General features: G+C 42.5%; 4 protein-coding genes across 6 annotated transcripts in view; 1 reads left to right on the top strand and 3 right to left on the bottom strand.

Annotated features, from left to right (window-relative positions):
* Positions 1 to 5,625: 5,625 nt before the first annotated feature.
* Positions 5,626 to 14,062, bottom strand: LOC121180996 (syntaxin-10). Its single transcript, XM_041036730.1, has 9 exons — positions 13,999 to 14,062; positions 13,434 to 13,509; positions 12,599 to 12,692; positions 11,711 to 11,805; positions 10,759 to 10,821; positions 9,490 to 9,591; positions 8,437 to 8,543; positions 6,656 to 6,750; positions 5,626 to 6,086 (listed from the first exon to the last, which is right to left on the bottom strand). Exons 1-9 carry the CDS (start codon positions 14,031 to 14,033, stop codon positions 6,010 to 6,012), a joined length of 744 nt encoding a protein of 247 aa, XP_040892664.1. The 5' UTR covers positions 14,034 to 14,062; the 3' UTR covers positions 5,626 to 6,009.
* A 7,954-nt stretch (positions 14,063 to 22,016) lies between these two features.
* Positions 22,017 to 23,608, top strand: ier2b (immediate early response 2b). The gene has a single exon (XM_041037205.1). It carries the CDS (start codon positions 22,193 to 22,195, stop codon positions 22,748 to 22,750), a length of 558 nt encoding a protein of 185 aa, XP_040893139.1. The 5' UTR covers positions 22,017 to 22,192; the 3' UTR covers positions 22,751 to 23,608.
* Positions 23,609 to 40,224: 16,616 nt separating this feature from the next.
* Positions 40,225 to 116,767, bottom strand: cacna1ab (calcium channel, voltage-dependent, P/Q type, alpha 1A subunit, b). Of its 3 annotated transcripts, none has more exons than XM_041035514.1 (47): positions 116,668 to 116,767; positions 115,945 to 116,084; positions 102,087 to 102,178; positions 101,622 to 101,774; positions 101,060 to 101,247; positions 99,259 to 99,362; positions 98,969 to 99,084; positions 98,798 to 98,842; positions 98,322 to 98,414; positions 97,793 to 97,990; positions 96,564 to 96,676; positions 95,950 to 96,062; positions 95,302 to 95,433; positions 95,127 to 95,199; positions 93,893 to 94,013; positions 93,643 to 93,710; positions 93,207 to 93,313; positions 92,127 to 92,280; positions 89,777 to 90,384; positions 88,660 to 88,967; positions 87,927 to 88,059; positions 87,635 to 87,764; positions 87,117 to 87,176; positions 86,725 to 86,831; positions 77,502 to 77,601; positions 76,735 to 76,895; positions 75,995 to 76,132; positions 75,625 to 75,826; positions 75,342 to 75,506; positions 74,672 to 74,782; positions 74,210 to 74,293; positions 69,732 to 69,848; positions 69,566 to 69,631; positions 69,137 to 69,234; positions 68,895 to 69,045; positions 68,464 to 68,591; positions 67,654 to 67,750; positions 59,724 to 59,829; positions 59,162 to 59,269; positions 57,156 to 57,259; positions 53,434 to 53,555; positions 52,743 to 52,878; positions 50,847 to 50,960; positions 48,161 to 48,178; positions 43,507 to 43,705; positions 42,273 to 42,511; positions 40,225 to 41,006 (listed from the first exon to the last, which is right to left on the bottom strand). In XM_041035514.1, the coding sequence occupies exons 1-47, from the start codon at positions 116,758 to 116,760 to the stop codon at positions 40,278 to 40,280; spliced, it is 6,942 nt and encodes a 2,313-aa protein (XP_040891448.1). In that variant the 5' UTR covers positions 116,761 to 116,767; the 3' UTR covers positions 40,225 to 40,277. The 3 variants fall into 3 exon arrangements, with proteins under 3 accessions (XP_040891448.1, XP_040891449.1, XP_040891450.1); XM_041035515.1 differs by lacking the exon at positions 67,654 to 67,750 and adding an exon at positions 64,542 to 64,638; XM_041035516.1 differs by lacking the exon at positions 48,161 to 48,178.
* Positions 116,768 to 143,687: 26,920 nt separating this feature from the next.
* LOC121181356 (voltage-dependent P/Q-type calcium channel subunit alpha-1A-like) overlaps positions 143,688 to 144,179 on the bottom strand; it is a 568-nt gene continuing 76 nt past the window's right edge. Inside the window, exons 1-2 of the mRNA XM_041037281.1 lie at positions 143,920 to 144,179; positions 143,688 to 143,693 (exon numbers count right to left, since the gene is read on the bottom strand). The exon at positions 143,920 to 144,179 is cut by the window's right edge and continues 76 nt beyond it. Of these exons, the coding sequence (XP_040893215.1) occupies positions 143,688 to 143,693; positions 143,920 to 144,179 (266 nt within the window). The remainder of the gene's footprint in view (positions 143,694 to 143,919) is intronic.

Raw genomic sequence — 144,179 nt, 5'->3', positions numbered from 1 at the left:
CATAGTATAGTAAGGCGTCAAAATCGGACAAAAAAAGTCAACATTTTTTTTTACCTCAAAATTTCATAAAAAACGTCATAGTATAGTAAGGCGTCAAAATCGGACAAAAAAAGTCAAAAAAATTTTTGACCTCCAAAAGTCATAAAAAACGTCATAGTATAGTAAGGCGTCAAAATCGGACAAAAAAAGTCAAAAAAATTTTTTGACCTCCCAAAGTCATAAAAAACGTCATAGTATAGTAAGGCGTCAAAATCGGACAAAAAAAGTCAACGTTTTTTTTTACCTCAAAGTTTCATAAAAAACGTAAAGGTATAGTAAGGCGTCAAAATCGGACAAAAAAAGTCAAAATTTTTTTTGATCTCCAAAAGTCATAAAAAACGTCATAGTATAGTAAGGCGTCAAAATCGGACAAAAAAAGTCAAAAAAAATTTTGACCTCAAAATTCCATAAAAAACGTCATAGTATAGTAAGGCGTCAAAATCGGACAAAAAAAGTCAAAAAAAATTTTGACCTCCAAAAGTCATAAAAAACGTCATAGTATAGTAAGGCGTTAAAATCGGACAAAAAAAGTCAAAAAATTTTTTGACCTCCAAAAGTCATAAAAAACGTCATTGTATAGTAAGGCGTCGAAATCGGACAAAAAAAGTCAAAAAATTTTTTGACCTCCAAATTTCATAAAAAACGTCATAGTATAGTAAGGCGTCAAAATCGGACAAAAAAAGTCAAAAAAAATTTTGACCTCCAAAAGTCATAAAAAACGTCATAGTATAGTAAGGCGTCAAAATCGGACAAAAAAAGTCAACGTTTTTTTTTACCTCAAAGTTTCATAAAAAATGTCATAGTATAGTAAGGCGTCAAAATCGGACAAAAAAAGTCAAAAAAAATTTTGACCTCCAAAAGTCATAAAAAACGTCATAGTATAGTAAGGCGTCAAAATCGGACAAAAAAAGTCAACGTTTTTTTTGACCTCCAAAAGTCATAAAAAACGTCATAGTATAGTAAGGCGTCAAAATCGGACAAAAAAAGTCAAAAAAAAATTTGACCTCAAAATTCCATAAAAAACGTCATAGTATAGTAAGGCGTCAAAATCGGACAAAAAAAGTCAAAAAAAATTTTGACCTCCAAAAGTCATAAAAAACGTCATAGTATAGTAAGGCGTCAAAATCGGACAAAAAAAGTCAACGTTTTTTTTGACCTCAAAGTTTCATAAAAAATGTCATAGTATAGTAAGGCGTCAAAATCGGACAAAAAAAGTCAAAAAAAATTTTGACCTCCAAAAGTCATAAAAAACGTCATAGTATAGTAAGGCGTCAAAATCGGACAAAAAAAGTCAACGTTTTTTTTGACCTCCAAAAGTCATAAAAAACGTCATAGTATAGTAAGGCGTCAAAATCGGACAAAAAAAGTCAAAAAAAAATTTGACCTCAAAATTCCATAAAAAACGTCATAGTATAGTAAGGCGTCAAAATCGGACAAAAAAAGTCAAAAAAAATTTTGACCTCCAAAAGTCATAAAAAACGTCATAGTATAGTAAGGCGTCAAAATCGGACAAAAAAAGTCAAAAAAAATTTTGACCTCAAAATTCCATAAAAAACTTCATAGTATAGTAAGGCGTCAAAATCGGACAAGAAAAGTCAACGTTTTTTTTACCTCAAAATTTCATAAAAAACGTCATAGTATAGTAAGGCGTCAAAATCGGACAAAAAAAGTCAAAAAAAATTTTGACCTCCAAAAGTCATAAAAAACGTCATAGTATAGTAAGGCGTCAAAATCGGACAAAAAAAGTCAAAAAAAATTTTGACCTCCAAAAGTCATAAAAAACGTCATAGTATAGTAAGGCGTCAAAATCGGACAAAAAAAGTCAACGTTTTTTTTTACCTCAAAGTTTCATAAAAAACGTCATAGTATAGTAAGGCGTCAAAATCGGACAAAAAAAGTCAAAATTTTTTTTGACCTCCAAAAGTCATAAAAAACGTCATAGTATAGTAAGGCGTCAAAATCGGACAAAAAAAGTCAAAAAAAATTTTGACCTCCGAAAGTCATAAAAAACGTCATAGTATAGTAAGGCGTCAAAATCGGACAAAAAAAGTCAACGTTTTTTTTTACCTCAAAATTTCATAAAAAACGTCATAGTATAGTAAGGCGTCAAAATCGGACAAAAAAAGTCAAAAATTTTTTTGACCTCCAAAAGTCATAAAAAAACGTCATAGTATAGTAAGGCGTCAAAATCGGACAAAAAAAGTCAAAAATTTTTTTGACCTCCAAAAGTCATAAAAAAGGCATAGTATAGTAAGGCGTCAAAATCTGACAAAAATTTTTGACCTCCAAATTTCATAAAAAACGTCATAGTATAGTAAGGCGTCAAAATCGGACAAAAAAAGTCAAAAAAAATTTTGACCTCAAAATTTCATAAAAAACGTCATAGTATAGTAAGGCTTCAAAATCGGACAAAAAAAGTCAAAATTTTTTTTGACCTCCAAAAGTCATAAAAAACGTCATAGTATAGTAAGGCGTCAAAATCGGACAAAAAAAGTCAAAATTTTTTTTGACCTCCAAATTTCATAAAAAACGTCATAGTATAGTAAGGCGTCAAAATCGGACAAAAAAAGTCAAAAAAAATTTTGACCTCCAAAAGTCATAAAAAACGTCATAGTATAGTAAGGCGTCAAAATCGGACAAAAAAAGTCAAAAATTGTTTTGACCTCCAAAAGTCATAAAAAACGTCATAGTATAGTAAGGCGTCAAAATCGGACAAAAAAAGTCAAAAAAAATTTTGACCTCCAAAAGTCATAAAAAACGTCATAGTATAGTAAGGCGTCAAAACAGGCCAAAAAAGTTACACTTTAGTATGGCCTCAAAATGTCATTTAATTTAATCAACTGCTACATCCATGTCTTATCTAACGCTGTCAGCTACTTTTGAGCTACTTCGCTCACGCAAAGCTGACAGCTTCGCTTGAGCTATGTGGGTCACGCTGTCGCGAATCTGTCAGCTACGTTTGAGCTACGTAGATAACGCGAAGCTTTCGCGTCGCGCGCATTCTTCCGACCGCAATCCGTGTAAAATGTTGAAAAGACCTAGAGCGTGCCTCCATGTTAGCAGCATCGATGCTAACATTGCACAATGCAAAATATGTATAGGCATGAAGGACACTGTGCCAATGCTTTCTGACTTACATCCACAGACCGTACATTTTCAACTGCTGGGGATGCTATTAGCCTGGAGCGAGCTCGTCTGACACCTGAAAACGGAGACATGCTGATTTTTCTAAAGAAGAATTGCTGAGTGATATAATGGTATGCTGCAGTAAGCCTAATACACTGACTTGAAACTGTTTGCACTGGTTCATTGTGTTGGTTACATCTGTTCCATTGTACGTTTTTCCCGTTTTACTTGCATGTATAAATGAAAAAGTAAAAATAAAACCACAGTTTTCCAACGATACGTGTCATGTAGATTTTCTAGAATAGATTTTTTTTTAAATTGGTATTGAAAAAAGTACTGTTCAGGAATCAAGCGATTTTTGAACGATACCCAGCCGTAGCGTTAAATGAGTAACATAGCAACAGTTTGCAGAATCTGAGTTTCTTGCAAAAAAGTACATTTGTGGAGGAATTACCACGGCCCACTCAACTCCTCACAGGATCTGCTCTGTTTTTAGCTGCTGAACCAGGACTAGAGATTCTGTAAAATCTGGATTAGTTTTAGCTTTTTTTAATTTAGATGTTAGATGACACAGTGACATCCATAATCTTTATGATATTGGAAAATCTATTTTGTGATCGAATGTAGTTTTCTCACAATGCCTAGAGGCAGTAAAAGTTGCAGCTCCATTGTGGATAAAGCAATCCAGATACAGAAACAAACAAAAAAAAGACCATGAGCTCACTGTAATGATTTCTCAGTATCACGCTGTAAAATCAAATGCAGTGAAGCCACATAGACAAGCAATCAACAGGCTTAACTTCAACCAGCAACAAGAAGCGAGACGCCTTTACCTTCAGCAGAGGTCTCACTGTGACTCATGACTTGAGCAGAAACCACACGGCTGCTTCATTTATGCTCGCAGCCATTTTCCATGCATTGAGTTAATTTTCCACACTGGAGCATTTAAGGAATGAGGGCCTGAATATGTAAAGCTCATTAAAAGCACACATGAACTACTGAAAGGAATCAAATTAAAAGACCCACCTGCATCAAGCAAAGGGCATCTGACCTCTGACCTCTTTGGTTTAAATAAAGAGTCTCCAATCTAAACGTAAAATCCACAAGTTTTTATTTTTTTCTGTAATTTGGGAGATGAAAGCAAAAACATGAACCAAGATAAAAATAAGATTGAGTCTGCATAAAGCCTTTGTACAGGAGTAATGTTCATTTACACAAAAATTCAAATTAAAGCATCATAGTTTATATTTATACAGCTCCGCAGCACACCCTAATGTGGGTAGTGTTACCTTACATGACACAAAGAAATACCATGGCCCACAGCCTCCAGCAGAGGGAGCTGCAGGCCTAAACCTGGGCGGCGTGTGGAGACATCCTGCCCAGCAACTGTTCCTCCTCTCATTAGCTAAAGCTTTTCAATGAGCCGGGCAAAACCATTTGCTCTGAGCCAAGGTTGTCGCTCATCACCCAGTAAGAGTAACAAAGCCTCAGCCAATCATGTGCTTAACCAGCCGCAGGGGTGCAAAAGTGCTTGGCTGCAGACCTGACTTCACCTCAAAGAGACGGATCACAATCAGGGCAGGAAATGAGCAGCTTCTGCCCGCCGCCCAGAGAGGACTCTGCACAATTCTGATGGAGCGCCGGCAAACCTGGCGTGTAGTGTCAGGGACGGGCGGCCTTGTGCCGTGCCTGCTGCGAGTCTGCATGTTTTTGTTTTGACCATAAACACACCACAGCAGCTGGTTTCAGAGGTGACTAATTCTTCCCCTCTGCATGAAAACCAGCTGCTGTGGTGTGGGACTGGAAGGAAAACCTGCAGACCTTCAGCCAACTACTGCTGCCCACTTCCTGATTTAACTGGTTATTAGTACTTGTGATAGTGATAATTTCTTAAACCGATTCACACATAGGCACATAAACATACTGCACATTTCACAACGGTATAAAAATATATTTAAGGCAACACTGAAAAATCTCCTCCCTCACATGCTGTGTCTTCAGTCAGCTAAAAACACAAATAACCCAATTTTCCTGATTTAACTGTTAATAAAACCACTTTTATCAGCGTTCAAAAAATCTACTTTTTGGCTGGTAAACCTGTCAAGAATCAGGTTTCACCAGCCAGCTGAGATTAAAATGCCATTAGCATCGTCCGTCTTCTAAAAAAAAAAAAAAAAAATCTCTTTCCTTTCTATGTGAGTAAAGTACTTTTAAAACTCAAACATTTTAAAACTACTTGCTTACAAAGTGGATCAGTTTTGTGGTTCATCGTGGAGTGGTGAAGAAAACAATACTCTTCTGTAGTTTGAGGTTTGTGTTTCCTAATGTTACTACGCAACCTCACCTGTGACATTCACTGATTTATTAACTAAACAAGCTCAAACTGCCTCAGCAGCTGTTGGACGTAAATTTCAAACCCTGATTTACATGAAAATATTCTGAATACATCTTGATTTTTAAAACTTTTTTAGCAGATTTGTGTTTTTGACCTGCTGCATCAGCTTCCTGTCTTGACCTTCCCGCTTAGTACCATTACTTTCAGCAATAACTTAAGTGTACCAATCTGAAATACATGTTACCACCAGGGTCTCCCCGCGGCTAAGCTCTGCTGCTGACAGTCACCAGCAGGTTTTTCTTTTTTTTTTTTGCCCCACCAGAATCATTAAAAGCAGAGAGTGGAGTTTTACGTTTCTCCTCTCCAGTTTCTCCTCGGTGTGAAGAAAAGAAGGGACGGGAGGGGACGGAGGAGAGACACGTCCCTCTTCCTGTTTCTGTCCGTCCATACAGCCGTTCCTGACAGGGAGGAGTCGGTGAGTGTAGTCGAGAGGTCGGAGGTCACTGACATCAGAGGGTAAAGAAGAGGATGAGGACCACGATCATGATGGTGACCAGCACACCAATCGCACACCACTGCCTCCGACCTGAGGGACACAACAGGGGAGATGTTAAGAAACACAACACGAAGAATGCAACAGATTTATTGCATTATTGTTTGAACACGGAGATTCTTCATCGTGTATACACTCAACAGCTTCAGGAAACAGATCAGTAAGAGGACTTTGCATTTAGAAGATTTACACTGATTTTACATTATCAGTTAAATTTCTATTATTTCTATTCAGCCAACTGTGCAACAATCAATTTTTTGTTTGAAGGACCAACCTGCTGTAACACCAGAACAAGACCAAAGATGTTTGAAAAATGCTGAACCAAATGAAAAGTCTCCTGCACTCAGTGTTTAATGAACAGATTCTACTAATAAAGCTGTGGTTTTGATATGTCTAAGTCCGTGTAACTGTCAGTGTAAAAACACACACTGTAGTACTAAACAGAAAAACAAGTGACTGTAGAAATTATTGGTTGTTGCACAATTACAATGTGCAATTATTCAGTAATTAAAATCCACCTTCCTACAGCATTTCTCTGTTTCTTTTCTGTGTTTTAAAGAGCCAGTTTGTGTGTGTGTGTGTGTGTGTGTGTATACACTTACTGCTGGTCATGTGAGACACCTTCTCCAGCTTCTTCAGGACGGAGTCCATGCGGGACGATGTCTGGTCCATCTCGTCTCCAAAATCTCCCAACATACTGAACAACACGGAAAACACGTTATGATTTCACAGAGTGCAACAACAAAAGCTTTGCTGTAACTGCACATTATTATTATTATTCACACTCAATTTTCTACTTTTTGTTTTCAAACTCTGTGTACTTTAAACCGTATTTGGCCTTTACAGACATGAGCAGCTCTACGGGACATTATGAGAGGAGAAATAAAATGTGGTGTGAGCGTTTGATGATGCAAAGAAGCAAAACTAGCACCGTTGGAGGTCGAAGGGTTCGTCATTAAAGTGTTGGTTGAAACACACAAATGTGGGGCAACTAAAAATGTAAAATGTCCTGAGGATGGTGGTTGAGAGGAAAGGGTCGACATCGAAGTGGTCGTGGAAATCAAATCGTTTTAAAGATGGTGGGACCTGCAGGTAGGAAGGCAGGAAGGTGAGATCATTTTTAAAAAATCATTTTACTGTGACTTACGCTGAGTCACTGTTTACTGATGATGGCTAAAAGGTGATGGAGTGTGTGCACGCTGTTAGTGTTTCCCCTGCTCAGCCCTGTGTGTCTTCATGAGTGTGTTTTAGTCACTGTTCACAGGCGACAACAAGCAAACATAATTCCTGTCCTACTTCCTGAGGACGAGTACGTGATCTCAGCCTCGTGTTGACTAAACAAGTCCGGATCCCGGACAGCCACACGAAGCCTTTATAGCTTCCCAAATAAATTAACAGCTAGAAAAACTGCGTGAAAGGAGGGCTGTTCACTTCTATACCCACTGATGTCCTTCGGAGAAAGGATCAGAATATTTAATTAAAAGAGCATAATAGATAAAATAGTGGAAATTAGGTCGGTAGCACCTGTGAAGCAGCTTCACTGTCCAGGCTAAGCCATTAAAATTCTTATTACCCAGCAGTAAAGGGATTCTAACACTCTGACCACCCGCTCCACTTTACATCACTTATTATGATCTCCTATGTTTCCCAGAATGCCATCCGATAACTCCCTGAGAATGGCTAAGAAGTTGCTGCTTTCAGCTGACGGTGACATGTGGACATACTCAGTTATTTTCTTGGTCAATAATGTCTATAGAGGGAAGTCACATTTTCACGATCATAATTTCCTGTAGTGCAGAGTCACATCTTCAGATTGCTTGTTTTTGTTCAACCAGCAGACCAAACCCAGAGATGTTCAGTTTACCATCATGTCAAAACGAAGAAAAGCAGCAAATCCTCGCGACGGAGAGCCTGGACACCAACGAAAAACTGGCTTTTTCTTTTCCAGAAAAATGACTTTGATGTTTAGTAATGCTTGCCCACTGATTTTTTATAGATCGGGAAATTTATTTATCAGCTAATCGGCTGACTGACACTGAACCTGACCTTTACTACTGATGTTTCACTGGAAATGAAAGGGAAGGAAGGAGGAGTGTTTTCACATTCTGAGATTCAGTATTAAGTGTCTGTGTATTCCTGACCTGAGAATTAAAGACCGTGTACATTTTGAAATCATCCTCAGCCTATCTTCAGTCTGTGCTTTCATATCTGACATGACTCTGGCTGAACCTTATGACTAAAATCAGTATCATTTACGGTCAATCGAGGAAATTAGGGAAAAAAAAGTACAGAGGGAACTTTAATGCAACATCTAAATGTGGGTAGAATCATACATGTGTGTCTGAGTGTGTGTGTAGCTGTGTGTGTGTGTGTGAGTTCTCACACAGCTTGTTCGTCAAGCTCGTCTCCAATGCGTCCTGACATGTCTTTAAGGACTCGGATGCTGCCCGACACCAACTCCAGCTGCTCATCCTGCTCCTGCATGATAAGCTACACACACACACACACACACACAGAAATCAGTCTTTAACCTCTGCAGTATCTTTTAGTATCATTTCCTAAACAGATTTACACACTTGCATTAAAAGAAAAGTTTAAAGCTCTTATTTCTAACGCCCTCCATCACCTCTTTTGAACATGGTTTTAATTGAGTCTAGTTATTTTAGTGATTATACATTAGCATTGTAACACTGTAAAAATGTGCCACGAAGACAAACAAAAAAATAATAAACTGAGCCACAAAATGCTAAAAAAAAAAAAAACAGTAACGTAAAAACCTATATCTCCAGCGAGCTGATGAAACGTCACCAGATCAGAGGTAATTTCTTCTGTGTGAGCAAGCAGTTTATCTTTGATTCACTTTCTGCTGAAAAACCACAACCTGACACAGGATGTGTGATGAAATACTCTCATCATTCAGCACCGCTGTCAACCAACACCACAGGAAACAGAAACCAAGAGCTCATACTCTGCCACTGAAAATAAACCTTACACCTGTGTTTAATCCTCTTTCACTTCATCGTAGCGTGATACTTAGAAAAGCAGACACAGGCCTCGTCTGCCTCGGCTTTATGAAAGAACTGCGACGGGAATCCTGCACTGTGCTCATTCTCTATTCTTGCGGCGTGATCCTTTGATTAAATCACCCCCCTCTTCTGTTAACATGACCCAATGAAAACAGTCTCATTCACAACACACATGCGAATGTGTGAAAATACACATTACTTTGCTGGAGGAGGTAAAGACATTTTTCTAATATAATCCTGGTCATTTATTTGCTTCTTTCATCTTTTTTCTTTTATTTGTTTCTCCTTTCTCTCCCCTACTTTTTCCTCCCAACACTCCTTTTCTTCCTCTACTTATTTTTTTTTTATTACAGCTTCTGTCCACTTCCTCTTTCTTTTATTCCATCCATTTGTTCCCCGTCCCTCTCCACCTGCTGCTGCTCCTGCTGCTCCTGGATGTATCTGGAGTTTGCAGACACCAGATGAGCCTCCAGTCCTGTTGACCTGTCCTGGCCTGGTGAAGCCAGCAGAGCCTGGACAAATAAACACAAACACACAAAGCAGGAAAAGAGTGAGTGTTGTATTTTAGTAGTTGCAAAAGCAGGACTATGATTGGAACAACGTTTTGACAGTTTGCTGCAACTGCTACTGACTTTCCAACACTTTCCAACCCACAAGATGCTGCAGTGATTTGTTTTGGCAAATGAACGCCAGGTCTGAACAGGGCCTTCAGATCGTCAGAGCGACCCGGCCAACACATTAGCTGGAGTGTGAACGATAAGTTCGAATGAGCTGTGGAGGAATGAGTCAAGTTGCCAAAAAAAACTGAGTTGACTTAAAACAAGCGACAAAGTCCCTGAAAACACGGATGACAGAACACACTTCAGCTGATCAAAGTCTACTCATTGCAATTATTCTGTGCAGCTAAAACTAAATCTGAGCATGTGATTCTTTCATGTGACCGTTAGCAAACTAACATGCCAGAAGTATAACAAAAGTACAGTTGTTGATTACAGTATAGCCATGCATGAAAACGCAAAGCTATGCTAAAACGGCCGCTGCACAGCGGCATCCTCGGGCCAAAATTTCCATTTTGACCCCACTAGTCACGAGGATCCTGTTTTTCATTCATGCAATGATTTTGTTTTCTGGTATGTAATAAAAATTGCGGCCCCACGGGAGCTGACTCGAGCTGTCGCTGTTTATTCTAAATCTGAACCACGGTTTGATTGTGAAGTTAAACATTCAACCTGTTAGCAACATGCCTTGCAACTCAATGTTGCCTTATAAGTGAACTTGGTTATTATTGTTTGCTAACGAAAAATGGAGAGAAAGAGCGAGCCATGCTAATGGGAAAACAGTAACACAAAACCATGTGATAAATAATGTGTGGAAAGATTTTGGATTTGATACCACTGATGGAAAAATAATAAATAACAGTCAGGCCGACCGATGTAGCTTTAGGCTTTGTGGCTTGTGTTCGAATGAAAAAGAACAAACTGTGTGTTAGTTCTAACTTATAATGTTATGAAACACTTTCAAAGTCCTTAAGAAAAAGTGAAAAGCGGTGGTTTGAGACGCCCGAGTGACGGTGCACAGCATTTCAGAGAGTGACGTAATTCAGACCATGTAACTCACTTTATCCGGTGAAGTGTATGTATGGTGTCAGTGTGTTTTTGTGTGTTTAAATGTCAACCAACCTGTCTGTTCTTCTTCTCTGCCTGAGCCACAGCAGAAGGGCTGGACAGCTGATCCTTCATCTCCTGTACACACACACACAAGCACACACACACAATTTACACCTCTCACTCCACTGAGTGTCACAATCGTAGCAAGAATCACTTTAAAAGCCCCGCTCGGTGCAGGCAGCTTCATTAATGAGATTTTCTGCCGCTGTGCCAGAATCGCCGGCCGGCAAATCAAAATGTCAGAAAGTCTTTTGTTCCTTCTCTGTAAAGCTCTTTTGTTTGGCTCAGATGACTCAATTCTTTTCAGGTCTATTTTAAGGACGGTACCTTTGCCTGCAAGACTCGTGTTAGAAAGTGACTCATATTTTCCAGAGTGCCTACAGCATGGACTGTGGTTCAGTTCAGCCAAGTCAGGAGCTCGACAGCTGCGGTGCAGGTGAACGCGCTGACAGGTGTTGATAGATAATCAATTCTTTCTCCTTGCTACCAAAACGTGAAAAACAACTGTGTGCTTCTGTGCAGAGGGCTGCTGCTCTGACTGATGTTTGACTTGGCCTGTACAATGTGAGATCTTTATTAGAAACACTTCTGCTACAACAGAGGCCACAATGTTTGTGTAGCTGTCGCTCTTCCAGAACGGTCACCTGTAACCACTGGTAACACCTTTCAAAGGGAAACACACACGCTGTGTGCAGAAGTGAGGCTTGTATAAATATTAAATAATTAGACACCATTAATTACTTTTGTTTGAAGTGTTCTTAAACAGTATAAAGACACAATGACCACTTCTTTTGCAAATGACAGCTACTGTTCTCTTCCTACATGGAAGAAATGCAGACATTAAACTTCCGTAATATGCATCTTAAGATAGTAAATTTTCCTTTTAAAAACAGCATAGAGAAAAAATGAAAGGGCAAAACCAACATGCAAGGAAAAAAATAAAGTCTGTGTTGATGAAATCTACCTGGACAGATTTCCTGGTTCGTTCCACAAAGTCTCTCCTCTCCTGAAGTTCATTGTCCCCCAGTCTGAACTTCCCTGGGTTCGACTCCACAATACCTGAGTCAGTCAAGGACCCAACGGACTCAACAACAACGACAACAACATGCCAGTTAAAAAGAGAGAAAGTTTGTCAGCAAACAGTGTTTGACTGTGAAAATACACGACTATCTCCATCATGCAATATGAATACCTCTCTTTATCTGTCATTTAAAGTCACAGGGGTGTCCCTGTGTTTTAATGTTGTCCTCCTTCCATAATTAAACACACATTCACTTAAAAAGAGACGTCTTTTTTTGACAGCTTACAGTACCATCACTGCCACGTAACTAAAATATGTAAAAAAAAAAAAAAAAGAAAAGAATTTATTGACTGACTGGTTTATGTTAATGACAACTGCTAACAATGTGTAAAAGATAAATAAACTCAATTTAATCCTTTATTACTAATTAATACAGTTAGTGGCTCAAATATAGTATCTTCTAATATAAAATATGATACCAACAGTCATGAGTCAAAGCCCAGAAGTTCAAATATTAAATGGAAGACGGTTATGTTCCTTCCTCCGCCTGAGGATTCTGCACTATTTTTATTTTATGATATTTTCCTCGCTGCTGAAAGAATCCTTTCAGATTTCTGATCTTTGCTTAATTATCATGTAAGTAAAACGGTTCTAGCCTTTATAAGATTAATACATCTTCTGAATAAGACATAAAATAACAGGAGGAGGGTGAGAGAGCCACACAAAGCCTCTGTTTGTTTTAAAAATACTGACGGTCATGTGACGAGACGGATTGTGGGGGTGAGGGGTGGGTTTTTTTTTTTTTTTTTTTCTTTTCTGTTTAAAGGATACTGATGGTTTCACTGAGGTCCTCCAGGTCCCAGTCTATGGCCCTCAAACAGTTCCTCAGTTCATTGGCACTCCAGTCCAGCTCATCCCGACTGACCTGAGATGGCAGAAACAAAATCACTAAATACAAGAACAGACAGTATAAACATGCTACACAGTCTACAGGTGAGTGGTGCATCCTTTCAAGCCAATACAGGTGTGCATTTATTATTCATTATTGTATATCCATAGTACATAGTTCCATGAATGGAAAATCTGCATTCATTATAAGGCAAAGCACTGAAACGTAATTTGAACCAAAAAGAAACAGACAGCGTTAAAAGACCACCTGTGTCCTTCATTTAATGAATGTAAATAACTGCTAATTAATTCTAAATATTATCCTGTTTCCACCATTTCAGGTAACTTAGACTACCGCTGCTTCATAGATAATGACTCCATAGCACTACTGATCTGATTCTGACAAATGTAGCTGCTTTATTTGTTTTTGGTATTTAATACAAGTCATAATGTACTTTTGTTGTTGCCAGTAAGACTTTGCTCATATTACATATAAAAAAAAAAAAAAAAAAAAAAAAAAAAAAATATATATATATATATATATATATATATATATATATATATATATATATATATATATATATAGGACACATTTTAAACTAAACTACTGCTGCAAATTTTGAGTCACACTTTTTTCCCCACTCAGCAGTTTATTAAAAAAGAGACAGAAGACATACACCGCGCTGTGTATGAAGATAACTGGTAAGTAAAAGCATCCAATGGTTTCAGGACAGTGATTTGTGCAGTGATATGTCTGAAGTGTTACAGCTCTGCTCACCTGTGTCCCATCCTGCAGCAGCTCCTCCCACCTATCAAACAGGCCCCGAGCACGAGAGAGGGCCTTCTGCACCTCCCTGGACAGACAGACACACACACACGAAAAGCATTAACAGCACGGAAACTACTGGCTACTTGACTTCACCCTTCACACACCTGGCTGGTGTTTGTCGAGCTGAACTTAGCAGCTACGCCCCTCGTTTGACCAAAACAAACACCAGTAGCTACATGTCACATCCTTCTCCGACTTCGCAGCAGCTTGCAAACTGTCTCACAGGAGATTCCCAGTGTTTTCGACCAAAGCCGGATGAGACAAAAAGCAAATCTCAGTGATCGCTCAGACTCTTGTTGGTCTAAACAAACATCAACACGCTGGCTACCTCTGCGAAGCTGGTGCTAGCACAGACGCTAGCTAGCTACAGCTAGCCGCTGAGCTAACTTCACTAATGCAACTTTATCTTTAAAGAAAACACAAACTCGCTGTCAAGCTAATCTTTAAACGTGTACTTGCTTGTATTATCTCGAGGCAACGCTGAGTTTTAGGTCTTAATTTGTTCATTTCTTACCCCTTCACAACGAAAAACGGGTCTTCTATCGACATGCTTCCGCTTCTCTATCAGCGCATGCGCACTCTGCAAACGGCCCTGTGACGCTTTGCGGTGTTTTGGTGGAAAGTAACCGAGTACATTTACTCAAGTTCTGTGCATAAGAACAGATTTTAGTTACTTTTACCAAAGTGGAGTGTTTCCATTTAATGCTGCTTTATACTCCACTACAGTTCAGAGTGAAAAGTACAGTGTTTGCACTGTACTTTTTACTCCGCTGCATTTACTTGAAAACTTATCCTACTTAGATGGATAAAGTGGAGGTTTTTAACATACCACCCCCAAAGAAAGAAAAGAAAAAAGAAAAAACTTGGCTAGAAGTTTGGAGAAATGGTGTGCTGGAACAGAAGAGGAGCCACTGGTACACATCTGTGTAAGATTAGTTTCCCTGGTAACATGTATGCAATCACTGCCCGAGTTTGCAGTAAAGTACAGTACAGTAGAGTTTACACAGACAGAATGCAATGGCCTGCATTTAACTCTTTGCTTACATGTCCAAATTTTAACAAAGGAAAAAACACAGTCTCTGACTGTTTATGGTTCTACATTAGGCTTGTAGGAGCAGGAGGATCCTCTTATCATGTTCTGCTCAAATATTATAGATGTCTTCCTCAGGAACAGCTTCCTAAAGTATATCTTCTTTAAGGCCCCGCACACCCACACAAGTGTTTTCAATTACTCTGGCTGTTTAGATCTAGGTCTCTGCTTAGGTTGAATTTGGGTGGAGCTGTGCTGGGAATTACATGATGTCAAGCAGCACAAAAAAAGAAACACCTGTGTGGGTAGACCATGGCTTTGTAGAGGCTTTAAAAACAAATGTTTTGAATGTAAATATTTAACATTGTCCTTCCAAACAGTACTGTCATGAACTGTTTTAATTGTGGCTGTGGATGTTTGTATATTATAGTGGAGGATCTAATCTTATGGCAGGCCCTGTCACTAATCTGTGCCTAGTGATACAATATGAAGTCAATTTAAAACCAGACTCCACTTAATACCAGACTTTCTCCAGGTTACCTATGTCTATGTAAACCTTTGACAATGTGTTTTCCAACAGAATGACAGTACAGGATGCATTCTGTTCTTTCACATTTGTCCATCAAATGAAATGGAAATCTGTCAGAGGTTGATGAATCCTCTCATTAAAAATTAATTAGTAGAGGATGTACATGAATGAGCAGAGCAGGTCAGTGTAGATTGGTACTTAAAAAAAACATGCACACACAGCAAATCCTCCAGCACGGCCTGCATGTTCTCTCTTTACATCCCTCCGTCCTGTCCCACCCATTTGTCTCTATTCCTGTGGGTTTTTCTTTCAATCCCACCCTGTCCTGTCCATCTCCTTCCTTCCTGTCTTCATCCTGTTTCCTCCCCTTTACTCCTCCTTCACTCCGCTTCCTCCCGTCCTTGCCTGTGAAAAATCACAGCCAGAGTTATAAACGTCACTGTTGGCACGAGCTCTGAAAGAGTCAAAGATTCAATTTTTTAAAAACCCAGTTTTCTGTTTTCACTAATAATCTAATAATCTGCTGTTTTTTCCCACAGTCTCTGTGACTTCTTGGCTTCTTTGGTCTGAGGTTTTGTTTGGACTTTAGAGTATCTGTCACGATTGAGACCTCCAGGTCCCTCTGAAAGCCCCATGTCTCCTTTAGGTCAGCTGCTTTGTGAAATTACAATTAAAAAGCTCTGTGTTAAAATATAATTCTAAGACCTTTATTATTTCAGCGTACTCACATTATACGTGTTCCTAAATAAAGTTTAGAGGTCTGCCTTTCCCATAAACCTCTCTTCAAACCTTTGTCTTTACTGAACAGTATGAACATGTTGGGAGTGATTCTTCCTCCTTTTTCTGTCAACAAAACAATCACAATATTAGCCTGCTTTACTCTGTTTCCCACTTCCTGTTTTGAGCCAGAAAGGAGTCCAGCAGGGTTTGTTTACATGCCCATTAGCCTTCCAGATCTGAGTCTTATCCAGGTTTTGATCTAATTTGGGATATGACGTTTACATGGGACATAGAAAATCTAGTTATTCATTTCCTTGTAGACATGATCACAACAGTATCCAGACTTTTGGAGGTCTGCATTCAGGTGTGTCTGTCTCAACACTGAGTTACCAAAACAGTTGAGGATGAACCCGGTTTAGCTTCTGGCCGTCTGTCACTGTGCTCCTCCGTCCGATCACAGCTGATGGAAAACCAGAGGGCTCCACTGTACAGACTCACAGTTCCCTTTCATTACTGATCATCGGTACATTATTAAACCACAGATTTTGATCTAATGACTAACTCTGATGTAACATACATCGCACGGGAGTTAATCTGGCTTTGGAATTAATGACACATGGTGGAGAACGATCAGAAATATGGATAAGAGGTTTACATACTACAGAATCTTAGTTTCTCTGAACTAGAATAAAGGCTCATCAGGTCTCTGACCAGGATATGATGTTTAGACATGCCTCAAATAACAACAATACTCCAACAAAAAAAGACCATAAATGGGAAACTGCACATGACAGTCAGCATGCTGTACCGTGTACAGCGAGACATCACCAGTCCTCTCAGCATGAATCTTGTTTGTTAGCAACAAATACACTGATGTCTCAAAAAGAAAGTGGTGACTACACACTGCGATGAACTGACTGAACCGATGAACCTGAAAATAAAGAGTTTAATTACACCATAGCCACAGAAAACACTCAGCTCTGACCACTTGGAAAGTATGCATTATCTTTTGGTAACCGGATAAAATAACTGATGCACAGTTATTTTATCTATGACACAGATGTTTGTGTGCAGTTCTTAAGAAATGCATCAGTATTAAAACTGAAATATGGAGGCCAAATTGAGGCTAACCACCCAGAACACCCCATTACACTAATGGAACATACAACTTGCTGGGTATTATCCCTTGCATGAGGTGTGACATGATAAATGACCCCAAATCACACATTTGCCTTGTAGCACATTACAGTCTGTCAGCAGCTTCAATCCTTAGACCTTCCGTTCAGATAAGAAAAAACTCCATCAAAAAACCCCTCACTGGTGGTGACTGGTGATTTTTGAAAACCCAAAAATAATTTGTGACAATTTTCCACTCGCTGCATCACTTGATCTATCTCTGCAGCTCTTCTACGGTCCAGCCCAGCTGAATGCTGATCTGCCTCAGTGGAAAGTTTTAGTCATTTAAAAAAATACAGTGATGTGGCGGAGAAATCTCCTCTGCTGGATCAAAACAAAGTCTGAAATGAACCGAGTCGTTCCAGCATAACTAAAGAAACTGGCCAAGACCCAAGGAGCAGGAGGAAACAGTCAGAGAAGTGCTGAGTCTAAAAATAGCCACTCTGACCCATTCCCTCATGGTGCCTTCAAGTGCTCCATGTAAGGATGGCCTACTTTCATGTTTGGAAGTCACGAATGCAACTTGCTGCTCCTAAGTGCATTGAGTCGAGAATAATGAATAAAGAACTGGTCTGTGAGCAGTTACTACTGGGTTTGCTGCTGTTTTCTATTAGAGCTCAAGTTACGTGGCTTTGTTTTGTGGTGGGAAGAAGAGGAAATTCACATCACGACCTTAAATGAATGCAAACGATGCTAGGATGCAATTAAAAACCACAACAAACATCAGGCTGTGCGTCATAAATGTGCAACATCATCAAACAGGCCCAGCCGCTTTAACCACCAATCTGCATTCAACGTACTGCTTCTGAAGCCTTTTAAACACTGTGAAGAACATGCACGAAAAATTAAAACCTGTTAAAGTGGAGAAATTCATAATTTAGAGTTACTGGTAGCCAGTCAGATCTTTGTGTGTGTGTAAAGGTACTTGACCTTTGACCTCAGCGTTAAAACATAGTATTGGATAAACACCTCCGTGACAGAGTCATAAACCTGAACATTACGTGCATCATGGGCACATAGGCAGAACAGTCTTATTGGATTGCATTACGCTCTACAGGTGTGCCTAATAAAGAGGCCACTGAGTGGATAATGACATTATGAAGATAATATGGAAAAATGTGTTAGTAAACATCGGCTTATTTATATACTGAGCAGAAACAGAGCAACAGCGCCGTTATGTTTCTGTCCATGGAGTCATTCACTCTGGTTTTAGGTCTGCTCCAGTCTGGTTTTAGGTCTGGTCCTGAGGGAACCATTTAGATCTTTAGCTGCTAAATGCTCCACTGTGTCCTTTAGCTAACAGCTAACTTTTTCTGCCTGTCATTTGGTGCTGGGCAGGTAATGAACAGTACAGTTTGTTTTTAGCTGAGGTTTTTCACCAGGCAGAACTGGTCTGTGGAGCAGAAGAACTGCAGAGTCGAGGGGTGATTCTCTGTGGGTCTGTCGCCGCAAGCAGCCCCTTTCATGTTACACACAGTGATCTGACCCACTGCTAATATAAAGATATTAATGAGAGCAGCTTTAAACTGCACAACAATAATTTGACACTGACAACAAATGATCAGACCTGATGTACTGTGACTGATTCAAGCAAGCTCTTGAATCAGTCACAGTACATGACTGTTATTTGATTTTCTGCCTTTCAGTAATGAATAGAAACCAACAACTACCTGCTACAATGAGAGGAATATATCAACAAATCTAAAAATGCTCATTAACGATGAAATGATCAGTGACAAATGAAGGATAGATAGCTCACATTTAAGGAGCACACAAACTGTTATGATTCTTTAAAGTCTAGTTTATTTGTTTAAGACGCCAACCAACAATACAAAATGATCATCTTTACCACTACATGATGTTAATTGTGACAACGGTTTCCAAGCATATTTTGGCAACTAGGTCATTTCCTAGACCTTCCAACCACTGTTTATGCTAGAGAGAAATACTGTACAGTGAAAAGTCTGCCCCACCCTCTGCTCTGCACACACACACACACACTGACTTACACATACTCCACCACCCATTTGGCCTCAAGCAGAGACAGTGTAAGCATAATCACACATAACACTGTCACCATAGCGACCAGTCGGGCACAGACCTGACGTGAAGTCTTGTTTGGTTGTTTTCCCCGCTAAAGAACTGCTCGGCTTATGCAACTAGTCATCACATGTGCATGTGAAGCGCTAACTGTGATTTAGTCTGTGTGATTTAGTCCAAATTAAACTTGTAACACGTGCCAGTGCCGATAGATCAGTTTTAAAGTTCACAGTTTCTCCTTTAATACCAAATATAATGAGAGACTGCAGACGATGGATGTGGACGTGACGGCTGACGGCTGAGCACAGATTCTCTTTCATATTGTGTCAGGTAGCATGTACTGTGAGATCTGAACATTTGCTCTTCTGACATTTACAGGTTTTGATTCCTTCTTTCGTTTGATATATTTCATGCACGACATGAAATCTAAAGTCTAAGACTACCTTCCTGAAATCTGAGTTTTAAAGTCGTCATATATGAAGCTCTTTTAGTGGCACTAAGAAAGTATTTATGTAAAATTAGCTTTTGACAGGATTTCAACAGCCTGTCACTGTCAAGTGAATTGTAACATCTTGGCATAATTACAGCAGAACTAATGCACAGTCAGGACGTTTGCTATGCATTTTAGCGTTTGTGTTTCTGATGCCATGTTCACGTCATGTGGGAAGGAAAAGTAGTGATGGGAAAGGTTTCTATGGTTACAGCTTGCATGTTTTCACAGCAGCTGACAGCTCAGGGCGGTGATTGCCAGTGTTACTGATAACAAGTGTAATTTGCACTGTGAATGCATACTTGCTCAGCGCTGAGTTACAGTTGTATGACAAGTGGAGTTTGTCGTGTGGGTGCAAAAAGTGATCTGACCAGAATTAATTGTTATTATTTTAGTTGACTTAAATTATGGGATTTGGCTGATTTATGGACCTTGTGTTTGTTATTTTCACACACTTCTGCATCTTCTTTTCCACCACAAATTCAAAATTCCTGTTTCTAATTCCCAGCTGGAAATTGTGCCACAAGTCAAAAGCAAGTTTCCACCAACACTCGCTCACTTTACTTAGTGCCACTTTATTTTATTTTTTAAGATAAGATTGGCCTTTATTGATCCGTCTGAGATAAATCTAGCATTTCTGCAGCACAAGAAACAGACCAGAAAGCCGGTGTTAACAGGATGCCAGTAATAAAAAAAGAAAAAAGAAAGAAAGAAAGGAAGCTCATGGATTTTTTTTTTTTAAAGGATATGTTATTTTATTCTATTTTTAGGGTGCATGTTTAACATCTGGTCAGGGACAACAGTTTTTTCCTCCTGAATGAACACTGAGCATCAGTGAGCCAGAGCAAGAGCTGTGATAAATAAATTAAAACAAACAAAAAAATAAATAAATAAATAAATAAATCAAAAGCCAAGACCACTGTGCAAAAATGAAAGAGTGTGAAATAGGTCTCAGTACTATCATGCTCCTGTTTTAAATGTGGTCATGACTAATTCTGTTTCAAATATTTCACATTACAAAGACACAGGTAACAGGCCCGCGTCTAACTGCAGAAGCCGCCACTTTCTCCGGCTGTCAGTCTAAAATATTAAATTTCCAACGGCGTTTAAAGGCATCATCGCGGTACTTGGGACTGACAGCCGCCTGCCGCTTGACCTCAGCCGTGCCGCTGCCTGGTAACCTTATTTACACCGGTGACAACTCCATATATGGAGGAGAGATGACGCCATCGCCGCTGTGCCCGGGTATACAGAGAGGGGAGGGGGGAGGGCGGATGGCGCGGGGGAAGGGGGTGGGGTGCCGCGGTTGCGCGTTCGCGTCATGGCTTTTCCACTGTGCGCGTCCCCACGGGGCTTTACTACCGGATGGGCCATATATGGAAGTTGAGCGTGCGGGTGAGTGACGTGGTGTGCGTGTGTGTGTTTCACTGTGTGTGTGTGTGTGTGTGTGTGTGTGTGTGTGTGTGTGTGCATATGTCTGTGTGTGTTTATGAGAGAGAGAAACTCCCCACAAACTGGAGACACGTTTCCTTCTCCCACGTAAATTCTTCGAACTGCTGCCTGGGTTTTCACCAGAATGTAAACACCGACTGACATAACCTCTCTCTGCTCGCGGAACCCGTTTCTTTCTTTTTTTTTTTTTTTTAAGGTTTCCATATATTTACTATATATCAGTCGCTTCAATAGCTTCCGTTAAAACGCGTCCTCACACACTGCGCTTCCTCTTAATGCAGTGAAAGGAGATTTTCAGACAGAAATCTGACTTTATCCTGTGGGATATGTCATTAAATCAAATCTATTATTATTATTATTATTATTATTATTATTATTATTAAGAAACATAATATAATTTGGAATTTATTACACAAACCTTCCTTTGTCCTTGATTAATTGTAAAAGAGCTACTTGTAATAGTAAAGTGAATTTATAATCTGGTGGTGATTGTTTTAGTAGTTTTGTTATTAAACTGTCAGTACATGTGTATTTTATTTATTTTTTATTATTATTTATTTTTTTGCTTTGGAATAAAATGTGCCGTAGACAGGGCTCTGTCCGCTTGGTTTCCTCTTCTAATTTTGATTTAAGCGTCATTTCACGGTATTAATACATAAAGATGTTTACTGTAATGGGTGTGCGAGATGAGGCGTTTGATAAAAATATTTAACCCCTACAAGAAAACAAAACCTCTTCCGTCATGTTTATGAGGAAGCTAATAAAAGAGGGGGGGTTAACACGAGGAAGAGGAAATGATAAAATATAGAATATAACCTTTAAAAGTGTCATCTATTGAATCAGGCCTTTTCCTAAATGAGCTACAGAGGCGAAAAAATGACTTGCGGCAGAAGCAGAAATCTAAATAATAAAAGAGATCAACTGTGAGAAAAAACGGTAGACGGAGCAGATGGTGTATGTGTGGCGTGTGTGTGTGTGTCTCTGTGTGTGTGTGTGTTCGCTGCAGCTAGCAGGTGTGGGCGGCGCCTGCTTGTCACTTACTGAGGAATGAAGTCCACGTTACGTCAAACAGGAAATAAAACGCCACCCTGCTACTCACACGCTCTCATTTCTCTGAGTACAACAACTGGTACAACAACGGCTGAAGTCTGAGCTGAGACAGATCACAAACTAGAAACTAAAGTCTAAGTCAGGACAGACAAAGCTCGTCTGCTTGTTAAGCCTTTGCTGAAAGTGCCAAAGCAACTGTGCGTAATTACGCATAGAAAACAATGAGTGCCACACCAGCAATGGAAGTGAACGCCGAAGCCAGACGGATCCTGGCCGTGTCGATAAGTAAGCTGTACGCCTCCAGGACCCAGAGAGGCGGACTGAGACTCCACCGGAGCCTTCTGCTCTCCCTGGTCATGAGGTCTGCCCGGGACATCTATCACTCCTCCCGGGAGAGCGAGGAGCCAAGCGGGCCACAGCCAACACCGGAGGAGCCGATGGACACCAGCTGCGGCTCGGGGGAAAAAGTCGGACCGCCCGAGCCTCAGCCTGAGCCCCAGCCCGCTATGAGCCCAGACGAGCCGCCCACAGAGGAGCCGGGCAGCGCGGAGGACGGGTGTGATGGTGAAATCACAGAGGACAAAGAGAACTTGAGTCCGGCGAGGCAGTCCAGGAAACGCCGGGGCAAGGCGGCGGCGGCGCCTGACTTCCTTCCCAGCAAGAGGGCGAGGCTGGAGCCCGGGGAGGAGAGGTATGCGGCCCCGCTGGGCAGCTGTCGCGCCGGGGCCGGGGAGTCCCTGACCGCTTTGTCTCTAAATCGGGTTATACCTGCCTTCTGAACATATGGTGGGAGAAAATAGCCTCCACTGAGACTTTGGAGCGGAGTGATTCTCAACTCCTCGTTAACCTATAAGGGCGCTTTGATCCCACACCAAGGAGCTGACCTACATCGGCGGTCCCGGGACAGAAGGATTACCGGAGCTATGGTACTACCTCTCCGGTCGATCTGAGTGTGCCTGTCGGGCTGGTGAAGCCCCTACAGAGATCAACAAGCCGAGAAGGGGAAGAAACAGAGAACCGGGCCGAAGGGAGCCACGGGCCGGAAAGTTTGAGGAAAAAACTGAAGGGGAACTGGTTGCGTTACTTTTAGTTTCCCTGTGATTCAACTTCAGTTAAAATGAGTCCAAACAAGTGACTACTGCTGACTCAAAGTGTGTGTATGTGTGAATCAGCAGAGAGCGGTGTGAGTCAGCCAGAGAAGAAGTGAAGTGGTAAACGGTTGACCACAGAGCAACACACATGCACAACGAGGACTTCAGGGAATTTCCTGCCTCTATACGGGATATCAGACTCTAACACTGAAAGAGGAAGGACAGTTGAGGCAGACATACATTTACACACACTCACACACACACACACACACACACACATATTCAGCTGCTGCTGTGGACTTTGATAAATCAATACTACTGCTTTGGACTGTCCTACATAGTGTGTTCACATGGTGCTTCGGAAAAAAAAAAAAAACAGGCTGTCCACATGATGTTGGAAGAACATTAATATAAACCTTCTGTGTTTTTAAGTCACTGAAATGTGAGTCACTGTGAAAGAATATTACCTCAGATTCCAAGCTGCTTTTTTTATTTGTATGATTGAATTATTGATGTAAATGTTTGTAATAAAATGCTGAAAGCGTACTCAGTTGTCCTGGAGTCTTTGTTCTGAAGATATTTGAGGTTAAGGTGATGTTTGTTGCTGAGTAAGACACACACACACACACACACACACACACACACACACACACACACACACACACACACACACACACACACACACACACTCATATCTCCAAATTAAATGGCTATTGGTCTATATTAGGCCACGGTTCACAGGGTCAATCCTTTATAAGAGGGAGGAGGGCTGGTACAACCCAGCGCCAGCCTGGCCTGCTGCCGCTAATCTTGTGCTTACCATAAGTCATACACACATTCAAACAAACAAACACACCCACACACACACACACATAGCTTCCAGGGTCGTACCATTTCCTGTGTATTACGACAGAATTCTGAATCATTTCCTTCCTTCCCAACATGACCTGACACCGTTTCAGAGGGGGATAATAAAAGAGTTACGCAACGTCACAGCAGCTGGGCCCAAACACAGCAGCTGAATAATGCAGAGAGCAGCAGGTTGTGTTTAAACAGCCTGAGGACTCCTTCTTCGTCATCATCATCATCTTCATGATTCTGCTTCCTGTCGCATGACTGGAAGCTCTAACTACACCCTGAAACTCCGGGATGGTGGGGATGTTGATCTGGTTGTTCTAGCTGCTCAGGTTTTTGTCACCGTCCTCGTGTTTATGGTTACGATCCCTGTCAGCATTACATCACCGTCACCATCCTCCTCCTCACTTTTTCCCACATATGAAGCTGAATCTAAGTCAAGAAGAAGAAGCATGAGAAAAAAAGAAGAAAAAGTCAATGATGGTGACAGGATGATAAAGAACTCAGGAATGGTGAGGATTTTTTTTTACCCTTAAAAGGTCTAATGAAATTCTCTGGCTTCTTTCAAGGGTAATTCTGGTTTATTTTTGTAGATTTGATCATTGTTTCTGTCAGTTATTAAAATGATGTATTTGCCAAAAACTGCAAAGATTTCAGAGACGCTGATACCACAAAGTCTGACAAGGCAAGAACTGAGTGGTCAGACAGTTAGTCAGGCTGTTGACAAACCACCAGTTTGTTTACAAGATAAAGAAAAAAAAACAAGCAGTGAGAAATCAGTGGGCTGTCAGACAGGGCCAGTTTGATTTGGTATAATCTTCACCTTCTTTTTCTTGCCTTTTTAAACCATTTGCACCATTTCTGTCATCATCATCATCATCATCATCATCATCCTTTCTATGCTCCCTCTTCTTACCCTTTAAAAGAAGCAATAGCTACTTCTGACCCCTCATGACAAAAGCTGTGAGATGTTCATAGGAAGAGCGATTTTTCTTTTCATTTCAAAATAAAGAAAAAGCCAGAAAAACAAATAAACAATAATTTTTTCTTCTCCTCACAATTAAAAGTATCTTGTGACGCTTCAGATTTTTCTGAGGGGGTTTTGACCCACAGGTTGGGAAGCACTTGCGTAAGCTGCTTCAGGTTTTCCTTTTCTTTCTTTTTTTTTGCATGTTCACTAATGTTGTTTTCATACACCGGAGGCTCAGCAGCTGCATCATCACACTGTCAGTGTTAATGCCCACACAGCATGTGAATGTAAACATAAACCCCCCGATCAGGGTTTTATCATATACTGACCCTGATCTGCATCATCTTCCAGATCTGGGTCACACAGTATGTGGGGTTTACATTTTCAGTTATTAATTCATGCATGAATCCTTCTTTAAAGATCAATAATTATTCATCCAAAGAGGATTTTAGGCTGTAATAGTGTTTATCATTTATAAAACATACAAAAAAAAAAGATAAACACTAATAAAAGGCATTATAATTGGTTCAAGAGCTGAGACTACGCCACTTATACATGTAAATTAGTGCAATAAAATGTAATATTAGATCAAGAATGTCTCAGTGAGCTATAGTAACTTTATGTGGTTCAATGAGCAGAAGAAGCAAAAAAGAGAAAAAATGGAGGGAAATGAGAACAGAGAAAATGAGAGAGAACAGGGTCACAGGCTGGCACAGGAAACTGAGGTGTGGTTTGTGCTCCTCGACATTGTCACAATAGCTCCATTTTTAGTTTGGTTTTGTGTCATATTAATCAGCCACATCTTTCATTAATGAGCAAAGGCGGGAAAGTGACTTTTGAACGGCAGAATCCTCTCTCTGACTGAGTCATCACAGACTCACTGACAGCAAGCATCATCTTTTTCATTTCTAAGTCACTCTGAGGCATTGAAATCAAAGTATTGTCCTGATGAAACGACACCCCGTTTTGTTTTCAGGGACTGCTGTCAGTCTCTGATGTGTCACATTAACGCTCCGCGTGATTTGGATCGATGACATCCGCGACTGAACGGCTCCGAAGAGATTCAAAGCTGCTCTTCGGCGGCTGTTTGCCTGAACAGCGAGTTCTCCACAGACGGGTACAACAGCAGCGGAACATGATGTTCCACACAGCCACTTAAATAAGAATACAACATGTCCTTGCACAGTACATGTGCTCAAATCAGTACTGCATATGTATTTTTAAAAGAGAAGTATGGTAGCACAAATCTCCATTCTCTACATACTAAACAGATTTTAAGCTCACGGACGTGATGTTATTGGTATTATTGTTTTTTGTGTGTTAGTTTGCAGGCTTGTGTGCTGTTACTGTTGCGTGTGCTAAAAAGGGCCTTAATGGAGCCAGACGTGCAGCTCCTCCTTTCAGAGAAACTGAAAGTGCGATTGTCTAGTTCCTTTTATTTCTGGGTGTTTTGCTGCTTTAACATGAAAAGCAGTTTGTGTGAAACAGCCATGCCAGCAGCTGTGTGAGGCTCTGCTTAGATCACGCTAACATGCTCAAAGTGACAGTCCTAATATGCTGACGCTGAGGAGGTGTAGTGGTTACTATGTTCAGCAACATGGGCAACTGGCACTGAACACACTGTGCAGCGGAGGCTGATGGGACTGTCATTAGTTTTGCAGGTTGTGTTATAAACTAAAATATTGCACAATAAATTTTGCCACTGGATGCAAAATCCTATGATCACCAAAATAATTACAGAGAAAAATATAGCAGGATATATGTGCACCAAACGTTATGACGACTCCTTCAAAAGCTATTGACACGTTTCACTCAAAACTTCAAATGTCAGCTTCATGGTGGTGCTCGAGCAAAAAGGCAGAGGATCATTGGGATTCATCCTCTGGGGGCCATGAATGTCAGTATAAAATGTTTGCAATAATCCATAAAGCAGTTGTTGAGATATTTCCGTGTGGACTGTCTGACCTCCAGCCCCCAAAGGCTGATGGTTCCTGCTTCTCAGATGTTAGGATTTGCTGCTTTTCTCTGTTTTATATCATTTAATGATATAAAGTTGTTCATTTGGGCACTAGAAAACTGTGATGGGCATTCCTCTCAGTGCATTAACCTGAAGCTGCAGCTGGTCCAGGTGACACCGGCTTTACCTGCTTACTGATGAGCCTGGTGTCATTCTACTGTCTATTTTTCTTATTGTCAGACAGAATGTGTTCATCTGTCTTTTGATAATTTCTGACATTCCCGCCACATCTGTGGCACTCAGCCCAAAGCCCATTGGTCCCTATCGAAGATATAAATCTAAAACATCCATAAATATAAAGTTTAAATCAAAAAAAGAAGGCTCATGCATTTTCTGTGACAGCTGGGCGCTGCAGGTTTCAGCGAACGTTACTCAAACAGGAGGAAATAGTGCATTTGTTGGAGACTATTTTCAGCTCCAGATTAATCCACATTTGCTTCTCTAGTGAGTGTTTTTGGCAGCAGGGTGGTGTGTGTGTGTGTGTGTTCGTGTAAACGAAGGAACATATCCCACCCTGTGCAACAGTGCGGCTCATTGTTCTGGAACAATAATGAAGCTCTATGGCACGGAGGATTAAGATATATCAGGCTTTGGACACACAAACAATACTTGATTATAAGATTAATTCAGTCTTGTTTGTGTGTTTTCATGGATTTTGACAATAAGAAGAATATAGAATATCACCAGAATTATTGCTTCACTCTATAACAAATGCAGTGGAGTAAAAAGCACAGTATTTCTAATATTTCCCACTACACAATGGATTAGGAAAAATGCACAGTTACTGCAGCAGCTAAGCAAACGGTAGAGATGTTTTCAGTGATGATTCCCTGGCCAGTCCTGCACTGTGACAGCCATATGTGGCAGCCTGATTAAGATGCGGAGTGCAGAGGCCAGACAGTCGCAGTGACGTGGAGCTCTAACAGCTCAGAGCTAAAAAAAGAACTGCACAGGAAATGTCTTCACAGAGGATGCATGCATACATCGACCGGCGCGCTCCCGCCTGTGATGGAGGCAGATAAACTGTGTGACCAATCATGGTGATGGAGTTGTGAGTGCAGATGTGCGGGGGGGGCAAAGCGGGGTCTTTGATCATGAACGTCATGGTGTGATGACTGTGTTATGACGACTGTGATGTGGTTTGATTAAACATTTATTTGAGAATTTATCTTGTAAATAATCGCTGCATCACGCTGGTTGTGTTATGAAACAGAATTAAATTACACATTTGTGTGTGTCACATTAATATGAATAAATATATTGAGTGTAGGTATAAACAAAGTCAATGTACATGCTCATGGTAAGAGGTTGGGGTTTGGGGCTGAAGCTTATATTTCACTTTTTGAAAGAGAAAGACCTTCCCCAGCTGTGTCAATATTTTGTTGAATCCTAGTGTAATCTATTTGCAATAGCCACTAATGCACACATTAAAAGTGGAATTAGAAATATGTGGCCGATCATAAATATATAAATCATAATAAATTCATATAAGAAATAATATTTTGGGCTTAACTGAAGAGAAAAATTAACAGGTCGATAAAAAAATGCAACGTGAAGCATGTGAAAAATGGCGGCTGATAAAAACATTGGATCTGCGCAGAGCCCTGTGAGGAGGCTGATGTTTTTCAAATTTATATACATACATCATACAAACAAACATAAAAGCATATTTTCTACATTGTTTTCCACCGTTTGAGATGTGACTGGTGATTTTTTAATGATGTCATGACATTGCGCCCTTTCCTTCTGCAGTGGTTTAATGGCGTCTAACTGCAGAATCAGCTCCACCAGCTGTTTGCTGCACAGAACCAACACTTAATATTTGCATAATACTCGTATTCGGAGACGCGGCTCCATTTGCATTTTCTTTTGATGATTTTCTCGGTTAAAATTTGTGCTGCATTTGGATAGGAACCTGGCTTGCAATCAGAAAACTTAAGTCTTGAAACACTGACATGACTGTTGTGACAGTGTTATGACCCGTGGGGCAGCCATAATTTGTGATGATCTGATCTATTTAAAATAAAAATGAATCCCTCTACCAAAGGCTGAAATATTAATATGGAGTGACTAAAAATGAAAGGACCCGCCCCCAACTCCGCCAAAAAAAAAAAAAAAAAAAATCAGACTTCCTCCTCAGTAAAAAGGAAAAATACCTAACCCTCCACCGTTTCTGCAGAGCTGGTCTAAAAATGGCAGAGTGTTTTATATTCAGTGCAACATTTCATTTCATTATATCAGTGTGTCGCTTTAAATGCAAAAAGATCAGAATCAATATCAGCCTCCAACAGCCCATACTGATCAAAGTGAAGTGTGTGTGTGTCTGTGTCAGCATGTGTGTGTGTCTGTGTCAGCGTGTGTGTGTCTGTGTCAGCATGTGTGTGTGTCTGTGAAGAGGAAGTCATGCTCTGTTGAAATTTGGTCAGAATGTGGCTCGTGTTTTTCTGGAAATGAATGAGGAAGTAGTTCTGTGTTATTGTTCTGTGTGTGTGTGATCATTTGATGATCACATGTTAAGCTGCTGTGACCACATGACTTCATGCCTCTCACAGCGCTGACTGTGTGACTGACTGAGACTTTTCATCACAGCAGAGGACTGACTAACTGTGAATGTGAATGAGTAAGAATGCCTGCATGCGTCTCTGTATGATAGAGTGTGTGTATGTGTACGTGTGAGTGTGAATATATGTGTATGTGCCTGGCAGCGGCAGCAGAGCTGGCAGAGACAGGAAGTGATGCGCAGATGCTGGCGGGCGACAGAATCTGTAGGAGGAGTCTATTTTAAGACTCAGCTGCAGGAGGACAGAGCTCCCTAACACATCTGGTCTCGTATGATTGTGTGTGTGTGTGTGTGTGTGTGTGTGTGTGTGTGTGTGTGTGTGTGTGTGTGTGTGTGTGTGTGTGTGTGTGTGTAATGACCAGAGGTAATGCATTATGCATTTAAAGTCAACAATCATATGTTTAAAAAAAAAATCAAATTAGAACATAAACCTTTTTTCTGTTTTTAGCCTCTTTAAGTCTCAATGGACTTAAAGAGGCTGTGTGTGTGTGTGTGTTGGGGGGGGTGTGGAGACAGACAGAAAGAGAGGAGGAGAAGGAAGCACAGATGTGAGGAGAAGGAGGGCTGCAGGAAGAACAGCAGGACAAAAAAGAGGAAAAAGGGAAGGAGGGAGGGATGTCAATAAAACGTGACTACACAGGGAGGGGGATGTGTAGGACACAGCAAAAGGTTGTGTGAGTGTGAGTGTGTAGGTGTGAGTGTGTCTTCCACAGCTCACAGCAGTGACGTAGTGCCAGACGTAGACAGAGAGGAGGAGGAGGAGGAAGAGGAAGGCAGTCTGAGGACGCTTAGTGCGGGGGCGTTTGATTTCAGCGTGTCTTTGGGGGCATCTCACCTGCAATGAGTCGGCCGCCTCTCAGGGTTTTTAACTCTGCAGCTCGGTTTCATTCACGGCTTCTTTCCTTCATTCAGGCAGATGTTCTGTACGGGTCTGCAGGACGGACTGAGGAAGATACAAGTTTAGTACAGGTTTCATTTTGATACTGAACACAAACGAGTCCTGGAGGATCTGATAAGATTAGTCAAGCAGCCTTCAGGTGGTCAGAACGGGTGAAATTTCTTTGAATTAAATCCTTCAGTTTGAGCCCTTTTCTATTTTTCGGGCATGGCAGCGATTCACTGCTGTATAATTTCATATAAACAGACACTTAGAATTTATTAAGAGATATTCACACTCATTTTAGGCAACAATTCACTGGAGACTAAAACAGATCTCCCTGTAATTTGATATCAATATGTTTAGTATCCTTTTTTCTTTAGTCCCATTACTGTAACACCATCCTGTAACGTGATTGGGTCGTCTTAGACATGTGACGTGACCAGACAGGGGGGCACCCACTGACCCCGCCACCCACCGTTTGTGCTTTGTGTGTGTACTCTGTCACTTTTACGTTCCTATCACTTACAGTGCAGACAGAGACCCGGAGAGCAGTGCTCCTGTGCTGAATAAACATTACGTGGCCACATGCTTTCTGTGTGTCACTTAGCTTGTTTGAGGAAGTGCGATTTAACTCAAATGTGGTTGTCTGAAGCTGCTGTGCTTGATTAAAACAATTCTGCGTCTACCTGTGAATTTTTTTACACCTTAAAGGAAAAGTTTGACATTTTGGGAATTGGTCTTTTTGGGGATAAACAGTTTGGCTCTGTCCAAAGGCAACAAAAACTCCTCAACAATACCACTCAAGCTCACTGATGAACATTAGATTAATCCGATTATTTGTAATCTGACTACTCGGGTGTGTTGCTGTGTGTTACAATCAACAGAGCAGACAGAAGGATGGGTAGAATGCATTCTCTCTGGTTTATTCAGGTTCTTTAGGAAGAGTTCTGTTTGAAATTACAAAATGCACTGGTAGAAACAGCAGAGATAGATAGAGAAAGAAACAGAGGGGGAGAAAGAGATGGTCAGAGGAAGAGAGATAGAGAGAGGGAGAAAGAAAGAAGGGATTTCATAGCCGGAATAAACGGGAATAACATCACCAGATTCGGGTTCAGGCAGCTCTTTAGTCTCAAAGGGATTGTTTTTCATCAAGGAAAAGTTTTGTATTCCTTCTCCCCCTTTTTAAAATCATTTTTTCCTTTTTTTTTTTATAATGTTAGTTAAAGTGTTATCTATCCTTGTTCCCCCACGGTTTTCCCCCCGTGAAATAACTGGCAAATATAACAAACAAACATTCTTTGATTTCATCACCAAAGTCATTTCCATTTTTTGTCAGGATGATTTTTTTTTTTCATTTTTGCTTTGTTTTGTTTTGTTTTTTTTTGGTCAGGTTTTTTTTTTACATTTTTTGTTTTTAAAAATAGAAGAAAAAAGAAACACATTGCTCTTAAAAACATCTATCTATATATATTTTTACATATATATATACTTTTTTCTTTATATTTATTTTTTTAATTCCTGAAGTTGACTTGTTACCCCACATAGTGGCATGCACATTGCACATGCAAATCTGTAATTAAATACTTCTCTTTTATCTTAAATTGCCATGTATGTTTATTTTTTTTCTCTTTTTTTCCCCCAACTTGCTGAGTGAATCCTGTATGGTTTTCTACTGTGGCACTGGTTCGGTTTCTACTGGGTCGAGATGGTTTGCACGGTGATGAGATTGATGGTTGGTAGTTGCTTCGGAGAGTTTCCCCAATGCATCTCTGCAACAACAACACTTTTACTCCTCTGGTATCTGGATCCTTTAAAGTGATGTTTAACCCTTTGTAGCGAGTTTTTACCACTGAAGGGCAGCGAGGTCAGCATTAGTTTTTTTTTAGCATGTTTGGAGTAGTTTACTCTGAAGCACTTACTCCTTTAACTTGGCTGCTTTGACCCAGACCAGTTCTCCCAGTTTTGCTTAAGCATCATAAAGCTGTAACAGGGCAGCAGATAAGGAATATAAAGGTTGTGATCTGATATTTCTATGTGTAAAGTGACTTACAGTAAAATGTAGGGTAAGATATAAATACCTGGGAAGAAGAAACAGAAATGACCCTAATCTTTGGCTAAAGTTTCCAAAATTGAATCAAAGTTCAAATAAATAAAAATTTCTAAAGACAAAACAGTAAATTCTATGTTTTGATGGTCAGGGAATTATCAATTCTGAGCTACAACGGGTTAAACAAAATAGGTCCAGCTTAATTCTTAATCTTCCTTTGAGATGTTTTTGGAGAGGGAAGCTGAGGCTCTGAGAGGCGAGAGCTGAACCCCGAGGAGAAATCTTCTGGAAGCAACTTGTCTCCACTGGGCTGATAGTGATGGAAACGAACGGAGAACAGAGAGAGGGAGAGGGAAATGACGAGAGGGATAGATGGAAACAAAGAGAGGGGCCTTGAGGGTTGCTATGGCGACAGCAGGAGACAATTCACCCATGTCTCTGAGAAATCTGTTTACTGTAAACCAGCACCAGAGAAGCATGGAGCCCGACAAGTATCAGGGGTGTAAGTTTTGATAACTTGTGCACATAAATTAACAGTTTACCCCTTTGCTAATTGTTAGCATGGCAAGAAGCTGCGTTTACAGGTGCACACAAATCACTGAACTCACGTTATCACTTTCAGTGCACTAGTCCCGTCTCTCCCAAGCATTTGTGATGCTACACTGGAGGCTGTTACACTATTTTTTTAATTTTCTGCCCAACACCAAACAGCAAACATAGCAACTAGCAAATAGCCAGCAAACATCTAGCAGCTTAAGAACCTGATATTTTTGGAAGGAGTTGGTGTAGACCAAATCAGAGCTAAAATGAGAGTGAATGCTCAATTTTAATTTATCCAGTGAACACAAACACAACTCCAAATGAATGCTAATGCTGCTCTGTGTCTACTGGATGAGTCAGTAAACAATGTTCAACCAAAACTTTAGCCGTAACCATTTCTTAAGATTAAAATACAGCAGGGTTTTGGATTTGGATTTGTCCGCTTATTTTGGAGTTCTTCTGCCCCCTACTGGCCAAAATCAACCTGTGCAGCTTTAAACATAACGCATTGTTTCCCTTTTGTTAATTTGTCCACACCAATTATTTATGTTAGAGGACAAGTTAAATGATTCCAGGTTGCTAATTAGAAATCCAGTCCTAACACCTGCTGGGCTCCACAGATACAAAGACACACAAAGACCGATCCTCACAGCACACACACTGCAGACAGACACTCACAGACAAAACACACCCACAGACGCAAGCACATGAACTCGTTCAACCTACAAAGCACACACAGCACACACTGTACACCTTTCATAACGAGGAATAACAGTGAAAGCTCAATCGCACCACCTTGTGTTTGTCAGTGGTATTACGTGTGCAATGTGGTGAAGGAACCAGACTGAGGAGAGAAAGATGAACTGAATGAGAAGATGCCGAGAGGAAAGAAGAATGAAACACAGCGAGATGGCACAGAATTCACTAACATCGGATGATCAAGTTCAGTTTTTCAGAAACTTTATGGATTATATACACAAGAATTACAGAGCCAAAACATACAACAGATGGCATGGGAGAGGGGGGAGAGAACGGGTGAGACAAATGATATGATCCTCTACTGGCCCCCTCCACCCTCCTACACCATCCGCACCCATCCGGGCTGGAATCAATCAAAAGTGAGGAGGGTGAGGGAGGGAGGGGGATGAAGATGGCGATGAGGACATTAAAATTTTAAGTGTGTGTTGTGATTATCTCAGATGGAGAAATCACTGTGTCCTGTACAGTGTAAGGCACTGAGGGTCACCTACTGTAGCTGATGGTGTCAGGACACATACACACACACGGATAATAAACTGACAAGCAGGAAGCCTACTCACTCACACGTCTTCCTCTTACACAGACATACGCACTCAATTTTATTAATTGATGAACAAGCAGAAAATAAAGTGAAATTGATTAATTGATTGAAGTCAATTAGGAACAAAAAGCTAAACGTTCTCCGGCTGTAGTTTCTCAGATGTGAGGATTTTCGACTTTTCTCTGTTTTACATAACTGTTAATGAAAAATTTGGATTTGTTTGGAGACAAGCGACTTGAAGATGTGAGCCTGAGCTCTCGGAAATTGTGATATTTATGATGATTCTTTTTATTTATAAAGGATAGTGCCCATTAAACAACATTAAGGTGCAAGTGCACTGTGGTTTCATGCTAACACAGATGCACGTTTCTATGCAGTTTAAAAAAAAAAAATGCTTTATAATTTAATTTATAACATAGTAACTGGAATCCTACCTCTATACTGTACTTTGCACGGCCTCTATTTTATATACTTTCTTTTCATTCTATTTTACTAGAAATACTGTAGATACTATGTATATTGGTCATTTTGGACTCAAAATAGTTCCCTCAGGAAAAATTCAGCTCTCATTCGTACTCTTTCTTCTTCCTTTCATGTAACTTATCCTGTTGGTATTTGGATAACATCTGTGTATCTGTGCTTAAAACTATTTTCTGACAGTTTATAAGGTGCAGAATTTACCAATTAATCATAAAAGTAAATTACCAGATTAAATAATAATAAAAATAATCTGTGGCAGCTCAAAACATACTCCCACACATAACTCAAAAAAATACCTGCACACACTCTTACACACTCTCACGAACACCAACACAACATACACACAGTAAATGTCTCCCTGTCGCAGTAGCCCCACCCCCCTCACAGCGGGACCAAGCGTGGGCATGATGACGGTGATAAAATGGCCTCTGAGAATGAGGATGAGCCCGAAAAGTGGTCCAGTGCCATTGTGAAATTGTGTTAACATCACTACAACCCCAACCCCCCCACCCTAAACAGGACCCCTACATCATTAAAGTCTCTCTCTGGTCACCTTTTGACCCACCTGCCCCTCCCTCCCCGCTTCGCTCTTGACCCCCCTACACACACACGCATGCACACATCTAGTGCTGTACAAAGGGGAGACCACGGCGTGGCTTCAGCTACATAAGCACAACTTTTGGCAGCACTACTGTACATTAAAACCCACTGTGTAGTTTTTTTTTTTTTTTTTTTTAAAGAGAGCCCTTATTCGTGTTTTTGTTGACACGTTGCCTCACGACTGACCCACTGACACAATTTCACATCCGACTGAGTCCATGGGTTCGTGTGTTCGTTAGTTTTTCCTTCGTCCCAGAACGAGGAATCAATGAAAAAGTGATTAGTCAGAGATTGAGACCGATGGGTGACAGAAGCTGGAGGTGAAGACACAGAAAGCGAATGTGGAGAGAAGCGATGACTGAGCAAAAACTTTGTAAACCCCCACCCCCCCCAGCCCCGCCCCCCAACCCCTTTCAAAAAAAAATCCGCTAAACAAACAACAAAAGCAAACAGGTCAGATGTTCACTTTGTTTTTCCAAAGAATGGGATTTGTTCTCGGAAAAGTACACACACACAACATGCTTTCACACAGGGGCAGTGTTGTGTGTCGGCCATTTTGGATCCGCTGTTACAATTCTGGACAAGCGAGTGGCGTCGTGGAGCCAAAATGGAGGTGGGCTCTTCCTGTCAACACACTTGGTGTTGAGTGTTGGTGCGTCGGCAGGCTAATGAGAAGGTGAGGGGTCAGAGTGTGTAATGTGGGTTAGTGAAAGAAGGAAAGGGAGGAGGGGCCAACATTACAACATCTGACGCCACGCCAGGTAAAACCATACAATAACTCAATCTCAGGCCTGCTTGTTTCGTAGCTGACTCTTCCCTACATTGCCTTACTAACTAGCTACCTAACTCTAGAGGGACCTGAGAAGTAAGCAAACCGCTTTGCACCTCTGTAAACCTCTCACTACACCGCCTGAAACTGGATCCAGGACCCAGCCAAGAGGGCTAGCTTGCTAGCAGCAAATGATAACAATGACCATTTGAGTCTTTCAAAGTCAAAACCACATGACTCTCTGTGGATCTTTTTTTGTTTTTTGGCAACCTTTGCAAAAATCAGTGTATAGTTAAATTGAGTTTTTAAGCAATTAAGCCCATACTGGATGTGATTCTGATTAACCCACGTCAAGTTTAGCCGCTTGGCTATTTCCTCACCATGGCCCAGTCTCAAAACTACCGCTCTCCCTGTTTCTATGCTAGCATGGGAGCCGGTGGGACTCGACTTTTAAGGCGTAGTGTGGTTGATCTCATCAACTACAGAGGGTAAGGAGGTGACGGACGGGAGTGGCTTTGGGCAAGGAGACTGGGGGGTGACGAATGTGACTCTGATACAGAAGGCACTGTGGCTCTGTAGGGGGTTTTGGGGAAGCTTCCCTGCCTGCCGTAACCTCTCATGGAGGGAGGTAAAAGCAGAGGGGTTTCAGGTTTGCGCCCCTTGACTCCCGCCAAACAAATAGACAATCAACAAAAACAGATCCCCCTGTCCCCATTATCCATATGCTTTGCTCAACTACTAGGCCTGGAGGCAACACATTTCAGGAGAGGAGAGAAAGATGGGGAAGGAGTCAGCTGGAGGGAAGGGGGAGAAAAGACAGTGACAGAGGGACATGAAAGGAAGCGACTTTCTTTGTGGGTGTGATGTCAAGTGACATGTGCAAAAGTGGTGTTGATCTTCACATTTTCTCAGATCCGCGCGTTCCAGTTTCATTAATCCGTTTTACAGTACCACAGCGTTGCAGTTTCTCCTCCGAAATAATACGATGAGGATGCTTATGAGGTCTGCATAGAGTCAAAACGTGAACTGGGGTTTGTCTGGCTTCTGCGACTGCGAAGAAAGCAGTGCAAGGTTTCAAGAGTAGCTAGATCATCGACCGTGTCATGAGCATGAACGGTATGCAAAATAAATAAATATCTGAAACTCTAATTATACTCTGCTTGTTATCTATAACTACATCTACGGTATTATATCTAGATTTATCTGTAGATTATCATCTATATTTATCTATATTTTATCATCATGTCCTAGAGTTATTGAATAGTCAATAATTGTTGTCCCTCATAACAATAAGGATGAAATTATTAGTCCTAAGTGTTTCTGTCCCGTAATGCCTCAGTGTCATTCTCTGGCAAGCTGAAAGAACAGATTTTAAAGTAAATGGACAGAAAAAGAAAAAGATAAATGAGGAAAGAGAGGTTGGTGGATACTGAAGTGGGTTTTGGCAGAGGAGGTTTTCAGCTTTTGCTACAACCTCACGATTGGATTGGTGATTTGGTGACTGTTCTCTGGTTATCCAGACCTGAGAGAAGGGGTTGGAGGGGGGGGGGGGGGGGGGGGGGGGGGGGTCAGCATTGGCACAGACAGGCAGACAAAAGGACGGGCCGACAAACGGACAGATACGGCATCTCCCGGGCTACATTCCACACCTCCTGACCAGGACTAGACTTTGTCTCTATCTTACATAGACGTAAGAATAAGGTATTAGAGGAGGTTACACTCCAGGTCTAGAAACCAGGATGTGGCCCGGAGACTGTCCTGTAGAGAGGGAAGGCAGGGTGAATAATGTGTGTGGATAACTGCCCCCTGGTGGCAAACAAGAAAACAACACCAACTAATACTCACACCAACACTGTACCACCAATACTGTGCTGTCACTGCTGGCAACCGATCGTATTACAAACTACAGAGCCAAACAGAGGGAAAAGATTGAGATTTGTAGGTTTTTTTTGGCTGCAAATGGAAGAATTCAACCTTGGAGGAACTTTAGCCTCAGTAAAACAGGCTTATCTGAAACCTCTGCAGTGTAGATTGCAGAGGTTTGCAAAACTCTTCTACATTCTCAATAAACTGAAATACCCCTAGCTCTGAACATGAATTCTTGATCTTTGGGTTTGCTTGAAAGAAAGAGTACTGACCCCATGAATCGCTGCAAGTCAGGTAATGAGACTCTCCTGACCTCCACCTCCACCATTCTGAAGAGAGAGTGTATCTTAAGAGTTGCGTTACAACACGCAATGCTGCAAAGTGAATGTTTCCCAAGCCGTCATTGCCCCGAAACGTTGCAGGAAGGCATCAGGAACCCGGTAAACGTCATTAAACGGGGGAATAAAAACGTAACTGATGTAAACAAGATGGACATAGCATAGCCTACTTGAACTCCAAAAAACATGACATCTACAGCAACAGTTCTATCAATCATCAGTATTATCATCATCATCATCATCATTGTCATCGTCATTTTGCATTGACATTGATATCATTATTCATAAGACTATCATCATTAACAATAATAAATCAAGTGTGGTAGAAGTCCGCTGCTCTCTGCTCTTTCTCCCTCTTGTTTCTCAAGAACAACTTGAAACATTAATGTGATCCTGCAGTGTTTCCTGTCTTTTAACAGGTTGTAGAAACATAGCTTTTGAATTGTATCGGCAGAAAACTGAGACAACAAATTAGCCGACTGTCAAAGCCTTTTGTTTCGGGCAAAAAAACGGAACCGAAAATTACGTCTGAGATGTCAGAGAGAGAGAGAGAGAGTCTGAAAGAAGAGAACTTCTTTTGTAAACCTAAATGCAAAGTTTCCTATAAAGCCCCCAGGTCCCACCCACACCAGTTAGATTTCCTCTCTAGTATGTATTTAATCAATCATGCAGGTTTCCATCAAATTTTGGACTCCGAAAAAGATCAAAGGAGGCTGAGCGAATGCAACAGAAGAACCAAGCTCCAATGTCCGAAGAAGAACAAGAAGGAGAAGTAATCGATAGAAGAAATACTGAAGAAATTAGTCTTTTTCCCCATCCCTCCGTTCCTCTCCTCCGCCCCATTCAACTGTGTGATGTCATTTCCTATCAGGTCATCCTTTGCCGTGCGCTGAGATGAGTAACCGAGGAGGAAGGGGCTTTACAAAGCGTCCGACTCTCCTCTCTAGTTATCTGAGCCCCCCCGCCCCCTCCCGTAGCGCACTCGAACAGGAAGTGAGCCCACACCGTGCCCCTCCCCCCTCCACTACCACCACCTCCAGACAGGAAAAGATGTCACACCAGTTCCGTCAGCATTAAGTGAGTCTTTAACAGTAAACAGAGATGATAAAACTCATCAAATATCAGCCAGCGCTGTGATTGGCTGGTTTTTGCAGTATAGGCGGAGCTTCCTGGTTCTGTCCCTTGGAAAGGAAAAAGGTTAAAGATAAAGTGGTTGTTCTCCCTTTTTTTCTTTTCATTGTTTGTCATGTAAAGTTTCATTTTGTTCTTCATTGTTCAAGTTTGATTTTCTGGAGGCATAGCTTGGCATGTAAGGGTTGGGGGGTCCTGGCTTTTTGAGTATTTATTTTTCTTTAAACATGTCTGTCGAGGAGCAGAGTCAAAGCAGTGGACAGCAGTGTTCCAACTCATTTTCAGGCTTTTACATTAGCAAACTGGCTGGCGACAGATAGCGCACGTCTGGTGAAACAAACTAATCACAGGTCAGTCTGGGAGAAGTGCATCTAGGCCTCGTAAACTGCAATGATCAATGGCTGTTTTTACAGCGACATGCTCCTCCCGTGTTTTCTTTTCCCACATATCTCGCTTCCTCCCGCAGCCTGGCCTTGCTGGTCAAGCAGAGAATTCTGGGAAGTGTAGTTCTGAGACTGAAAGAGGCAGAGGTAAACTGTGCCCAGGTCTTGCCCTAGTTATCTTGGCAGTCTCTTTTTCATTTTATCCATGTGCTGCTCTGTCACTGATTTGAGTCTTACACAAAATGTGTAAAAGGCTATTGCAGCACTATTACCGCCGTCCCCTCTGCCCCCTCCTCCCATTTAGAGTCCGAGGGGTGAAGGTAGAGGGCTTTGAGGGCATCCAACAAGCACCCCCCCCCTCCCCAACATTTCCACGATCAGTGCTTTTTTAAAAGTCTACATATCCGAGGCCAAAGCACCGGAGGCTGCGGTTCTTCTTCTTCTCCTCTCCTGCCCTTATCCCTCACTCCCTGTGGTCGCTAGCACCAGTCATCTTCATCCGTCTCACTATAAGGTTCATGCAGGCCCTTGCGGGGCCCTCTGGCATGAGGGGGGCGGTGGTGTGGGTGGGGGGGTGCCCCAGGTGGTCCTCGTCGATGTGGGGAAGGTGAGGATGAGCGGTAGCCATTGGGCACCCTACGTGGATGTGGGTGAGGGGGCGGAGGGGGCCCATGGCGGGCAGTCCTTGGGGAGCGTGGATGTGGGTGAGGATTACCCCCATGTGGGTGTGGGTTGCCATGGGAGAGGCTTTGCTCATAGGCAGGGGGCTCATGGTGCCGCTCATACTCGTAATCATGCTCATAGAAAGGCCCGTCGCCCTCCAGGCTGTCCCCAAGTGGAGGTCCGCTCCAGCGGCCTCTGTGAGGGGACCTAGGTGAGCCATGGAGGGGTGAACGTGGGGATTGGTGCCTAGGGGAGCGCGGTGAACCGTGCCGGGATGAGGATCCCCCGTGGTGGGGAGAGGCATGGCGTGACGGGGGTCGGTGGTGGTAGCCTCTGTCGTGATCTGGTGGGGAGAAGTGTCGGGGGGAGGGTGAGCGCAGGCGGCCCGGCCCTGGGGGGCCATAGCTGGGCTTGCGAACAGCGGGGGAGTAGGTGACATGTGGACGGGGAACAGCAGGGGTCTGAGGCAGCTGCCGACGACCTCTCCGTGGAGTGCTGGTCCCCGAGGTGGAGGGGACCGGGCTGCCGCTCACCGAACTACTGCCCTACAGCAAAATGTAAACAAGGAAAATCAAAACGCACCACAACAACAACAGCAGAGACCAGAATAGAGTGGTGATGAATAGATAGACAGATAGATAGATAGATAGATAGATAGATAGACAGATAGACAGATAGATAGATAGATCGAAAATATACCATAGAAAATCATTTGAAAACGTAGTGATGGGGCAAAAAATTGACACCAAGAAGCCACACGTCACATTGAAGAAAAATGGACAGAGAGAGAAACAGTGACAAAGAAAAAAGCATAACACAAAAAAGAGAGATTGATATCCATAAGTAAGTGTATGTGAAATAACTTTGTGTGAACTGTTACTGGATATAAGAACAGTTGTTGCAGTGGGTGCAAAAGGAAGAGGATAAGGACCACTTCAGAAATGATGGACCAGTCATCCAAGAAGGGTTGAATTGAGGGCAGCTGGAACTGGTTGTAGATCTTGAAGAGGTTTAACCTCATCCAAGAGGCTTCTTCAGTTGTGACTGAATGGTGGGGAAACCCAGGTGTTTTGCCTCTGTGGAGTCGTTATGAAGGCCATTGATGTCATTTGGTTCGTTAGTGCTCCTGGCTGTGCCAGTGCCAGTCATAAGAGTTGTTGGAGTCACAGTGTGAATGGTTGTTAAATCAACTGGAAAGGGATGAAAGCACAGAATTGTGGGTGTGGGACAAGTGGTGGTGTAGACCTCCTCCTCTGTTGAGGGATGGTTTCTCTGCTTTAACGATGCCAGCCTCCATCTCTCCTCTTTCAAACCACCTGTCCTCACTATTGAAAGTATGTATGTATTTGTCCTTAAAGGTGAAACGTCTTAGAGTATCTACAACCAAGTCCAGTTGTCCTCAGTTCAGCTCTTCTTGGATAACCATGACCTGGATGACTGAGAATTTTCAAAGACAAAGAACCAGTCTTTTTATTTAAAAAAATAACTCATTCATTCATTTTTGAAAATACCCACAAATGCCTGCCCTACAGTGACTGCCAGACAGACTGTAATATAACAATGTATGATGTAAAGTACCATCCTCAGCAGGTATCCACAATAATAATTATACTGATAACAGTACAGAACATCTGCAAGGCTACTAGGGCTTTTATCCAACCTGTAGTGATTAAAATGCTCGATATAAATGTATTCCACGAACGTGGTAATTAACACGAAAGAACAGGAAAATCAGATTTGGGACAGTACTGGGAAACTGTCCCTGATATTTTATGTCCCCCGGCATTCATCTTGGTGTCTGTGGAGCCCACCTGTCTGTGACCTCGCCCATCAGGCCCCTCGCTGGGCGACCGGGACCAGTGGCGGTCGTGGGGATGCCTGTGAGGGTAGTCGTGACGGTCGGGGCCGTAGCGCTCCTTGTCCATGGAGCTGTGATGATGGTGGTGGTGATGATGGTGACGACGGTCCTTGGTCCGGCCGCGGTCCCGCTCACGCTCCTTGGGTGGCAGGTCACCTGACTGTGTGGTGGTGCTGAGGTCTGTGCCCAGCCCTAGCAAGGAGATGTCTCAGTTTACATTTGTAAATACAAAACAGCTCCTTATTTTGTCTAGACACGACCTGCCCGAGGTGAGGAAGACGAAGAAAATGAAGATTACAACATCTACAAGTTATTGTGGTAGATAAAGAAATTAAAATGAAAACAAGCCAAAACAAGGAATTTACATTAAACAGAATAAAATGCTTTTACATCCAAGCACAACTCCACTACACCTGTGGAGTTAAATGCAGAGCAAGGAAAAGTAATTTAAAACACCATCATTACTTCTGAGTCTGGGAAGCAGGGGAGAGGATTCTCCATCAGATTAAGAGCTCTCCAATTATAAAGGGGATTTAGAGTTTAACTGTACCAGCCTTGTTGGATTAGTTTTACAGCTGAAGCATGCAATTTGCACTCGCAAATGAGTGATGAAGAGAGCTATCTGCGTGCACAATGTTCTTTTCAAGGACGCTTTTGTACCAAGACTTGGCTTGCATAAAAAATTTAGTGAATATGATGACAAGTCCGCTCTCTTACCTCAACAAATGTACAGATAGCTCTTAATTGCCTGAACAACTGCTGCCGAGTTGCCCTTGACCAAGCTCCAATGCAGCACCACATACGGCAGCTGCGTTGGTGCATGTTACACCTGCATTAAAGACACTACAACTGCGCTTCATCATCACTACATGTTTAAACTCCTGTGCGATGAATTTCCCAACAGACATTCTGCTATTTACCATCATTTCTTTAAGGACATGCTTTGCTCATCAGTCTATGCTTTGTCCAGTCTTTGATGTGGGAAAGAATTTAACAGGAACTTACTACTTAACAGGTGCTGAGTGTGCTCTGGCAAGCAGAAAAAATTAATAAGGCTACGTGTAGAATCCGAATTATCTTTGGCTTTTATGACCCCAGTGGTCAAATCAAAGAACGTTTTTAGGAGACACATGAAAATGTCACATACATTAAAGGTAGCATATAGATGAGCACTATGAGTGGCTCACCCGTGTCTGCATCAGTATATCTGGTTAGGGAGCGCTGTGAGGCACGGTGACTCCTGTCCCTGTGCCTGCGTCCTCCGTGCCTCCCCTCCTCGGACACCACCCTCTCCAGGGAGTAGTCGTCCAGCCTCACGCCCCGGCCTGTGCGCCCGTGGACCAGGCTGGAGGTGGAGCGACGCATCGGACTGGTGTCAGTGATGGTCTGTGAGGACGAAGGAGAGTGCAGAGGGACAGACAGATAGGGAGAGTATAAGGTAGGAGAGGAAGTGACAAGATGAGAAGAAAATGAGAAAAGAGATAAAAAGTAGTGGGGGAGAGAGAAAGAAAGAGAGGAAAAAAGAAGTGAGATTCAAAGCATCCTGACCGGTGGAGTCCATCCTCATCTGCGAGAAGGACGACACTCACTTTGCTGACTTTTTTTGAGTGTATGACTCTTCTACAGAGCTGCATATGCCTGTTGAATAACAATATCTGACTTGGGTCAAACAGCAGTACCAAGTAAGTCTTGGTTTAGGTGGGTGGTGGTTAACTACTCTAGGACAATTCAGGTTTTCACAGGTTGTGTGTTATTAGGAAAATACAAAGTCTTTGTGTTGTTTTGTCCTGTGTGGTGACCTGCACCCATCTGATCTGAGACAAAGCACTAAGATGGTTTCTGAGTACTGTTTCACTCATCTTAAGTCGTGTATCGGCTTACAGTATTTGCATTCATGTAGCTTGACCCATAGCACTTGAAAGCCCTAACTCCTGAGCCTTTGACAAGCACATGCTTCTCCACGAAAACATGGAGGACTGAAACGGACAAAGAGATAAACAGGGAACCAACAGGGAGAGAAGAGAGGGGCAGAGAGACAGAGAGCAAGCATGAAGGAGGGCTATAGAAACCATGCCTCACATGCACAGGGCAGAGGAACTGACTGGACTTTTCCAAACTGCAGCCGTGTTTCGTTTAGGTCATACTCAGGTTGGAAAGTTGGACTGTGTTTTGATCCCAAAGTCGGAACATCATCAGACCAGAAAACAGCATCAGGTGTTTGAGTTTGATTGGAAAAGTGATGACGGGACAAATGGTGCTGGCATTATTGTATTTTACAAACTCTTCCTCATAATTGAAAATAATAATAATTATAAATATATTTTAAAATAAAAAAAACTAAATAAGAACCCTAGGTAAATTCCAGCAAAAATGCCAGATTTAGAGAATAATAATAATATATTAATACTGACAGCTCGGTAAAGACTGCGTGAAAGACCAGTGGTCATTTACATCTCATATAGGTACATAGGTTTCCCAACACTGAGCATGACATAAACCAAATATGGCAGCCATGTGGATAAGGTAAACTGACATTTCCTGACCTCAGAGCCTGGTCAAAATGCTCTGCAAGAACCCAACAGGAAAATCCTACAGAAGTGATCATTCTATTTCAAAATCCTTTAGAAGTGGTCACAGAACAAGATTTTAACACGAGGGCTTGCATGTTAAGATCTCATAAATTCAGGATCATGACCTGAGCTGATGGAGAGCTCTTTAATCATGACAACCTTAGTCAGTGCAGATGGGCTGAATTTTGAATTAGCTGATTTGTCTCGGTGACACTAGCACAGAGAGATATTCACTCTTGGCTTTTAAAATTGTAAAACTGACTGGGAAATTATAGAATCATCATTCAGACATTGTGGGTAAAAACAGTTACAGTAACTTCCAGTCCTGTATGTTCTGTATAAATCTGTTTGTCCCTACTTACTATTGTATGTGTATCTAATAAATGAAAGTAGAGTATTTGCTCTTGTATTATTCATTTTCAGCCATCATGTTAAATGTGATGACACTTCAGGTAACGGTCATTGGGCTGTGACTGATAAAATAACTGGAGTCTGCACCAGCATTCAGGAACCAGTCTTGTGTGATTTTCCTGCTGGGTTTGTATCAGACTCCTCTGACCGGGCTCAGGACCCTGCTGACACGCTGAACCCCCAGAAAGCTTCACATCACCCCGATGACCAAGCACATGTCAGTCTGCAAGCAGCGGGTCGCACAAAGACTCAGACAAACACGAGAGGAGTCACCAGCCCGAGAGGAGCTGCGCTACACACAGACAGCAGTCTGTACGGTCTCTGAGCAGCCTAACACAAGCCATGCATGCCCCGTGGGTAGCCGGCAGCACAGTGATACACGTCGACACACACTTAATAGGCTTACAGGCTTACACACATACTCGCACACACACACACACTTGAAAAGGATACGTTCCTGTTCACATTTTCTGTGTCTATTTTGGAATGACACACGTATGTCTCTTTTCAACATAACAAGCCTCCATGTTCCATGTGTTCCATGTGTGCATGCAACATTTCACAGGGTTTAGAGAAAACAATCTACTTTGACTGTGATCTTAGAAAAAGAATGATTTTAAGTATTAACTATTCTGTTCTGCATCGTCTGGGCACTACAGAGAGCCACACAAGCATGTTTTAGGTTCAGTCATCAAAACCCAGTGTTGTTAAGATGTATTCAGTCTGCTGTGTCTCCGACGTAGCATTTTAGTCTATTTTTTAAATAAACTTCTTTTATGTAGCGTCTTTTATTACAAGAAATTCATCTCAAATGTGTAATGAGAACCGAAAACAAGTTAAAAGCAAGAATTTAACAATTTAAAATGTTAAAAGAACGTGTTTATATTACTATTGTTAATGCTACTACTTCTGCTGATATTAATGCTGATGCCATTAATTTACTACTTTTTGTTTAGACGTGTACATACAGTATATATCAGGTTTATTTGGGGATAAAACTGGTCTTTTATCAAACAGGTATAAAAGACAGATAAAAAGACAGCCCTAAAAATTCCACAGTAAAATTATGATCCTGGTGAATCTATATTTACATTACGTCCTTTTTAGTAACAAACCTATGCATTGAAAAGCTGCAAACAATTATGCCATCCGACTAAAGACAGACAGACGTGACAGAGCTCTAATCCACTTCTGTCCAACTTCCACTCCACCTTTCAGGCTACAGGATAACAGTTTGGCTAAAGCAACACTTTCCCATGTTGGTACACCACCTCCGCCCCTCCATCACATCCACAGCGAGACTCAGCTCTGCCACCTCATGCACGACAAATGACATGCCGGCACGCCGCCAGTCCGCTGCACAGGCCAACAGTCGCACATCAGGCCAGTCCATGCGTTTGTCATACACTGTTGACCAGGTCTGCAGAGATGCAACAGACTTAAACACACATGTAACACACACACACACATACACGCACACGCTGCATACAAGCAGAACTCCAGGGAAACTCGTCACAGAGAACAAACGATGGAGAGCACAGGGACCTCAACACGAGCAGACACGGGAACGAGAGAGGAGGAAAGGGATAAAAAGAAAGAGAAGGAGAGAGAGAGACTGGGACAGCTCAAAGAAAAGCTGACAGCTGATAGAAAAAGGTAGAAGCGATCAAAGTAGATCTGGATAGTGGCAATTAGGCTGCAGATGATTTAAAAAGCTTGGAGAACCAGGTGGGCGGGGTTCACTGCATCAGTGTCATTATCTTCTGTGTGCACTGGAAATGAGGTAGGATGGAAAATAATGAGAGAATATAACTAGATGTTTTTACACAACCTGAACTCATAGGGACTGTGCACCAAGTGTGTGTGTGTGCGCATCATACATACTGACACCTGACTGGTCAACTGTCACTTGGTCCTCCCCCAAAATGTCTGACTGAGGATTTTAAGCTGTCCTTCACAGTGTCTGAGATACTGAATGGTGTTTGAAAATTTAGACAACCTGTCAGAAAGTCAATTTAGCGACCCCCACAGCCCAACTTACACCATCTTAACTGTCCCACTGCAGTTGAGACCCACCCATACGGTGCCTCAGGTGGGGCAAAAAAACTCCCCCAGCAAACTACAATTTGGTGCAGATCCATTTTGAAAAATGGCCGACAGAGAGAGACTGAAGAGTCAAGAGGGAAGGGAGGCAGAGATACAGAGGGAGATAGAGAGGGAGAGAGGTACATACACTGAGGTTATTTCCGCGGGGCCTGTGTCTCCTCCGCTGCAGAGCAGGCAAACACAGAGATGATACGTAGAGCAGAGCAGTGTAGCACACACACACACATACAACACACACATACAACACACACACGCACGCACGCACAGAGCGCAGGCCCGACGTAGCATAGCCGCCAGAACCGACAGAGAATAGAGACAGAGGGACGGAGAAAGAGACAGAAATGAATAAATGGATTAAAACAATGAGAAACGATGAAAGGAGGAGCAGAGGGAGAAACAATGAGATTATTTTGAGGAGATAAATATGGTTTGAGAGGGAAGAGGGGGGAGAAAAAGAGAAGGAGAGGGATGAGAGAGATGTAAGACGTGTACAAAGGAAAGTAAAGGAGAAAAAGAAGGCAGGATGAAAAGATAATAAAAAGGTAAAAAGGAGGAAGAATGTATAAAAACGTGCGATTAAGGAGGGACAGATAGAGAAGAAAGAGAGAGAGAGACAGAGAAAACCCAGTTAATTTTAAGGAGACCAGTGCACACACACATAAGAGCAAGGTGGGTGTGCCAGTGAGCGAGAGAGGACAGAGGACAATGTAAGATGCATGTGCATCCACACACACACACTCATACACACACTTACCGAAACAGCATGAACTCTCTGTAAGGCAGAGCAATGTTAGAAGACAATAAGTAACAGTGTACAGACACACACATATATTGTATACTAAACACACACGCACACGCTCACACACACAAACGGGACATCTTCCATATTTTCCCATGGCGGTCCGCCTTTCCTTATGTTGAGTTACGTCCTAATTACATCAACACATAATTACTTCAAGCTAGCATCTAATTATATTATCACCAGGACTTGTACTGTTTTCTTCAGGACTAATAGCAGACAAATAATTGTGTTCAAAATTACAGGCGGCAAAACCTGGTCAGGAAGCGTTTGTTTTAATGATGGTGGAGCGCCAAAAGGGTGGAGCTTGCCCATTTCTTTTGTGTACTCCAGCATTTTAGATTCAAAAGGAAACAGTAACTACAGTTTGAGGGTAAAGTACCAATTATCATCTTTAATTTGAGTCCATATAAACCTAACTAATGTTATAATATCTAATAAGTGGCTGTCTAATCATCTAATCACTGACTGTCCTCAGTAACTAAAATAAAGCAGCACAAGCTACAGAGTTTACACAAAATATTTTCTCCTGAATATTCTTACTCTGTTAAGAATGTAAAATATTAAGAATTAAAAGAAATGAAAGTAACAGCTTCTCTTCCCTTTTCACACATTTCAACTTCTGTCCACAACCACAGTCCTCTTACATCTTCTCCTACCATGTACCACTGGTGCTCATACAGAAACACTTCACTGAGTAACCAACATACCAAAGTGAGAGCAACATGACGTGATGCGGTGACATGTCGGAGTATGGCCATGCTCGTGTGCATGAACGCGTGAGCGTGCAACTGCAGCCAGAGGCTTCATAGTAAAGCCCATGATTCCTGGACTGAAGATGTTTTGAAGTTTATGACGACATTTAACTTTAAGTTCAGAGAGTGTGCAAGATTATTAATGGCAAATATACAGAGTGAGCACAAAACAAATTTGAGCAGTAATCAAGCCACACAACACGATTTGAAAGCGAAGAGGGAAAGATGTGAACAATAAGTGTAGAAACCAGCAATAAAAAAACGTCCATCATCTTTTTCAATTGTTCAAAAGAGCTTCACTGTAAAGAAAACACGACCCCAACGGGCCGGCCCAGTTAGAACTGGAAAAAAAAAGTTGTTAGGAATCAGGAATCTTATCCTCAAGTACTGAGAATCTGCCAAGGCTGGGAAAATCTGTGGAAGCACACAATGTGCACACAGTCAGGATTCTGCATCTGAAACTTGTTTTTGCTTGAGTCTGTTTCTGCATGATCCAAAAGCTTGATGCTCAGATTAAAGCTTCAATCTGTTTTGTGCTAACTCAATAGTTTGGTAGTTAATAAACATCTACTAAAAAAGTTTGGGCAGGGATTCAATCCTAAAATCATCTGCAGTGACTTCTACCATCTCTCACACACACACGCACGCACACACACACACGCACACACACGCACACGCACACGCACACGCACGCACACACACACACACACACACACACACACACACACACACACACGCACACACATGATAAACGTGACCCGGTTGAGATAAGACAAATCGTCCTGTGCTTTCAGCATCCAATGAACTGACAACCTACAGTTTAAGTACGTTTAAATTTTATGCAACAGTGGCTAAATTTGGCCACCGTGTCCTTGTATTTGTTTGTATTTAAATGCTGCAGATATACTAATGAACTGCGCTTGATGAGTCTCTTGTATTGTCTCATTTTCACCGCTGACGAGTGACGCTAGCTCTGGCCACAGTTTACACAGGACAGACACACCAAGGATTTAATGGACATGGAGAAGGGAACAGGACAAGGTTGGAAGGGACAAAATATTCTATAGGACATGTAGGTCTTCTAGATATATATTTGTATACATATCTAGGACACTTATCCAGCCTGCCGACCCCTGGGATACATGCTGCTCTAAAGTTAGCATGAAGCACCACTGTACTGCTCAAAGGCAAGATTTCTTAGAGCTGAGCAGAGGTGGGTCGGCTGCTGGAGGAGCAGAGGGTGGGAGTGAGGGTTGGAGGGAGAGGGAGGGAAGACAAACAGGGAAACTAGACAGAGGGAAGTGATTTTTACAGAAGTCTCCCTGCTTTTTTTTTTTTGCATCTTATGTTGCATCCTAAACCAAGTTCCCCAGTCAGAGAAACAGAGGTACATTAAAAAAGAAAATAAAAAACAAAAATCACATAAAATTACCTGAAACAATTAGAAAGTAAGCTTTTACTTTGTTGATAAATGCTAAATAACTTTAAAATGCAATTTATTTTTTATAAAATCAATAAATGCATAAATCTATAAAATCTAATAATATAACCAATCAGTAATATTAATGGTACCTTGTACGGTCACAGATTGTCTAGGAAAAAAAATATAAGATATAAAAAAAAGAATGAAAGACAGAGCAATCAAACTCGGGAAAAGTGCCAGAGCAAATCAATAAAGGTCTTTTTGACCTTTTCTGTATAAACAGAGCATGTTGGGTTTTTGAAAAACAAGGTTTTGATTTGCTCCTGACTCTGTTAGGATGCAAGGAGAGACTTTTTCAATTCACTTCTACTGTCCTAACAGCTAACAAGTACAACAATGGACAATGATAAGGATGGTAATGGGTGATGGTGGGTGATGATGATGGTGGGATGAAGGTGCTCACTTGGTTGTCTGCCGAGAGGCGGGGCATGGAGAGGGTCCGCCCATGCCCATCCATTGGGTGATAGGGCTCAGTGTCGGAGTACCCGTCCCGCCCCATCTCCCTCATCTCTACAGTCTGTAAAACACAACGAGAGGGGGCGTGACCACTGTCTGTTGAGGGAGGGGACCCAGACAGGGGGAGGGCTCAAGGACTAATCTGGGGAGGGGCCAACCCGAGGTGGGAAGGGGCATGAAATGAATTCAGTGAGGTATGTTACTTGTCATTTTTACCTATCTTTTCAAATTTTAGGAATAAAAGACTACAATTATTTCCTTATGTTTGAAGACGAAGAGGGTATTGATTAGATTAGATCAGTTAAGACTGGATCAATTTATAAGATATAAGACTTCATAGCCATAGAGATTATGGCTTATGTAAAACATTGCTCTGAATTTGAATTTCTATATAAGTGCTCATTCAGGATTGTGGCACAAAACCAAACCCTGTCAATGGAAAAAAAAAATACTTTGGAAACATCAGGATCTTTCCTCAAATCAAACTGCCAACCAAACAATTCACAAGTAAATTAGGAAATTATCTCAGATTTCTCTACCGTACACGGCACAATTCCAAATCCATATACATCCCTGTACATTAGTCATGGGCCTGAAGAGGGAGATGGGGCGCTGGGGATTAGGGACATCCCAACAGACAAGCGAAAGTAAGGGGTAGTGAGGAGGAAAAAGTGTACAGCATAAAACACATCTACCGACTCCAAGCCACGGATTCAAGAAGAGGCTGAAGAGTAAACAGCAAAAAATTAAGGAAAAGGAAGATGGTAAGACGAAGAGAATACAGGAGATGTGGACTCGGAGCAGAAGGATGAAGAAAGAAAAATAAAGAGACAGACAGGGAGGTTTGACTAAAGTAAAGAGCTCAAAGGACAGAGACACTGCAGTCTTGTCTGCTGGAGTAATAGCAACAGCAGCTGCAACATCCAGCACTTCAGATAAGACTAATTTATTGGAGGTTGCCAAGAACTTGGTGTCAGGGATGACGGAGTGGATTTAGGACTAACAGCTCTCACAACAAGGACACTCAAACGTGGCATTACAGTGGAGTTCTTCTATCACTTCATATCAGAGTGAGGACGCTGGATTCAGGTCTGGAAATTTCCCCTTTTTATGAGGAAAGACTCCAATTAGCAAACACATTGGGCCCCGTGGATCCTGACGGATCATCTTTTATCCCTGCGGCGCCCATCCAAACACTTTTGAGCTGAGATGTGAATCAGAAAAAATCGTTTGAAAAATAATACTTACCTGAAGAAGCAAAGAGAATTGGGGGATTTAACCTTCCAATCAGTCAGTCGAGTTCCAACACTGGCTTTAACGTGTCTTTATTTTTTTGTAGAAAGGTTGTGCTTTTGCATTTAAACTCTGACTCCTCATGCTTACCCAGGTTTATTAATACTGAGAGCATTAAGATTTACAGGTTTAGATTATTTGAACTTTTATCTCAGAATGGGCTTTGGAGTGGGCGTTAGCTTTAAGAATTAATTTCATTTTCAAAAAATGAAAAAATGGAAACTGCAGTTTTCCCACTTTTATTATTTCCCACTACATGAGTGAAATTATGTCAGGTTTTGTGAATATGTAATATATGTGATGATTTAGAGAGGTTTTCAGTACACGCGCTGCAATAGAAAGAATCCTGATTGTTTCCGACCAGTAACATTTCTTGCTAACGAAATCTTTGCTGAACCCAAGATCTTACTGTTCGTATCCAGCTACTGTTATAACTCCAGTGAGTAACCAGTGTGGTTTGTGGCAAACTGTCTCAGCAAGCACAGGGACTAGTTGGGCTTTAGTTGGTGTGTTACCATGGTGACGGCGTGCATGTTCATATTCACCGTACCTGGGGGTTGTGCCGGTTGTCGTGGAGATCGTCGGGGTAGGGTCTGTCGGGGCGCCAGTTACCCGTCGTTTGGAACATTTCCTGGGCTTTGGCCGTCACCCACGACTGGCTCTCAGTCATGCCACCCTCAGGAGGTCTGGCACCCACACACACACACACACACACGCACGCACGCACGCACACACAGACACACACACACACAAGTCAGGGAATTACAAATCAGAACCGTCTCCAACAAAAAACCATTCTGTCAAATATTCTCTGGAGAAGTTGTTAAATCTCTTTGCACACGATTGTTGAATAAGTGACAATTTATTTTTTGACTTGAGTAACAGACTAATTGTCAGAGAAGCATCAACCATTACAACTGTGCTAATTCAGCTCAATTTGACCCTGATAAAGGGCATTTTTTTTTGCCCATGTAACTGATTCCCACACAAAACTAAGGAAGCCTTTGGAAATGGATGACAGAGAAACACATTCTGACACAGAACAAGAGAAAAGACAAAGAACATCACTGAAAAACAAAGGATCCCAAAGCCAAAAAGCAAAGGAAGCTTCTGGCTTTGGGAAGGAAGGAAGGACTGTAGATGAATTTCATATTCAAGATCCCTTTTTGTTGAATAGCTTCATGTTCATTTGAGTGCCAAATATTCACACATAAAACTGACCAACTCCCCAGTCTACTCACATGCTGTTGATGTTGTCCGGCTGGGTGCTGGGGAGGCCATTCACGCCCTGCCCCCCCTGGCCATCCGTGCCCCCTCCCTCGGAGGGCGGCTCCATGGGCTGAAACATTAATGGCGTTCGGTTCTGTGTGAGATACACGACATGGCCTGCAGGCTGGCATCAGGCACACTCAGGGGGGCAGACACAGGACACAAACACAGGATGCACTTGCAGCATGCACCCACACGGGGGCGCCATTGGCAAGCACATGGCTGTGGGTATCCAAGGTAAAGTTCTCTGACAGACTACTGATCTGGGATCTGCTGACCACCTTGAGCTAGTGTTTAAAGGGGGCACTGCTTTTTTTTCTTCGCATCACTCTGGATTAAAGTTCGAGGAGGGAAAGCTGATCTCAGATCTGTGTCAGAGGAGAACTTGTACCTTAGGCATTTAAGGTAAAATTGCTCTTAAATCACAGGTCTTGGACCAGATTATCATACTTGTGAAACACATCATTAAAAAGACATTTTACTCAAAAGTCAGTTTGACAATCTGTGTGATGCTTCATCTGCCAAGAATATTTTGAGTAATATGCCATTTTGAGGGGAGCAGACACCTGATCCTGAACCAGCTGTATTAAAAAGCAACTTCTGCTTCCATCAGACAGGTCAGAGCAGCATTGCCCCCAGGGGATCCTGGGTAATGGAGTCTTCACAGGAGTGGCTTAAAGGCACCGGTTCATGACTGCTACAGCTTGTGTCATGTCCCTCCACAGCCTGGAAGCTAAAGGCTGAATGCTAAATGAGTGCAGATGGATCGAGGCCTGCATCCCCAGACACATGAGGCTGATCCGCTTGACAGGAAGCTTGTCTGGCTACACAGTACATAAAAAATGTACAGTTACTTATAGTTTCACCAGTCATAACAGATCGTTAGAAAGGGAGGTTATTTGACCAGTGAAGGGGGTAATAGAGGCTTTGCAGCTGCTTCTTAAATCTGCAGTAACAAATGTGTTGTCATGGAGTGGCGGATACCTGGACTGGACTATTGTGATGTGGGTGTAGATCCTCTAAGTAAGCCAAAGGTTGTGAGCTAGTGGCCTGATGTGGCAGATTTATTTCTCAACGTATTGGAACATACATACTGTACATCAGATGTGTTCACGACAGCCATTAGCTGGCCAACTTTGGTTGGCTAACTAAAAAGCCAAAGCAGTTCAGTGATTGTTGACTGTTCAACTGAAAGCCTTCTATCTCCTCCCCTGAACGTGTGACACAAGTGATCAGACAGAGAGACACAGCTGTAAAAATGCAGCCTTTTTAGAGCCTTCGACTTTGACTAATCCTGTTCAGTCGTTCGTCTCCTGTGCCGAGGAGGGGAACGGCTCAAGCTCGTTCTCTGGACGGTGTGGTTTGGCACTAGCTAGGCACCAGTGATGCATCCTGAGAAAATTCATGGTTCAAACATTTAGATGGATTATGGTGAAAACATGAACACTGGGCACCTTACACCGACACCAGCTTTAACGGAGTTTCAGTTTCAGCAGTGGCCTATGTATCAGTGCATGGTCTCGGGACTGACTGATTACATACAGAGCCACTGGTCACAGGAACCTCCGCTCAACATCCCATCAACCACCACAGCACAGACACACAGATTCATGAACACATGAACTGGAGAAAATGGCTTGTTTAAAGAAACTTGGTGACAATCGACCTGGATTGACCAAATAGGGAGAGCTTGATAAGTCAAGGTCTCATCTCTTCCTGGAAGGATAAAGGGAGAGCATCAGAGGTACGGAGACGACATGGAAGACAGGAACGAGGGACAACAGACAAGAGACTCCAAAACAGAGCCAGGAAACTGGAGACCACAAAGAAAGAGGAAACAACAAAATATCTGAGACACAACAACTCAGCAAACACTGACAGTTGAGACAGGACTCGGCACGTGGAATACAAAAGGAGGAGGAGAGAGATGAGCACAACAAATGAGGAGTTAAAGAAAAAAATCCACCCCCTGGCTCTCTACACTGCTGTGCGATCAGGGTGGTAGTCTTAGTCTTGGTCACGTTTGCAGCTTTTTTCCTACCTTTCCTTTAAATCAGTTTGAGCAGATTCTAACAGGTTTCAGCAGCGTATTTAACTGAAGGATCTCTGTAATTTAGACTTTCTGTCAGGGGACCACAGTCCTTTCCAACCAAAATGTTGCTTTCTCCATTTTTTGCCATGAAAAAGGAAAAAGACACTGCTATATCCAATTCAAGTATTGTGCAAAAGAGGCACATCACCGCCATGTTTGCTGCCAGTCACCGCCATAATGATGTTACGGTAATGACAAATAAAACTAAACTCTGACATTTTGTATGTTTTGTTAACATATACAGGGGTATGAGTTTCCATTATTGTTTCATCCCAACTTTAAATCAAAAGTTGGCAAGTGGGCACATAAATACAACAAACAAGCTATCTCCTTTAAACACTGGGGAGTGTATGGGCCCAACCACACCCTTTACTCAGAACATGACAAGTGTTACTGCTGTATTTTATTCTGATCTTTGTTTCTTGAATGATGGATTTTTCCTATTTTCCTATCCTACTATTATTGCTGAGGTCCAGAAAGTCCTAAGAAAAAAGAAGGATAAATGATCAAACAGCAAAATAGTAAAGGCCTTTGTAACAGTGTAATGAGGCTTGCGAGTGGATTCTTTCTTTAAAGTGGAACAGCATTACAAACACAAAGACCCCAGTGTGGGGGGACAACCAGATGGTGGGTCAAACTGACAGACACACAGACTGGTTAAAGTCCTTGTGTGCTGCTGATGTTGAGAGAGCCTGTGTGGACCTGTCCATTCAGTCCAATGGGATGGCTGCATTCAGGAACATACCAACACGTACTGTAACTGCAGGGCTGTACTGTTCGAAAGAAAAAAAACGAACATGCTCTCTGTTCACCAATGCACTCCTTTCTTCTGCAAAATGGACGTCTCGTCTCAGGAAATATGTCTCGTCAATATGGACGAGGTTGGCCCCATTCCATTAGTAAATTTGGAAATTTTTTTTGTGAACAGGAGACATTACATGAGTGGAGAGATGTTTCCCACACGTCCACAGTGTGGACTGAAAATACACAGCGGGAGCGAGTGCATCTCAAGGGCATTCATCAACAGGAGGGGAAGAGCACTGACACTGAACAAAATGTAAGGCCATGTGGTATCATCATCATCATCATCATCAATATGCAAAACATTCTCAACAACAAAAGACAGTTGTAAATTCGTAAACCTCCATAACACCTAGTTCTCCTCACCACGTTTAAACAGCCCATGGTGAAAAGAAAAGAAAAACAAGACTTGAAGGGAAAGGGAAAGGATGCTAACTAGCTACAGAAAGTAAAACAGAAAGATATCTAAGCTCTGTTTGCAAGCATGGTAAAAGGGATGAGACAGATGTTCAGGTAGCATGCTAATAAAGGGTACAACAGCAGCTGAGAGGGAGGTAAGGTTCGGGAAAACGTGATGGGATCACCGGAGGGTGGTTTGGAAGTGTTGCTGGGAGTTTATACGGGATTTAAATCTATAAGACATGGTTCTTATACTTTTAAATCCGTATTTGGAGGGTGGAAGGCAAAATTCAGTCTAAGGGATGGTGGAAGGAGTATTAAAAACAGAGGGCCAGGAGGAGGTGGAAAAAGGAAAAAGGGTCTTTTTGCGCTCATGGAATTTCTCTGGGATGAAGAGTCTACCTGTTCCTCTCGCAGGGCCTGCAGCTTTTTCATCTTGCTCTGCCGGTAGTATTCCATGATCATCATGGCGGCGTAGATTTTGCCCACCGTCAAGTCTGTGGCTGCTGAGAAAATGACAAGTTACCCTGCAAGATTAGACCCGAGTGAGATGGGACCCTGAGCCGTGGGGGGAATGGGAGTGGGGGACGAGACACACACACACACAGATTGAAACACAAACCACTGACACAGAGAAATTCACAATAACATGCAGAACACACCAGCAGCAGGGACAATTCTGTTTCATGTCAATCCACGGAGGGGCACACCTGAACTTCAAAATCAAGAGTTTAAACTGAATGTTCAGTTCTTGATTTAATAGCTTCAGGTGTTTCCATCTTCAGTTGACAGAGGAATATTTGGTCAGTGGTAACCAATAATCGTGAAAGGAAAATAACTTTGTTGGAGGAGTGAAAGAGCAAAACAAGAGTTCTATTGTCACTAAAGCTCCCTCCTTGCAGAGATATATATAGCGGGACAAAGTAAGTCCTATAGGTGGGCAGGTATCTCACACTGAATGACCCTATCCTATTTGACTTTTAAATGTTTTACTGCTCTAAAAATTTAAGAAGCAAACTTGGCAAACGTTTTTTCAGACCGCTTTAATGAGATGATATGTATAATTAGGAAAGATAAAAGAAAGAGTCTGTTGGTTTGCTGAGTGCTGTAAGACTGCATTTCTGATTTACCTCCAAAAAAATACGGAAAAACAAACTAACATGATCTTTCATCGCTTTGAAGAAAAATTGATAACCACTGTCCAAACACTCCCTGTGAAGCTTCGACTGAAACTGAGCTGAGCTCGCTCGCTGGTGTACAACAGACAAATACAATATTACAACACTGTACAGTTATTAACACAACAAAGCCAATAGTCTTTTCACAGGCAGATGCTGTACCTATATCGTATCAGTTAACATTCGCTCATTACTAATCTTCTAACCGTATTAAAAAAACACACGAGTATATTTTATCTTTAATCTTAACGTTAAGGCTGAGGACCAGGTAGCCACCTCACGAGAAAGACATGGACACCTCAGTCAAATGATCCCTGGAAAACAGGAGCTCAATTTTTTTCTAAAAACTCTGGACAAGTATCCCCAGAGTTTAGATGGAAAACATAAAACATTTAAAATCAGAAAAATATTGAGCTTTGTTTTGGTTGTCAAATACCTTCACTGTGACGATAACATTTCTTACTGAATGAGAGGTGCTCTTTTCAAAGTGGCATGGCTACAAGTCCTCCAGCATTAAAACTGATGCTAGCGTGTGATAAGATATGACCACACATATCTTATACTCTTATTATATTACTGGACAATAAGACATGACGATGCATATCTTATATCTTATTAAATGCCATGCATCTAGCCAAACAGCTAGAAGTTACTGCTACACATGCATAGTTATACTAGTTTGTCATCCTGTTAGCACTAAAATCACTTCACATCTTATTATAAACAGATTGACCTGAAATTCATCACAATCATTTCATCTCTCATATTAACTCATCAGCCTAAATCTATTTATTTTACTAATTTCTTTGCTTCTGAATTCTTCCTGTAGTGAAAAGACTTCTATAGAGGATCTTCTATAGGAGGCACCCCCTGATACCAGGACTGACTGAATGGGTGGAAAGCTCAGAGGTGTGTGTGTGTGTGTGCTGCTGTCTCCGCTCTGATATGATCTGATATGATGTGTCTGTCTATACGTGTGTGCTGGGCCTGCAGTACATGTATGTTATGGTGCATTTGTGTTGCAGGATATTTATCTGTAAACACAAACGATGCAGGAGCTAACTGAGTATGTATGTATGTATGCCTGTGTACAGTATGAGAGTTTGTGTTGTAACAGCCTGATCAGGAGATGCGAAGCAGTGAATGACACTGACTGGCAGAAGCTGTCCTCTTGGTGAATTGGTGATCGGACACACATACACCACTATGCCTTGTTTTCCTAAAACTTACCCTTGTGCGGCGTGACCAGCAGGTCCAGCGTCTTCTGCGATAAGTTCGGCCAAATTGCCATCATCTCCTTTCTCAGCTCCGCATCCATCTGGTGCTTGTCTGCACCACCTGGGCAGCCCCCGCCCAAGACCGAGATCCGCCCCACCCCCCCCATACATACACACACACACACGAATCAAACATTTGTACACACAGACAGCACACGCATACAGCCGTACATAAGCAAACACCCCACACATATAAGCACAAGGCAAAGAAGGTCCACACCAAAAGGGAGGCACAATTGCACAAAATCCAAAAAGAAATATATTTAGCCATTCACACGCATGCACACACACCCAAAACAAAAAAAAAGCAATTTGTTAGTGTCAGAATTGGCAGAGTTTTGTCACATTTGCAACAGTAATCTAAAGCTTTGTTGTAGAAGAGAAACAGACAGACACTGAGAGGTGATAAGTCATAACCATGAAGGAATTACCCAGGAATACCCAGGACTGTCAGACAGGAGAGTAACTGAGATGAACAGACAGAGTAAAAGGGTGATAGTGGTTCAGTGCCGTACCCTTAGCAATCTTTATATCCAGTGCTGTCCTGATCAGAGCCATGAGGGTGGAGTTAAAATGCACCGTGTTGTCATCTGCAACCGGCAGATCCATGCGCAGCAGCCTCTGTGGAGAGCCAGTCAGGATGAGAGGATGAGAAAGGGATGTGTCCTTGCTAAAGGGTGATGTGCCTGAACCTCCGGGAGGGGGAGGGGGTGGGGGGTTGAGGGGGGGGCGGGTTGAGAGAGCTCCATAGACAACAGCCAATTAGACTTGGACTGGATTCGTCCAGGTTTTATTTAACGTTCCCTGAGACAGATTAGTGTTAAGGCATGGGTGACTACGTGTCACGATAAATCTCTCAGATTCAGATCTGATCGATGTAGCACAATAAGTCAAGTCAGTGAATTTCAGATCGAGGCAGCGGAGTTTTAAATGTTCTCTGATAAATGTGCGTTAGATGAAGTGACCGTTGAGCATTTGTGTGTTAAGTCTGCTGCACACGTTTTTGACCGTTTTATTAGCGAATGCAATTTGCAAGTGCAAGAGCACTTTGCTTGAGGAAAGAAAGGTGAGTTCCTGCGTCTCCTGTTTTTTTTCCCAGTGATACTCTACATGACAGCACAGCTATCCAATGAGGGCCATCTGCTGCTAAGCAACTGTGAGAGCCGAGAACCACAAGGAAGAACAATCAGAGCCAAAATGGCCTCCGACCCAACCTGTGCCCATGTTCCCTAAATGTGTGAATGCATTGGCGCATTTACACATCTCTGTTGTTACACACATATAGATATAGATATATATAACATTACACATACACCAACCCCCCCACCCCACCAACCCCAACATCACTCCCCACCCACTTGCACACAATTATTTGCACAGACTGCAATTAAGGGCGCTTAATTGGAGTCCTTTGGATACAAAATAGGTCGACTGGAGAACAATAACAGTATCACTGGTGTAATTCTGCTATTTTTCAGGAGACTGCTGTTGTTTAATTTAACCGAGGCATCTGCTATAGAGCTCCCCCTACCTGTTAGGAGGTTCCCTGTCTTTACATGTCTATACCAGGTAAAACCAATGGAGAAACCTGCAGATAGAACGAAACAAGCTTGGGCCACTTGGGGCCGCTTGCCGTTCCTATCCTGACCAGTTGGCATCCATCGGATTTACCTACGAACATGAGCGTTGGGCACTCACGATGGCAAGCACGGTAGTACGATGGCGGTGGGGTTGTGTACGTGCTCGTGTGTTCCTGAGTGTGTGCGAGTGTCGGGCATGCCCAAAGCCAAGTGTGTGGCAGGCAGAGGGCATCGGCCAACATCCACAGCGCTCGGCAGGCAGCAGGCAGGCTCGATGTCGCCCGTAGCCATGCAACAGAGAGTGCAGGGATTTCATGCAACACCACACAGCACACCCCGCTAGAAAAATCCCACAAACCCAGACACAGAGCATGCAACATGCCTTTACTTCACACCCATTATCTAAGCCCCAACTCTTCCCACCTACCCAGCCCACTACCCCCCCCCCCCACCCCCCCATTTCCCTCAAAACCCACTTTCACAATACAAGCAGCCGTGCATCCGCGCAAAGAGAGTATCCTCAGTCTAACTGATTGATCCTACTGATTGACAGATTCATTTCTTATCTTTTTTTTTTTTTTTTTTGCTCAATACATTTTCACATTCATGATTCCCTCAATCAAAGTCAAATTGGACAGCGATGGTAATATTTCATGTCAAGTCAAGATCTCTCTCAATGCCAAACGGGTGCAGTGTCTTAAGGGGGACTCAGAGTTAGAGAGGATTAGAGTTGTGGCATTCCCTGAAAGAAGAAAAAAATCATAGAGAAGATCAAAAAGAGATGATTGATGTTCTTTCTGTTTTTTGTTTCTGTTTCGGACCAACCAGGCGGTATAATAGTAGTAGTAGTAGTAGTAGTAGTAGTAGTAGTAGTAATAGTAGTAGTAGTGGTACTGTAGGGTTGAGGAGGGGGGTCTATCAAAGGGGACACATGGTAGGGACAGTAGTTAGTTGACTTAAACTAGGTGAATCTAAACTTGGTCATGAGATGTAGTTACAGATAAAAAGGGAATGAGGAGGGAGAGGAGGATTGTGAAAACACTGAAAGAGTAAAAGAGGAATAAAGAGAACTCGTTTCAACTGGAAGTAACAGAGAAATTAAGTGTATGTGTGTAGATAGAAAAGAAAGAGAAGAGAGAGGCCGAAAATACAGAACAAGACAAGAGATAAGGACGAGGACTAAAAACAACACTGACATAAGTTTACTAAGAAGAGGTCAAGATTAAAAACCAAGGTGCCTAGCGAGACACTCTTATCAAAACTGCTTTTTCCACTAACGGTGAGGCCTAGTGTCCACTAAACGGAAGATCAGGAACTTGGCCTAAATATTAAGAGTGTCAAAAAGGTTAAAGGTGTCTAACCTTCCCCTCTCTGTTCTGACACAAAACATGAGGACTTTCTGATCTCATAAAAGGTCCTTTAATGGACTTTCTCAGCAAAACTGTATCAATGAACACTGGAAGGCTTTGATGGCTGAAGTATGTGATGGGGGCCACTGCCAAGACAAGCTGGCATTCTGGAGAGAAAGAAAGAGAAGGAACAGATAGGAGAGGGCAGGTAGAGACAGAGCAGGCTGGGATGGACAGAGGGGTGTTATGAAGAGATGAGGGAGTGAAGATGAGGTGACCGCTGACAGACAGGTGGGCGTAGAGACGGAAGGACAGAAGAATGACAGAGACAGAGAAAGTTGACAGGTAGGAAAAAAAGAGAGAACAAAAATGAGTAAAGGATGAAGGAGGAAACGTAGGAAAAGACAGGAGAAAGAGGAGGAGAAAGGAGGAAAGAAGAAAGAGTCAAAAGTGAGAAAAACAAGATAGAGAGACAGGAGAGAATAGGGACTGACACCCAGACTCAATGAAAGATTAACTCAGTGGAGAGTTTGTAGCATATCTGACCAAAGTCATCCTGTTCACTCACCAGCAGGCTTGAATATAAGAGCTGCTCAAAGGAATATTTTCATTTTGTACCAATGGCATAGGATTTGTGTAAAGAACAACCAATACAGCCAATTATCAATATATTATTTTACACATTATATGTATGTTTATTTTACTCAGTGGGAGGCACTGGATTCAGTATAATTCTGTATCAATAATAAAACAGAGCTCAGAACTTTTATCATAAATATTCAAACTCTATTCAGCTCTACGCCTGAAAACTTAAGATAAAGTTCTCATGATAAAAGCAAATATGTTAGTTTAGGCAGATGATTTTTATGGCTGACGCACACACTTCACACTCTTAATTGGTGATAACAGGATATTTGCCTCTGTGGTGCGACTTTTCAGAGTCTCCTAGCACCACAGACACAATCAGCAAAATTACAGGAACTCTTTGCTCTTTCCGGAATAACCAAAGGCACAGAATTGTCTTTTCGGTATAATTTTGGTGACTCTGGATGTCAGTAAGAAGAAGAATCACAGAGAAAGAAGACAGAAAGAAAGAGTGGACAACAAGACAAAGAGACAGCAAATGCTGAAATGCTCGATCCAAATCTTTACCCTGGTGGTCTGAGGCACAAAGAGAAGCCAAAGACGCTGACGTTTCCTTGGGTGTCAAAAAAAAAAGCATCTTGAAAAAAAGACAAAAAAACTAGAAGGGCCAGAACTTTTCCTGCTCATTTTATTACGCATTATTATTATTTGTGTTTGCACCGTGTGTACATGTGTGTTAATGTGGGCATGTGTATGTGTGCACTATAGTGCCATCCACAGGAATAAGAGACATGGAGGACTGAAGACAGACACCCTTGCCGGTCCTTCTGTACCTGCATCGTAAGCAAATAGTTGCACTGTGTGAATATAACCCTGGTTAAAATTGATATGTTTGACTCTGTACTAGAGATTTTCCAAATGAATAAATTATTTATGCACACATAAATCCATGTACTGGTCACAAAGCTAATCAGTAATGACCACCACCAACGGGCTCTCCTGGGGGACCTTGGTATCTTTTACAGGATGTCATTTTTAAAATGTACTGCAAATAATCATACATACATTATATATTTTATCTTTAACAACAGATGAACAAAACAGGCTGTAAAGACAGAGGTGCCATGAAAGCTTACTTAATATTTCATGTGCTTGTACTGCAAGGCGGAGTAAAATATGCAAACTGCAATAAAAATATATCAAAGGAGGGTTTCTCGCTTTCTGAGTTCTTTAATTTGCCACAAAAAAAGGAAATGCGTTGTCAGATCTGTGCTCTGTCCCGTGTTTGTCTGACTGCATTTGGTGTGTGTCTGCATGTATGTGTGCGTGCATGCGTCCGTGCAGGTTGCAGAGGGACTGGCAAAGCCTCCTCCGTTCCCTTACTCCTGCGGCGTGACGGGAGGAAATAAAAGAAAAAGGATTGACTACCACTCCACTATCACTTCACTTCACTGCACGACAAAAGCCCATCCCTCCATCCCCGCGGTCGGAGAAGAGAGAAGAGAGGACAGCGCTCACCACCACCACAACCACCACTAACAGACAATGAGGAGAACACCGCTGGGAGGAGGGAGGCAAGGGTGGGGGTCGTGGGGGGAGTGGAGGAGAGAGGGAGAGGAGGAGGAGGAGGAGGAGAAGGAGGAAGGGCACAGGGAGGTTTCAGCAGGTGATAGAGGAGAGGTTCTCCTCCCCAGCGATGGGGAGGTTTAAGGACGGAGATGGGAGGGTAAAGAGGGAAGAATAGAATGATGGGAGGAGGGAGCGAGAGAAGGAGGTGGGGATGGTGGTGGTGGAGGGGTAAGGTGGGGGGCGAGTCTACCTTATAGGCGACCCGGGCGGGACACCTCTTCCCAAGGCCTAGCGGCGGACACATGTGTCTTAGCATCTGATACATGTCTGTGTAACTGATCCGGCCGCTGGGGTGGCCACAAACACACACACAAACACACACACACAAACACACACGCACACATGTCACATGCACACGCACATTCAAACACCCGCACACCAACACACACACACACACACAACAAGACAGAACAAACGAAGACGGACGACATGAAAACGAAAGAAAGAAAAACGATGAAGGGTAAGGAGAGGGAGGACGAAGTGGGGGAGGACATGGACGCACAGAGGAGACATGAGGAGAAAAAAAAGAAATAAACCGACAAAGGAAAGGAAGAAGGGGAAGGGAAACAAATACACAGAGGTTATTGTTTTGATCGCTGTGAATATGTGGTTGCTGTGGTGAGAGAAAGAGAAAGAGAAAGAGAACGAGAGAGAACGAGGGGGTGCGCAACGTGGCTTCTAGTCTGGTGTATATTATAAAGTACAGGAGAGGAGAGGGAGGGAGGGAGGGGGGAAAGGTTGGGGGGGTGGGGGGTTGGAGGAGGAGGAGTTATTTAGTTTAGTTAGTTGTTGCTGAGATACCGTTCTATGCGAGGTGAAAAGGGGATTTGTTTCTTTTTTTTTTGTTTTTTTGTGGTCTTGGCCCTCTTTCGCCGCTCGGATAGAACTGGCAGCGGGGCTTCAAGCAGGCAAAGAAAAGCACCGCTGCAGAGATCGGAGTGAGTCACAATGACAAAGTCAATGCAGTCCATCACTGAGGCTGCGTGTCCACCAGGAGCCTCTGCACACAGCTGCCGCGCCTTCAGATGTTCACGGGAGCCCTCCCCGATGATGACGATGACGATGATGATGGAGGGGTTGGGATACCCCCGTTGGGTCTCGGTTTTTAGAGGGTCAGTTCACCTAAATCATAAAAAAATGTTTTGCCTCTTTCCTCATGTGGTGTTGAGTAATTTGATGATGCTGAATACGACTCTCGGATTTCTGTGGCCACTTCCGTTACAACATAGGTGAATGAAAACAGAATCTCTCAGCATAATCCACAGAACTCACTGTAAATTATTGGTCCCACTGCCATGAAACAGCTGCACCAGTCACAGGAAAGTCTAAACTCTACTGTAACTAAACAAGTAGAAAGACGCGTCTTTAGGAAAATCATTTTTCAGAGTGTCATGGCTTGAACACCACAAATCTGCATCCAGAGGTAGATGGTGTGTCTTTTCAGCCAGTTTATTACTGTAACAACAGAACTGTATGTGTTTCCAGATAACTAATTTTTAATCTGCCTTTATCATGTGTGTATTGTCTCAAAACCATATGTTTTTTTATGATTTAAGTGATCTGACCCTTTAACCGTTCCTTTTCTTTAAGCCACAGACTGCAGCATTTTAATAAAAATCTCTTTACAGCCATAAAGCAAACGCACATGTCATGACCAGTGATTCTTCCCACAAGCATCTGTCAGCGTAGGCAGCTATGGACAGGCACCTGGTGGACACAAGACCTTTTTATGTCCAGAGTCGCTGCCCCAGACCACACACACACCCTGGCCTTTTCCTTCTTTCCCCACACACCAGAGCCACAGACAGAGCAGGTTTGGCCGTATCATTTGGTATTTCAGGTAACAATGAATGTGAACGGTTGCATAAAGGCCTGTTACAGTCTCCACTCAAGGACTGCCAACACAAGCATGTGGGATAGACAAGCTCTCTGCTTACATAAGAATCACACACAGGGGGAAGTAATGTCATCAGGGATCAGGGACCACAGGATTTCCCATAAAAGCGGCCAAAGAGAAGGAACTCGTGGTTTTACTGTACGCACTACGCCACAGTCGATTTCTGCAGGTTGAGAATAACAGATGATAAATTTTATCTTTTATTTGTTTTTGCAGAAAACAACTTCTTCACTGGTAGTTGCTTGTTTAAGTAGCTTGATGTTGCTGCACATCACAAGTTTGTTCAGACTTTAGTCACATTTTGTTGTGCAGCGGACACCGTGTGCATTGCCTGCAGCACTGTTGTGTTCATTCTTTAAGAGGAGCTTGTAACAGGCCTAACAATTGTTTTTGATTCCTTGAATCCTTAAAGCCGCCACATGTAGGATTTAAAGATTCTGACTTTCAGTGGTAATTTGAAAAAGGACATTGTTTTGCTTGGTTTGTTTTATTTTTTTTTTACAAACCAGCCATCAGATTCTATAATCACACGTAAAAACTACACATAGTGGCTTTAAAATTTAAGATCGACCATGACAGACCACTTGGCACAGTGGTTCCCAAACATGTGCCACGGAGGCACAAGAATCAGCAGCTTTTCGTTCAAACCAGCCACAACAGGAGCTGCGTTAATTAGTGTTTATCAGTGGAATCAGCTGCGCGAGTTAAAAAAGCCAAAGCTGCGAGACTCTTGAGCCTTGATGACACATGGTTGGAAAACACCGGCCTAGCTAACAGCTGTGAAGGTTAGCGTGGTGACGGCATTCAAACCAAGCCCGCTCTGCGTATGTCTCCATGCTAAAGTCACCCCACCCCCCCGCCCACACCCTAACTCAAACAAGAACAATGCACATTGCTCGACCGTTTTCTGTCCAGGCAAAATTAGACAGCAAGCAGAAATAAAAGACAATGGCTGACCGGAGTCTAGACTCTAGCGTTTCCAAAATACTGAATTAAAAGTGAACACATCAGTGTAATTTTCCCAGCGCTCAGTCAGAAGACAATAGCGAGTGCAGTGCACCACCGTCATGCTTCACACACTGCTACTGGTGCGTGTGTGCGCGAGTGTGTACAAGAGTGTGTGTGTGTGTGCATTTCTGCATTGTCCCAAACATTCTCATTGTCATGTCAGAATGCAAATACAACAGAAACCAACCCCCCACCCCCCCAAAAATGATTCAATGGTGAAATGACTTTAAAACAACTGAATAATGCAAACCCAAACAGAAAAGTCAAACCAAATGAAAATAAAAAGTTGAAGTAGGAAAGAATTTACTTTAAAAGTGATAAAGAGCGACATTCATTCCAGTTTCTTAAAGGCGAGCAGGTTGCGTTTAAGTTTGTGCTTTAGGGGTTTGGTCCAAACCTTGCAGGCCACCCTATGTGGGCATTTCTTGCCAAGGCCCAGGGGAGGGGAGATAACTCGCAATAAACTGTACATATCCTTATAATGTATGCGCCCGCTGCAAGAAAAATACAAGGAGGGAAGGTTAGGAGAGGGAACACACAGATCACAGAGAGAGAGAGAGAAATAAGGAGAGTGGGAGACTAAAAGGAGCAGGAGATAAGATGACAAAGAAGAAGAAAAAGAAAAGGTAGAAAAGGAGAGAACATTTATTTACACGAAGAAAAAGAGGTGTAAAACACCTTCCTTTCATGCATGCTCACAAACACACACACACACACACACACACACTCTTCTTACAGAGGGGAAAAGAGGAAAAGGAGAGGGTTACATTCATGTCAACTGTGCACAAATTGTGCGATGGGAGAAAGAAGGCAAAAAAGTTCATAGGGAAAGAAAGAGAGAAAGACAAGAAGAAAGCTGGATAATTCTTTGCTCAGATGGGTCAGCTTTAACCAACCCACGCGATGCAGATCCTGTTTCATCGTAACACTTGTTGGACGAGATCGTGAGACTGGTCTTTGCCCCGTTTCGGGAACGGGAGAGAAAGTCAAGGGTTAAGAGATACTTTACATTCAGCGTGAATCTGTCCAAACCTGTGTAGACATAGCTAATGTAGTTTAAAGCTACACATACGCACTCTGTGTGTATGTTACCTTTGTTTATTATAATCTGAATGTCTGTGTATTTGCTGCTTCATGTGTGTTTCTGCCTTTGTATTTCCTTGACATCTACAGCGTGCGTGCACGAGTGTGTGTGCGTGCTACTCACCAAGCGGCAGGGTCGTACTCGGCCCATATCCTTACATACTCGTCCAGGTGATGTGGCCCCAGGATAGAAGAGTCTCTGGTCAGGTACTCAAAGTTGTCCATAATGACGGCCACGAACAGATTCAGCATCTGGAACGACAACAAGGTAAAACACACGCGTAGCAAAAGCTTTTCTTGTCAAGGTTTAATTATCGAACGAATGAAAATCAAAGCCCATAGATTCCAGATGTGAGGCAGATGTTAGAGACTTGTTAAATTAAATTAAATTGTGTTTCTTATACACAAGTGTCTGTCCGGAAACCAACTCAGATGTTTGCATTTCCTGCATCACAAACAGGATATTCCAAGAAATTCAATTTAATCTAAAAAAAATTCACATACTTATTAATTGAACTGGTTTAAAGGGACATTTTGCGTTTTTGCTTTTCTCACCAGGAAAGAGCAGAGGAAGATGAATGAGACAAAGTAGGTGTAGGCGAAGGTGCTGCCACACTCTTTTCCTGTGTTCCCTGATTCCGGGTCGCATTTTTTACCACTCAGGCAAGACAGCATGATCTCATGCCACGCTTCTCCAGTGGCGCTCCTGCATGAGGGGAAACAGGCGTGTAGAGTTTCAGGACAGCAAAAGGAGAGACAGAGAGAGACAGGAAGAAAAGAGAAGCTGGAGGACTCACCTGAACAGCAGCATTAAGGCCATGATGAAGGTTCTGAAGTTATTGTGCTCATCGATGGCACTTTCTTCCTCTTCATCCAGCGCTAGGTTACCAAACAGCTACACACACAAACAGTAGAGGGAAAAAAGCAACCACAACCAGAGGCTGAAGCAAGGCAGTTACAACAGGATATCTTTTAATTAGCACATTTACTTTCAATCTGTTTCATGTAACTTTAATTTTGACAGTTAAAGTACATGTTGCTGATGTTACTTCTACTTTCCATTTACTTTTATTTGTGACACAGTGCGTTTTAATTGTGTATTGGTTTTTTTTACTTAAGTAAAAGATTGAAATGCTTCTCCCGCTCCTGTTGCACACAACAGGTAAATAAAACCAAAATCACATCAGGTCAAAAAATCTTCTGGTCCGGTTGCTGGCAGTGCTCACCTGCATGCCGATAATGGCATAGATGAAGAAGAGCATGGCAATGAGCAGACACACGTATGGCAGAGCCTACCGGAGCAGATGAGAAAACAGGAAACAGTTGTTACTCGTGGAGTGTGTTGTGATTTAACAGTATGTACATCGTGTGTAGCTACTGACGACTGGATACCTTGAAGGACTGGACAAACGTCCACAGCAGGATGCGAATGGTCTCTCCTTGTCTCAGCAGCTTGATAAGGCGAGCTGCCCTGAACAGCCTCAGGAAGCTCAGGTTGATGAAGTTATTCTACAGCAGAGAGGGAGAACAAAATCAGTTTCACCAAACGCGTGATACCCGCACAACCTCCCTCTACCAAACACAAAAACCAAAAACAACAGCGGAGGAAAGAGAGGACAAAGAGAGAGGGGGGAGTCAAAACCAACTAAACTTAACCAACTGCAAACATAATGGCACTGAGGAGATACAAGTATAAATGAGAGAAAGACAGAGAAAAGGTCAAAAGACAAAGAAGAAGACAAAGAAAAGAAGAAAGAAGGAATAAGAAAGGAAATAAGGAAAATCATAATTCAAAGATTCTAAAGGTCATCATCCAATCTGGTACAGCAGAACGCTTTTTTTTTTTTTTTTTTTTTTTTTTTTTTAAAGAGAACCAAATGCACTGATCTCTGGGGGGGCAAGCAGGCCACACAAGATGGAGCACAGGGTGCTGTGCCTGTCAACCACACACACACACACACACACACACACACACACACACACACACACACACACACACACACACACACACACACACACACACACACACACACACACACACACATTCAAAAGAGCATGGCTTGGGGGGGGGGGGTCATCTGTGACACCGTCTTTTCTTTATCGTTGCTGGATTCCTGCATGGCCAAATAAAAAATCAGTTCAGTGTTTCGTGCTCTTTCAAATACCCTAAAGTACGAAGAATAACAACAGGTCAGATGAATGATACTTAGGGCCGTCATCCAGTGGAGGAGCCTCGTAAAATCTTTTTGACTCTCTGTTTTGGTTCCTCACGGTGTCACAGAATAGTAATATTTAACATACAGCAGCCAAACTCCCTGGCAAAACCCTGGCGTTTTGTGGTTGACAGGCAAAGCAGGAAGAGGAGCATGAGGAGGAAGAGGAGGGAGGAGGAAAAGGAGGGACTAGCGGGCAGCCTCAGTGCAGGCATGGCAGCATACTTTCTGAGGAAAGACCTGGCCTACATGCAGACCAGCAGGGGCCAGTGGGGCCGAGCACATAATCATAGACTCCAATTCACACATTCACGTATTTAGTTGCACTAAGAGCGTGAGATTTTACATTTGTGTTAGAGAATTAACATAAACCAGGTAAATACTTAGCTGCTAATGTTGCACACTTTCCATACAGTTGCAAAGAGTATGAACTGAATATTAAATGCTATGAACTTGTTGCACTTAAATTAAATGTGATTAAATGTGATCTTCATGTGATCTACATGTTTGCCTCCTGAGGTGGACTGTGTTGCAGTGTTCATTACCACCAATCCACCTGGCAATTAGTGAAATGTTGGATTTTTGGGATGAGTCAAATACTGTGACCAGGAATTTTTTTTTCTTGCACTAAATACAGATCAAAACAAGAGTTTCTTTCGTTCCTGGAATAAAACGTGAACTGATTGTGAATCTGTGTGTTGTTATGTAAATATGCATGATATTAATAATGAACGTCTCTATGTCATCAAGTACAAAGAGTTTAAAAGGTCATCATCCAGAAAAGCGCATGCACTGGGGTCAGGGGGTAAGACTAGTCATGGGGGAGCGGGTGACTGGGGGTAAGGAATGGGTCAGGGGTACGCATGACCAATGAGGATGCAGCAGAAAGCTTTGAGAGATAAATTACAAACCAACCAGATTCTACATGTGCGAAGATGTAGAAAGATGAATGGGGAGGAAGTTTTTTTTTTTTTTTTTTGGTAAGTTGTAGTACATTGTGAGTGGGTGAGATATTTTTTTGGGGGGGTGGGGGGCGGGGGGGGGGTTGGTCGTGTGTTTTATTGGGCAGGGGCATGGGGCGAAACGCACACCATCACCATCATTATATTCATCATCATCATCATCATCATCATCACAGCACCACCACCACATGTCATGGCGCAGCACGGATGGAGAACACGATGAAGGATTTCATAGTGCATTTTGATTGGATGGATTTTTATCAGAGGAGGAGGGAGCGGGAGGGGCGTAGGGCGCCAACAAAGTAGAGAGGTTTAAAGAAAGCATGTAAAGAGATAGAAGAGGAAGACGGAATCATTATGGGTGTCGTTACAAAGGCTGTGAAACACAACTTCAGGTCAACAACAACAGTTAGTGAGCGACATCAGATGCAGCTGGTTCAGCCCCTCTTTGATGCCAGATCTGTTATCATCTCATTCAGTTAGCCAGTGAGAGACTACACTGGTCCATGAAGGGGTTCTGGTCTCCCCTACTAAATATGAAGTGATCTGATTTTGCTATGTTGAAGTATTTTAAGTTAAAACATTAAGTGTCTAAGGATTTGCAGTGTTTGGTGCAATATTTCCTACACTGTCATCTTGATTTCCTGATTTCCTTCTGTATTGATTTATCCTCAGTTTTTCTGGTATGTGTGCTCTGTGTGTCATTATGAGTTATGGGATTCCCTTATGCCAAACATTTGCCTCTTATCAGAACAGACCTGGGAAATTTTCTTTTCAGAGCTACAGATTCACTTTGTTTAACTTTAACTAACAGCTGTTTTTTTTCTTCTCTTTTTCGATGGAATGATGGAACTAAGAAACCCGTTAATGTCAACATGTGATTACTAGCCAACATTAACACCAGCCTTTGCTTGATGGGTTAACCAGTGCAAAGATCAAACGCACTCAATCAGCAGATTAGCTGCTACAAGCTGACAGCGAGTAGACAGATAATCGATTGGACGTCTGAAATAATCAGCACACGGGTCAAAGAGCACTGATGTCCATTAATGTCACAGAGCTAAGATGTAAATTTAGCACCTTTAACTTGGCCAGGGTGTCTTTAATCACCTGGAAAGAAAGCTGTTTTGTAGTAATTAGCTCAGTTACTGCTAATCTTGTCAATGTGAATGAAATGAGAACCTGGATGTGTTACCCACACTGCTGTTTAGTGTTAGGGTAAAAAAACAAAAAAAACAATAATAGCTGGACAACAGGGAGGGGCTGAAATTTCTACTGACTCTCAGAAATATTGACTCTTATTTCAGTAATTATATTAAGCTCATATATAGAGAGTAAAACTGATAAACCCATAGACATACATACAACAACAACAACAACAAAAATCACAGTTAACAATGAGATAAAGTGTGTTTATATACAACAACACATTAAAGGCACAGCCTGTGATTGGTACAAAGTGCCACTCAACCCCAAACATCAGATGCCACAAGTCCGGTTTCCAATTGTACTCGGCTGCACTCTAACATCTGATGCAGATGATGCAAACTTCAGAATTTTTTTTTTTTTGGACATTTGGGGTTAAAGAAACGTTGCACACCGATCCAGGACTGTTTGTCAGGTTTCCCTCCATACAGAGAAGTTTGAAGAAAATATTGTCACAAAATGGAAACAAGTACCAGATAAATAATGATATGTTTTTTTTATTCTGAATGGATTTTAGAATGAAACCTTCCATATAATAATGTAAACACATCATATAGACACACACAGATCACAGGATACTTGCAAGGTACTATTGGCTGATGTTGGTCTTTGTCTGTACCGTTTACAGCCTGACAATCCAGCTAGATCACATTTAGTAGATTTAACGGGTTTTCATTAATTCTTTTGTGAAGGCTTATTTGCTTTCTTGCCAAGAGTTAGATTAGAGGACTGATACAACTCTCAATTCTGTACGGTGAATATGATCCTACCACAGTAGCAAGTTAGTTTAGCTTAGCATACTGTGACCTCCTAGAGGCTCGTTGTTACTGTCAGGTTGTCAGACAACCAGCAGAGGCTGCAGGAGGTTACTGTACCTGGTAGGAGGGTTTTGTTACCTCACCTTTTGTTAGAGCCAGACTAACTGTGTCCCCCTGCAAGTCTTCCTGTTCAACTCCACCTCTGTGTGTCTGTGTGTGTGTCTGTGTGTGTCTACATGCTGGTTGTCAGGTGTCAACTAACTGACTTAAAAGAAAAATCAGCCCAAAACTATGATTCATCTGTTTCAGCGCCTCGCGTGGAGGTTTTAGGGGACAGAAAGACAGATTTTAGTCATTTTATAATCATGTGTCATGAGTTCTGCTTGTTTGTACTTTCAGTAGAAGGATCTGAGAGGACACGGCAGCATTTTGAGTGTTGTAAGCCAAAGAGAACTACAGAGCAGGGCAGTTCGTGACTCCAATGGAAGGGGGGTCTAGTTTACAACAACTACATGAGGCGACTCCACTGAAGTAACTTAAAATGTGAATTTATTAACAGACACAGGGCATTAAAATAACACAAAGGTCTGTCAAAACACAGGGTTTTATATCGACAACAAGGCTGATGTTTCCTTTGAGTCCACTGAAGCAATTTCATATGAAAAATAATTAACTCGTGTTCAACTGCAACCAAGATGTGTCATTTGGTCCAAACACCCAAAATCACTTACCCCTAGTTCTGTCACTAATATGTCAGTGATGCTTCCAAGAACGGAGACAAAATCAAAAATGTTCCAGGCGTCTCTGAAGTAATTCTGTCGGGAAAGAGAGAAAAGTTCAAGATGCCCAATGAGGAGACAGAGTGAACTTAAAGGTAGCCAATCCAGAGCTCAATCCCCGGGAGTGGTAAGGGACTCGCTCCCTGGCCAATGGTGGTGTTGTTACTGTGGAGACAGGCTGGAAGGAGGCTGATAGCGTGACTGCGGTGCAACAACACAGTGCGCTCTGGGTTTTTCAGGGACAGGAAGAACATGCTCCAGATCTGTCTACCAAAATAACCTGCTTTATAAATGAATAATAGGATGAAACACTGAAGCATATAGACTGCGTTAACCGAGATAAGGATTTTTTGTGTTTATGTGCTGCGTGTTTGTGGATCTTGTCATGCTTATGGTTATTTTTCCCAGTCTTACCAGAGGGCCAAAAGCGATGATCTTGAGGATTGATTCCATGAAGAAGAAAGTGGTAAACACAATGTTGAGGTTCTTCAAGACATTATCGTAGGTTAATGATGCACCGTCAAACTGTAGACACACACAAAACAAAGAAAGGGAATGAGAGCAGTGGAAGTGCATACAAAAGGAAAAAGAGTCTTAAGCGCAGAGTTCTGGCTGAGTAGCAAACCTTTTCCCTCGTGCAGATGACTGCTTCGTTTATCATAGTTTACAAAATATGGGGTTTGTATTGTTGTAATATTGAGTCTGATTTACTGTATCACCCCACAGCCAAGCTGAATTCCACCAAAACTGAAGGTGATGTGAAGGAAAACTGATGTTCAAAACAGATCGAGTAAGGAGCTATTGTTTACTGTTATCGATTGATAAATTATTGCCAGACAGAAACAAAAGTGGGTTTCAGGTTTTAGAGACAGTTTGAAGTTGGACATCAGTTTTTAATTTAAAGCTGCATTAACCAAAGTGGTTTTTGTCAGAACTTCATACCAAGCTGAACATCACAGATATCCAACACAGTCATCACAGTGTAAAGGTTATACAGCTCATGTTTATAAATCACCATTTTTTCACTTTGGTTTCACAGCATGATGTGCATAAATTCTCTCCTTTAACAATCAGGACTTCGTACCTTCATCATGAGGACGATAGTGTTCAGCGCGATCAGAGCCATGATGCTGTACTCAAAGGGCGGAGACACCACAAACTGCCACATGCGATACTGGAAGCTCAGTTTATTCTTCGGCATGTGGCGAGTCAGAGGTTTGGCGTTGATGGCGAAATCTATACAGGCTCTCTGTAGGAGGAGAGGAGTGTTACAGGTCCATTACATTTGATTTTTAAGGCTTTAAGAAGCCTGAAGAATGAAGACCAAAGATCTGAAAGGTCACATAGCCTTGCAAATCTCTCCTCACCTCGTTCTTTTCTAAGCTGTAATCCTCCATCATCTTATCCCCCTGTTCCTGGAAGGTGATGATGATGAGAGCCACAAAGATGTTTACGAAGAAGAAGGGGAAGACAACGAAGTACACCACGTAAAAGATGGACATTTCCATCCTGTATCCCGGGCTCGGGCCCTGATTCTCATAGGTGGAGTCCACTGAGTGCTTTAACACCCTGCGAGAGGAAGAGACAGGAGAGAAAGTACATTAAAATAAAATATATCAAAGCTATAATTTACTTTAACATACACTGAAGTTTTATTTCTTTTGGTTTAACAAACCCACATTTTGTTTTGGTATTGAACACATTTTTACACATCTTTTATTAAGATCTTCTACTCACTGCGGCCACCCCTCTCCAGTTGAGACAGTGAAGAGGGTGAGCAGGGCCCAAGCCACATTGTCGTAGTGGAAATCGTACTTCTTCCACTCCCGCTTCTGAGCTTTTACCTCATCTTTGTCATACACCAAGTACTCGCCCCTGAAGGAACACACACAGCATTTATAATGAAAACACAAGATAAATCTCTGTCAGGACGAAAACATGCTTGTTTGCTCTTGATAAAATAAGAAGGGTTTGGTCGTTTTCATTGACTCCTCTAGGTGGCAGCATCTGCACAACTGATCCAACCGACTTGGGGTCACAGTGATTTCCATTTTTTTTTTAAATTTTGTTGTTGTTGTTTTTTTTTTCTTCCAGATCCACAGATCCATTTTCCATTCAGCACATCACTATGTTTATGCTTACTGTGACAGTAAGTGTCTTTTCTAGTACCAAACTTAAAATACCTGGTTCAAATGGTACAAATTGAAAAATGTTTTTTATTTGACCAAAAGTCCAAATACCACAAAATATTTAATTTACCATAATAGAATGAAAAAGAAAAGCAGAATATCCTCTCATTTGGCATCGTTTCCCTATTTTTGCTTGAAAAATGCCTGAAATGATTATTAGATTATTAAAATAGTTGTCAGTTATTCAATACTTCTGTCAATCTGATTATTTGACTAATTGTTTCAGCTCCAGTGTTATGTAATGTGAGTTATTATCGTCCGCCGTGTGTCGTGTGTTTCTGAACCAACCTGCAGTCACGCTCAAACTCTTTGGATTCGTCTGTGCAGTAGAAGAAGCGACCCTTGAAGAGCTGTACAGCCACCACAGCGAAGATGAACATGAAGAGCATGTAGACAATTAAGATGTTCAGCACATTCTTCAGAGAGTTGACCACACAGTCAAACACAGCCTGTGGGGAAGAGACAGAGACATTCATGAAAACACTTCAGCAGCCAGGCTTATTAACACACAGTGAGAGCAGCAGTGAGTTAACCTCAGACTTCATGACTGTCAAGCACTTTGGGCGACACCGGATGTTTAACTTGACTTGACATATCGCACAATGCAATAGTCAAGATTCAGTCCCTGCTAACATTCTTTTAAATATTAAAAAAAATTTTTTTTAACAATTTATAGTGAACTTAAATGAGAATTCAGTCTGTGACTACAGTTAAAAAGATTAAGACAAAATAAAATCAACCCCTCTGTAAATTAGTTTGTGACGCCGAGTTTACTGCAGCTAATGACAACAATGCCTAATAACGACTGCCCTACATTTCCCACAATTCCTTCAAACAACCTCCAGAGAAAGGGTGTTATCCGTGGTAATGATTTCAAGAAAAACTACAGTTAATTACAACCACAGAGTAATTTGAGCAATAATTGAGTAATAATTTTTACCATTAACTGTGATTTTCTCTTGTACATAAATTTCGCTAACCTGTGGGATTGTTTACAATTGAACATTGGGTCCATCCAGTACAAAAGAGGGACGTCTGCGCCTTCTCAGCCCTACCTTTAACTTGGGGAGACGTTTGATGGTCTTTAGAGGACGCAGCACCCTCAGCACTCGGAGGGACTTGATTGTACTGATGTCTTTGCCCTTGCTGCTCCCCCTAGAGTTCAGCCAAGGAACAAGAACAGTGTCAGAGGAAAATTAGGGAGCGGGCTGAAGGTATGAAGAGTTGAAACAATGGCAAGGGGCTCTTACCCAACGCTTTTAATAACATCATCAACCATATTTTTTGAAAAGGGGGTGAGGTGGGGTGAGGGGTATGTCCTCAAAGTCGAATTTATCTTAAACATTTATCTTAAACATGACCTCTTTCGTGACAATCTAAGTGACACAACACATAATATGACACTTGCAGTACATTGCACTTGTGTGGACAATCAAAGCTCTTACAGTCTCTTCTTCTGCAGAAAAAAGAAACTGCGTCAAGTGTACGTCAAACATGAAACCACTGGGAGGGAAAGCGATCAGCTGCCCGACCGTTTGGTTTCATGGACATCGAGAAGCAGCATCATCATCATTTATTAAAACCTTCACCATAATACAAAAGACATTCATTCATTACAAACTGACAGGCATCTCCCGGCAGAGTGCCCAGCCAAACCTCTTTCTTTCTTTTTCAGTGACACGCTGTTTGGTTCTTGAGTAGAAATGGAAGTTTTGGATGTGGAAACATGAAGCGTGGGCTGTAAGTATTACATGGTTAGGATTATGTCATTATAATCCTGTATTCGTTAACACTAAATGGACTGATTCTGATACGTTTCACATAGCTTCCTTTCATTAAATTCCAAATTTCTGAAGATGTTATTGGATTTTTTTCTCAGTCAGGACTGCAACCTGAACTGAAGAAGACGAGGACAGGAAACGGAGGCTATGCGAGACTCTGGGGACATGTGATGCCATTCGCAGAACAAGACATCACATGTCATAACACATACAAACACGCTGCGACAATAGAGTCAAAGGAGCCATGAGAGCGACCGGAGGAAACGATTTAGGGCCGACAGACAAACTCCTTCAGTAGTGTGTTTTAATGCACTTGTTTCCTCTCCGAAGCCCATAACTGAACATTGTGCTCGTGATTTGTGCACCCATAAACCAATATCAGTGAGAAAAAATTGGGGTGTCAGAGGAGTAAATAGCTGAGTTGATCTTTACTGTAAGTGGATGGGCCATTTTCAAAAACACAAGGCAGGAGGCGTCTGGACGTCTGCCAAGACTGAGCCGAGGAGAAGCCGTTCATCAAGGCTCGCTCTTTAACTATGAACTCAGTTCCCGTGGCAGAAAGCGTAAGACAATTCAATTCGAGGCTGATTGATTGAGTCTGAGCCTCGGCACTTCTGTGTGTGTGCGTGTGTACGAGAGTGAGACTCAATCGATGATCAATAGGCCTTCCTCCTTTGGAGTTGAGTAGGACTGAGGTCTCTCTATCAGCGCGGCTTGAGAGTATTAGAGTAAAGCCCAGTGAGGCCATAGGTGTTAGGAATTAACAACATCGCTACGCACACACATTCACACTCACATGCACACACACACACACACACACACACACACACACACACACACACACACACACACTAGCATAATAATAACGGCAACAGCTCTTTGAGTCTGAAGATTAATGTCTGAATATGTAAAGTGTGCTGTTTTAGTTTTCTATCACCCCCACTAAAGAGGCGTGTGACTGAAACATTCCTTAATTGGAAAATACGTTGAAACACTAGTCTGAGTTTTGAGTATCAAACTCTCAGGACCCGTAGGACTAAAAGGTGGCAGCAAAAGGCTTCTGTACTTTCGTCCGTCATGGAGCACAGCAGCTGTTAAAAGCCGTCTGTGGAGACTTTTACAGAAAAGAAAAAGTCCAGAACAAACTTCTCAAACTGTTCCTGCAGCATGCTGCTCCATAATACTTCATGCTGTTTATCCACATGATCAGCATGTCCCAATATAGAATGTCCCTATATACTCATATTACACTGATAGACCAAAATACACAACACCTGCCTCAATACCCATGAGTGTTAGTAGATGCCTAAGGCAGGCCCCTCATTCATTTCATTCAGTCCAGTCCTGATGGCGCCAGCCCAGTAATGAAATGCGAAGTTGAACCTAGCTTAACTTAAAGCAGTATGTCATTAACGTCATTAGTTAATGCACTTCGATGGCTCATTAAATATGTATAAGTACATTTTGGTAGATGACTTTATAACGTGACCCGCGCAAATCTACTGTTTACCTCACAAATGTCAAGACTGAGAAAAAAAACGACTGCTGCTGCGGAAACTTTCCAAAGTTGTAAAATCCTGCGTCACTGCATTATTTGCTCACTTTACCAGGGACAGCGCACATTATTTAGTGATGATAAGCTGCTTCACGGCTTTACAGCATCTGATAAGCCTTCAAACTTGTAGACTGGACTTCAGGGACTAACAGACTCATGTGAATCTTTCCTTTTTTTTTTTTAAGACTCATGAAGACCACTCCTGCTGACCAATGGGTGAACAGGGAGCAGGCAAGCTTGACAGCACCAAGCATGAGGTTTGGGATTCGAGCTGTACAGCAGTTATTTTCATTTTTGTAATCCACCGACTGACCTAACCTCTGTGAAAGAACAAAACAAAAATGCTTTTAAAGCCACCTTTCAAGCCTACAGGGCCTGACAGGCTGATAATCAAGAGACAGACTGTGGGTGGAGTAGTAAAGTAGTAAATGAATTACAAGTGGAATTATGCTCATTCCAATAAACGTGTGGGCATCGAGTCAAACCCTTTAAATCAAACCTACTGAGGTGTGCAGATGGTTTCCTGTGGTCTGTGGGTATGGTAGTGGAGAAGAAAACAAGTGGCAACGATACGGCGAGAATGAGTTTGAACGATCAGAGGAACAAAGAAAGAAAGAGAGAGAAGCTCATTTGATCCGATGATGAAGAGCAGGGGACAGAGCGGAGGAGGAGGAGGAGGAGGAGGAGGAGGGTGACTGAGGAAGAACTTTACCGGGTGCTGCTCCTGTCGAGTTTCACCGAGGGTGGAGACAGCGAGTCAGTGACAGCGACAGAAAGAAAGACAGAGACAGGGACAGAAGAAGGAGAGAAGGAGGAAGGTAGGGAAGGACACATAGACAGACAGACGGACACAAACACAGACACAACAGAGATAGAGAGAGGCCGACAAACAGACACAAGACAAGAGAGAGGGGGTTTGGTAGAAACAGGAAAAAATACATCCATATGAGAGACAGACAAAGAAGGAAGGACAGCAAGATGGCCATAGCTGCTTAGGAAACCCCACCCACCCATATATACACACTCAGATACACTCATTGCTCCCTCTCATTCCACCTCCCCCTCCCACACCCATCTCTTGTTTCCATAACGACTGTAAGGGATGTCTACACACCCGTCTGCTAGATTTGTTATTAGATTAAGTGAAGTCTGCATACTGTATTATACTGTAGTAAACATCTTCCTCCCCATTACAACAAAAAAAACCTTAACATCAATTGTTTTGTATAAAATGTTTTGTATAAAACTTAACAAACTTAACTTAAAAAAAGATTCATTTAGAAATGACTAGAAAGTAAAGTAAGTTTTGTTTTTAGAAATAGTGTCGCCTGTGATGTAATCTGGAAACAAGATTTAAATTTACTAAATTGTGAAAATCTACTATTCCAGTTTTAAAGACTTCATCAATCTGATAATAACGCACATGAATAGTGTGTTTTAACACTGCTTTACGTTTCACATGTAAAAATTGTATTTAAGTGTGACTTTGTCAGGCATAGAAAGTTGTGAGTAAAACATAAATTGAATTTCTTAAATAAAGAGATAACTCTTGAGATAATACTAAGAGTTAAAATCCATCAAGTGAATCAAGTGAAATATAAATAAAATACTTTTTTTTTTATATAAACGGAGCATTGTACCTCATTCCTTCCTCTTGTATTCTAACATTTAGGGATGCTCCTTTTATTCCCACAGAACTGCACTTATCAACCATTTTAAATAAAATATCCAAACTTATATCCTTGACATCTACAGTGTAATAAGAGCACCTCTGTGGCATTAGCCCCCTGGCTGAGACTCCTGACATGCAAACCTTCCTCCTCTCCTGGCTGTCTTCCGCTGTGGCCTGCGGTGCTACCCAGCTCTATGAAGAATTACCTTCACGGTTGGAAGAGGAAACTCGATTGCTGCATCCATTTACACCGATTCTTATCTTATCACACCATAATGATCAATTAGAGCAGGCCCACAGCACAAATTGCCCTCATTAGATCTGCAATCATCTAGTGGGATTTTATCAAAGCTCTTTTGCATGCACATCTGTGCAGGGGAAGAAAGAGGCATTAAATCTTTACAAGTGGCCGGTTCCAGGTTTTCTTGACATGTTAGAACACATAGGCATACACTCAGGACATCCGTCATGAGTGGGGACTCAAGAAACCAGGATTTGTGTGTATTGTCCCATACACACACACCGTCAATAGAAAGACAAGGCATTCTCACAGAGTACTGCGACTGCATGCAGTTCTCAGTCACGACCATGTTTCATTCAGCCTTTATTAGGAAGATGAAGGGTGCCAGAAGCGCAACTGTTGTGTTTAAAACCCATAAAACTCTGAAGCCATTGCACTCTGACCATGCTAAAAACCCTCCGTACAATGGTTCTGTCATGTACCTGCTTTTAAACAACGTCATGCATCAAAGTGAAATTTCACAGGTGAAACCTTTGCCCCTTAAGCAAACCTGTACTATAGCTCAGCCCTGGAGCGGGTGGTGGGAGCGAGGAGGCAAAGGAGGATAGATGGTGGAGAGGGAGGACAGGTGGAGAGAGGAGGCGAAGGTGAGGGGGGCCAATGGGAGCACCTTGAAAGGGAACGGAAAGGGCGATTAAAGAGGTGAGAGGGCAAAGAAGGGGAGGAGAGAGCCTTAAAGAAGGTGAGAGGAGATCAGTGAAGGAGGGGAGGAGGCATCCTGTTTTCAGCCGGGAGTCATGCTGTGGAGGGTGCAACAGTGGAGTGATTTTCAACTTGCTATAACAAACTTATCAGCCAGATGGAACAACAGAATTTGATAAGTTCTCTCTTGCTGCTCGTCTTTTTTTGCTAAAGTGATATTTCACTTTGGAACATTTTCACTTTTCTGCTGAGAAAAAGTCAAACTGTGATCCATGTGTTTGAGTTCACATAATCTGTCCAACATCATTATTTATTCTTTCGTGGGAACCTGTGACAGGTGCTGCTTTGGTACTTTTAATTTGAAAACCAAATAATTCCATCTATCTAAACATCTATTCCTGTGTATGTATATGAAAAGGTTAGATTATTTATAGTTCCCAAAATACTGTAATAAAAAATGTAATTCTGAATAACATCTTTTCAAACAGGAGACCTGATATGTGCTGCTCCTGAACTTCAGCAGAGGCGTGAAAAGTTAAACCAAAGTAATATTTCACTTGAGATTCTTACCACCTGTTCCCTGTATGCTGTGCTGTCAAACACTTGTATGTGCACCTTCCCCATCCTGTTTCCTTCTCTTTTTAGTTGATGTCACTCTGCATTCAGATCTCTGTTCTACAGTCCGATAGGCGGTGAGGGCTGTACATAGGATTGTGATGATTTAGGTGCAGACAACGTGAACGTGTGAACGCACCGTGACAGTGACTTTCAGAACAGCACTATGACTTCTATTTGCTATTAACAACAGAAGTGCTGCGGGTTCAGCTTGAGCGTAAAGTGAATTCATTAGCACCGCTGGCTGTGGTGTGGGACAGGATGTCTGCCTCTATAGTTTTTATGTGAGATGCAAATGAATTGCTCCTCAGTTCACTGTGGGATAACAGGCAGCAGGAGAAACTGACCTGAAATGTGAGAAGAGAAAGTGGATCAAAGTTTTGATCAATGTTCTACTACTTTCACACAGGTCTCCTCCGCCCACAGTGACAAGTCTTTTTGTTATTTTCCTATGGTTTACCTCCTTTTTCTTCTTGTCAATCTACACTAAAGGAGGGATTTTAGGATAAGTATGATTTTTCTTTTGTTAAAAAAATAGTTAAAAGATAAAGTTCAAAGTTGAAGCTGGTATTATTCTGTTTTTTTTTTTTTTTTTTGACTATCAACAAATACAACAAAAAGACCAAAACCAATAATTAACTGAGCCTACAAACCTTCCAAGGATCATAATTTGCATCTGAAAATAGTCCACAACAGATGCACAGTTTACTTCAGCAGAAACAGATGGACTCAGGACTGAGTACTACAGACAGGGCAGGGCTGTCAGAAAGTATTCAGAGATGGACTAACACACTGTTGGTTTTGTTCTTTTTGTGGAATTTGTGGATAATTACAAAATTTTGGAATAACACCAAAACAATGTCAACTTGTACAACTTGACCTCCGCTCATGCCGCCTAAAGCAAATGTGTTTCCACTGACTTTTTCTGCAGTGGCACCACCTCTAAGATTGGTTTAACATTCCATCTGAACACAAACTGACGGCAGCTACTAACTCAAAGATTCACAGAACATATTTAACTGGAGCACATTCTTTGCCTGGGACCGACTCCAAACAGCATTGACATAGATCTGAGTGATGCCGTCTTCTGCATCACGGGTTCAGGTGTTCAGGTTCATGCAGCCACCAAGGCAGACATGCACTGATCATCCACAGAGCTGAGGAGGATGCACACACAAGCGTTTCCTTTCTTTCTCACTCACCCTTGTTTTTTTTTTTTAAATCACATACAAACACACACTCAGTCCCACTCGGGTACATATATCATACATATTTAATGCATATGTATTGACCTATATACTACCTTATAATAACAAATCATTCCACCCACCACACCCTGCCCCAGCATGCCTCCCTCCTTCCCTCCCACGTTCAGTCTGTCTCCCCCGGGTCGTGCAGAGGAAGGAGAGTTAAATACCTGTGCCTCCCGGTACTTTAACATGGTCAGAACGGCGGATGAGTATGTGTGTTTGTGTTTGGTGTGTGTGGGTAAAAGAGAGAGAGACAGGGGGACGAGGCGATGAGCCCTGGTGGTGTTCCTGCCTGTGGCGAACGGATAGCCTGGGCACTTAAAGGGTTAAAGGTGTCTGGGGCGCCCTCACCCCCACGGACTGACTGTCTGCGACCTCCAGTCCAGAGGACAGGGGAGGATGAGGAGGCAGGAGGCGAAGGTGTGGTTTGGTGGGAGGCAAGATGTTGACTTCAATGGTTGTTGGAGAGGTGGGGGTGGAAGGTGTGTGTGGTGGCGTTTGGAGGGGCTGAAGGGTTAATTACTTATATATATATACTCAGACAGGAGTGAATAGGGTGTGGTTGAGTGGAGATGACAACAAGCAAGAGAGGAACAGGTGACACTTGTTCCAAACATACAGCACAAAGACTCAATGAAGAATTATACATTGTCCAATTTGGTGAGAAGTTTGTCTCAGTCTCTCTGTAATCTACAACTGTCCAATAAGGTCCAGCCTAAAACAACTCAAAAGCTGCTGGATGAATCGCCATGAAATTTTGTACAGACATTCTTGGTTCCTACTGAGTTTGACAATCCCCTGACTTTTCCTCTAGCACCACCATGAGGTTAATGTTTGTGGCTTTGAGTGAAATGTCTCAACAACTATTGGACCAATGCCATGAAATCTGGTTCAGACATTCACAGTCCCCTTCAGGATGAACTGTAATAACTTTGGTGACACTCATTCTTACTTTTTTTTTTAGTATCCTTAGGTTTTATGAAGATATGAGTGCTCTGGCAGGAAGGATTGGCTTTGTACCATGTGGTACAAATTCTGAATGAACAGAATGAAGGTGGAGAAAATCTGCAAAATGCAGTCAAAATAGAGAAACAACCAATTATGGAAGCAAGGAAAAACCTTTTGGTTTGAAGAGGTTGACTGAAAGCAATGAAAGTGATTCGATATTCTGTTGTTCTCTTTCTCTTTTTGCTGTATATTAGGATTAAGAGGGTTGTAAGGGGGTCGAAGGGGGAAATACAGTAGATGCACAAAATGTAATAACAGACAGGAGGAGGAGCTCTTATGAAAGGGGGGTTAAAAGTTGTCTGGACGGAGGTGAAGGCATCAGCAGGGACCAAAGCTGTGGAGGACCTGGGGGATGTATTGGTAAGCAAATGTTTTGGGGATCAATGTTGGGAAATTAGATGCAAGAAGAGAGGAAGGGATGACTCACGGCCTGGTTGGTGGAAATATCAGAGCGGCATGGATTGACAAGGGAAACAAGGGAACAGGAGCAAGGTAGATTGGGAGGAAAAAATGTTGATAAGGAGCAGGTGGTGCTTTGTACTTTATTAGATCAGACAGTAAAGGGGAGAGATGCTTGGGATAGCTGTTAAGGTGATTGTTTCAGGTAAGGTTTGAGGTTCGTGGAGGGTGGAGTTGGGTGGAGACAGTGTAACTACACTCTAAAAACTTATTTCACTTTCAGCACGTTTGGGGTCCTCAGCACAGAAAAAAACTGTCATTTTATTTCGATGTTTATCGATACAATTGTTCCAAAGGACTTTCTCAGGTTCTCCAAAGATTGTAGAACCAAGAAAAAGCAAAACGTTATGAGAAGCCCTTTTTTCTTTTTAGAGTGTAGGTGAGAGATGGTTAAGGTCTTACAGGTTGAGGAATATCAGGGTTAGGTTTTAGTTAAGGATCTCGGGTGGTTGTCCAGATGAAGTGGCGATGAGACGTAGAGAAAGACCTCCTGACACAATGCCACGTGATTATGACCAATGATGGACTAGAGGTGGACATGGAGAAAGGGTAGACTGGGGGGTGGGGGGGGGGGGTTGGGGGTGGGGGTAAAGAGATAATGACAGGACTACAGAGAAAGAAGAAAAAACAATAAACAAAAGAAAAGAAAGAGGCAAGACTAGAGCTGAAAGAGAGAAAGTGGAGAAGGACGAAGAAGAACAAGGGAAGAGGGGATTTTAAAGGTATAAAGGAGGAAGAAAAAAGAGATTGAAAGAGAAACAGGGACAGGGTGAAAGGAAGACAGAAAGAAGAAAGACAGTGGAAAGACAGGAAGTGATGATATTCTGTACAGCAGGCTGAGAAAATAGGAGAGAAAGATCAGCATCGCCTGTTGTAGCGGACGCATCAGTCTGGGTGACGAGGGTCTTTCTGCGGATGGTGTGTGTGTGTGTGTGTGGGCTGTGATGGTGGAGATGATGAAGAGGAGGGTGGGGGGGGGGGAGATGGGCACTTACGTGAAGGCGAAGGCCACCAGAGCACCACTAACCACTATAAAGTCCAGAATGTTCCACAAGTCGCGAAAGTAGGAGCCCTGGTGGAGAAACAAGCCCAGCACCACCATCTGGAAGACAAGGAGCATGCTCAGTACAGCATACACACACACACACACACACACACACACACACACGACAACTCAAGCACACACTCACACACAAATCAGGACACAGACACAGTACAAATACACAAAATATACTTGTACGAACACAAAAACACAGTGATATTAACAAAAAAGGGGACACACAAAAAACACAATCATAAAATCACACAAAAACAAAAGCATTAAAAAAAAACAACAACAGCCAACACACAGGCTCAAACACGCACTCACACAGTGATACTTTGTTACCTTGATCAACATTTCAAATGTGAAGACGCCTGTGAAAACGTAGTCAAAATAACGCAGCACCTGCAGAGCAACACAACACAGTGAGATGTAATTATCGTAACACACAGAGAAGCAGGAAGATGAATCAGAGGGAAACACGAGGAGAAACGGAGCTGGAGAGCTTAACAGAGAAAGAGGCAGACTGTCAGACACCAGCCAGGGTCTAATCCAAATTCTGTTTTCATTTTCTATGTTCAAACTCACATTTTATAATATGTATTTGTCATTCCAACATTTTTTTAAGCTCAAATAAACAAAATAATAAAGAATTCACCAATTTCTTTTTTAATTTTCCAGTTTTACCAACTATAACACAGAGTTTCACAGCATGGGAACTGATGACTGATGGTGTCCTCGTTTTGGAAGACTTTGCTCGTCTTAACGTCCTTGGGTGGCATCCTATTCTCAAACGTATAGAGGAGCAAACTCACTGCACAGGCAGACAAAGACAGAAAGACACACACAGAGTAATGTCTCACGTTGTTTCGTGGTGAGTCAGGCGAGACAGGGTCCTCGGCAGCGAGGGCAATGCTGCTCATAGCGATGACAGACAGGATGCTGAACTCAAAATACTTCAGAGTCAGGATGTAGTGACAGCACTTCCGAAACCTGGTACAAACACAGACAAATGCACATGTTGAACTGTTTAAACATTTCTTGTCCAAGAGAGAAAAATGCTCATCTTCTATAACTTTTCTACGTCTTTAATGACGACATAGTACGACAATGCCAGGGTTTTACACACACACACACACACACATAAATACTTACGGGTTAGTGGTGGACATTATGAAACAGGAGCTGTAGGGAGGCATCGGTTTGGGGCCATCTTCGTCTCCTCCCTCATCCTCCTCTTCCTTCTTCTCCTCGCTCTTCTTCTGGTCGGTGTTGGCGTTCTTGTTCACTAAGCAAAACAAAGAGAGAAAACAAAGAGGAAAGACAAAAGGAGGTCAGCTTCAATAGAGGAAGGCAGCAAACACATGAAACATATCTGCCAGCACTGTTTCAAGAACAGAAATGAGTGACAGCAGATTTGCATCAGCCAGTACAGCAATGTTTTTAAAATGGGAACACCATTGCTTTCACATGTCAAATTTACCATACATAGGACGTACTACTCAGTACATTTGTAGCCTTCTTCAGGCACATCACAACACTTTATATGCTTTTATTTCATTTTTTAAACCACTTTTTGTTTTGAATTACAGTTGAGATCCATCTCAACTGAGGTGTGTCCAATGTACATTTAATCTTAAATGTAAACAGGCCACTAAACTCTATGCGGAGGTGTAGTGTCGCAGGGGTGTGGCCAAAGTACTGGGACAGGTTTTTGAACTCGCACAGCCACACCTCTGAATAAAGTGAGGCAGGAGAAGTTGTAATTATTTTTGTGCAGTGCAAACTCTCTGCTTTCTCAATGTCAGGGGATTTATGACGCGGCTTCATAGTCTTCATAGCTCCTTATGCCCTCGTTTGCCCATGATAAATCTCCCTTGATGCTCACCTTGCAGGATGGCGTTGGTGGAGGGGTAGGGGTAGACAGGGGGCATGTCTATGGTTGTGTACTCGGGTTTGGCCATGCTGGTCAGGATCAGGCTGTCCATGCTGTGGAGCAGGGTGTGGGTGTCGGCGTCGCGGCAGTTCAGCAGGTTGTTGACGTGGTCTGGGTGGTCAGGATGATCTGGTGGGAGGGCATAGGGATGCTCATGGGCACTTGCCAGCTTGCTGTTGTTGCGGAAGTTGTCCAGGTCCTCGTTGTATTGTTGAATGGGTCGTGTGGTGGAGAGATTGGGACCAGTGCTGTGGTGCTCCCTGACAGAGAAAGAGGGAAAGACAAGAGATAGAGAGAAAGGAGGAATCAGGGGCAGGAGAGAGGAATATGGATGAAACAAGGATGGGGACGGAAAGGATTAGGTGCTGGAAAGTGCATCTTATCAAAAACACCAGATGTGGCACCATATGTTCCAAAATGTGCATGGTTTCCTGTACTGTTTGTACCAACACAAGCAGGACACAATGCTAAAACTATTAATTTGAGCACACAGACAAATCTTACAGTTTTGTCTCTCCGGACACAAACTAGGGAAACTGGGGAAAAAAATATATGCTTTACACCTTTCACATGATAAAACAGTGAAGTATGACTGAAGTATATCAAAGTTTGTGTAATGCTGCTGGCGTACAATACAGTTTGAGCCCCATAATGGCCAGATCCAACTGATGTGGGGCATCTGGAACAAAATGACATGAGACTGCCTAACCAGGCCCTGAGCGGGCAGAAAAACCGGCATGTCAGAATTTTTCTGCCGTCTCTCATCTAGTTTGACATCTGTGATGCGGTCCTTGACATTTTGGGCACCGTGATTTTTGACATTGCTCATCAGGACATTCTGTCTCTTGCCTCTCCTCCCCAAGTCCTTGCTAAATTTTCAAAAGCCACGGTCACCTAACCTAAGCCACCAAGAAGCCCGTCAGAGGTCATTATCTGAAGAAGTTAGTGGCCGGAGTGTCATGTGGCTTCCTGATTCCTTAGACAAAGACAAACTTAACTGGCTATTAATGCTTGTCAGGTTGTAATTTGAGACTCGCAAATGGAGAAAATAAACCCTTCCTTCACTCACTTTCTGGTGCGGTGCCCTCGGCTCCTCTCCTGGTTGCCGTGGCGATGCCGTCTCGTCTTCCGTCCCTCCCCTTCCTCGCCTTTCTCCCCCTCTCCCTCCGTTCCCCTGGATCTGTGTCTTCTGCCCTCCTCTCCCTCCCTGGCTGCCCTGCGGTGCTGCCTGGACCTCCTGTGCTCATTGTTGCCCTCTCCCCCTTCACTGTGGTGGGGTGACACACTGCGAGTCTCCCTGCCTTCCCTGTTTCTGTGCCGGTGGCCCCGGTGGCTCCGGTGGCTGTGCCTCTCCTCCACCTGCTGGCCCTCCACACTGCCCTCCACATTTCCCAGAGACGTGCAGCTGAATCCGTGCTCCACGCGGGTCTCTGTGGGCTGACGTGCGTCTCCGCTGTCTGGCCCGGTGGCTTTCTGATGGTGATGGTGGTGGTAGTGGTAGTAATGGGCGGCTCGGCGATAGTGGTCGATGTCCTGGTGCCGGTACTCCTGGTCCAGAGGCAGCTCACCAGGTTGGGTCTTGTTGGTGTTGTTGTTGCGGTTGTCCTGTGGGTTGACCACCAGCGGCCGGTCCAAGTGGGTCTTCATGTCACCACGTCCTTTCCGTGGGTAGGACACCTGAGTGAGGGTAAGAAGGCAGCAGTGGGTGCTGTTACAGTCTTAGATATATGTCGAAAAGTTAAGTCATCCAAATTATATGAGACACATTTTCTTGCTTAGCCCTAGAGATATCTAGCCATGCAGAAACGTTCTGTTTATGTGCCCTTGTTTTGAGATATCCACATCTGAAAATACGGGATAATCCACAGACCTCAAGGAACAGATTTTTTTTTTTTTTTTTTTTAGAATTTACCATCTCCACTGTATTGAGGTGGTAGCTAACTTTTCACAGACATCTCAAAACCTGGACAAATAAATCCCTAAATATTTGTATGACATAGCTGCATGTTTGAAACTGTTGGCCACAGATATACACAGTTCGGCAAACAATCCACCATTTTTGGCTCAACATGAACAATTTTAAGGCAAAATTGTCACGAGTATTTTCAGAACCACGAAATGGTAAAACAGCTCCAGCTGTGAATACGCAGTTTGCCGAGCCATATCCAGTCGACTCCCGATCATCATTGTGTTCACTTCCTTTTTGAAGTGCTTTACACTTCGCCCCGTTCCAATTTGAGTCTGCTTCCTTCTTTGGGTACAGCTCTGGATTTCTCTGCATGCCCCACTTTTTAATGCATCGCTCCCAAGCAAGCAGCTTCAAGTCGTCCCACATAGCAGCGGCTAGTGCAATAATAACACTCTTTCACAGGCTTAAAGGGACATTACACCCTGGAACCAACAGATCAGTGCAATGCAGCATGACCCAGACTACACAGTGGTTAAAAAGCAGGCCAGGCCCTTGTGTTAGTCCAGTGTTTTCACTGCAGATCACCACACAATGCATACAGATGGGCCAAAATGTAATGATATTAAAAAGTAACTTCACATCAGACTGAAAAGCAGTGTTCAACAACCCTTAAGAGTTCAAACTTTCAAGTCTGTTTCACCTCTGTCCACATCCAGCCTCACTCACGGATGTGGTTAGGTGCAGTCAAACATGTAAATGGAAACAAGATTCCCAGCTGATGTGAAATTATTCTTAAAAAAAATATTTGTTAATAGGTTCACAACTACTAGGAAAGCATTGGTAAAGTAGCAGGCAACCAGTTTGTAGAAAAACTGAGAAATGCAATGAAACAAAACAAACTGGTTACCTGCCATATTCACAAAGAAACTTGTAACTGTCGGTACCAGTAACGGGAATCAAGTTCAGATTTTGTTGATTTTAAACTGATGTGTATGTAAATTTTTTGAGTTCCCAAAAGACCTTAGACTAAGTTCATCTCTTACACATATTCTCACACTGGGACAAGGATGAACATAATCTCAGGATTTTGGAAAACCAGGGAAATTATTTCCTATGATTTTGCATCAACTCCAGCTCTTGGAGAACAATTGGCAAGAACATCTGGTCCATGTTCTTCTTAAAATGCTGGAACCTGGTTGTGGTAACATGGTGATATATATTTTTGGGACATTTTTTATATAACTGGGCACAAATGGCAAGTTTACTGAATATCTATTGACTTTTAATGCCGACTAAGAGTCGAGTCACTTCTTTTTCATTTTTCAACTGACTTGTTCAAAGTGACTTTAGCCCTCAGGTTCTAAACATGAGCAATAATGTCCCTTTAAGTGGTTAAAATAACCAAACATATCATTATACAAACATTACAACAAATATTCACCATATATATCAGGAGTAGACTGCATATATATGTGTATACATGTCTTTTTTTTCAGGGGGGGGTCCTCACCTCCTCTCCCTCCCCTCCCACCTTCCAGTCATCCTGCTCTAGCTCATTGTAGAGCGCCTCGCGGCTCGTCATCAGGTTCTGCCTGCGGATCTCACTCGTCCTCTGCTCCCACACCGACTTGTTACCCTTGGCGTGGTTCTTCTGCTGCTCCTTGCTGTTAGAGGAGGTTGGGATGGGGTGATTTGGAGGAGAAGAAGGTATTTGGTGGGAAAAAAAGAGGGAGAGAGTGAGGAGGTTTGAAGAGTTGGGCAGAGATGGAGAGACAGACATTGAGGAAAAAGGAAAAGAGAGTCATGGTGGTGAATAAGACAGTGAGACAGAAAAAGGGGAGGAAGGATTAGAGATTGTGGAATGAAACTGTAAGATTCTTGACAGCAAACAGAGCGAAGGAGTGTCACCGGAGCTGTTCACCTGAGAGGCCTTAGAAATCACCAGCTGGATCAGCTGGTTGATGGCCATAGTGACTATTAGTGCTCTTTCTTTTTATCTAAAACATGAGAAACACTATAAAAACAAAATGCAAAATCCCTAACCTATAGAAATTATACACGCCCCTGCTACAGTAAACGACTGAAGCACAAAACCGCCAGCTTCTAATCTAACCGTCAAAGACTTGGCTCGCCACAGCGCCTGAAGAGTCCGGTGACTTCTAAAGGAGCAGCAGGGTTTGTTTTTTTTCCGAGCATCATTTTGATGCGTCCTGTTGTCAGCGTTTCTTCTGCCAGGAGCAGATTTTTACAGACTGTTCGCCTCTCGCTCCTCTTCACTTCACAAAAGCCCCGAATCTGTTCCTTTCACTCGCAGAACAATCGCTTAATCATGTTTTAGAGGACGAGAATGGGGAGAGTGTGATGGTGTGTGTTTGTGTGTGTGTGTGCGTCACGTGTACATGAATACCTGCCAATCACAAATGTTAGGAAAGACAGATTTGAGAGAGTAGCAGTGCTTTCTGTGTGTGTGTGTGTGTGTGTGTGCTTGTGTGTGCGCAATTTTACAAAAAAAGTGAGTGAGAGAGATTTTTGTCTAGAAGCGTGGGTGTGTGTGTTTGGCTTATGTGTGTACATGTGTTTTTGTACTCACGCAGCAATAGACAGGTTGGCTGCCGACAGTGGGCTGACTTCCGCCACCTCCTTGGCCTTCTGCAGTGCTGTCTTCTGATTGGCCGCCTCCTCTTGTTCCTCCTCATCCTATCGGAGAAGAGGAGAATCATCTCATTCACTTGATCTTGGTTTAAATTGCAACACACTGGCACATAATACATTTAAAACAGCAACCAGGAAAAAATGCCAGGCAAAATCAAGTGTTCAGTCATTTTTAAATCAAACAATGCTGATTGAATTTTGACAAAAACAAAATCCTGATCAAACTTCCTGCTATTTTCAACATTTTACAGATTAACGAGGAGTGTAGGGTCACAGGTCAAAACAAAAGGTCATTGTTTGTTAAGAAATGACCCCAGATATCTTTCAGAGGTTACAGGAGGGAGAATGTATTTTTTTCTGGTTTGATCCTGTACCTTGGTGAGCTCCTGGGCGTTGGCCAGGTTGTCAACAGCGATGGCCAAGAATACGTTAAGCAGAGTGTCTGTGGTGGCAGAAGTTAAGGAGAAACACAAGATGTATCTGATCACCTGGTTTATCACCAGGAAGAACTTGTGGAGAATAAAGAATAGGAAACAGAGGAAAGGGACAGGAAAAAGGACTTATCTTCTTATCATCAACATAATTGTGTTAGCAGACTGAGCTTATGCATAACCGGAAGGATACAGTTGCCGAAGAGTGTGAGGACAATGAAGAAGATGGAGAAAAGCATCCCTTTGTCGTTAACTCCGCCCTGGGACTCAATGCCATCATACATTACCACGTTCCAGTCCTCTCCTGTCAGGATCTACAGACAGGGAGGGAGAAAACGTCCAGGATGAAGTTGCACTAAGGGTTAGTTATAAAACTGAAATGAACAGGAAATTTATTTATCCTCTTTACCAAGAAATACAGAGGAAAATAATGAACACAAGCAGAGTCTGAGCTGCTTTTGCCACCAGAGGACTGAGTTTACCAATCTACTTTTTGGAAACTTGTGAGTATTTTTAAATGGACGTAACAAATTTATGCCCTAAATTTATAATCCTTAAGATGCCAGATACGGTTGATTTAGAGACAGCAGTTGTTACTGCTGTTGACAGCAAGTGAATTTTAATACTATATATTAATACAGGTCCCAGAAGTCATGTCCGAGTGCTGTCCGAGTTTGATCCCTAAAATTTTGTGGTAAAAAAAGAAAGCTGCCTTGTTCCCCCCAGAATGTGACTGAGTGAACACATGTTGGTGTGATTTAATACAAATGTACGTACAGAAACCAGACACACACAGCTGGCCTCTGAGTCACTCACAACAAAGCAACGCAAATGGCTCTTAACAAAAGCCGTCTCTCTAACTGGGTACAGGGAACATGGAAACATGGCGACTGCAGTCAGAACTGAACAAGTCATCTGACAAACTGATGACTGATGACAACAATGGCCTCTATTAAATTTCTCACTCTTGAAAAGAGCTTCAGCCATGCTGAAAATGTACACAAGTGTGCACGAGTGTGCTTACAGTCATGTTTGCAAAACGCAGTTACTCACCGGTGTCTAAAAGGACAGATCTGTTCAACCACACTGTAAAATGTATTTAGCTGAATAAACTCAAGTTTTATTCACATAAACGGCTGAAGAAACTGACAATGGAAATTTGATACAGAACATCTTCACCGAGACCCGAGCTAATGATAATCTCTCAACTGTCCCCTGCTGCATCACCAGTGTGCGACACAGGCTAATGTTAGCGTAGACATAGAGTCTGCTTACGTCAATGAAATGTTACATAAAATACCTTTTATAATAATAACAATAGCTTATATCTGATGTTTAATAATATGTCAATATGAAGAGAATCATAACAATATCTTTTTTTTTTTCGTATAGAACCATAAACATATTTGTAAATATTTCTCTCTCACCTGAAACACTGTCATGATCGCCGCGGCAAAAGTGTCGAAGTTAGTCGGTGGAGTTCCTGTTTCAAAGTTGAATCTGAAGAGAAGAAAAGAAAAAAGTGAAACGTCATTACAGTCACATATGCACGAAAAGATATACGTATAAAATTTAATACAGAGAACTTGTATTGATACTGACTGTCCCCCAAACAGCTGCATCCCCAACAAGGCAAAGACCACGATGAAGAGGAAGAGCAGGAAGAGCAAACTGACGATGGACTTCATGGAGTTTAGCAAAGAAACCACCAGGTTTCGAAGAGGAGCCCAGTACCTGAGGAGGAGGAGGAGGAGGAGGAGGAGGAGTTGGAAGGTTAATCATGAAGGAAACACAAAGAAGAGAAAAGTAGAGTAGCAGAGCTTATTGTTCAGCTCTATCTGTACAGGTAACTGCATATTCCAAACCGAACACAGTTTTATTTCTTTATTTTAGCACGATGTCACCAAGCATCCCTGCTGAGAGAGCAAAACCTGAACGTCAGGAGAAATCTGTCCAAGGGAGCAGCATCGTGACGAACAGGGACGTAGCACACAAACAAAACAATGAGCGTGAGTCAAATCCAATTAAAATCTCACCTGAAGAGAGCGTCAAACAAGTGTCACAGTGACGAAACCTCAAACAGTGTTACAACACTGAAAGGATTTTCAAATTAAAACACCAGAATCCCAACAACTACATGATCATGCACGTGTAAAGTGTGTGTGTGTGTGTGTGTGTGCGTGTGTGTGTGAGAGAGGGAGAGAGAGAGAGAGAGAGAGAGAGAGAGAGAGAATAAGAAAGAGACTTTACTTGGTGACTTTGAAGATGCGGAGCAGTCGCAGAGCTCGTAACACACTGATCCCAAAGGACGTACCCGGTTTGATGGTGGCCCACACCACCTCAAAGATACTGCCCACAATAACCTGCAAACACACAACACACACACACACACACACACACGCAATTCATTATATCCTGTTGAGTACGTTCAGGATGTTTTCAGATATCTGAATTGTTTTAACTTTAAAAATGAACACTGATAACTGCACTGAGTTATATATACTTTTATCAACTCTGCATCAGATTTCCATGCTGCATCCAGCTGCCTGGACATGCAGTCACTTTACCATGTACTGTATGTCAGCATTTAATGTGAGGTAACCTGCCAGTAAGCCTCTGCAGCAATGTCAGCATGAGAAATTAATGCACATTTACTGGTGACAAACATGATGCTGAAGCTGTTCTGCGTCACTGTCGCGGCGCAACATGAGAAAAAAAAAAAAATCTCAGATCTGTTGAGTGTGGATTTGTCATCAAAACCTGATACTTTCACTTAGTTTCTATGTGTGTTTGTGTGTGTCTGTGTGCGTTTGTGTGTGTCTGTGTGAGTTTGTGTGTGTCTGTGTGAGTTTGTGCGCACTCACCACACAGTCGAAGCAGTTGAATGAGGAGTGGAAGTAGGGCTGGATGCCCAGACCATACATCTTGATCAGCATCTCAGACATGAACAAACCGAGGAAGATAAACTCTGCATAGACTGGAGGGAGGAAGGACAAAAGGAAAGAAAGGAAAGGAGTGAGTGAGGGAGGGAGAGTAGGATTATGGGAAAAGAAAGCATGGATGAAAGAGAGAGGTGGGATTTGAAAAGATGGAGACGGTGGGAATAAAGACATAGGAGCGGAGGGGGGATAAGAGGAATGAATGAGAGGAGAAGGAAAGGGGAAAGTGAAAGAAAGTCAGGTCACAGGGAGAGAGAGAGAGAGAGAGAAAGATGGAGAAAAACAAAATCAGATAAAACGACAGAGTCAAATGAGTGGAAGCTGATATCGGTGCGAGCCCAGCGGTGTATGACAGAATGGTGATGAATGGACTCCAGCTTCATATGCTACAGCTTCATATGCTAATGACACTGGACAACGGCCAGGGACAACGAGCTGACTCTGCTGAAGGCTCTGTGTGTCTGTGGTGTGTGCGTAAGTGTGTGTGTGTGTGTCTGTGTGTGTGTGTCTGGTCATGTCTGCGTCTAGAGGTAAAATAAAGAATGAAATAATGTGGGTCGACTGGAACTCGGCGAGCAGTTACAACTCTACAACACCTTTCTGTGCTTATTTCTTTTCCCTGCTGCTATCCTCGCACTGAGCTCTCAGGATGTTATTAGCAATCAAAGACAACAATAAACATACAGTAGGTATGATGCTGATGTCTCCTACTTGAGTGTATTTCTACCACTACCATCTATCATAAGACATTTTCTCTTACTGATTTAGGTATAGTATGTAAAACTAGTATATAAGAAACAACAGTATGTTCCAGAAGTTTATGATGGACTAGATGTTGCGTGGATTTGTTTCTGCTATTTAAAGGAGGTAAAATTCTAAATGCGTTGTTTGCATGTGTAGGAGGAAACTGTAGATTTGAAGTGTAAAAAGATGATTCAGCTCTGGGCGAGTTGTGTGGACAGCCGTGGTGATTAAAGGGGCAACGTGTAAGAACCGGCCAGCTGTCAAATTCATACTCCAAACACACAGGGGGCAGCATATGACCAGAGAGTTGGGGTGTCCACCCCCTTTGTAAGAGAAGAGAAGGAAAATGCGCTCTCTTATAATTTGAAATTTTAACAATTATTATACAATTATACAATTATAACACTCACAGAGGAAGTCGGAGAGGAGCTCGGGCTGGTCGTAGTGCACCGCTGCCACACAGATGGTGTTAAGGCCCACCAGGCAGAGGACCGTCCAATAGAATGCCTGCGTCTTCACTATCTTGCGGATGAAGAATCGCAGCCGTCGCTCCTTCTTACTGTAGTTGGAGCCCTCCTTACTGCTCTTTATACTGGAGCGGGCAAAACCTAAGGGGAGGGAGGCGTTTTGAGTTTGAATCACGCATTTTAATGTTCATTTTTTTTTTTTTTTTTTAATGAAATACTGGTCAGTTAGTCTGATGACAGCTACTCTAAAACCTACTTTTGCGAAACCTCAGGTGAAACACTTAAATCCAAGTAACAGGTTATAAGTTTTGTACAAATCACAGAACTGAAATCTGCGTTGAGAAGAACGGAAACTTGAACGTCTCACCTGGATAAATGGGCAGAGTTAAACACTCAGAATAGAATCGGTGTGTTTGCTGAAAAAGAAGTTCCCGCCCTCACATTTCTCCACCCACCCCTCTGTTCTTCTTACCTACTGCGTCTCCAACGTTGTCCTCTCCTTCCTCAGGGTTCAGCAGCTCTGTCTTGTTGTTTTTGGTTTTGATGGTCGGCCTTCGCCTTGAACCTAAGATGGAAAAAAAAAAAAAAAGAGACTGTTTCTGCATCTGATCTCTCAAAACATTACCGTCTCATCCTTCCCACAGAGTCTGTCACTTGCTGGTGTATTCTGCTAAATCCCACATTTACACACTTAACTGAAAATGCTTAGCATTGTTAGTTAAACACACTGCTAAGATGTGCACCAAAGCAGCTCACTGGAATTTTGTTTTTTGATTTGTCACTGTACATGCAGACAAATCTTTTGTCCTCTCATGACAAAAGCTCTGTCTCTGTGAATACTCTGTATTTCAGTTCACTCACTTGCACACATGCACACAATGAGAGAAGAAGAAGAAGAAGAAGAAGAAGAAGAAGAAGAAGAAGAAGAAGAAGAAGAAGGTCAGTTACCATCAAAGTTCCCTGTGGTATCTTCTTCAGCCAGAATCACTTCCTCTGTTCGAATTAAAGAAAACAACATCACGGTGTCAGGGTTCGGTTGGTTTGCCCACATTCAGTTTGTCGATACAGGGACTCGAGCAGTGTGTGTCAGAGTGAGTGTGTTCGTCAGTGTGCGCTGACCTGCTTTGCAGATCCACTCCAGGTATCCGTTAAGCTCTCTCTCAATCTGCTGCTGTCGCCTCAGCTTGAGGAACTCGCTCCTGTTCTCCACTCGCTCTCTCTCTTTGGCAAATTCACTGTGGGGACATTTGTCATTTTTCTTTTTTCATTTCCTCATTTCGATAGAACAAAACACGCAGAGTATAGATGATACAAAGCATACAGAATTATACAGTATTATATAAAACCAAGGAAGAAATTTTAATAGTGAAAATGTTCGCAAGGGTCCACAGACACACAGGGGACCATACCCTGAGAGTACACCCAGCACCAGGTTGAGCATGAAGAACGAGCCAATGATTATGAGGGGGATGTAGTACATCCAGTTCCAGGCACTGCCCTCCACATCATTACTCTACAGAGGAAAGACAGACACAGAGACACGGACAGGCATGTTAATTAATATATAAAAACATGTTCTTCCTTGTGAAACATTTGCAAAGTGTTTTTTTTTCTTTCATCCTCATCTTGGTGTGTGTGCACGACACAAAAAAGGCGGGAACCACTTGTAAAAACATTGCCCCATAGCACTGTTAGTGGTCATTGCACAGAGTGGCTTTAAGAGCCACTAATTAAATAACAATAAATAAAAAAACAATTACAGTTTTAGGTAGTTTTCTGTGTTTTGCCAGCTATGATTTCTGTCATGCATGACTGCATCATTTGTGATTTGGTTTGAATTTTTATATCTGCACCCGCAAAGGAGATCTTAATCAGTCTACTTGTGTGGTAAAAGCATAAGTAACTAACCAAAGGCACAAAGACGGACCAGCAGAAGTTAGAAACTTTTTCTGTGCTGCACGAGGTCCAAGGAGAGCTCAAGCATATGTTACGCTGGCTCAGAAGTGACCTATTTTCTAACTTAAAGCCTGACCTGGATGCAGAGACCTTGTATTTACGTGCAGAAACAACAACACGGAGACACACACTACGTGTGGTGTTATGTTACAGTTCCTTCTGCTCTCACAGACATTGAGCACACAACAGCAACAAAACTGTCTGACACTGTGTCACTTCTTTCTTTCATTAAACAAATTCCAGCTGACAATCAGAGAAATCGGGTTACTGGAGAACGTTGTGTTTCTGCGACCCGTGTAATGCTTTAATGGAACTATCAGCTGATTCTAATCTGCCGCTGGAGTGCTGTCTGTGTGCATGTGTTAGGCTTCATACTGCAAGGTACAGTGCAAGCAGCCCCGTTCTCTATTAAACTTTCATTGGTTTCCTCCTGACTGCCTGTGTGAATGTGGAAGTCAGCCTCCATCCATCAGAAAAGATGTTAAATATAGAGCGAGACGGACCAGAATAGAGAGTGGAAGAGAAGGAGGCGGAGAGGGAAGGAGAGCGACTCCGAAGGCAGGAAAAGGACAGATGGGAAGACGGATAAAGAGAGTCATACCGAATGATAAAGAGAAAGAGGGACGGAAAATGGCTTTTGGACAAATATATGGTGTTTTGAATCAAATCTCAAACTACTTTATGCCACATTTAGAGGCATCACCTATCTCCCCACCCGCCCATCCACCCATCCACCCATCCACCCCTCCACCCCCGTGAGTCCTTCAGTGTGCTAAAAAAACATACAGTACAAAACTAATGCACATGACTGAGAACACAGAGAGCGTTTGCAGGGAGGGATTTCAACTCTCAAGACTTGATAAGGCATTCAGCGGTGACACATACAACAGGAACTGTGGTTTATGATCCATTGATAAGATAAAACTGACTTCTTTATAGATTGAGGCTGTTTTCACACCAACAGAAACACTGAATAATAAAACACAGCCTTTACATTCATTTCAATGATTTACTCAAAACTCTACTTCCTGTATCATATTTCATCTTTTCAGTGGTATTTGTCAGGACACACCCACATGCACCCTAGCATTTTTAACCCTCTACGCTCTTCAGTCTGAGCACAGTCTAATTCTTTTGTCCACCAATCTGGCTACTTGGTTAGCCTGTACTCCAACATCCTAAAGTACTGATCTAAACTACATGGTATGCCATGTTAAAAGCAAGGTTTGGCTCAGGTTGCACAGGCTAACGTACGTAGTAGAGCATGTCTGTCCATCCCTCCATGGTGATGCACTGGAAGACGGTGAGCACAGCGAACAGGATGTTGTCGAACTGGGTGATGCCGTAGTTGGGTCCAAGCCAGCCCTCTTTACATTTCGTGCCGTTAGGACACAACCGCGATGGCAGCTCGTTGCCACATGGCAATTCATCCACGATCTCGTCTGATCAGAGAGAGAGAGAGAGAGAGAGAGAGAGAGAGAGAGAGAGAGAGAGAGAGAGAGAGAGAGAGAGAGAGAGAGAGAGAGAGAGAGAGAGAGAGAGAGAGAGAGAGAGAGAGGGACAGAAAGAAGGAAAGAGCCACAATTACAGCCAGGTAACACAATCAAAGCCATTTTTGGACAGTGAGTCAGGATGCACAGCACCAGGACCCTTACATTACAACAGCTAAATGGAATTCAGCCATCATTCTTTTTGTTATTTACATTTGTACCTTTTCTACTCTGACATGTCAAATGTGTTATTAGGTACATCGCTGCTGTTCTTGCAGTTACCTTTTGTGTCAGTATTTTCTGTATATTCTGACATTTTTTGTTACCTGTGTTATCATCATAGCAGGTGGTGTGGAACTTTCCCATGTAGAACTCCAGGCCAATGATGGCAAACATGAGGATGGCCACGAACAGCAGCAGGCCGATCTGCAGCAGGGGGATCATGGCCTTCATAATGGACTTGAGCACCACCTGCAGGCCTGGAGGACGCAGTGCAAAACCAACACTCAGAGGAGGCGTTTGGAATAGCTTGGAATGGCTGCACTAAATGTGTTGCTGATTGCCAGCTAGCGCATTAAAGATGCTGAGGTATTTAGGGACATATAGTGACTTGTTCCTTATTGGCAACTGGCAATGTTGCCTGAGCTGCAGGTTGCAGGTTTGTATTAACAAGCCAGGACACACAAGTGATCAACAGTCACCGCTAGTTTTCTGGTTGCAGTAAAAAGAAGACCGATGGGGAAAAAAGCTAAATGTAGTTACACCGTAAAATGTAAATGCACTGCACTTACTGGGAATCCCAGACACCAGTTTTAGTGGTCGCAGCACTCTGACGGCTCGTAGTGTCCTCAGGTCAAACTGAGACCCCACTGACGACAAAATACTGCAGAGAGATAGAAAGAGAGAGGGTGAGAAAACAGGGAGTACCACCAGTTTGGCAGGCAATGGCTTCAAAAACCATTATAATATTGCCAATTGACATTTCACTGACAATGGCATGTTTAGTTTGCCAAATTCACTTGTCGGCCGGGTATCAGGTATAGTTTTCACTTAGAGATTCACACCTGAAAAAAAAAAAACCCACCAACACCAACTGACAACATGGGAAAAAAATAAAAGGAATTTAGAAAAAAAAAAAACACCAAGAACTGACTGAGGCTGACAGATTGTCTCACCAGTCAGTGAGCTAGGGCGAGTATTAAGCTGCTGACATGACATAACTTGCTACCTGTCAACCGTTCCAGCTTTCTATTGTCCCACAGCAACTGAACAAATTCAATCTGCTAATGAGTAATGTGTGGTCAAGAGTGAATAAGTGCCGTACTTAAAATTAGTTTTAACTGAAAAATTAAGTATGATTTTGCACCCAATTTAAATCCAACTTAATTAAATGTGCACCTCACACTGTAACCAAGTTTAAAATGAACGATTACAACAGGAATGATTCACTTATTCAGCAACAGTATGTTGGCTCTCATTGCTACGGCTACTACTCTGGCATGACTTTGCTTCAGAGGCACGCCTCCTGTTCTAACGGCTCCGCGTGTGTCGATAGTGTGTGTGTGTGTGTGTGTGTGTGTGTGTGTGTGTGTGTGTGTGTGTGGCTCTGGTGTAAAGTCAGTCAGAGACAGGTTGGAAAATTCCATGCTCTGTCTCATACGGGGGCGGAAGGCAGGGTCTGTCCAACAGGAGGGGGAGGGGGGGGAGTGTGGGGGCGTAGAGAGGGGATGCTCTGAGGAGGAGGAGAGAGAGAGAGAAGCGAAGGGGAGGAGCACATCACGTGGCCAGACTTTGACCTTAAACCGGGGATCCTTAGAAATCAATACACAAATTTGTAATTCTGTATTTATGTAATATTAACCTTTGCTTCATTCCTTAAAGCTGCACTTAGCACTTGGCAGCTCACACAAAATTAAAACACATAAAGAGTGTTTTTGTAGAATTAAAATATTTTGACATTATTTTAAATTTGAATTCTATTATTTCTGTGCAATTAAATAGTGAATAAACTGTATTTATGAACAAACTACAAAAAAAAAAAACAGAGGGCCACGCTCCCATTTCACCAAAGGTTGCAACATGCAAACTGCATTTTGTGAATCATTTCCTCATTTTGACATTTAACAAATCAAAAAGAAATCCATGCATTCGACCCATGCAGGGCCATGTGACAGCCCTGCAGGATTTGCAAGTGGCAGTCATCTGTGAATTTGCTGTCTGTGTGTAAGGAACACTGATAAAAAACATGATGTACGCCCAACCTGTGTACATTTTGTGCTTGATTTACTGAGGCAGCTTTACAACCTCTCTTTCTAATACACCTGTGCTATTTGCATCTGCTCTTTAGATTTTCCAAACAAAACTGGATCATCCAAATGTGTTAACCTTATCCAGCAGAATGCGCAATCTGTAACACATATCAATAAGCAGTTATGACAGAGGTGCGTCTCACTGCTGCCACACAGAGAGTGCCCCAGATGCCAGGCAGAAAGCCTTTTGTGCCAAAAGGCTTAGAGAATCTCTCCCGCAGAGAGGAGAGTTGAGGTACTCCTGACAGAGCCACGGGAATTGTGGATTTGAACCATGAAAATTGAGAAAACAGGAAGAAATGCTGTTTGTCCACTTAAAACCTCGGCAACAGCCAAAGAAAATAAACAAGAGATAGAGATTCAAGCAAACAGAAGGATGGCACAGAGGCACAGAAAGTGAAACTAAACTGAGCTAAATTTAAAAACAAATTGCAATCTCAACTTCCCTCCATCCTTCCCTCTGTTCCATCCTCCCTTCTCCTCATCACCACCATCACCATCTCCTTCCCAGGTTGGTTGCTAATTCCAGTAAGAGGTCATTTATTAACAGACACGGTAGCGGCAGCCAAGCTCCTCATTCCCTCAATGGCTTTTTAACTGCCACAGCTAAAGGCCATGTTGCAGACCTGAAAACGCTGGACATCAGCAAAATAAGCAAACGCCCTGAGGTCCAGTAAAGATCCAACAAGATACGCAGATAGATTATGGTCTGACATGGTCTCTGTGTAAATGAGGGTGCACAACATAACCTGGCTTGTATGTACACGTGTAGTTTGTGTAAAATCTACATTTTAAAAACAATATTTAATCTAAATCTTGCTGCTGTGTACTAATGTATTATGTTTTATGATCTTTTCTCATGATCGGTACTACTTACTATGTAGCTTCAGACAAATTTTCAGTTTCAGAGAGTTGGATTTATGCATGAATGAGCAAATGGACAAAGCAAGAGAGTGAAGGGTCTGTTTTGAAATCTTAAATGTAACATTCTGACTTCCGCCTTTTCGTCTCTGTCATTCACTCTCTCCTCCTCTGTTTATTTTTGTCCCATTTCACTGCTTCATTTTTCTAATGTGTGTCTCATTTGAGAGCGAATGCAGAGCTTCAATATTCATCTGTGCAAGACGGCAACCATCCGCTTCTGCCAGACAACCCAAACCTCCGGGATGCAGTCACCCCTGGCAACGGCTGAACCTGCTCACAGTGCGTTAAGGTGGCCAGTAGAGGGAGCAGCGACTGTGCTGCCAGTTGTAGTGGGGATGGAAGGATGGGATGGCGTGGGAGGGGCATGAAGGGGTGTCAGAAGAGAGGGAAACATTGGAACAACAGCATGACTGTAAAGAGGAAACAAGTGCAGGTCAAAAGAAAAGAGTGAAAAAAAATGAAAGGAGCCGAGGAGGAAATGATGGTAAGTGTACAGGGGTTAATGAGGATATATATAATAATTTATCATTTTATAAATTAAAAATAAACATGATCTTTGCTTCAAACTTCCAAGAATGGGTAGGTACTGCAGTTGAATGGATGACAAACAAGCATCACACAAAGCTACTGAAACCAAACTGTTCTAAAACTGTACTCTATGACACACACGGGAATTAGCTCTTAACAATGACTGTTTAAAAAAACATGCAAAACATGCAAAAACATGAGGAACAGAAATGTCTCAGTTAACATCCTTCAAACGACAGGCATTCTACAAACACGAGATCATTTGGGAGGTTCGTCCTAGAGATGGGAGTCCCTGATGAAATACAGACCGGGAGGGAAGACATGCAACTTCCCGTGAGAGATGAGAGTGAGAGAAAGAGTGAGCAGATTGAAAAAGAGTGATAGTCCTATGTGTCAAAAGTGTGAGAGAGAAAGAACCCCCAAAGAGAGAGAGAGAGAGGCTGACAGACAGAGAGAGGGACGAATACTCTGGAGAGAGAAAGACAGGGAGAGTTTTATCTGCAGAGGGAGAAGGTGTTTGGACAGTGATGACAGAGGCTCTCACTGCTGGGAAACACCTAACAATCAGCCTGTAAAGCGCACACACACACACACACACACACACACACACACACACACACACACACACACACACACACACACACCTTCCTTTACTGAATGTTGCAGATCAGTTAAGCGGTAATGCATTACAAGGTGTCATTATAAATTCAAAATAAGGGGCAAGATGAAGATGTTGCATCACAACTGGACAGGAGTTTCCACGTCGAGGGCTTTGAAAAGCTACATGAATACGAACATGTGATATATATGATTTGACTGATTTTGGTTAGCAACGCTGTGCTATAAAAATAATCCAGGTACAATAGAATGCAGAGGGAACGACTCAGATGTTTAAAATATTTTGTCATCACAAAATATGTTGTCATGACAAGTGTAATTAATGATACATACCGCCTACTCTAATCATTTTTCAATAATACTCTTTATTTATGAATACCTTTTTACTGCTTCTTGAAAGTAGACTCATTGATTGTGTTATATACAGTGGCTCCCTCAAATCACCAAATTTCCTCCCAGTTCACCGTTGATGTTATAATTTGTTTTGAGCTTCAAAAGAATCGATGGAACGTCCAAGAGACAACAAAACCAAAAAGATCTAAAAAAAAAATAAACGCAGAAGGACCTGACTTCCCGTTGCCTCTGTCTATACTGAAGAACGCCAATTTGATGATGATGAGAACGAAGACGGCTGATGGCCCCGATGATGGAGATCTCGGAGGTCACTCGCCACCTTCCCTTTGCTTGGTCTCTCCCCGTTCGTGGCATTGCCATAGCAACCGGCAATTTCTCTCTTTGCCGAGTCTCCACGGTTACCGTCCTGCTCTCATTCATAAGTGTTGCCAGGGCAACGCAGCCCCGGCTCATTGATGGAATCTCGGCATTGCCGCAGCAACGGGGATGGGAAGTGGGTCTCCTAGCGATTGATTTTCAACCCCTCTAAACCCCTGCATCCCCCACCCACACACCCACACACACACACACCCACACACACACAAACACACACACACACACTATCCTTACCTACCCCTTCACACCCTGTTCTAACACCAGCTCCTGTGCATGCTTCAAGCTCACAGTACAGTATGTACACACCAGCATAACTTCCCTTGCATGCAGACCCATACACATACTGACCACATGAATGCAAGCGCATCCTTTTACCGCATACAAACACAGACACACTCACATCAGATATGTGTGTGTGAGCTTGCTCCGCACACATACACAGCGTATGATCTGATGACAGTGACGAATGCGGCGCAGCCTAGGTAGTATGGATGACCTACTTTCTCTGCTGCTGCTGGTGTGTTGAACACCAATTTTTTTGTGTTTTACAACACGTACACAGACACATACATCCGACAAACACACAGGATCAGATGCACAGTAAGTGATTCTCTTTGGATAAAACCCGAAACCAGGAATTCAGGGCTGCTGTTCAGTTCATTCCATGGGAGTGGGTGTGTCATTCCATATAGAGTTAACTATAACTCAGAACAAGGAGACAAGATCATAATACCCCCATTTTAGCATTTTTACACAGGCTACCCGTGTGTCTTGTATCATCAGGCCAACAACAGGACTTATGGGCAAAACTACAAAAATAAGACTCCAGTTGTAATTACCCAGACTGCAGTGCTACACACAGCTTACGTAAACTGTCACCAGTTAACAGAGGAGTTGTAGCTTGGTCACAACCTGGGATGTATAAGCTGAAAATGGCTGACAGTGATACTTTAAACATATATGATGTCACAAGCTCAGACATAACCTGTGTGTGCCCGTGTCAGAGACCATGTGTGTGCATTTGTGAGTGTGTTGTGTGTGGTGCATGCTACCACTGTGTGGCTTCTTTGGCATAGGAAATGGTACAAACACACGTTCGCAACATGCAAAAGACTGGGACCAGTTCCAGCCAGTGACATGTGTGTGAGCTGTATGTGCTGTGATGGTGTGTGTGTTTGTGTGTGCGTGTCAGTGCACGTGCTACATGTTGTGTATTGTGTGGAAATAGTGTGGGAGTGCCATGTGTCATCGCAGTATGAGCTCCTGTCCCCTTCGTGTCTCCCACTGAGCCCTCACCCCCCCTTCACACACACACAAACACACACACACACACACACACACACACACACACACACACACACACACACACACACACACACACACACGTGACGGACAATGTTCCAGTGTGACACAGGGCACAGTTAAGAAATTTGAACAATATGTTCGAACATGTTTTAAGAAATAAACAAACTGCACAAGGATGCTGAAAACATTTGGAGCACTTGTCTCACCTTCATCATGTCTGCAACAAAACACGTTCATTTAGTGGACTGTCATTGACACAAGAAGTTCCTTATTAATTTATCTGTACCTGCTAAAGCAGGTGCAAATAACAAGAAAGAGGAACATAGGACTAACACAGATAAAGGTGACTTTGAGCACCATTATATTGACTCTTGAAGTTGAACCTTTTGTCTTTGGACTATTTTGAGCAACAGTTACTTGTAGATATTTCTGTGTTATAACCTGAGGCTAGTTCATTAGCCACTTTACATTTGACTCCTATAGCGCAAACAACACAAGCAGTGAGATGAGCTGACAGGTTTTTGAAGAAATTCTGAAAAAAGATAAACCCACCCTCAAATATCTACCAGTTAGGACCAGCTCAGTCATTATTAGAGCTGATATGGTTTCCTGATTGTAAAAAGCCCCCTGTGGGGGTCTTGACTGCCAGTTTGGGAACCATCGTTTTAGATAGTAAAGTTAGGCTGGGGACTGATCCGATCACATGTGGTTTCCCTACGTTGAACCGTATTGCTGCATCATCACATGCAATTACGCTGGTGAAAGAGATGGTATCATCACAGCTGACGGGAATAATGGACAAACTTTTCCTTCAGCTCTATTTGGTCATGATGGAATTGCCACAGTAGGAAAACTGTAGGCTGGACAGGCATTCTGGCCTCTCTGTACGTAGATGAGTACAGCAGCAGTTTACTTTCCATCCTGTCTACAAATGCTTGTGGAACAGCGTGGATATAGTACAGAGCATAAAACCTTTGTCAGATAAAGGCAAGAAAACAAAAGGATTTTGCCCTCCAAGGCCTTAACACCAGCCCTGCTCTTCCTCTCTCTCTCCTACAGATATGGGACATTAAGCAGCACTTTACAGCTGTTATGCCACCATTCACCCCCGACCTCCACGACCAAGGCAGTACGCCCCAATCACTTTCACTTGTTGGGAAAGTCCATTTGATGGGTGTAGGGGGAGGTCGGGAAAAAAAATTGGGGGAAGGGTTGGAGGTGAAAGGGGGGGTTGTATTGTAATGGCTCCAGGGGATTGGGAATCTTTTCCACCAGCTCATGTCATTAGACCCCTCCCTCACACTTCATCAAAGGCACTTTTTTATTCTCTTTCCATCCAAACATCTCTTTTTATCTCAGTTCTCTTTCCGTGCCCTTGTTGCAGAAGCTTTCGTTGGCAGAGGCAGAATGGAAGCACTCTCATTCTGACCACATTCTCCATCCTCATCCCCCCTTCCTCTGCCTTTCCCTCTCTTCATTTTCTCGCTCCCACATTATTGCTGATCTCAGCAGAGTGCAAACACTCAGCTGATGGACTCTCTCTCTCTCTCTCTACCTCCACCCCCAACCAAACTCCCTTATTTTCCCTTCATTCCTTTCTTTCTCCAGCTTCCTTCCTCCTTTCCTCTCTTAGTGCTTCTGCCCTCTTCTAATTTTTGGCTTGTTTTAAAGGAGTGATGAGGAAACTGTCCTTCTTAAAACTGGGGAGAGATCAGTGACCAGTATTTCATTTATGAAATAAAGACTTTGTTATTGAGGACACTGGCTCTTTTCAGTTTGCTGTCGAGGTCCACAACAACTGTTACAGTCGGTGTCTTACTGCGATCTGCCTTCATTTTGTATTCCCATTCTCCCAGCTAATTTAGGTGTTCAAACCAGTAACCTTTGATCTACATCTTGAATAATTTAGCCATCTGTCATTCCTGCTCCATCCTTCTGTCCATCCCTCTGTCCTTTAATTATATCAACACGTCTGCTTCCTCTCTCCTGTTTACCCAAGTCACTCTTCCTCCATTTTTTCCATTGACCTCTCTCCCTTGTTATCTCTCCCTCTCTTGCTGTCTCTCTCTCTGCCAGGCGGCTGATTGGCCCACCTGTCCCTCCGTCTCCTGCCAGCATGACTCTTGGACCTCACAAGGGCACGGCGTCTGGACTTCTGCGTCCTTGTTTGTGTATTTCTTTCCTCTCAGCGCAGCTGAATGTACACTATGTGTGGTTTTCTGGTTTGAAGCTTTGCAGTTGTTTTAGGCTGCAAATTCATCTGTGTTTGTGATGGTTATATTTTTATGGTGAGATGTTTTAAACAAACGAGCCACTATTCAAATATATTTCTCAGGAGATGGTGGAGACCAAAACAGAGACACACATTTAAGTGGACTTACACCCATCAGGTGACAAAAACACACCAATTAGAGGAACGAAACCTGTGACATAGCGCCGAGCGACAGAGAAAAGTAAACAGACTACAGAGCGCAGAGAAGAGCCGTGGTGATGTGGCGTTGCTATGTCTAAAATATACTGTCCAGTTTGTTTAATGCTGTCGTGACGAAGGATCCAACAGACCTCTCCACATCAGTGGCAGCCATCTTGTCTGTTAACGAAAATGCAGGAAATCAGTATCAGGGAAGGCACAGCAACGCCGAAATTACGTGTTTTGTTAAAGGACACTTGAGCAGGGCAGATGCTTGTCAACACTGTGGGTGTCTAACTTTACCACCTTGCTGCCCTTACATTGTGTATCTGTAGGTGCGTGTTTGTGTCTGTGGCTCTATTTCTGTTCACAAGGGTGTGTGGGTGTACACAAAGCACGTTGCACACTGAAGCAGGCTTTTAGCAAAAAAAAAAAGAAAAGATTTTGTTTAAAGGGACATGTCGTCTACTTAATTTCACAATTGCTGTTTTGAAAAGGCCGGTTGACCAGTAGTGTGAGACTTGTACTTCCACACAATTAAGTTAACAACAAGTTAACAAGTTAAATTGACTATAAACAAACTACACTTTGAGGTTTGTATATCAGGACACCTCATGGAGTACTATTAAACATACGGTTTTAATTTTAATGCTTGTGCAACCTTTCACTGTACTTGAGTGTGTGTGTTCATGTGCAGCAGATATCCTGCAGGGCACAGAGTTGGAGGGTATAGAAGAACGTATAGCAGAGCGATGAGCCTGTAAATGACTGCAGAGTAATAATGATAATGGAAGTGATGGCAAAGGGACAATTTTCACCCAGGTACTCTCCCTCTCTCTCCTGCTGTGACCTCATTTTTCTCTCCCTGCTGGACTTCATTTCCTCTCACAGCGTTCGTACGGTATTTTATCAGAGGAGGTACTGTACTTACTGTACCACCTGTGTGTACCAATTCTTGATGTTTGATTAAAATTTGATTTGGCGTTGGAGAGCGACCTGATTCATGAGTCAAAGTCCGCTGATGTTCCATTAACACCCAGGAGCCTAAACGTGTTTTGTTTTATTTTTTCAGTTGTGTCATTACAGCTGGTTAAATTTCTTTATGAGGACCTGTTTCACGTAACATTGTCCTGTTTTTGACGCAAAACCCAGCTGTGAGCTGCTCGTGCAGTGAGTCAGAGGTTCGGTGTTTAGTTCTGATGTCATTTGGCATCTCTGCCAGATGCACCAGTGACTCAGTATGCCTTTTTTTTTTTTTTCCTGTGAGATGGGGCGAAATGCTTTTCTAAAGCCCCTTGGGGCTTTTCTATCTCACCTGAACAGTTTGTTCTTTCTCTGCTTTAAAAGACAAAAATACAGTTTCAATCTTTTGCATGTACATATTAAATCTAGGTTATTTCTGTCCATCTTGGTGCCACAGACCAGACATCCATTCTGCAGTCTGAGTTTACAAAGATTCACAGACAAATAACTTAATGATGTTTTAGTTTAATTCTACTTTATTCAAATGTGTCACTAACAAAATGTCATCTGTAGATGCCTTAGATTCTTAATATGCTTTCAATCCTAAGTGGTATATGATGTCTAAACTGCACATACTATTTAACCTCATTCAATTCATTATGCTATGATAATGGTATATTAGTGTTATCATATCAACAGTGGAGTCACTGAGCAAAATATTCTTTGAAAGATAAATCCCTGATGACACCAGAAAGTCCTCAGGAAGACGGTGAAAGGTGAAATGGTCAGACTCTATCACTTTTTTTTTTTTTTAACAGACACAAATAGCCTACAGTGGGCCTTCAACAATTTAGTCAAGCAGTTTAGATGTTTGCATGTCTGCCAACTGCAGCCGGTGCCTTCCAGGAAGGAGCAAACTACAAACGATTCGCAGCCACCTTTCAAGTCTACAAGAAGTGAGTGTTTGATACTCAAGAGCTGGATTTTTGGTGTAATGCTCCTTTTATACGCACTGATGTCAGTCAGTTTTACCACATCGTAGCAGTAATTACTTCCTTTTGAAAATGGGACGGAACCTATGCTGGAAAATATAGAGAACATATGAGAATGCTGTTTAAAAAAACCCCCCAAATGATTACATTACTGTGTGACGTCACAGCACAGCACTGAAAATCAATGGACTGTCATCCCTGAATACTAAATACACTAGTCACTCTGTGTGTGCGCGCGTGTCCCCTCTCCTCTTCTTTCTCGCTCTCATTAATTCCTGTCCTCATCAAGTATCTCTCTCCAGTGTGTTTGCCAAGAATGAAGCCAACACGCACGCACGCAGACAGACACACATACCACACGCACGCACAGGCAAACGCACGCACGCACAGGCAAACGCACGCACATTACAACACGGTGACAGAAACCTTCTCAGTCACGACTCGCACAGCACAAGCATACACTCCGAGAGAGGGGAGAAAAAGCAAGAGAGAGAGAGACTGACACTATTAACACTAAAAATCAAAGTAACATACAGTTAGCATGAAAGTTAGCATCTGTGCAATTTCCCCATTGTGGGACTATTAAAGGTTTATCTTATCTTATCTTATCTCTTATCTTAAACTATGGTTGTGGCTCCTAGACAATGAAATGTTTGTTAAACATCACAATACGAAACAACGTAGGGACGATTTATCTAATCTTAGGCCACTGATCAAATAGTGGTGGGACCATGAATAACCATACCAGACTCCATGGTACTTAGTGAATGTGTGTGTGGCTGTAAATGAAAGCTGGAGACAAGCACGTGAAGGAGGAAGTGTTTCAGTTTCAAAGTACTGATAAGGCAGTGATGAGATCTATTAAAGCGATATGTTTTCCTGTGTTGCAAAGGAGATAAGCCTTCAACCAGGTCTTAACCCTCCAATGACCCTTTGGATAAATGAGAAAGTTTCCAAAAATGTCTTCACACTCGTGGTTTTCAGTTGGTCCTCACACTGATAGGAACACAAGACCCACACTCACAGCACACACAGCAGGGAGACAGGGTAAACATATGCTGGCGTCCTGCAGTGTGTGTTCACATTAAGACCTTGCATTCAATTTAAAATGTTCTATATGAATATACATGAACACTTGAAATATGGCTATAATTGGCGATACAGGCCATAGCAGTGTTTGCATAGTAATTGTACAGTACTGGAATACAGTTTGTGAGTGGATGTGTGTGTGTGTGCTCCCAAGATAACAGCAGAGTGTGTGTTATATAGGCTGTGCTGAGTGATTGATCATAGGGAGCAGGGAAAAGCAGGTTACTGCAGCACTTACACACACACACACACACACACACACACACACACACACACACACACACACACACACACACACACACACACACACACACACACACACACACACACACACACACACACACACACACACACACACACACACACACACACAGCCTCACTAAACGTGCTCCTCTCGGCGTTTGCTCTTTCTCATTTCTCTCTCTCTCTCTCTCTCTCCCCTCCCCCTTCTTCCATATCCATCTTTGCCTTCGGGCCTCCTCCCATCCTTCCTCCAAACCTTTCTCTCTCATTCTTCATACATCACTCTCACCTCCCCCGTCCTCCTGTCCCCCCACCCATCACTCTTCCCTCCTTCCTGTGATCTTCCTCCTCTAGCTCTGCCTCCTCTCTGCTCTCCATCCCTCTCACGCCTTCTCGAACAGCCAAACCCATCTTGTATTCCCTCTGTCTCTCTCTCTCTCTCTGTCCTGTTATCCAGAGCCCAGGGGAACGGAGAGACATCGTCACGTGTCCTCTTCCTCTTCCACCTCCTCCTTTTTCCTCCCTCTGTTATCTAGCTGCAGTAGTACATACAGCTCTGCTCTGCTGCTGCTGTGGTAAGGGGAGGCTCCATCGCTCTCACAGGGCTCCCTCTTTCTTTAAACATGTCTATTTAGCTGTGTATCCATATCTATCATGTCTATCTATCTAACTCTCTATCTAAAACCAATACAAAGTCTTTGACACTGATTCTACGAGACTCTGGAATTCGACTGATGGGATAAACCCCACTCTTCTAAAGAAAGACAGTCTCTCAATTGGTGATTTTGAGAACTGAGAAAAAAAAAGGCAGAGTAGAAGCAAAAGGAAATGATCAGTAAATAAAGCTGGTATCTCTCTGCCACTCACCAAGCAGCAGATCGGTGAGTATTACATGACTGTTATACTGATAGAATTGGTTTGGTGGAAAAATGTAGAATTTGTCATGTGAGCCATTCTGGTTCCCTCAGTGGATAATCTGCCTCCACACTGCTGTAATACAGTGCTTCACATGCTTCACGTGAGCACATGTTTAGCGTGGACCAGCTACATTTCCTACCTGCCTATACAGCACCTTTGGCAGCAGTTGATATCTCGGGAAGATGAGTGACATAACAAAGGGACTAAGGAGGGATCAGGGTCTGGATGAAAGTACGTTTCCTGTCTCAAGAAATTAAAAGTCCCAGATCTGAAGCTTTGATAGAATAAAATCTGCTGAGTTTACAGTGTATGTCCAGATCAGCACTGAAATACTGTGCATTGTTTGTGTCACAGCTGCTGATTTTAACTATAAAAAACATTTCTTCTTCCTCTTCTTTAGCTTTATCATCCTAATAAAGTTAATTTAAAGTGAACAGAGAGAAAAAGGAGGGATGGAGGAAACTCTGCCTCCACTCTCTCAGCCATTACCATAACAACAAACCCGCTCCCCCATCTCTGGGAGAAGTGACATTTCACTTTGCCCTGGTTACTGCTCCCTGCAGTGCTGCTCTGATCCAGCCTCTGAGTGTGAGTGCGTCTGTGTGTGTGTGTGTGTGTGTGTGTTTGTGTCCTCATTAAAGGAGGATAGCGACTGAGGGGGAGTGGCCCTGATCACACACGCAGACCTTGTCGAACCAGACCTCTGCTGTGTCAGTGTGAGTGTGCTCCTGATCAGAAAAGAGAGGAAGTCATACTACTATAAGATGTACATACACACACACACACACACACACACACACACGCACGCACACACACACACACATTAATACACATGCACAGATTTAGAGTAATGCTTAAATGTGAAAATCTGTTTTCTAGTAATTCTATCAGCATCAATGCTAATAAAGGACTGAGTCAAACTGGATTCAGTGACATGGCTCTGTGTGTGCGTGCGTGTGTGTGTATTGTGTACGTCTGTGTGTATTCCAGTCTTTCCCCCTTGACAAACACTATATCTTGTTACCATCTCCACCCATCCCCCTCCCTTGTGAAGGCAGCCATATTTAGATCACACACACACACATGCACACACAGAGCGAGAGCACCACTCTTACCACCTGCCTGCACACACACGCTCACACTCAGAATCCTATTTAAGTAATAAGAGTGGAAATAATACTCATTATCGTCAGTATGTACCATTTTTTGGAACATATTTAGATATTTTTATAATACAATAGGCAAACATGAGTATAAAAACACATTGGATATTTCAAAGTTTACTCAAGTAGACCGTGAGTCCTTAATTTACTCAGAGGTTTTTGTTAAATGTGCACGTTAGCATGACAAAGACCCAGAACTTGGAAATTAGTGAAGCAGCAGAACCAAAGTTCACATCTAGCTGAGTAGAGTTAAACAACGGCCCAACTAACAAAGTGCTGGGGTAGAGCAGGTAACCACAGAAAACAAATAACATACTGTGTGTATATAAAACTGTAAGCAGAAAAACATTCAAAGACCTGCCAGAAAAAACAGAGAAAAAAAAAACTAAAAAAAAAAAAAAAGAAATTAGAGTTGAAATAAATCTAAAATTAAAATTAAAATGTCTCTGTGGACTCACCCCGTGAGCACGACCACAAAGTCCATGACATTCCAGCCGTTCCTCAGATACGAGCCCTTATGTAACGCAAAACCTAGAGCCAGGATCTTTATCCCCGACTCAAAACAGAAGATGGCTATGAAGTAGGGCTCTGTCTCCTCCTGCAAGGGAGAAGAGAGAGGGAAGAAACAGGAAAAGAGATGAAAAGAGGAGTGATGGGAAGATTAGGTGAGGAGAGGTGAGAAAGAAAAGTAGAAGAGAATGTGAGAGAAGAATAAAAGCATCAGCAACAGGCAGATTGTGGGTGAATTTGTGTTCACATGGAGTTTGTTTCTTTGTTTTAATGGGACATTTGTACTTATTTGCACCTGAAGGAAGGATACTCATTGATTATGATTGATTGTATGATAAGAATGAAGGTTTGTGAACTGTTGTGAATCCATTCTCCAAAATGTCTTGTCCTAACCACAGTTTTATCAAACCTAAAGCCTAAAGCTTTTTAAAGAATTTGATTTAGTCAGGTTTTGGACAGGTTTGTCATTTGCCTGTGTGATTGTGTTTTCATCTGTGTGTCTGCTGTACATCTCTCGTCTGTGTGTGTGTGTGTGTGAGCCTTTGTGTATATTTCTATCTGTACACAGTTTTGCTGTGTGCACGTTTGTATACACTGCATTTCTGCACGTATGTGTGAGTATAGTGTGTTTGTTGTGTGTCACTGTGTGTGTGAGTGTGTGTGTGCGTTACCAGTCGTTCTGATAGAGGCGTCTTGTCTCCATCGGGAAGGTGCTGTTCCAGAGCCAGGACGATGCAGTTTGCAATGATGGTGGTGAGGATCATCCATTCAAACGGAGTACAGCTGGAGTTAAGGCCAACATCACCGACAAGTAGTACACAAACACGCACACACACCTTACATGTCCTGTGCAGTCATTCACACAGCACAGATCGAGGCACTGCTGAAAATTTCCCAGTGTGTTTGAAAATGTCTCTGCAGGACGACGTCCTGATCGCCAGCGAACAATCCGGCGATCTGGGACCTTTGTGACATTTCCCGCTCTCCTGCGCTCTGTCTCTCCATGTATTTATTATGCTCTCTAATGTCAAACTGTCCAACAAAGGTAAAATTGCGTTTAAAAAAAAAATGGCTGCTCCTCGATCCACAAGTTATGACATTTTCAGAGTCACATTAAATTATCTGTCTGGGATCGTCTGAGTTCACTGGATTCTTTCATGTTGAACACCACGATGGATGAATCTAAACACTGGAAGTTCAATAATAAATTAATTTTTGAAGACACATGAAGGAAACAAAATAGGATGTACCATTTGTTGGTCTTTTTGTTTTGTGTTTTTTTTTTTAAATCTGGTTTTTCTGCAACTGTGACTCATCTTCTGTGACTCATCTGTTTGTTTTAAGGTTTTTGTAAATACACTTAACTCCACTTGAACTTTAGCTGAGTTTGATGTTTGATTTCGCTCTGTATATAACCCCTTCTTGTCCCTTTATATGTGTGTCACTGGTTTACGTGGCTCTTAGCTTTCAGCCTCAAACACACAGAAAACAAAAAAAGCTTGAGGAAAGACAACCTACGTTAGCGATGTTTGATCTCTGCGCTCCGGCTGAAGCAGACAAGCAGCAGTGAGTGAAATTATTACGTTTAAACTGAAAATGGTCAGTTTATTATAGATGACAACAAAACTACACACACACACACACACACACACACACACAGGCAAGCAGACTCACAGGCAGACTCACAGAGGTCGTCTGGTGGAGCAGCCAGCTTTTCACAATGCTCCATCCAGTCAAGTGTGTTTGTATGTGATGTGTTGTGGTGTGTGTGTGTGTGTGTGTGTGTGTGTCCATGCCTGAGCAATAGCTGCTGGAGGGGCTAAGATGACTGGATACACCCAGACAGATCAAGCCTGTGCCTAATTGGCCAGTCATTATCCTGTTAGCCTGCGTGTGTGTGTGTGTCTCTGTGAGTGCGTGGCGGGAGTACGTGTCTATTGTCGTGTTTACCAGATGCAACGTTGACATTGATACTATGGCCGGAGGACGCCCCTGTGTGTGTGTGTGTGTGTGTGTGTGTGTGTGTGTGTGTGTGTGTGTGTGTGTGTGTGTGTGTGTGTGTGTGTGTGTGTGTGTGTGTGTGGGTGTGTGTGTGTGTGTGTGTGTGTAGGGAATAAGAGGCTGCTGGCTGATGTGAGAGGATCAGACAGGTCAGTCTGAGGAGTACACACTAACAAGAAGACGCTGAACTACACTGCACACGCTGGCTGCCAGACACAACGCACACACCTACTTGTGGAAGATGCGATGGTGGAAACAGGCACCAGAAAGTAAACTACAAAAATCGACATATTTTTGGTTCCCTAGTGTTTTTGGTAAAATCGTTGATGTATCCATTTCACGTGTAAACTGTGTTCTTGAACGGAGGCTACGGTATAATTTCTTGTGTTAAATGCCCCCCAAGTTCTGTCTACAACCCTTACAGGGGCAGTCTGTCAGCATGTGTGTACTGTTCAGAGCCATGGAGGTGGGACTCAATCAGAAAAGCTCATGCAGTAAAATAATGTGTATAGATGAGGCTCCAAGTTTTCTTTGATTCTAGCTTCGGCTGCAGATGTTAAACTTAAACCTGAGTCTGAGTTAAGTCACCGAACAGAGAAGCTGCGACTTGACTTCCTTCACTTGTGTTGAGACCTATAAAGCAAAAACATTCAAGTCTCTCTCACCTATTTTTAATTATTGCACTTATTGCAATTAAAACGAGTTGGTCTCAGCTTAACAAAAAAAAAAAAAAAACATAACTTAAAAAAGCATAACTTGCATTTCTGTAATATCTGTTGACGATTCCCAGCTAGCAGATTGCTAACACGCTGCCGTCCTGTGGGCCGACTCTTGGTCATATCGTTGTTCTTACTGCAGGACATGCTGTTCTACATTTTCTATATGCTATTCACCTTTGACCTCACAGTCCACCCCTTCTACCCATGTTTGTTTTTTTCCCTCAGATCCTGATATGTAACTGTGGTATGAACGACTTGCTGGATTTTGCTGCAAATCAATTTACAGTAACCTTATGCAGCCCACAGATGCAGTGTGTGTGTGTGTGTGTGTGTGTGTGTGTGAGCAGGCTACATGCTAGCCTGCTACACCATCTATTATTCAGCAGACACACACTCTGCTGGCCTAACAACCTGAAAGCTAGAGTTAGCACTCCCTCTTTATTGTGTGTGAGTGTGTGTGTGTGTGTGTGTGTGTGTGTACCTTCCCAGTCCTTCGCATTGCTGTGCAGTCTGTGGAGATCTTTCTTTTTTCCCCTCTTTCTCCCCATTTTCTCTTCTTTCTGTTTCCCTTTTTCTTTTTCTCTCTTTCTGTTTTGTCTTCTACTTTTCTTTAGCGTCACTGATTTTCTTTTCCTCTCTCACTTTTTCTCCCTCATTTCCTTCATTCTTTTCTTTTTATCCCCCCCCCTTCTTCTTTGTCTTCACTCCTTATCCCTTTCTTCCTTGAGCTGATTACAGAATGTAAGTCACCCCTTCCTTCTTCTTTTTCTCCCTCCGTCCCTCCTCCAAACGTTATCCTCCTCTCTTTTCTCTTATCCTCACTTTCGCTCTTTCTGTCTCACACGTCATCCTATTCCTTCTTTTTTGGAGAGAGAAAGAAAGATTAGGTGAATCAGAAACAATTAGAGAGCAGAATTTTTTGGCAACACTATTATTGATGAGCTCTGCAAAAGTGTGTGTGAGTGTATGTGAGTGTGTGTGTGTGTGCGCCTCTCTCGTTAATTAAAATGGCTTTCTGATGGCCACAAACAAGCCCTGCCCTGCCAAATACACTGACCTCACACACACACACTCGCTCACACACGGACACACACACACACTCGCTGTCTCTCCTCCCCCTTTCACTCTTTATCTCTTCTTCCCACTGCAGGCGGCTTCTCAAAGCAAACAATTAAACACAAACACACAAACAAAAGCGTGTATGCAAACAGAATGAACACAAGCACATACATGCACTAGTACATTCAAATGTTCAGGTAATGCTTTGGTACACAAATACACACACACAGGAAGACAAGGAATACATCAGCAGTATTTTGTTGCTTCATCGCCTATTATCGTGTACACACACACACACACACACACACACACACACACACACACACACACACACACACACACACACACACACACACACACACACACACACACACACACACACACACACACACACACACACACTCCATGATTCTCCCAGAAAGTGTATTAACTTATTACAGAGAGCGAGATGACTGGTGTTTGTGCACAAGCTCAGTTTCAGGCAAAATTTTGAAATGGCTGCATCCCACAGAAAGTAACTGAGCAAATGATGCAGTCATTTTGTCGTTTTGGTGAACTGACCCTTTAAGGATTTAGGCTTTGTCCTTGTTTTAAAAAAAAAAAAAACCTCACACACAGACTCTCTGAGTTTGTGTTCCCAGGGTTTTGGGACTGGTGAGGTCCAAGCTGAAACATCTTTGCCTCAGTCCCCTGGGGCCTAGTTTGGATCCGGGACGGGGGCCCTCTGACCCGTCCTGATTCAGTCACAGACCTGTTTCTGCCTGTTTTGGAAGCTTTCCTAATGGCGGAACACCTCCTGCAAAGGTGTCCATAGCACTAGAACTAGCTGGGTTAAAATCTGACTCAGTGTGGCTCAGACGCATTACTGGGTTAACTTTATCCAGTGTCAAAGGGTTGTTTTGACCCAGTGTTGGTTTTTCTCTGGAATGAATGGATCAAAACAAACCCAAAAATTACACCAATTCAAAATTGGCAGTGTGACGGGTGGTACGCTTTGAAAACATGAAGATCTCCACACTTACACAAATGTGCCCTGACCTTTACAATGCTAGCTGTCCGATTAACATGTCCCAGCTTAATGCTACATGTGTGCACCTACTGTGGAAAAGACCTTTGTGCATGAAGACAATAAACCATCTACCTGTTAAAAAATCCTCCTCTGTTCACACACTCCAAACCTAAACCTCCACACAACCACCCACACCTATTTAAATGCGCCTCAGTCTAAGTCATCCTGTGAAAAATGTCCTTGTGTACCAGTTTGCTTGTCTGTGTGTGTGTGTGTGTGTGTGTGTGTGTGTGTGTGTTTTCAGCTGATGAGGCATTTTGGCATGGCGCTGAGGCTGTGCTTTAGGGGAGCCGAGCCTGATGAGGGGGAGATTTTAAATCACACCAAATGAAGCTTTATCAAATAAATGAAACTGTGTAGCACTCGACTCAGCAAGAGTCAGTTCCTTTATGGGAGTGACGCAAGCACTCGCTCTCTCTCCCTCTCTCTCCCCCTCTCTCTCTCCTTCCTCCCATCCTTCCTCACGAACATGCAGAGCTGAGAAATAGCAGGAAACATAAATACACAGTCAAACATCCATTGAACTGTATTTAGTGTTTAAAAGAATCTAAAGTTATTCAATACTAGCATTTGTTTCACCTGTGTTTAAAGTGTGTTGAGACTGACAAGTGAAAATTAGCTGTTAGTGTAAACAAAAAAAAACAAAACAAAACCTAATGGACAGTTGTGGATTCAGTGAGAGATGAGGCAAAGATGCAGTCGCGTGAATTAACAAGCAACTGTGCCCCGGTTCACTTATTCTGCCTGTGCTGCCATCTACAGTACATATGAGATGCTGTATCACAACTGGGTGTCATCATACAACACGCCACACCACACCTGACCACAGCCACCTGTGATCTCAGGTGCATCGGACCCAGAGAAGTCACAGCAGAAACGGTTTTCATCCAGAAAAGATCCAGTGCTAACATCTGTGGGAAAACACCAAACTTCTTTCTTCACCAACACTTCTGCAACAAATCTCAGATTCTTATTTATTTGGGGGGCATTTATTTTTTCGTTTTGTCATTCTTATTAATAAAAAAAATATCTATCTCGCTCTGTCAAAGACTCAAGGAACTGATAAGTTATAGCAAATAGTTCTGCAGTTGTATTTGGCAGAAAAGATTCTGACTGAGTCTTCGATGCATCTCAGCAGCAACAAGGATTAATAATCCCCCTTAATAAATATATATGAACATAAAGCTTAGTTAAATCAACAGTGTGAAATACCACAGAAGGAGGGGTGTAATCAGCAGAGTAACACTGATAAGTGTCAGATTATAATGTCTGCATTGTACACCTGCATGAATATGACGAGATGTTAACAGCCACTCAGCTGTGAAAGAGCCAGTGGTTGAGCTCAGCCAATAATCCAATACAAGTGCAACCTGAACTACACTTCATTTATTTTATTTCATTGCAGTTTTATATTTTTATTCTGTATCCTGCAGCTACAACCCAGTTCTCCCCACATGCTTAAAGTTTTGTCTTCTCTCACTCCTTCCTTCTATCTTCATCCCCTCTTTATCTTGCCATTTCTCCATCCTCTCCACCCCTCCCTCCCTCCCATCTTTCTCCACTCTTCTCCATGAACCGCTATATTTAGACATGTGAAAGATAAAAGGGCGTCTCTCTCATTCCCCTGACCCCAGCTCTTTTTAATTTGTGGAAGAAGCTTGTTTTTTTTTTTTTTGTTTTTTTTTTTTTGCAAACTGATAATGAGAAATTCACAGATTCTTTCTCTCTCCCTGTTTTGGACATGCGCACACACACACACACACACAAATAAAAGGTCACATACACACATGCATGCCTAAGTACACAAAGAAGTTATTCACACGCACACAAATACAAACACACAAACACTTGCAGCCTCTTCCATGATGCAACTCAAGGAAATTGTCTCATCTCTAGGGGTGTGACAGCTGCAAGTACGCACACGCACACACACGCACGCAAATGCACACACATGCACGCACACACGCACCCACACTCATGTATTATAGTACATATAACTGCTGAACCAGCTCTGATCGTGGCTTCAGCTGCGTTTCTGGTGAAAACCGCCCACTTCAAAATGACAAAATGCCACAACAGCACTTATTGAAATTTCATCTTATTCCAGTGGAGTAAACGCTGAAGTCGTCCTGAATCACTTCTCTCCTCTGTTTAGTTTACTTTTATACACTGTTTACAGGGACAGGGCCAGAAATTACGTCAGATTAGATCAGAGTAAATTTCATTTTAATTATTGCCATAGGAATTGAGTCACTTGGGCAGCAAAAAAAAACATGTATAAATAAAAGCATTTCACTAAAATATTAATATTCAGAGACAAATAAAAGACTGAAAAATAAGAAAACAATATATGAGAAAATATGAGAATATCACGAATGATGCCAGAAACTATGTTAGTAAAAAGCTAATCTCTACAAGCAGTCACCGCTGCTACGCTGATTTTCACTCTGGCAGGTAACGCTGCTCGAGCAGCTTCTTTTGTAGGTCAGCCATCATCTGGAGTCCTGCTCTATTTTAACAATCTAGTCGTCTTTTGAATTATTAAACTTAGTGGCGGGTAAATTTGCCAGCTGCGGAGGAGAAAAAGGTTAGTTTCCTATTTTGACTTTTCCGGGCTACTGGTTTATTTCTCTCTAAGTGGTCATATTGCGAATCACATTTTTGGCACTTATTGTCCAAAAGTGGCAAATGAGGAGCTTTAACAAGCCAACGAAGTGCGATAAAATAGCCAAGAACAACTAAATTTGACTGTTACCATCAGCTGAAGAGTTGCAGTGGTGAAAAATGAACAGCAGAGGTTTCCATTTCAACCAAACAAGACAACAACAAAATGAACAACTGGAGAATTTGGTTGTGAGACAAACTACAGCACAAACAACCTGACTCTTGGCTTAAAGAGTGAAGATTTCTTTCATTTGTTAATCTGTCATTATTTAAACTTTTGAGTATCAGATCTTGCATCCAACAAAACCCCCAAATCCATCCTTCATCCTCAGCCTTTCGGTAACGCAGCTCCCAAGCATGTTTTTTCTCATCCAGCCAAAGGCATTGTCACATCTCTCCAGCATCTTTCTCTCTTTATCTTCCCTCCCTCTCTTTCTCATGCTATCCTGAGTGAAGGCCTCCTCTTTCTCTTCCCTCTTAATCTGGACCTCTTGTGCCGGAAGACACTCTTCTACTGTTCCATACTTTCTTTCTTTCTTTCTTTCTGCCCCTTCTTCCCTTTCCTTCCTCCTCACTCCTTCCATCATACAATCTTTAAATCAGCCAGGCCGACGGCTACGGCATCAGCATCTCTTCACCAGGATGGGAAGAAGTGAGAGGAAGAGTGAAGAGAGTAAAAGAGTGGGTAAAAGACAAATAAAGCAAAAAGGAGAAGAGAGTAAGGGACAAAGTAAAGAATTCAGGACGGTATAAAATAAAGAATAAAGAAAGTGAGAATAGAGTGTCTGGAGAAGAGAAAAGATGAAATTAAAAGAAGTAAAATGTAGGGAAGAGGGAGAAAAGAAGAGGTAGAGAAGGGAAGTAAGAAAAGCACAGAGAAGAAGAAAAGAAAGGTGAAGGTCGAGAAGGAGGAAATGAGTGAAAACAGGGAGGAGAGAAAGGCAGGAAGAGTGGAGAAAGTAAGAAGGTAAGTCAGAAGGAAGGACGGAGAAAAATGGAGAGAGCATTGTAAAGAAGAGGAAACAAAAAGAGGAAGATGGGGAGATGAAGGACTGAAGGGGAAACAGAGAAAAGTGGTAAATGGACAAGCTGGACCAGAAAAAACAGACATAAGATGGAGAGACAGAGCAACAAGGAAGAAATTAAAGAGGAAGAGAGCAGTAGGGGGTACGGGAGAGAAAATGAGGGATGAGGGGTGAGGAAAGGTAATACATAAAATAAATAAAGTAAAAGTGGAGGAAAAGAATAAAGAGAAAGCAGTAATGGAAGAAGAGATGGAAGTAAAAATGAAGCTTATAGAGAGGAAGGTAATGAAGGAAAGGAAGCAATAAAAGGGGAGAGGAAGGATCATCAGACATAAGGAGGATGTAAAGAAGAAGAGAAGAAAAAAGGAGGTAAAGATGAGAAGGATGGAAAGATGCAGGAAGAGACTGAGAAAGAGGGAGAAGTAGGGATGTGCAGAGGAAGAGATGGGGGAGTGATAGGATAGAAGAGTGGGGAGAGAAGGGAGGATAAAGGGAGGCGGAGATGGGTAGAAGAGGAGATGGAAGTAAAGATAGACAGAGAGGAGGGAGAGGAGGGAGAGGAGGGAGAGGAGGGAGAATTGCAGTATTTTTATCACTCTGAGTGAGTGGGCTCCATAAAAGTAGGTTACTGTCAGCAGACAAGGAGACACACACACACACACACACACAGCTACATGTACCATCTCCATTTTAGTTTTGCTGAAGCAGCTGCAGTATGTGTGTATATATATCTGTGTGTGTGACAGGGAGAGAGAGAGAGAGAGAGAGAGAGAGAGAGAGAGAGAGAGAGAGAGAGAGAGAGAGAGAGAGAGAGAGCCTCGAGCATGCTCAGTGAGCCACCAGCTAAACGGTTGGTTCCAACATGAAAATACCAAGTGGACTGTCTAAATGGCAGCAGGGAAAATTTCACCAGGAAAAACTGAATGAGAAAAACGTATCTGCCATCAAACGGTTCTGACGATCAACGCTGATCTGATGAAACAGGCCGGGTTCAGTTTTGTCCTTACTGTCCACTGTCACTGACACAGGTGAAGCAGGTCTTTATCTCCTGCTTAGTTAGTCATTTTCCCTTTGGTGGAAAATAGCACCAAAATAAACCCGAGCTATTCTGGTTTCTAAGGCGGCAAAAACCCAAAACATGATGTTTGAGAGCAACTGGAAAAATCCTCTGTACTTAAACTTTGATGCGTTGAGACTGAAAGATAAATATTCATCCTTTCAGATACGATTCGCTTTCAAAACCCAGGTAACATTCAAGGTAAAAGTCAATTCATGGCCAAATCCACATCATACATTATAAACACTGTACTGATGCACACACACACTCACACAAACACACACAAACACACACACACACAGCACATGGGAACATGTTCAGGCCCACAGGTCGACCAGGCAGAGTCAAAGTCAATGAGATCCGATGGAATGTCAATGGAGCTGCAGCCTGAGGAATGAGCCTCCAACACACACACACACACACACACACACACACACACACACACACACACACACACACACACACACACACACACACACACACACACACACACACACACACACACACACACACACACACACACACACAGGTCTGATGTGTGAAGAGGTGGGCTAACTAACATCCCACAGCGTCCTGCTAGCTCAGCAGCCGTAAAACTGTCAAGAGAACTGATGACCGACTAGTCTGTCTTCCCTCTCAAATACACACACACATACACACACACACACACACACAATGTTCACCTTAGCCACAAATCTCTAAACATCCCCTCCTCCCCTGTCACTTGCTCAACACACTTACACACTCGCACACACACACACACATGCACACACTTTTCACGTAAACGCTGCAGGAGATGACGCACACTTCTGTGCGTGTTGTGTGCATCGAATAGAGATGAGTTGTGTATGATCATCTCCAAAAGATCAGTATACAGTGAAAAAAACATGGACACAGAGTAAAGGATAATGTGAATGTGGTCATGTGAAGAGTTCACTGAAATGAATTACATATGAATGAAAACCGTCCGTCTGAACACAGCGTAAAGCCTCGGGCAGGAGTCTCCTCTTACACCAGCAGGCAGCTGTGGACAAGCTTTTCCTAATTCTAACCAAGGAATTTAAGTTCCTCAATGTTCCTTTAGAGTTGAGTTGAGGTTCAAACTAAACTCTGGAATATAAACTTTCACTTTGGTGAAAGGGTTGTTCAGAATATCTGAAACCTAAAGGTAACGTCGCAGAAACTGAATTAAAAACGTCTGTATTTAAAAAAACTTGTTGACAATAATGCAAAAAAAAAAAAAATAAACGTGATGATGAATAATATAAAGGACCTTTTAGGACATTCATCAGCCTGTGCACTGCAGCATTTATGTTGGGAACATGAATGCAATTGTAGAAGTAAACCATGTAAGCCCTTTTTTTTTTTTTTTTTTTTTTGCTCAATAGCTGGATTAAGGGAGTTCATGGAAACACAGTGAACAGTGGGGATGGGATGGTTTTCCCTCAGCTGCTTTGGCTGATAAAGAACATTGTTCTGGAACAATCCTGCCTCTAAGCACCTTTTCTTGACCCGAATTCGACCCAGCGACGCGTGTAAACCGCAGCTTTTTGGAGGATCCATGTGCGTCCGACACTCTGATCGACACGATCCGGTTTCACTCAGCTGTCCGACGCAGATGGCGGCTCCACGGCGCAGCAGCATGTTAGTCGTAGTACTACCACCACCACTACTACTACTGTTACTAGTTTGATTTCACACTTTCACAGTCACTCTCTTGTTTGCCGCTTGCTTGAGTCACACATCTATCCCTGTTTTTCCTTCCTCCCTGCCTTCCGTTCTCCAGACAGCTCTCTGCCCCCCCCCTCCCTCATTCCTCATGGTTCCTTAAATAAAAGTGACTTGTCATGTTATGTCAATAGCTTATATCCTGAATACTGTACTGCCTGAGTCTGGTATATAGATAATAAGTGCACACATGCACAAGTCTGCCTGTGCGTGTGCGTGTGTGTGTCTGTGTGTGTGTGTGTGTGTGTGCTGACATCAGCAGCTTCTACATTAGTCACCAAATCACATCTGCAGAACGGAGCACTATCCCATTATTTAGTACACTCACACTTACACTCGCACAAGCACACACTCACAAACCCGCACACATACAGTACTTGTATACACGAGCAACAAAACACACACTAAAATGTCACATACATGTAGAGTTGCAAACAAACACAGGGTAACTAAATATCTGGGAGTGTGTGTGTATGTGTGTGTGCGTGTGTGTTGAGGGGGTGTATTGGAAGACAAAGCTGGTTGTGCTCGTGCTGCTGTGGTGACTCATCAACCCAGTGAATCACACAGAGATCTGATTTAGAAACAGACTGCATCCACCTGACTGCTGCTTCCACCGGCGCACACACACACGCACACACACACACACGTTTATGCACACTCACAATCAGACGTGTAAAAACACCCACAGAAACTGATCCACTTACACTGATGAAGAGACAGATATGTGGTGTTTACTCGACTGGAATCATCATTGTGCTACGTCTCATCTTCAGCCTCTTCCACCAAACATTTTCTTTTTAATGGCCAAGAAATTCAATCCGTATTTTATCAGAGTGGAAACATCACTTAAACAGCGTTCAGCGTACAGTTATAGAAAATTAACAGTTGGTTAAAACCCAGAATGATGGCGTGTAACGGTGTAGAGTGGGTCAGTTTATGTAAAATATATTTGATATATCACTGAGAATTTAAACAATGTGTAAAATAAAATGTCACTGAACGCTTTACAAGCTGGAATCACGCGGTCAGGAAGGAATGATGTGGTGTGAGCAACAATCGCCATGTACCCTGAACAATTTTACAGACTGTGTTAGACCAGTAGAGCAATCTCTGTTTAAACCCACTGAACATTATTTCAAATACTAATACTAATTTTGCACTTCCCTTTTTTTTCTTGTCGCCATAATGTCAAACTATTAATCAATTCCTCTTTTATTCTTGTGATTTTCATTTATTTCATGTAATGTGGTGAACTGTTTCCTTGCAGTTGTGCCCGTTTGTGTTGTCTGGTGTTCATTGTTTTCTACTGTGCTTTCATATTGTGTTTCTATTGTAAACGCTTTCTGCAAACAAAATCCCTCTCAGGATTTGACCATGTTAAAACTGAGCTGAACTGTGCCCGCAGATAAAGTCGGGGATCCTTAAAAACTCTAATAAGGAGACGACAGCCGGTTATTCTGCCTCCTTGTCCTCCTTTTACACTAAATCCGTATTACACTGTGGATAAGTCTGCAGCGGAAAAGAAGCCTAACTTTAGCTCGCTCGCCGTCCCCGATGATTTTGGCTTCAGCTTCAAGGGATTTTGGAGCGCACTGATCTCCACGCAAAACCTTTCAATTACCAGGTGAGCTCAAAGTGAAGAATACCTGTCTGCCTATCTGGAAGCGTTTCAGAGCAGGAGACAAGCGCAGGGATGTGTGGTTCAAATAATTAGCCCAATACCAGAGTCCCCTGTCGCCAAATAGTTAATTAAAAGCTCACCCAGTGTGTGTATATGAGTGTGTGTATGTGTGTCCAGAGGATTAAAGACTGTAATTATAATTATGTCCTCTCCTCTCTGTCTCTTTTTTCCCACCTTCTCCTAACACATACTCTCTTGGTATTTTTACATACACACAGATTTCTCTCTCCATCTCTCTCTCACACACACACACACACACACACACACACACACACACACACACAGACAAACACACACACACACACACACACACACACACACACACACACACACACACACTCCACCATGGACCACCATGGTCAAAATCAGAGGAGGTTTTCTTCTCTGCCGGCTTCTAAATAGTCGCCCTGACAGAAGGCGAGGTCTCCCCGTCACCGTAATGAGTCAAGTTCTCCGTCTGCAGCTCTTATTGCTCATGTTCTGCGCTGATAACTGAAGCATTTTAAACGTGTTACTGGTGGAATTAAAGACAAAAAAGTAAATGTGACTAAACTGGGCTAAAATTTAGAGTAGGGAGATTTTTCTGTGACACGAAACCAGATATGATCTGTGTTTCAGGATCCGAATTCTTCCTTAAATGTTAACTTTATTGCAACTGTGCAGAGACGCAAGCATTTTCTCTTTTTATTTCTCACAAGAGCACCGGATTGGTTTGTAAATGTGTTGCAAGGAGGATCTAAAATAGCTTTCCATAAGGTACAGTCCACCAGTTCTCATGGTCTCCTGGTCCAGCTGAACCAGTGTTTGGATTCCAAACAGTTATTGTTCTTGTTTTATATAAATCTGGTGAAAATCAGAGAGGAAGGAGCCAAACTGGACGGAGGAGAAGAAATGTGTTTGTTTGATTACATGAATAAGCTACAAGGCAACAGACACTGCAAAGTAAATACGATCTGTATCCTCCCTATCAGGAAAAATATAAGAGAAAGATATTTGGTATCTGAAGAAAAAAGCAATTGACTATTACCGACCTAAACACCCAGTTATATCCACTCTCTCTACTGTAACACCCCGAGCACTCTGTGATTGGAGGAATCCTGGAAGACTTAATGACACTGACATCTCGTCCTCTCTGGTTCAAACAGACGACCTTTGACCCTCACATCTGAGGCCGGTATTGACACCTCGACCCCAGCTAATGCAGCAGGTCTGCTGATAGACTGAGATCAGAGTCTGTGTGTGCAGACACTGCTGAGACAATCCAGTCCACCAGACTGATGCTGTGGACTTCATTCAGGACGTGGAACACAGTGATGGGGCTGACGTTACAGATGCCCCGCAGAGTGAAGGCAAGTTACGCTTCTGAATTTGTTAAATTTAGTTTAGTTTAGTCTTGTTTTTTTGCTATATATTTGATATATTAAGCATTTTCAGACATAAACAAAGCAGATTATTTCGTTTCAGGTGCTGAAAAATCAAACCACGTCCTGTTGCAGGGGCACATCTCACTTGAGGTGTAACAGAGAAATGCAGTTATATGTAGCATAAAGCAGTTTGAAAGCAAATTGATAAGAAGCTATTTTCCTCCCTTATCATTTTGTTGTAATGCAGTCATCAGTGATGCCTGATTGTAAAAGTATCCTTACACTAGCTGCATTCATGAAATGTTAATATTTTTATTTTCTTCCTTTGTTTAATTCTATAAGAGAAGGTCTCACTATTCTCTGAAAGAATTCAGACCAATGGAGAAACAAAGAAGAACAGTGTTACTGTCACACTGAACTCTTGCTTTGTGTTGTGGCTGACGAGGTCAGACGGACATTTGTTAGACATCTCCGTCCCCTCCTGGACGACCTCAGAGGTCACCGGCCGGGGTCAAGAGGGAGTGGCTAAATGGCAGCTGCTGATGACTAACACACCTCCTTTTCCGTTTTCTCCTCCCTTTCTCTTTCAAGTCACCTCCCACTTCTGATGGGACTGATAAGAGATGAATTACAGCTCTACTGCGAGCCAGTATTTTGAACCTGAGTGGTTCATTTCAGTTATTCAGGAATGGAATGGGAATGCCTCTGAAACAGCATTTAGATTGTCACAGCACTAAAATTCACTATATAAACCGAGATTACTTTTAATTTTTAGAAGGTTAAATGTCCTGAAGTCTGTGTGATCCCCCGATTTAAGAAGCCAAAGAAGACTTCTTCTTCTTTTTTTTTTTTTTTTTTTTTTTTTACAAAGTATATTAGGATTATTATAAGATTAATGACTTTGGCCATTGTTTCTTTCAGTCGTGATAATATTGTGCACATCAAAGACATAAAATCCCACACATAAAATCCCACAGGGCAAGAAACACAAGCGTTCTTTTCAGCTGTGAGCCACGTTGTTATCGCTAAGAGCAACGACAAAACTATGAAAGAAGGAAGCGAGTTGTAATATCGTTAACACCCCTGTCAGGTTTTACAGCTGTGGTCAGAGAGACACAATAACACCACCCAGTATTTAACTAAGAGCCGAAATTTGCCCACTATATTAGCAAGCCATTACGTTAACTAGCTGTTACCTAATTAAAGTGTCATGTCACTTATCCATCTGTCCCCCTCTCTTCTGTCACAGCACAACTCTTCTCCTCTCACTTATCCACTCATCCTCCTCAGCATCTTTGCCTCGGGGCCCGCTGATTGACAGCCGTGCTGACCCCAGGGCCCACCCTCTCGGAGTGACAGGACCAATCCCCTGGCTTGGCCAAGTGACACACTAACGCGGCAGACTGGTTGTCAGGCTGACTGGCAGGCTGCTGATGCTGCAGCATCCCAGTCAGCTCGCCTGGACGCTCGCCTGGCTCCGTTTAATGCGCACAGTGCTGACCAAACGCCTGCTCGCACCGAAACAGGAACCTCGTTTATTTTTTTCCCAAGTTCTCCAGATTAAAGGTTTCACTACTTCTGCAGTAAGACAGAGTTGCACGCAGCTGCTCCCAAACTGAAAGGAAGTTATATTTAAACCCTAATTGCTTATCAGTTCATTTGCACGACTTTGGCCCAAGGATACGTTGATTTCGGTGATGATCTGACTCCCATCACCATTAACGGATTTTTTTTTCCACCCATGATTATTAAACTCCACTCATGTAATGATGTGACATGTTTTTATGGCCATTAACGCTAATACCCTTAAATACCCTTAAAGCACATTTTTTTATACCAGAGAAATAATCTATTTTAATAGCAGGACTGCAAACTTTCATTTTCATCAAATAACAACTTGTCCTCACACCGTCGTTACATCATGGCTCAGGTTTCCCTCTATATTTTTAAAAGAAAAAAAAATCACACTAGTTGAGTCCACACATTTTTAGACTTAAATATCGTTACCTCATTCATAGAGCATTAAAATATTGCCTTGGTAACTGATCAGATCTTTGACCTACCTACGGCTGATGTGCATTAGTTTGGTCTTTAATCCCGATTATGCCAAACATTTTTTCTACCATAACAAAACTGATGATTTTAATTTGTCCAAACTTGGACTTCAACATCCACCAGCAGGTGGATTCACAACCTCACTATGCTTCAAAATTAAAAAAAAATAAAATAAAATAAAATAAAATAAAATTGGTTGCAGTTTAAACAGTGAATCCTACATACATACAGAAAATATGAATCTGTGCAGCATATGTACAACATGAACTGAAGAGTTAGTGTTTGCTGTGTCACTGCAACAACTGCACCATCAGTAAACATCCAGCGCTGACAGATGGACAGACAGATAGAGGGGGTACATGCTATGGTTTAGACAAGTGCCACACAGTCACACTCCTATTCCACTGCTTAGCCAGAGCAAGGAATGATGGGTAATGGAAAGAATAGCCTATAGCAGCGGGGGACTGTACTGCAAAACAAAACCAAGTTTCAAATTAGCTTTTGAAACACACTCGCTCGCCAAGCTCACACACACACACACACAAACTGGAACGCATACATTACACTCGCAGGCACGCACACACGAATGCCAAGAACACACGAAAGCCGCAATCACACCTACACACACACTTGCCCACACGGACTGTAGCGTAGACTCAGACACACACACACACACACACACACACACACATACATATACAGATGTCTGCACTTGGCCCTGTTTCTGGGGAGAGGCGCCCTGGGCTGCAGGGGGAGGAAACCAGCTCAGATCAAACACACACTGAGCCTGTCACTACTCCTTCATTCCTCTCTCTTTCTCTTTTTTCCTCCTCCACCCTCCCTCCACTGCATGTTCCTCACTTTCTCTCTGCATATCTCTTTTCCTGCCTCTCTCTCTCTCTCTCTCTCTCTCTCTCTCTCTCTCTGTCTCTGTCTCTCATTGCTCCGATCTGATCTCCACACTGCAGTCGACAGCAACCAGAGAGTAAAACAGAGGGCGGGGGAGGGTGGAGGAGGAGGAGGGAAATGAGCAGAGCAAAACAGAAGAGGGCTGAGAGGGGTGTAAAAAGAGGAAGAGATGGAGGAGGAAGAGGACGAGGAGGAGGAGGAGGGAGGGAGGGGAGAACGGCTCAGTCAGGAAGAGCTGGAGAGGAGAAGAGGAGATGAAGTGGGAGGAAGATGAGGAGCTGAGAGTGTTGATTGTCCTTATGTTTTTGTTATATTCTCGCTCTCTACATCTTCTCCCCCCTTGTCCTCACCCAACCTTACACACCCCTCACATCACAAACACACACCACTCCTCTCCATCTATCTGAAACCTCGAATAATGTTCTATTGCAGCTCAATTACAATAATTACGATCATTAAGGTGATCATTTCCCCACACTACCATTCATTACTTTAGCAAAATAACTATTAAGAGGCAGACTGGCGTGGATGGAGGGGAGGATGGCCCCTCTTTTCTTTTCTCGTTTCTTTTCATCCTCCTTAGTTCCTTACATCCCATCAGCACTGCAACTGTAAGGTCTCAGGTTCAAATTTGATGTTTGGTGATGCTCGCTTTGCAGTGAGTCTTGCAAAATTTGCACAAATTATGAATCTTACAGGCTGCAACTAACAAATGCTTCAGTTTATTTTAAATTACTCGCTTCACGGATTAACTGTTTTGTGTAAAAAAAATGTTGAAAAATAGAAAAAATAAAATCCTCGTCAGAAAAAGGTAAATGCAGGATGTGTACGTTTTTAGAGTTTAGGACCAGAAATGCAAAAATGCATGTTGGGGATTTGGTGGCGATTGAAGAATTTGTTCTGAATCGTTCATATTGTTGCAGCGAGCCATAACATACCCGAAGTGGCTGCAAACGATGGCTACAGCGAGGGGAGGAGAAGAGCACTTTATAGATTTGAAATAACCACTTGAATTAACAGTAATAGGCAGCTGAGCGTCAGTTATCTTTGGCTGAACTGCGGACGGCTTCAAAATCTGAGAACTGTCCACTGTTTATTGCTAAACAGTAGATGGGAATCTATAGCTGTGTGTCCGGTTTGAACAAAAGGTTGTAATCCACCTTTAGATACTACATGACTGTAACATAACTTTAGGTATGAACATAGACACTGAGACACTGGGTATAGACTTATCTCCTATTATCTTCTCCACTTCAAGCTCCACAGTCTTATCTTAACACTGGGCTGTTCTGGTGTCAAACGACGTCCTGTTTCTCTTTGTATGTCCTCCACCCGACCTCTTCCTGCTGTGGAAACGGATTTCTGCATGCAGCACATAAACAAGCATTTTAGGACATCATGTTCTTTTCACTTAATTTCATAGCACTCTCTTCTTTCCATCCTCCTCGAGTCTTTCCACTACAAAACATCCAGGATATAAATAAAAATGTAGGTTCGGCTGTAAGCGTTTGCATGTTCCAGGTGCCCTGGACGACCTCCAAGGTGCCTTTGAGAAACGTGGAACAAAGTGCTGGTTTTACCGAAACCATTAACTGACCGCCGTTCCGAACCACCTTGCACAGGTTTGAGCATAAATATGAAATGAATAATGTATTTTCAGAAGATGACTAAGACATCTTTTGGACACCTGAGATGCAGACTAGATAACAGGAGATGAGACAGCGTACAGATATAGAAACCCACCCACATACAGAAACAATGCCTGCTAATGCATCTGTTGTCTGCTGAGCAGGTGCACTGAAGAAACGATGCGTCCACATCCAACATTTAGAAAATGCCCAAAGTGCACAAACCGAGAACTACCCCGTTTTAGAAATAGGTGAGTCCTGAATGAGAAGATACATCGTTTATCTGGCCTGAGGAGAAACCATCCAGGTTGGTGAAACGGGGGTGTTGGTTTAGAGAAGCTCAGTCTCCCATATGTGCATTAAACCCCTCCCCATTGGTATTTAGATATCAGCCCTGCCTCAAAGGTTGGTTTCTACTGTGTCTCTCTATGTGTCTTTGTGTATGCGTGTGTGTGTGTGTTTGCAAGCACGTTTTCGTGTGTGTGTGTGTGTGTGTGTGTGTGTGTGTGTGTGTGTGTGTGTGTGTGTGTGTGTGTGTGTGTGCGCGCTGTGAGCAGAAAAACGTAAATGCGCTTGTGGCTGAATGAATACAGTACATGCACATTTGTGTGTGTATGTGTGTTTTTGCGAATGTTTATGGATACTTGCAAGCCTGTGTGTGTGTGTGTGTGTGTGTGTGTGTGTGTGTGCATCAATCTGTCCCATTCTCCCTATTCTACCTCTCCCTCTCTCTCTCTCTCTCTCTCTCCATCAATAGAATAAAAAAGAAAAAAGAAAACGCCACCACTGTGCTTTTCAGCAAAAGCATCTCAGCACAACACACACACACACACACACACACACACACACAGACACACACACGCACACGCACACACACACACACGCACACACACACACACGCTGGCTAAAGGCCAATCAATAATTCACATAGTGCAGATTGAATGTAGATCAGTGACTCAACATGGGGGGAAAACACTATGGCTCTCCACCTCTATCGGCTCTCTAATTCTCCTCTTTTCTCCACATTTCTGTCTCCCTCCATCACTCTCCAGCTCTTTACTCTACACCACTCTCTAGCTCCACCTTTCCACACCTCTGTCTGTGTTTTGCTTCTCTCCTCCTTTCTCCATCTCTGTTTTCCCGTCTTTCTCGACCTCCGTCCAGCTCTCTCTCTCTCTGTACTTTTCTTCATTAGCCCGTTTCTTTCGGAGCCTCATTATCTGCTTCTAACTCATCTTGCCAGTTCTCTCTCTCTCTTCTCATCCGTGGGGTTTGCTTCTGGTAACCAGTTCTGTGTTTGATCAAGGGCAAGAAAGCTGTATTTCATTTGACAAAAAAAAAAAAAAACTATGAATTTTCCCATTTTCACACTGTTATTCACAACACACTCCGACATTTTCAGGAAGAAAAGCGAAACAAATGTGCTCACTGATGAAGTAATTGCTATGTCCTGAAACAATCCTTCACACTGAGTGATCGAACTGTGCGCCGTGTCAAACAGCGCTGGTAAAACAACGCGTATATTGAATGGATTTGAGTGGATTTGAATTGAATGGATTGCAACTTTCTCACTCTCGCGTAGCCATCTGACGATGTAGCATTACCAAAGGCTGACTGGGTTACTACAGCAAGTGATCCACTCGAGCTCGGATCTCATTTCCCTGGTCTACATGCAAACAGACGCATACATTAATTCTGTTTGCTAAGACCAAACTCATTTACCGAGTCTGCCAGAAATCCAGACGGCTAATTAACTGGCCACTGACTAATTTCATAATTTCTACCAAATTTCGACAGAATCAGCTGTTGCTTCACGATAAGTTACTGGAATCGTTGATGGAAGAAAGTCAGTGGAGTCCTACAGCATCAGCACAGAAGACAAATGTTATGGGTGTGATGGAAGGATGATTAAAGCGTTTATGGTGAGTTGATGCAACATACGTGTCTGCCTATCTTTAAACTTTCATGCATAACATATCATATCAGTGATGCAACCCTCTCATCCGTCTTTCTCATCCTTTCTTGGCCTTTTTCTTTTTCTCTCTCGAACAATCTTTTAACAGCTCTGAACCAACGACAGCTAACGAGCTCCGAAGCTAACTGTCTCGACTTCAAACACACATATAATATTCAACAGAGCTCACACACAGGGCAGTGGCAGCCTACACACACAGAGCTGAGGACAGGACAGCGGGGGCATCACATTTCACCACAGTGAGACCCAGACAAATGCAGACAAACACACACACACACACTCAGACACACTGAGGGAATTGACTGTGAGGATCACATATCTGGAGCAGGGTTCTGTCAAAACAACCGTTACTATGGTGGTTGTCTGTCTGTGTGTCAGGATGTTGTATTGAGTAAGGAGTGAGACAGCAGCATCTACATTCTGTACATATGTTTGGATGAATTTAAGTATGTGTGAGTGCAAAGACTACTTGTGTATCAATGAATACAGGTATGTACTATACGTGTGTATTTCACGAACACAAATTGTGTATCAAAAGTACTGTATGTCTTCTCCTGGGAAAATGCTGAATTTAACATATGTTTTAATTTAATATTATGTTTTTAGTAGCTTATCTTAAAAGTATGTTATCTTCAAAGTGGAAAAAAACACCAAGAATTCAAATGTAGATTTTGGTGGGATCCAAGTTTGTGACATTTTTACTGTAACCCTATACTGTACAACCAAAGTTAATAAATCTTAAATAAAAATGGTAAATAAAGAAATATGTGCTGAGTGGGATATTTTACAACTGAAGACCTTGTTAGTACATTTTGAGAAAAGAAAAGACATAATGGAGACACTGATTTCTTGTTACATTCTGATAGATGCGTCTCTGATGATATCTGTCTCTAGTATGTGTGTATACATACTGTATAAGTATATAAGTCATGGTATAACTTAATATGTTAAAGATAAGCTTGTTATAGTACAGATTTTTTCATTAAGGTTAGGGTTAGGTTAGGAGTTAGGAGGAAAGTGTTCATCATTGGTGACAGAAACAGATGCAGCACAGTTTGTGTTCGAAAGAAAGTTTCCCACTTTTGTTTTTTTCACTCTAGAAACGCATTTTGGAAAATAGAAAAACTGTTTTGATGTTTTGTCATCAAAGTGTGTCTTGATGGTGTCTTATTTCAGTTATTGCTCTGTTGTGATGGTGTAAAATCATCGCATCAGCATGATCAAAAGTGCCATTATGTCACCAGATTGTACTGTGGCAGAGAGAGGGAGAGAGAGAGGGAGAGGGAGAGGGAGAGGGGGAGAGAGAGAGAGAGAGAGAGAGAGAGAGAGAGAGAGAGAGAGAGAGAGAGAGAGAGAGAGAGAGATTGCACACTGGAGCGTGAACGTCCCAAATGGTGCTTTTTTCTGCCAACCACTGGGCTGCACTGACTGTGTGTGTGTGTGTGTGTGTGTGTGTGTGTGTGTGTTGGGATGCAGCAGAGCCCCCTGAGGTAAGTGATCCTGCTGAACAGGTGTTACAGTATCACCTTCCCCCACCCACCCAGAAATACACACCCACACACACACACACCCACACACACACACACACACACACACACACACACACACACACACACACACACACACACAGAGCTATCAGAGCTTTTCTCAGCCGTGACTGATCTCAACGGATCCTCGTGCTCCACACCAGACGGATGAAGCCAAGCCACCAGCTGATCTGTTAGTGTGTGTGTGTGTGTGTGTGTGTGTGATGTATGTGTTTGTTTATGCAAGTGTTAAATCAAATGATTTCAACAGCCACATACATGTTTCTGCGGCTGTCAATCAAAATCTGTAAATCTGTATTTGTGTGTGTGTGTGTGTGTGTGTGTGTGTGTGGGTGTGTGTGTCTTTCAGTACCTTCTCTGATTGGCTGGAACTCACACAGCAGCACTTTTTCACTACACTATTTTCACTACACACAAAATCTCTCACACGTCTCACAAAGCAACTTGAACTCTCTCACCTCGACTGGTAGAATATTATCTTATCCGACAGGTTGTTTTTTTGTTTTGTTTTAAAGTCTGTATATAAACCACAAGGACACATGTTTTATGCAGCACATAACTGAAAAAAAAAAAAGATAACTCACACACACCTTCAGATAATTAGTTACTGCAGGTAACAGTTACAAGTTACTGAGACAAGGTGACATTCTCCTCTCTGAATGTGCCAGGTGGGGAGGGGGTGGTGTGTGTGTCTGGGGGGGGGGGGGGTCCTGTCTTTACTCTCTTCTTCTCTCAGTTTCTCTCGCTGTCCTGTACTTTGTACATCTCTCCATCCGTCTTTCCCCTCGCATGATACCCTGAGCACGGCCAGAACTCAGCCAGGAAAGTGTGAAACCCACACAGACAACGAACACCCAGGACAGATGGTCAGAGAGAGAAAGACAGAGACAGAGAGACAGAGACAGAGACAGAGAGGCAAATATAAAGATACCATCACCTTGTTTGATACTATGCTGCTTTGACAAACTCGATAGATTTCTTTATTTTCTTTTCAAATGATTTGAAATTAACTGTGAATTTAAAAGAAAAAAAAAAAGGCTGTTCTGGACTGAGTGGGAACGACAGTGAAGAGTGATGATACGAACTGGTAACAAATTAATGGGAAAACCTGAATAAACATAACACATGTCACTGATGCACCCAGGTCCTAATATTCACAGAACAGGAATGGATGGAAAAACATGAATTTGCATTTTCTTTTGGCAATTTTCTCGAAATTGGGTTAAAATTTGCACTGAATTTGGATGAAAACTTGGCTTATGACACTTTGTTATGACACATCCTTTAATCTGTCACCTATCTGAACACTGATAGTGTTTTTTTTGTTGTTGTTTTTTTTTTTTACATTTTGTAAAAACAACGTCGCCACTACAGTATCTAAACGGACTCAAATTGAAAGTGACAGATGAGTAAAGACAAAATGGGAAAGAAATGAGAAAGACAGAGAGAGAAGATGGAGGACAGAAGATTTAAGACAGGATTGCAGGGGGAGAAGTGCAGTGGAGAAGAGGAGATGAAAGGAGTACAGAGAGAGTGAGAGAGAGAGAGAAAGAGAGAGAGAGAGAGAGAGAGAGAGAGAGAGAGAGAGAGAGAGAGAGAGAGAGGGAATGGAGAAGTGGAAGCGGAGGGAGGGGAGGGAGGTATAATGAAGTCCTCTGGGTCTCTGGTGGAAGAAGCCACAGCGCCTGCCAGCCAACACAGCCTGGCTCTGTACAGATGGCAGCATGCTGGGATACGCTCAGTTCACTTTCAGACCAGGAAGTGGATGTTCTTTCAATCTGAAAATGTTTTGCAATAAAAACGCTTCTCGTTTTAGGTAAAAACAGCACGAATTCAGTCTTGTTCTCATGTTTCTGCCTCCATGTCCAGAATATTTGGACTGGATGTTTGAATGAGTATGTTCCTGCGCTCAGGTGGCACCAAACAGTCTCAGCTATCTGATGGTGATCTGTAGTACAATTTGTTAGAAGTGTGTGTGTGTGTGTGTGTGTGTGTGTGTGTGTGTGTGTGTGTGTGTGTGTGTGTGTGTGTGTGTGTGTGTGTGTGTGTGTGTGTGTGTGTGAAAAAATCAAAAAATCAAGTTCTTTTTCAAATCTTAACCAAGTAAATGCTTAAACCTAAACAGAAGGACTCCAACTCTCATCTTATGCATCAAAGTCCTGTTCCCCATACAGGACAAAATTTCAAGAAAACATCTTTCAGCTCCAGAAAGGAGACACGCACCATTCTGATTCACACGTCTCATAAAACAACCAGTGAACGAGGCTGACTCTCACCAGCTACTGCCCAGTTTTTAGAGTCTGGGGTAAAAACAAAAGCATATTCACCTTGCAACCAACGTGAGCAAACTGAAAAAAAAAGCTGGAAAGAGAGAACATACTCAGCTATTTTTATAAGATGATGGATTTCCTAAAAGTGTTTTTTATTTCTGCAGAAAAGCCAAAACATTTTGGCAGAAAGAAGAAGAGCTTTTATGAAGGCTCTCTGCCAAAACACAGCAGTTCCTCTCTTCCAATAAATTCCTGTTTTTTTCTTCTTCTTCTTTTTTTTTTCCAAACACGTACTGGTTTCCAAAAGTATTTCGATTGGTGAGAGAATACCAGGTGATTGTGTTTCTTACATCACACTTGGAATAAAATAAATTCTCTTTCTTTGTTGACTTAGCTGTCACTTCCATAGTTTTCCAGGAAACAGGAAATATGACTCTTTATTTACATCATTAATGGCCTGTATGGAAAACAACTATATTACTAACTCTGGTACATAAATACCTGCGCTGTAGTGTATAAGTATCAGACTACGCAGTGTTACAATGCGCAATGTGCGTTTGGTTAATTTCAGATTCAAGTAAAAGATTTCATGAAGACATTCTGTTCCATTTGTGTGGCTGAATATCAGTAATCAGCTTTTATGGCATGAAATCACGGCAATCAAACTCACGTACACACACACACACACACACACACACACACACACACACACACACACACACACACACACACACACACACACACACACACACACACACACACACACACACACACACACACACACACACCACCACCACCACCACCACCACCACCACCACCGCAAGTACACTTTTTCTCACCCAGGCACATACACGCTTATTATCATGTGACCAGCCTGACTCTCACATCGTTTAAGGCATTACATGGTTTAACGTCTACTAAGCAGCAATATCAGACCACCTCAGGGAGGCATGTCCAGGTGTGTGTGATCAGCTGATGAGGGAAGGTATTTGTAGTCTCTCAGTAAACAGAAAAAGGAGTGAAGCTTCTTCTGTTTTGAAGCCTCCAATGTCTATAATGCTTTTCTCTCTCAAACCAAACTCATGTAAACAGTTCAATCATAGCTTAAACATTTTTATTAAATAACGTGATTGATATTTTTCCCCCTCTTTATCTTATTTTTTTTACTTTCATGTGTGTGACAGTTTTTTCTGCTCTTATCTACATTTTATTATTGTAATTATGAAGCAGAGATAAGTTAAAACCTATGTATAAAAGCTAATTTACAATAAACTGGCTGAATGTAAGATCACCCACACACTCTCTGAGCACACACAAACCAGCCACCGTCACTGAATGTGTAACTGCCATGTAAACTGTCTTTGCATTAACACCACTAAGGTCAAATTGGTTAGTAATTTAAATTAAAATCACCATAAACACGTTGTTACTTTGAGAAAAGTGCTGTTATGGTAATTATGGCAAAATGGTGATGGTATTATGGTAAATAATAATAAATCAATTCATTGTTTGGTCCGTAAAACATTGAAAAATAGAGCGAAATCATCATCAAACTTCCCAAAAGTGTAAGTTGATGCCAGTATCGCCTGATTAAAACTCCAAACCCCACAGATATTCAAATTATTTTCACATAAGGCAAAGAAAAGCTGAACATTCTCACAACTGCGATTTTACAACTTGGGAATATTTGGCATTTTTGTCTGAAAAAATATCTAAAAGATGAACTGATTGCCAAAAGAGTTGTTGATTATTTTCCTGTCAAAATGCTAAAATCTGTGTGTGTCTGTGTGTGTGTGTGTGTGCCTGTGTGTCTGCTTTGAATGGTTCCTACATTTCCCAGAATGCCTGGCAAGAGCCCCAAGGGAACAGATGTAAAGTTATGTATTATTGTTTGCAGTGTAGATAGAGAAAGCGGTGAATGGAATAAGTGGTGGTGGAGTCAAAGGGTTTTCACATTAGGAAAAAAACAGTGTTACCTGCAGATTTTTAAAATCTAAATTAAAATGTAAACTGAATTCTAGACTCGTTAAGTTACTACTGGTGTAAAAAATTCTCACTCTGCTTCTTCAGAGATTTCTCCCATCGTAACTGGTGCAAAATGGCAGAGCATAAGCTGGACTACCAACGAAGTGAGCAATGTCTGGAGGCTCCAAAAGCCCCAGCTGGGGTGCCTGGTAGCCTAAGGGATTTAGGACAATGAATATAACGTCCCCGGCTCGACCTGAGTTGTGTGTCATCCCTTTCATTTCATGTCAGTTCTCTATTCTGATCTAATGAAAGCAGAAAAAAAAAGCCCCAAAAGTTCTAAAAACTACAGCCCTGAGCGACAAAATAAGTTCTGAAATTTTTTTCTTTTAACCAGGCTCAATAAGAGCGTTCCCGGTTGTGACGGCAGTGGACCGACCTGTCCTGACAACTGCAGCTTTTCCCACTGCTGTCCTGTAGAAGGCCACTGGCCTCCCATATATGGTCTGTAGTAATTAGAGAGAGAGAAAGAGAGAGAGCGAGAGAGTCATTTCCTCTCCCCTCTGGTTGCATGGTGCTTAAGCCTTCATAATGCTGACATCAGCACTCAGCTCTGACTACAACTATAGCCCCAACACACACACACACACACACACACACACACACACACACACACACACACACACACACACACACACACAGGTCACTAACAGGCTCCAGCTAAATGCTGTATTCAAGATTCACCAGCAGCATCAACGCGATTGTGATTGCTGGTGTCATGACAACCACCATCACTGTCAACATCATCTTTCATTCCAATGGCAGCGCGGCCTGAGGCCAGCAGGTTTGGACACAGGAGCCAAAGTGAAATCATGTCCTCTGTCATGTATCAGTCAACGGCACGCGGCGCAAAAAAAAAAAAGCCATACAACATGTCACACACACGCCCCATACACCTTCATCATGTAACATCTAACACTGCACAACACAACACACTGCAAAGGGGAAAATAAAGAAGTATCACAAAATGCCTTGAAATAAAACACACACACACACACACACACACACACACAGCAAATCACCACACCAACCACAAGTTTCATCCTGCAGGCGCTGGCTAATGCAACACCAAACCACTCCACACCACACTAGGCCACATGTCGCCTACCACACCAGCAAACACACCACATTACAACCCCAGTACCTTGGACGGCTGCTCGGCATAGCTTATGAAAGGATATGGCCATTCGGTGATCTTTTTGGCGTACTTCCTCACCACGTTGTCTTCGCTGAAGAGGAAGAGGGAGCGGTTGACCGTTAGGCAGCTCTGCCGGACGGGTATGGGGTTGTACAGGGCCATGGTCCGGGCTCTCTGGGCCATCGACTGCTTGTACATCCGCTGCGCTCCGGGGGGCCCCCCTTGCCTGCTGCCGCCGCGGCCGGGCCCCCCTTGTCCGCCGGCAC

The sequence above is a fragment of the Toxotes jaculatrix genome, chromosome 4 (assembly GCF_017976425.1).
Source record: "Toxotes jaculatrix isolate fToxJac2 chromosome 4, fToxJac2.pri, whole genome shotgun sequence".
Lineage (NCBI taxonomy): Eukaryota > Metazoa > Chordata > Actinopteri > Toxotidae > Toxotes > Toxotes jaculatrix.
Note: the sequence above shows the minus strand (reverse complement) of the source record. Positions and strands in the feature narration are given on the sequence as shown.

Coding starts and splice junctions, on each gene's coding strand:
- ier2b (XM_041037205.1), top strand. CDS start 22,193: ATGAGTGCCACACCAGCAATGGAAGTGAACGCCGAAGCCAGACGGATC.
- LOC121180996 (XM_041036730.1), bottom strand. CDS start 14,033: ATGTCGATAGAAGACCCGTTTTTCGTTGTGAAGGG. Junction 12,693..13,433: donor TGCTGCAGGATGGGACACAG/GTGAGCAGAGCT, acceptor CTGCCATCTCAG/GTCAGTCGGGATGAGCTGGA. Junction 6,087..6,655: donor GGTGTCTCACATGACCAGCA/GTAAGTGTATAC, acceptor TGTGTCCCTCAG/GTCGGAGGCAGTGGTGTGCG.
- cacna1ab (XM_041035514.1), bottom strand. CDS start 116,760: ATGATCCTCACCACCATCATTGCAAACTGCATCGTCCTGGCTCTGGAA. Junction 77,602..86,724: donor CTGGTGGCCTTCGCCTTCAC/GTAAGTGCCCAT, acceptor GCTGAACTCTAG/GGGGAGCAGCAAGGGCAAAG. Junction 59,830..67,653: donor CACATAGGGTGGCCTGCAAG/GTTTGGACCAAA, acceptor GGCTCTCCACAG/AGGCTGCTGCGCATGGATCT.